The sequence below is a fragment of the Salvelinus alpinus genome, chromosome 5, assembly GCF_045679555.1.
Source record: "Salvelinus alpinus chromosome 5, SLU_Salpinus.1, whole genome shotgun sequence".
In the NCBI taxonomy this organism is placed as follows: Eukaryota; Metazoa; Chordata; class Actinopteri; order Salmoniformes; family Salmonidae; genus Salvelinus; species Salvelinus alpinus.
In genome coordinates, this window is record NC_092090.1 from 84917928 (window position 1) to 85045044 (window position 127117).

Consider the following 127117-nt stretch of genomic DNA (forward strand, 5'->3'; position numbering starts at 1 on the left):
AAATCATTTTACATGTAGAATTATAACCCTAGATTTCACATTTTACCAGGAAAAAAATGGTTACTAAGCAAATACAAAGATTTTGGGTTATCATCCTTTTAAGAATGTGCACAGATTTTGTTAATAGTTATTTACTTTCTTACCACATTTCCTGTCTTGAACACAGGTCAGATTAATACCATCGCCCCTGTGCTTTAGATTGTGTTATATTATGAACAGGAAAAGGCCTGCTCCTTCCGAGGTTGGGCGTTCTGTGACATTTGACAAAGTGCCATACACTTGTTTGTTTAATTGAACTACAGTGAGGCAAAAAAGTATTTAGTCAGCCACCAATTGTGCAAGTTCTTCCACTTAAAAAGATGAGAGAGGCCTGTAATTGTCATCATAGGTACACTTCAACTATGACAGACAAAATGAGAAAAAAAATCCAGAAAATCACATTGTAGGATTTTTAATGAATTTATTTCCAAATTATGGTGGAAAATAAGTATTTGGTCAATAACAAAAGTTTATCTCAATACTTTGTTATATACCCTTTGTTGGCAATGACAGAGGTCAAACATTTTCTGTAAGTCTTCACAAGGTTTTCACACTGTTGCTGGTATTTTGGCCCATTCCTCCATGCAGATTTCCTCTAGAGCAGTGATGTTTTGGGGCTGTTGCTGGGCAACACGGACTTTCAACTCCCTCCAAAGATTTTCTATGGGGTTGAGATCTGGAGACTGGCTAGGCCACTCCAGGACCTTGAAATGCTTCTTACGAAGCCACTCCTTCATTGCCCGGGCGGTGTGTTTGGGATCATTGTCATGCTGAAAGACCCAGCCACATTTCCTCTTCAATGCCCTTGCTGATGGAAGGAGGTTTTCACTCAAAATCTCACGATACATGGCCCCATTCATTCTTTCCTTTACACGGATCAGTCGTCCTGGTCCCTTTGCAGAAAAACAGCCCCAAAGCATGATGTTTCCACCCCCATGCTTCACAGTAGGTATGGTGTTCTTTGGATGCAACTCAGCATTCTTTGTCCTCCAAACACGACGAGTTGAGTTTTTACCAAAAAAGGTATATTTTGGTTTCATCTGACCATATGACATTCTCCCAATCTTCTTCTGGATCATCCAAATGCTCTCTAGCAAACTTCAGACGGGCCTGGACATGTACTGGCTTAAGCAGGGGGACACATCTGGCACTGCAGGATTTGAGTCCCTGGCGGCGTAGTGTGTTACTGATGGTAGGCTTTGTTACTTTGGTCCCAGCTCTCTGCAGGTCATTCACTAGGTCCCCCCGTGTGGTTCTGGGATTTTTGCTCACCGTTCTTGTGATCATTTTGACCCCACGGGGTGAGATCTTGCGTGGAGCCCCAGATCGACGGAGATTATCAGTGGTCTTGTATGTCTTTCATTTCCTAATAATTGCTCCCACAATTGATTTCTTCAAACCAAGCTGCTTACCTATTGCAGATTCAGTCTTCCCAGCCTGGTGCAGGGCTACAATTTTGTTTCTGGTGTCCTTTGACAGCTCTTTGGTCTTGGCCATAGTGGAGTTTGGAGTGTGACTGTTTGAGGTTGTGGACAGGTGTCTTTTATACTGATAACAAGTTCAAACAGGTGCCATTAATACAGGTAACGAGTGGAGGACAGAGGAGCCTCTTAAATAAGAAGTTACAGGTCTGTGAGAGCCAGAAATCTTGCTCGTTTGTAGGTGACCAAATACTTATTTTCTATCATAATTTGCAAATAAATTCATTAAAAATCCTACAATGTGATTTTCTGGATTTTTCTTTCTCATTTTGTCTGTCATAGTTGAAGTGTACCTATGATTAAATTACAGGCCTCTCTCATCTTTTTAAGTGGGAGAACTTGCACAATTGGTGGCTGACTAAATACTTTTTTGCCCCACTGTACATACCAACTGAATGATATTTTACACTAATTCAAGGGTAATCTAGTGCTTAAATGGCTAAATATCTGTGTCCAGTGGCCTCCAGCAAGGGACTAAAACCTATTATTGAGCCTTGCAACTAGGCTCATGTTTATTCTGCCCCTGAACAAGGCAGTTAACCCACTGTTCCTAGGCCGTCATTGAAAATAAGAATTTGTTCTTAACTGACTTGCCTAGTTAAATAAAGGTTAAAAATGTTTTTTTTAAATTCAAGCCCTGTGGCTCTTGTCTTAAGTAGAATAATGGTTATGAATTTTAACAAGGAGAGGAACTGTCAGGACCCGGTGTGAGAAACAGTCACTAATAGTCGGCAGAACCCAGAAGATGAGGCAGACACAGCAGTACTAGAGACGGTGGTTTAATCAAGGTAAAAGATCTTCAGGCAAAAATATAAATCCACAACGTCAAAAGTAAAGCCAAGAGAAAAAATGGATATCCTCCAAAATACAAAGAAAATCCACAAAGTGGTAAGAACAGCAGGGAAAAAACAAACCTCAAAAGACTAATCAAAAATAAACAAGAACAAAACCAGAGAACCACTGGAAAATCCAACAAGAGAAATATATGTTCACAGCATGGCTGGGGCTGGGTGCTAACATACAAACACAGCGCAAAGAACTGAGGAACACAAAGGGATTAAATACCTACAAGGAAATGACACACAGGTGCAAATAATAATTAGAACAAGGGAAAAACAAAAGGTTCAAAAAAGGCGCAATGGGGGCATCTAGTGACCAAAAACCTGAACAATCCTGGCCAAATCCTGACAGGAACATCACATTTCAAAGGTACGAGGCTTTCAGTTCCTGAAAGACAAAATGACATTTCAGAGAATCATACACCATAACATTCAACAGATGATTATTCTTTCACATCTAGTCTTGGAAAAGTACATAAAAAAAATATTTTCCAGTATCATCACGTGCTGACTATAGAGACCCAAAACCTCAAAATACGTCCATAAAGATTCCTTCAAACCCTCCAGTACAGTTGACAAGATCACCTAATTAATTTCATGAGTCATGCATTACACAACAGGCATTTTTAAAAATGTGATTTTCCTCAAATTCATGACTTTCTTGATCTCATTAGTCATTTAAATAAAAATATAGAATTCTTAAATAATTTATGTAATAATATAACATTTATAATTCATAAGATTTATTTCATGCAAGTCATTCAAAATGAATAGGTCATCTTAAATTCATATGAAGTATAGAGTATATACGCTCCTTTGGAAACTAGAGGTGCTCCTGAGTAGAATGGACCCCCTTTTACTGCGACACAATGTACAGTATGTCCAATATGAAAAATGTACTGAACATCGTGCAATACGAGTGGGCTAATTAACAATGGGATTTAAAAGTGTCTTCTAACATGTAGCATTACAATATTATTATTCATATTGTTATTACTATTATTATTAATAGTAGCATAAATAATGTTTTGTTGTTTGTATTACTGTCATTACCACAAATATCAACACAACAGGCATATTTGACTGAGTTACAGTTCATAGAAGAAAATCAGTCAATTTAAATAAATTATGGCCTAATATATGGATTTCACATGACAATGAAAATGCAATTACCTGGCAACAGTTTTGTTGGACATTCCTGCAGTCAGAATGTCAATTGCGCACACTCAAAACTTGAGACATTTGTGGCATTGTGTTGTGTGACAAAACTGCACATTTTAGAGTGGCCTTTTATTGTCTCCAGCACAAGGTGCACCTGTGTAAGGATTATGCTGTTTAAACAGCTTCTTGATATGTCACCTCTGTCAGGTGGATGGATTATCTTGGCAAAGGAGAAATGCTGACTATCAGGGATGTAAACGAATTTGTGCACAAAAGTTGAGAGAAATAAGCTTTTTGTGCATATGGAACATTTCTGTGATCTTTTATTTCAGCTCATGAAACATGGGACCAACACTTTACATGTTCTGTTTATGTTTTTCAGTATAGTAATCATTACTTTTAATGCTGTTAACAATAATGTCAATGTTATAATATAATTTGTGCTATAAAGCGATTAACTGTATACATTTTTTCATATTGTTAAACAACATTCTAAGTTTGCTAACATTTCTTCATAAAATTTTACGAATATCGACCATTTGTATTATTTTTTACCATCCTCTTTGCGGGACTTTTATTTCGAAAGAAAATCTCCGAGGTCACGGGTTTATTCTTGCTATGTCTTGCTTATGTACCATAGCTGTTATTCTTGCTGGCGGAACAGAGGTGGGTTTGCACAGTTTTGACTGTTGGCGCGGTTAGGAAACCAAGGAAACAATAACTCCTAGAGAAACTGACAGGTGAGCTGTTGCATGTTGTGTATCTTGGTAGCTAGCTTTACAATCATAAGACATTACAACAATTGAAAGTAAATGTATGTTTATTATTGATAGCTTGTGGTTTAACTGGGGCCACAGCTGGCTAACTGTTCACTATTTACTCTGCAGCCAACTAACGTTAGCTAGCATTAGCAAGCTGTCATGGCTAGCGACTAGTAGGAACGTTGGATGGCATCTCATCTGAAGCTTATACCCAAATGCTATCAGTGTTTTAACGTTAACGTAGTCAGCTATATTTTAATTGTTTTACTAACTAGCTAAATAGTTATTATTAGCCAGTTAGCCCACTTGCAAGTTAATTAGCTATAGCTACATCAACAACATAAAAAAAAGTCACAATACAAGTCCCCAGGTTATAGTAGAAAGGTGCCAATAACCTGTATTCATGATATGAAACATAATTGTCTACACATTAACAATGATATATATTTGTTCATATTTAAGTGACATTTGCATTACATTTGGGTTTTAAAACATGTTCTAAGGTCAATTAAATGCCCCCAATGCGAATCACTGTATATGGAATACCTATTGGTTTATAGAGCAAAAACTATTCTGGGTGCTGATGTAAAAGTGTGGGGAGTACTCAGTAGGGTCTGTAGAATCTATATATGGTGTAATTTCATGGGGTTCTGAATAATACCAATTGTTGCTGGGCTTTTACTGTGGTCAAACAGCTTAAAACAGGGTGCCTGAACACTATACGGTACAAATATAGCACTGAAGGAAAAACAATAGATTGTGTGTACATGAAATGACACCCTATATAGATTCTGGAAGAGATGGAGACTGCACACTGTAGAAAAAAGGAATACATCCAAAACTGAGGCTTGAATGCAAAATAAAGATGTTTATTAAAATATCATGGTTCCCAAAAAATCACAGTGCAAGAGTGCATAAATGAAAACAAAACACAAACGTTTCACCATCATGCCATCATCTGTGTAAATCGTTGGCGCACACACATGGCTTCTATTTCAAGGATAATTGCATATGTCACTTGATCAAGCAAGAAAACACATCTGAAAATCTATGAATTAGTACCTAGTACAATAGAATGCATGATCTAGATTAAATACAAAAGCAGACTGTGAAATATCATATAATTTAACCATATATAGATGCCCCATGAAATGACACCATATATAGATTCTACAGACCCTACTGATTACTCCCCACCCCACTTTTATATTGGCACAAATTATATATTTTTCTCTCTAAGCCAGTATGCAATGCCTATACAGTGATTTGCATTGTGGCCATTGTAATGGGCGTAGTAAAAGGCCAGCAACACTCTGTATTAATCAGAGCCCCATGAAATGACACCATATATAGATTGTACAAACCCTGCTAAGTACTCCCCACCTACTTTGACATCGGCACAAATAAAATAAAAAAATTCTGTACAGTGCTATATTTGTACCGTATTGTGTCCAGGCACCCCATTTTTAAGCTGTTTGGCCACAGTAAAAGTCTAGCAACACTTTCTAACTCATCTGATTTGTTTTCTACGGACTAATGAGTAGACTGGACCCTGGTTTTATGGATACACAATCGATTGTTTTTCCTTTACAGTGCAATTTGTTTGTGCAACACAACAAAAATAATGTGACTTTTCTTAAACATTACATTTCAAAATTGTATCCTTGAACAATAGCACTGGTAAATAAACAATAATATACAATCAAAATAATAATTTATTTTTTAAACATTTAATTGTATATTTTTTTACCAGTAGGCTGTTAATGTTCATGACATTAATTTACTTAAGCACCAACCATTTCTTAATGTGCTCCACCTTATAATATTCTTTATCTTTATAAAGTTGTTAAATAAAGTAGCAATTCTCTTTTAGTTTTTAGTGCTACTAAAATGTCCTTACAAGCCAGAATGTTGAATAAAATTAAATGTAAACTTACTCTTCCGGTTCTCTGTGTTGGTTGTCCTTCAACTGCTCAAAATTTTATACAAAATATCCACAGAAAAGTATTGTTTACCCAATGTTTTTTAGAGAGCTGGTATATGGTTCCGTTCATTTTATATTGGATATTCGGGTCTTTCTCATCAATAGCTATTGAACCAAGCATTCCATGACAATGAAAATTGTATATTCTCAATCAAGGGGAGGATGGAGAATAATCCACACTTTTTTTTTTGAAGATTGAAATCCGAAAAAAACATTGAAATATATAAATTCACAGTGTCAATTGTTATCCACCCTCCCCTGATTCAGAATATAAAATGTTAATTATCATGGCTAGCATAATATTGGACTAAAGAAGCTTAACATTACTCATTAGTCCAAGGACCTTACATGTTCTGTTTTAAAGGGCGAATTGGCTCTGGAAGCCAAAACAGCCAACTACTCCACCTAAAAGTGAATTGATTATCAATTGCGTTACGGTTCTAGAAACAGAAATCCCTCTGCTTTCATATCACATCAAAATAATTTCACAAATGCAAAATACATATTTCCTGTACACGGTTTTAAGACAGTTGCAGCCGACAGTATTTTTCAGTGACAACTCGTTTGTTGCGTCTGTCTTCCGTTCATACACAGGTGTTCGGAGACGCAGATATCTAATTAGTACAGGTAGTCAGTCCACTCTGTCTTCCGTCTGGTGTCCATAAAGCGCTGTAATATGGCCATGTGGGAACACTAACTCTAAAGTTGTGTATCAATTTAACCTTTTAGTTAATTTTTTTAAAAATATCTAGCTGATATTAAAGATAAGGTCCTTATGCTTCCAAAACCGTACCGCAAGCGATTGCGTGTTAATGTTCAGACCGAGCGTTGCGGCTCTTAACAACCCCCCCCCCCACAGAAAACGCCTTCGTCCGATGACTCTTACAGTATTTGTAATATAATGGAACTGAGAGTCATGATTAGGGTTACAAAGGGTCGGAAACTTTCCAGTAAATTTCCAGAATTTTCCCAGACATTTTCCATGGGAAGTTAAGCCCTGGAATTTTGTTTAAATTCATAAAAAAAGTTATCTTATAACAGTGAACCTTTTTGTGGGATTAAAATAAGGCAATTCTAGGTCTTGTGGCATATTTTGGTTAAACTATCCTCAATTCAATGGAATTGCAACCCTCTGCATGCACAGTGCATTCTTTCATCACATGTGCAGTGCACTCTTCCATCACATTACTACATTGTCTGAGACAAGGACTACATGTTTACTGGTAAGTTTTGATTATAATGCTGGGTGGGGTGAAAATATTTTATATTACATAATTTTTTGTTAACTAGTAAATAGTAGCCTACAGCAAAGTGAGTTTAAATCATTTCTAACTTGTTAACAATTTCTGCTAGTTAGTTCTTGCTACCATGTGTGTTTTAGCTTGCTTGAGCCTGCTAACTGAGTAGTGTTAATTCACCTGTTTCCATACATGTTTCATCTTAAAACATGTATTTTACAAAGGAATGGTTTCATCTAACTGCTTAACTATTTATCTGTACATGGAATTGTATTTGGTATTTTTTTCTATTCTTTACAGGAAAATGACATGGCCACTATCTGATGTATGGAGACATTTCACTGCAGCTAATGTAGAAGGAAAAGCTGTGTACATTTGCAAATAATGTGCCAAATCATATGTGAAGAATGCAACAAAGAAGCAGAATCATCTGGCCAAGTGCATAAAGTTCCGTCAGCGCTCACAACAAGCACCCTCTGACAAAAGTCCCTCTAGTTCTATTCGAGGTGAGAATGATGAATCAGACACCTTATTGATAGCAAGAGCTCATTGTCCTCCTGGAATCCGAAGTTTGTTTGACTCAATGGAGGAACGTAGTCAGAGAAATGCTGATTAATGTCTTGCTCGAGCTGTGTATGCAACTGGTTCACCTCTGATGCTCACAGGCAATGTGTATTGGAAGAGATTTCCGAACGTTCTTCACCCAGCATACACCCTCCAACCAGACATGCTTTATCTACTCATTTGCTGGATGCAGAGTTCAAGTGAAGGTCAAGCAAATCATAGAGAAAGCAGACTGTATTGCAATCATCTCTGATGGGTGGTCGAATGTTCGTGGGCAAGGAATAATTAACTTCATCATCTCCACCCCTCAATCAGTATTCTACAAGAGCACAGACACAAGGGACAACAGACACACCGGTCTCTACATTACAGATGAGCTGAAGGCAGTCATCAATGACCTTGGACCACAGAAGGTATTTGCACTGGTGACAGACAATGCTGTGAACATGAAGGCTGCTTGGTCTAAAGTGGAGGAGTCCTACCCTCACATCAAACCCGTTGGCTGTGCTGCACATGCATTGAATCTGCTCCTCAAGGAGAGCCAAGGAAATGGTTAGGTATGTGAAGGGTCATCAAGTTATAGCAGCAATCTACCTCACCAAGCAAAGTGAGAAGAATAAGAGCACCACATTGAAGCTGCCCAGCAACACCCGTTGGGGTGGTGGTGTCATCATGTTTGATGACACAGTCTGCCAATATGGACAGCCCCATCAAGAGGATCCTCCTGGATGATGTATTTTGGGAGAGAGTGGTAAGCAGCCTGAAACTCCTGAAACCTATAGCAGTAGCCATTGCACGGATTGAGGGAGACAATGCCATCCTGTCTGATGTTCAGACTCTGGTTGCAGATGTAAGAGGAGAAATCTGTACTGCCCTGCCAGCTTCACTGTTGCTCCAAGCAGAGGAAACTGCAGTTCTGAAATACATCAAAAAGCGTGAATACTTCTGCCTGAAGCCCATACATGTTGGACCCCAAGTATGCTGGCAAGAGCATCCTGATCAACAAGGCCTATGGTGTCATCACTACCATGTCTTGCCACCTTGGCCTGGATGAGGGCAAGGTTCTTTGCAGTCTGGCGAAGTACACTTCCAAGCAAGGGCTTTGAGATGGAGATGCAATATGGCAGTCGTGCCAACATATCTCATCAGCCACCTGGTGGAAGGGACTTTGTGGATCTGAGGCTCTTTCCCCTGTTGCCTCCATCATCCTCCAAATCCCACCAACATCAGCCGCCTCAGAGCACAACTGGTCCTTGTTTGGGAACACACACACACACCAAAGCACGCAACAGGCTGACCAATACAAGGGTTGAAAAATGGGTGTCCTTCTGGGCAAATTTGAGGCTTTTTGAGCCTGACAACGAGCCATCCTCAACCAGGTTGGAAAGTGACAGTGAAGATGACGCCTCCGAGTCTGATGTTCAAAAGGTAGACATTGAGGAGGTCCAGGGAGAAGACATGGAAGCCTGAGAGGAAGACAACCACAGCTTTAGTTTCTAGACTCAATTTACAGATGTATGTTGAAAATGTTTTTGGGAGATGCGATGGATCATTCAATATTCCCTTTTGTTGTTCAGTGAAATCATCCCATGTGAAGAGTCAACTCATTTAATTAAAGTTCAATTTGTAACTAAATTATGTTTTTTTTCTATTGGAAGAATTTAATAATTTGCAATTATGTCTACTTATAATAAGGTAAAAGGTTTATGTTTCGGTCTCCATTTGATATGGTAAATATATCCAATGCAAAAAACATCTACATTTAAATGGTATTAATTTTAATTTGCATATATTTCCGTCAATTCCCATATATATTGCTGTTAATTCCCACGGAAAGTTTCCACCTCTGAATAGTCCCCAAAATGTGCAACCCTAGTCATGATCAAGGGCTATGTCATGGTAAGATTGATTCAATAGCTATTGAGGAGCGAACCGACTATCCAATATAAAACTAACTTTACCCCTGTGCTGTACCGAACCATATACCTACTGGCTCTCTAAAACGTTGAGTAAACAATACTTTCCTGTGGATATTTTGTCTCAAATTTCAAGCAGCTGATGGACAAACCGCACAGACAACCGGTAGATTAAGTTTAAATGTAATTTTTCTCAACATTCGGGCTTATAAGGAACATCTTACAAGATTTTTCAGGCATTAGTTTCAGGCTGTATATACCCATTTATTGTGTATTTAAGCCTGATTAATCAGACTAGGCATGAGCAAAAGTATTAGCTATGTTTGCCTAAAACTAAGGATTTATATAGCTAGTTTCATTAAATAAAATGTATTAATATTATCTATATGATATTAAATAAATAAACATTCAAGCCACAATTTGACGCAGACAAGTTCCTAAACCTCCATATTGTGTCCTTTAAGTTAACTCTTAGTTTTTTCTGCCACTAGATTGGAAATGTTGGACACAGTCCAAATTCGGCGCAGAGGTGCCCAAGACTTCGAGGCATATTATGATTATGCATGCGCTATGCAGGACTCAGTCCCATTGCCAGCAGTCAAGGCAAACCTGAGTCAAGGAATGCTTGACTTTAATGGGGATCGGCTCAAACTGACAGATTGGACACCCATACTCAACTCTCTGACCATCAATAAACAGCTACAACATGTTGCAGTCAGAAGCTGCTACCAAAGTGGTCTCGGCATCGGAGAGCCAGGTAAACATCAAGTAGGCTAAACAATTTGAAGTAGGAGGCCCCTTGCTGTATAACCTGTCCTTATTCCTTGTACGGCCTCTTCTCTTTACCTTTCTCAGAAAGGTACAGGGCTGGCAATAGGAAGAAGATTCCAGCCATCCGCTCCAAGGAGATGACGTTCAAACTGTGTAAAGCACTCAGGGAGTGTCTGACAGCTTCACCAAACCTCAAGACCCTCCAACTCCATGGTCTTCCATTTAGAGAGAGAGACCTTATCACTCTTACCAAGGTAGCAAGTTGCAGAGGCAGATTCACCTGAACCAACTTAAGGTTCTGCAGGGCACCCACTAATGCTAGTTTGTTGTTGTTCCAGGGTTTAGCCAAAAGTGTCTCTTTGGAAAATCTCTCTTTGGCTCACTGTCCTATAGCAGACGAGGGGTTAGAAGGTGAGTGAGACGTAGTGGGAAAAGTGAGAAAATGTGTTCTTGTGTGCAAGTTATTACCACATGATCTTTTTTGTCTGATTTGGTGTTTTCTAATGTTCAGCTATCTGCCAGAGTGTGAAGTACTCTCCATCTATAAAGACAGTGGACTTCACAGGCTGCAATCTGACCTGGAGAGGAGCGGAGCATATGGCCAACATCATCAAGGTACTGGATCTCTGTTCTGAGCTTGGTCTTACCAACCCTTCCTTTGCAAATATTTATATATACACTAGATAACTGATAGGAGGCGCTGTGTTGAAGCCACTGTGCCTCCATCTTGTCACTCCCCACTGTTTGTAAAAAATATTTTGGCTGTAGAAATGCATTTATTAATGTCTACATTAGTTTTTCCACGTTTATTCTATTAGACACCTTACTGCATACTTTTAAATTATATTATGAGATATAAATAAATATATAAACGCAACATGTAAAGTGTTGGTCCCATGTTTCATGAGCTGAAATAAAAGATCCCAGATATTTTCCATATGCACAAAAAGCGTATTTCTCTAAGGTTTTGTGCACATATTTGTTTACATCCCTATTGGTGTGCATTCCTCCTTTGCCAAGATAATCCATCCACCTGACAGGTGTGGCATATCAAGAAGCTGATTAAACAAAATGGTCATTACACAGGTGCACCTTGTGCTGGGGACAATAATAGGCCACTTTAAAATGTGTCACACAACACAATGCCACAGATGTCTCAAGTTTTGAGGGACCGTGCAATTGGCATGGTGACTGCAGGGATGTCCACCAGAGGTGTTGCCAGAGAATTGAATGTTCATTTCTCCTACCATAAGCTGCCTCCAACGTCATTTTAGAGAATTTAGCAGTACATCCAACCAGCCTCACAACCGCAGACCACGTGTATGGCGTCGTGTGGGCGAGTGGTTTGCTGATGTCAACGTTGTGAACAGAGTGCCCTGTGGTGGTGGGGTTATGGTATGGGAAGGCATAAGCTATGGACAATGAACACAATTGCATTTTATCGATGGCAATTTGAATGCACAGCGATACGCTGACAAGATCCTGCCGCCCATTTTTTTTTTTTAAAGGTATCTGTTACCAACAGATGCATATCTGTATTCCCAGTCATGTGAAATTCATAGATTAGAGACTAATTTCTTTCAATTGACTGATTTCCTTATATGAACCTTAACTCAGTAAAATCTTAGAAATTGTTGTATTTTATTGTGCCAGTGACACATTTTTAGTTGTTTTGGCTCTACTCCAGCACTTTGGATTTGAAATGATAAAATTACTGAGGTTAAATGGCAGACTGTCAGCTTTAATTTGAGGGTATTTACATACATATTGGGTGAGCTGTTTAGAAATTAGAGCGCTTTATATTTTACATAGTCCACCCATTTTAGGGGACTGAAAGTATTGGGACAAGTTCACTTGTGTATTAATTGGCATTGTATCATTTTAATTTCAAAGTGCTGGAGTACAGAGCCAAAACAACAACAAATGTCATTGTCCCAATACTTTTGTAGCTCATACGGAAAGTATTCAGACCACTTGACTTTTTCCAAATTTTGTTACGTTACAGCCTTATTCTAAAATTGATTAAATAAAGGACAATCCTCAGCAATCTACACACAATACCCCATAATGATGAAGCAACAAACAGTTTTGATTTGAGTCCACCTGTGGTAAATTCAATTGATTGGACATGATTTGGAAAGGCACACACCAGTTTTCTATAAGGTCCCACAGTTGACTGCATGTCAGAGCAAAAACCAAACCATGAGGTCAAAGGAATTGTCTGTAGAGCTCCGAGACATGATTGTGTCAAGGCACAGATCTGGGGAAGGGTACCAAAACATTTCTGCAGCATTGAAAGTCCCCAAGAACACAGTGGTCCTCCATCATTCTTAAATGGAACAAGTTTGGAACCACCAAGACTCTTCCAGGGAGGTGAACAAGAACCCAATGGTCACTCTGACAGAGCTCTAGAGTTTCTCTGTGGAGATGGGAGAACCTTCCGGAAGGACAACCATCTCTGCAGCACTCCACCAATCAGGCTTTATGGTAGAGTGGCCAGAAGGAAGCCACTCCTCAGTAAAAAGCACATGACAGCCTGCTTGGAGTTTGCCAAAAGGCACCTAAAAACTCTCAGACCATGAGAAACAAGATTCTCTGGTCTGATGAAATCAAGATTGAACTGCTTGACCTAATTGCCAAGTGTCACATCTGGAGGAAACCTGGCACCATCCCTACAGTGAAGCATGGTGGTAGCAGCATCATGCTGTGGGGATGTTTTTCAGCAGCAGGGACTGGGAGACTAGTCAGGATCGAGGCAAAGATGAACGGAGCAAAGTACAGCGAGATCCTTGATGAAAACCTGCTTCAGAGCGCTCAGGACCTCAGACTGGGGCGAAGGTTCACCTTCCAACAGGACCACAACCCTAAGCACACAGCCAAGACAACGCAGGAGTGGCTTCGGGACAAGTGTCTGAATGTCCTTGAGTGGCCCAGCCAGAGCCCGATCGAACATCTCTGGAGAGACCTGAAAATAGCTGTGCAGCAACGCACCCCATCCAACCTAACAGAGCTAGAGAGGATCTGCAGAGATGAATGGGAGAAACTCCCCAAATACAGGTGTGCCAAGCTTATAGCGTCATACCCAAGAAGACTCAAGGCTGTAGTCACTGCCAAAGGTGCTTAAACAAAGTACTGAGTAAAGGGTATGAATACTTATGTCAATGTGATATTTCAGTTTAAAAATATAAATTAGCAAAGAATTCTAAACCTGTTTTTGCATTGTCGTTATTGAGTATTGTGTGTCGATTTGATGAGGGTAAAAAATGTTTTTAAATACATTTTAGAATAAGGCTGTAACCTAACAAAAAATTTGGAAAAGGTCAAGGGACTTGAATACTTTCCAAAGGCACTGCAAATAAAAATTATACTGTGTGTGTGTGTGTGTGTGTGTGTGTGAACTCAGCAAAAAAAGAAACGTCCCTTTTTCAGGACCCTCCAAATAACTTCACAGACCTTCATTGTGAAGAGTTTAAACACTGTTTCCCACGCTTGTTCAATGAACCATAAACAATGAATGAATATGCACCTGTGGAATGGTCGTTAAGACACTAACAGCTTACAGACGGTAGGCAATTAAGGTCACAGTTATGAAAACTTAGGACACTAAAGAGGCCTTTCTACTGACTCTAAAAAACACCAAAAGAAAGATGCCCAGGGTCCCTGCTCATCTGTGGGAACTTGCCTTAGGCATGCTGCAAGGAGGCATGAGAACTGCAGCTGTGGCCAGGGCAATAAATTGTCATGTCCGTACTGTGAGACGCCTAAAACAGAGTTACAGGGAGACAGTACGGACAGCTGATCGTCCTCGCAGTGGCAGACCACGTGTAACAACACCTGCACAGGATCGGTACATCCGAACATCACACCTGTGGGACAGGTACAGGATGGCAACAACAACTGCCCGAGTTACACCAGGAACGCACAATTCCTCCATCAGTGCTCCTACTGTCCGCAATAGGCTGAGAGAGGCTGGACTGAGGGCTTGTAGGCCTGTTGTAAGGCAGGTCCTCACCAGACATCACCGGCAACAACGTTGCCTATGGACACAAACCCACCGTCACTGGACCAGACAGGACTGGCAAAAAGTGCTCTTCACTGACGTGTTGCGGTTTTGTCTCACCAGGGGTGATGGTCGGATTCGCATTTATCGTCGAAGGAATGAGCATTACACCGAGACCTGTACTCTGGAGTGGGATCGATTTGGAGGTGGAGGGTCTGGGGTGGTGTGTCACAGCATCATGGGACTGAGCTTGTTGTCATTGCAGGCAATCTCAACGCTGTGCGTTACAGGGAAGACATCCTCCTCATGTGGTACCCTTCCTGCAGGCTCATCCTGACATGACCCTTCAGTATGACAACGCCACCAGCCATACTGCTTCCTTCTGTGCGTGATTTCCTGCAAGACAGGAATGTCAGTTCTGCCATGGCCAGCGAAGAGTCCGGATCTCAATCCCATTGAGCATGTCTGGGACCTGTTGGATCGGAGGGTGAGGGCTAGGGCCATTTCCACCCCCCAGAAATGTCTGGGAACTTGCAGGTGCCTTGGTGGAAGAGTGGGGTAACATCTCACAGCAAAAACTGGCAAATCTGGTGCAGTCCATGAGGAGGAGATGCACTGCAGAACTAAATGCAGCTGGTGGCCACACCAGATACTGACTGTTATTTTTGATTTTGACCCCCCCCCCCCTTTGTTCAGGGACACATTCAATTTCTGTTAGTCACATGTCTGTGGAACTTGTTCAGTTTGTGTCAGTTGATGAATCGTGTTATGTTCATACAACTATTTACACATGTTAAGTTTTCTGAAAAAAAACGCAGTTGACAGTGAGGATGTTACTTTTTTTGTGAAGTTATAAACTACTGTTCAAAAGTTTGGGGTCACAAATGTCCTTTGTTTTCCATGAAAACATACATGAAATGAGTTGCAAAATTAATAGGAAATATAGTCAAGATGTTGACAAAGTTATAAATAAGGATTTTTAATTGAAATAATAATTGTGTCCTTCAAACTTTGCTTTCGTCAAAGAATCCTCCATTTGCTGCAATTGCAACCTTGCAGACCTTTGGCATTCTATTTGTCAATTTGTTGAGGTAATTCCTGAAGCACTTCCCACAAGTTGGATTGGCTTGATGGGCACTTCTTACTTACCATACGGTCAAGCTTCTCCCACAACAGCACAATTAGGTTGAGATCAGGTAACTGTGCTGGCCACTCCATTATAGACAGAACACCAGCTGACTGCTTTTTCCCTAAATAGTTATTGCCTAGTTTGGAGCTGTGCTTTGGGTCATTGTCCTGTTGTAGGAGGAAATTGGCTCCAATTAAGCGCCGTCCACAGGGTATGTTATGGCGTTGCAAAATGGAGTGATGGGTCTTGAAGAAGGAAGGCTCTTTTACTCTGTACAAATTTCCAACTTTAGCACCCCCAGAACATCACATTGCCTCCACCATGCTTGACAGATGGCGTCAAGCACTCCTCCAGCATCTTTTCATTTTTTCTGCGTTTCACGAATGTTCTTCGTGATCCGAACACCTCAAACTCAAGATTTGTCTGTGTTCTGTTGCCCATCTTAATATTTTATTTTTATTGGCCAGTCTGAGATATGGCTTTTTCTTTGCAACTCTGCCTAGAAGGTTAGCATCCCGGAGTTGCCTCTTCACTGTTGACGTTGAGACTGGTGTTTTGCGGGTACTATTTAATGAAGCTACCAGTTGAGGACTTACGAGGAATCTGTTTCTCAAACTAGACACTAATGTACTTGTCCTCTTGCTGAGTTGTGCACTTGGCCTCCCACTCCTCTTTCTATTCTGGTTAGAGCCAGTTTGCGCGGTTCTGTGAAGGGAGTAGTGGCAATTTTTCGCATGGAATAGCCTTCAAGTTTCAGAAGAAAGTGCTTTGTTTCTGGCCATTTTGAGCCTGTAATCGAACCCACAAATGCTGATGCTCCAGATACTCAACTAGTCTAAAGAAGGCTAGTTTTAATGCTTCTTTAATGAGGACAACAGTTTTCAGCTGTGCTAACATAATTGCAAAAGGTTTTTCTAATGATCAATTAGCCTTTTTGAAATGATACTTGGATTAGCTAACACAACGTGCCATTGGAACACAGGAGTGATGGTTGCTGATAATGGGCCTCTGTACGCCTATGTAGAAATTCCATATAAAATCTGCCGTTTCCAGCTACAATAGTTAATGTTGTAAATGACTATCTACACTGTATTTCTGATCAATTTGATGTTATTTTAATTAACAAAAAATGTGTTTTTCTTTTCTTTCAAAAATAAGGAAGTTTCTAAGTGACCCCAAACGTTTGAACAGTAGTGTACGTACATTTTTCTTTATTTTTTACTATTTTCTACATTGTGGAATAATAGTGAATACATCAAATCTATGAAATAACACATAGGGAATCTTGTAATAACCAAAAAGTGTTAAACAAATCAAAATATATTTTGTATTTGAAATTCTTCAAATAGCCACCCTTTGCCTTGATGACAGCTTTGCACACTTGGCATTCTCTCAACCAGCTTCACCTGGAATGGTTTTCCAACAGTTTTGAAGGAGTTCCCACATATGCTGAGCACTTGTTGTCTGCTGTTCCTTCACTCTGCGGTCCAACTCATCCCAAACCATCTCAATTGGGTTGAGGTCGGATGATTGTGGAGCCCAGGTCATCTGAGGCAGCACTCATCACTCTCCTTCTTGGTCAAATAGCCTTTTTACAGCCTGGAGGTGTTTGAAAAATAAATGATAGTCCCACCAATCGCTAACCAGATGGCCATTTGATTAGTTGTTCAACAGTCTTTTGGCTTGGGGGTAGAAGCTGTTAAGGAGCCTTTCAGTCCGAGACTTGGTGCTCCGGTAATGCTTGCCATGCGGTAGCAGAGAGAACAGTCTATGACTTGGGTGACTGGAGTCTGGCAATTTTTGGGGCTTTCCTTTGACCATGCCTAGTATATAGGTCTTGGATGGCAGGAAGCTTGGCCCCAGTGACGTACTGGGCCGTACGCATTACCCTCTGTCGCGCCTTACGGTCAGATACCGAGCAGTTGCCATACCAGGCGGTGATGCAACCGGTCAGGATGCTCTCGATGGTGCTGCTGTAAAACCTTTTGAGGATCTGAGGACCCATTTCAGTCTCCTGTCGTGCCCTCTTCACAACTATCTTGGTGTGTTTGGACCATGATAGTTTGTTGGTGATGTGGACATCAAGGACCTTGGAACTCTCTACCCGCTCCACTACAGCCCCATCTATGTTAATGGGTGCCTGTTCGGCCCGCCTTTTCCTGTAGTCCTTGATCCGCTCCTTTTGTCTTGCTCACATTGAGGGAGAGGTTGTTGTCCTGGCACTACACTGGCAGGTCTCTGACCTCCTCCCTATAGGCTGTCTCATCGTTGTCTGTGTCTCAGCATCATCTGTGATGATGGTGTTGAAGTCGTGTTTGGCCACGCAGTCGTAGGTGAACAGGGAGTACAGTAGGGGACTAAGCACACACCCCTGAGGGGCCCCAGTGTTGAGGATCAGCGTGGCAGACATGTTGTTTCCTACCTTTACCAACTGGGGGTGGCCCGTCAGGAAGTCCATGATCCAGTTGCAGAGGGAGGTGTTTAGTCCCAGTGTCCTTAGCTTAGTGATGAGCTTCGTGGGCACTATGGTGTTGAATGCTGAGCTGTAGTCGAACAGAATTCTCACATAGGTGTTTCTTTTGTCCAGGTGGGAAAGGGCAGTGTAGAGTGCAGTAGAGATTGCGTCATCTGTGGATCTGTTTGGCGGTATACGAATTGGAGTGGGTCTAGGGTATCAGGGAGGATGCTGTTGATGTGAGCCATGACCAGCCTTTCAAAGTACTTCATGGCTACCGAAGCGAGTGCTACGGGGCGGTAATCATTTAGGCAGGTTACCTTCTCTCCCTTGGGCACAGGGACTATAGTGGTCTGCTTGATACATGTAGGTATTACAGACTCCGTCAGGGAGAGGTTGAAAATGTCAGTGAATACACTTGCCAGTTGGTCAGCGCATGCTTTGAGTCCCAGTCCTGGTAATCCGTCTGGTCCCGCTGCTTTGTGAATGTTGACATGTTTAACTTCTTTAGGGTATGTGGGACGGTAGCGAAGAATGCTTTTCATCCAAATGTGAAAATGCTGCCCCCTACCCTAGAGAAGTTAAAGGTCTTGCTCACATCTGCTACCGAGAGCGTTATCACACAGTCGTCCGTAACAGCTCATGCTCTCATGCATTCTTCAGTTTTGTTTGCCTCAAAGCGAGCATAAAAGGCATTTAGCTCGTCTGGTAGGCTTGCGTCACTGCGCAGCTCGCAGCTTGGTTTCCCTTTGTAGTCCGTAATAGTTTTCAAGTCCTGCCACATCCGCAGAGCGTCAGAGCTGGTGTAGTAGGATTCAATCTTAATCCTGTATTGACGCTTTGCCTGTTTGATGATTCGTCTGAGGGCGTCCGTATCGGGATTTCTTATAAACGTCCGGATTAGTGTCCCTCTCCTTGAAAGCTCTTGCCTTTACCTCAATGCACTTATTGATGAAGCCAGTGACTGATGTGGTATACTCCTCAATGCCATTAGATGAATCCCGGAACATATTCCAGTCTGTGCTCGCAAAACAGTCCTGTAGCGTAGCATCCGCATCATCTGACCACTTCCGTATTGAGCGAGTTACTGGTATTTCCTGCTTTAGTTTTTGCTTGTAAGCAGGAATCAGGAGGATAAAATTATGGTCAGATTTGCCAAATGGAGGGCGAGGGAGAGCTTTGTATGAGTCTCTGTGTGTGGAGTAAAGGTGGTCTATTGTTTTTTCCCTCTTGTTTCCAATGATTGCACGTTGGCCAATAGAACGAATGGCAGTGGGGGTTTACTCACTCGCCTATGAATTCTCAGAAGGCAGCCCGACCGCCGCCCCCTTTTTCTCCGTTCTTCCTTCACGCAAATGACAGGGATTTTGGCCCGTTCCAGAGAAAGCAGTATTTCCTTCACGTCGGACTCGTTAAAGAAAAAATCTTTGTCGAGGTGAGTAATCGCTGTTCTGATGTCCAGAAGTTATTTTCAGTCATAAGAGACGGTAGCAGCAACATTATGTACAAAATAAGTTACAAACAACACAAAAAAGCTAACAAAATAGTACAGTTGGTTAGGAGCATGTAAAACGGCAGCCATCTCCTCCGGCGCCAATATTTTTTTCCGACTGCATTTGAAGTAACATTCAAAGTTCTTGAAATGTTCTGCATTGACTGACCTTCATGTCTTAAAGTAATGATGGACTGTCATTTCTCTTTGCTTATTTGAGCTGTTCTTGCCATAATAAGGACTTGGTCTTTTAGCAAATAGTACTATCTTCTGTATACCATCTCTACCTTGTCACAACACAACTGATGGCCTCAAACGCATTAAGAAGGAAAGAAATTCCACAAATGTACTTTTAACAAGGCACACCTGCTATTGAAATGCATTCCAGGTGACTACCACATGAAGCTGGTTGAGAGAATGCCAAGAGTGTGCAAAGCTGTCATCAAGGCAAAGGGTGGCTACTTTGCTTACTACATGATTCCATATGTGTTATTTCATAGTTTTGATGTCTTCACTATTATTCTATAATGTAGAAAATAGTAAAAATAAAGAAAAACCCTTGAATGAGTAGGTGTGTCCAAACTTTGGACTGGTACTGTATATACACACATTTTCCTTAAAGTATAATTTTTTTGAGAACTAATGTTCCTCCACACTATAACAAAAAAGTATTACATGTAATTATTTTATTTTAATAATTTAATTGAAATACTGTAGAATTCCATTAATTCCTATGGAGGACCGCTCCTACTGGGGAGCACCAATATGGCCAACCGGTGGCTTCAAAGCCGCACAATGGCCAGCAATCCAAGGTTTATATACTCTGAGTATACAAAACATTAAGAACACTTGCTTTTCCCATGACCGACCAGGTAAATCCAGGTGAAAGCTATGATCACTTATTGATGTCACTTGTTAAATCCACTTCAGTCAGTGTAGATGACCGTGAAGATACCTGTTAAAGTAGGATTTTTAAGCCTTGACACAATTGATAAATGGAATGAGTATGTGTGCCATCTGTGACTGTCATTACAGTGAGCTCTGTTTCCCTCTAGTGGGGATGGTCCGTATGACATACTCAGAAGATCTGTATTGAAGTCATTACACATTCAACAATTGGGCAGAATCGTGCATCCTTATTGTTTGGGTTTGTGTGTGACCTCCAGTTGACTGACCTCTCCCCTGCATTGCAGCATCAGGCAATGCGGAGGCACAGTGCAGCCTGGGCCGAATCTCTGAGGTACAGGAGGCCTGAATTCGAGGGCATGGGAGGCCTCCGCCGGGTCACTCTCAACTGCAACACCCTGGTGGGAGACAGAGGGGCGGCCGCCCTAGCACAGGAACTGGCTGAGGACCTCTGGGTCAAAGGTCAGAGGACATGTTCTCATTGACCCACTTTCAAGTCAGTTTTTTAGGACCTTTCCTTGGGCTTGAATCCAGGGTTGTGTATATTAAGGAACACTATATCAAAACTTCTTTGTTAATGGTGGTATTGACTCTAGTTTTTTGCATTGTTTTCCTAGCCTTGGATCTGCAGAAGTGTGGTTTGTCCAACGATGGGACACGGTCTCTGCTGGAGGCTCTAAAGTCCAACTCCACTCTCTGTGTCCTGGATATCAGGAGGAACCCCTTGGTGGGTAAGTTCCAACTGACACTGCTCTGATTGGATGGGATTGTTTTACTCATGGCACCTGTCAAAAGGGTATATTTTGGAAGTAGACATCTCAGAATGATCATATCTACTCGGGTTGCAGTTTTTTCCTTTGAGAGTTTGTTATAGTGGTTCTTACTCCTCTCCTCCTCGCACAGACAACGACCTGATGAAGTCCGTGATCGAAAGAGTTCTCATGAACGCTAATGGTCAATCCTCTCAGGTAGGCCAGGAGAAAATGTGTCCCTATCTGGCTATTAAAGTAAACATTGGGAGCTGTGTGTCCGTGATTAACGCAAAGTGGTACGATACATACTGTATTATACATGTGTGAAGATGTGTATTAGTATCTTGGGGTTGATGATGGTGGTTTCTCAGTAGTATGTGCTCCGTGTTTTATGTTGTAGTACTCCTGGATCAAGCCCCCAGCCCTCAAAGACTCACAGAAACCTCCAATCGTTAAGAGAAGAATACTGGGAAATACAGCTAGAGGAAAAGCAACATTTAGGATAGGTACTTTTGATCATCTACTCTCAAGGGTCTTTGACCTTTGCTCCCCCAGTGATGCAGAGAAGTGCCCACAGTTGTGTTCATTATAGGCTCCAAACGGAAGACAATGGACTGAAATATAGAGGGCCCACCTAGACTTGTCCAATAGGAAACATTTATTTTGTTTCCGGTTACGTTCCATAATGAACACAATCCAGGTCACTGTTAACTCTCCCTTAGCCATCAGCCTCTCAATACTAAGCCTCCAAACACACAGTCACACTGTGGTACTATACACTATAACAGTGGATATGTCACTAATGGCTAAATGTAACTAGAGCCACCACATCCTTTCTGGAGCCAGGAAGTAGCATTACGGTTGCCCGGTATCTAAAAGTCTAATAGCGGTAGTTAACCAACAGTAAATACATGTAACTAACTCTGGCTAACTGTGGAATTAAACAATTCACCTATTTATAGTTAGTTCGCTACGGCATCCTCTCTCTTTGCTTGCTACCAGTGTACGTAATGCTTTGTTTGACGTGTGTGACGTATCCACTTTCATAGCGTGTTGAGATGAAACTTCCCTATGTAGTTACCATACTAATGGACCCTGTGATGTTCTATTAATAATCACATTCTTTTCAACTGCCGACCTCATATAATTTCCTGCCGGCGTTGACCATATATAGTCCTGCCCCAGGTCCACGCAGGTTGTCGTTGGCCGGTAGGCGGAGTCCAGTTGTTGCCCAGCAGCCACACCCCAGCTCCAGCAGGTGTATCCCATGGCGCACTGCAGAACGTGCTGGACGACAGAGGTAAGGGCAGTCGTCGAGGAGAATGACTACAGGAATCTTCCTCCTACAAGATGAAACGCCTTTATTTATCTTAATTTCAATAATGAAGACTAAAATCAACTTCCATTGTCCTCCATGAGTGGTTGAATATCCTCTTCTTTTCATGTCCTCCTATCTTGACAGAGGACTTCCTCCAGGTAATACAGTGGCAGAGCCGAGCTTTGAGGTAAGCAATCCATTTGTCTAACACACTGTTAGAGACTAATTCTGACACTTTCTGGCCACATATAATCCCTATGTGCCTGACCTGTGTTGTGATCATAGGTTCTGTTGATGTCTAATATATGGTCTTCTTCAGGGGGCTGCCACTGTCAAGGTCACAATGGAGACTGAGTCAGAGGAGGAGGGAGAGGAGGAAGCGGTTGAGACAAAAAGCCTGTCACCACTTAGCCTTCGTGAGAGGGTCACTGTCAGACAGTACAGACGTGTACAGGTAAAGCCCATATGGTAGCAGACAGTGCACATACTGTACTTAGTGGGGCGTTTTGAAAAGGGATTACTTCAAACTGAGGTGCATCCTGATTGACAAGCCCCACAAACACCAGGCATGTTTGCTCTCCCACTGACTGACGGGCAGGCAGACATACCGACACTGGTGTTTTGATTTGACAGTGATGGAGTGCATTTCTCCTGTTTTTCCTACAGGTGGAGCTGGAGGAGTGTCGGCTCAGACTAGCAGAGGAAAGGAGGGCCAGAGTGAAGGCAGACACTTGTCTCATGGAGGTACGGACTGTCATCCCAACCTTTGTACTAGTATACTCTGCATTTTAGTCTTACAATTTTCTACCATTTTTGTGAGAAGATGGTATGACTTGCATACATGTACAGTACCAGTCAAAGGTTTGGACACTCCTACTCATTCAAGGATTTTTCTTTTATTTGTACTATTTTATACATTGTAGAATAATAGTGAAGACATCCAATCTATGAAATAACATATGGAATCATGTAGTAAATACAAAATTGTTAAACAATTCAACATATATTTTATATTTGAGATTCTTCAAAGTAGCCACCCTTTGCCTTGATGACAGCTTTGCACACTCTTGGCATTCTCTCAACCAGCTTTATGAGGTAGTCACCTGGAATGCATTTCAATTAACAGGTGTGCCTTGTTAAAAGTAAATTTGTCGAATTTCTTTTGAGCCAATCAGTTGTGTTGTGACAAGGTAGGGGTGGTATACAGAAGATAGCCCTATTTGGTAAAAGACCAAGTCTTTATTTTTTCACTTTTTATTTAACCAGGTAGGCTAGTTGAGAACAAGTTCTCATTTGCAGCTGCGATCTGGCCAAGATAAAGCAAAGCAGTTCGACACACAACAACACAGAGTTACACATGGAATAAACAAACATACAATCAATAATACAGTAGAAAAATCTATATACAACATGTGCAAATGAGGTAGGATAAGAGAGGTAAGGCAATAAATAGGCCATGCTGGCGAAGTAATTACAGTATAGCAATTAAACACTGGAATGGTAGAATGTGCAGAAGATGAATGTGCAAGTAGAGGTACTGGGGTGCAAAGGAGCAAGATTAATAAATAAATACAGTATGGGGATGAGGTAGATTGGATGGGCTATTTACAGATGAGCTATGTACAGGTGCAGTGATCTGTGAGCTGCTCTGACAGCTGTTGCTTTAAAGCTAGTGAGGGAGGTAAGAGTCTCTAGCTTTAGTGATTTATGGCAAGAGCAGCTCAAATAAGCAAAGAGGAACTACAGTTGTGGTGAAATCCTGCACGGAGCCTTCACCGTGCGCTGCCACTTTAAGAGCGCATCAGCAGTAAGGAAGGAGGAAATAAAGACGGCTCTTTCAGCTCTCTGGGGAGGAGCTCTTGTGTGGCGCGACAGTTTGATTGTGTGTGCTATGCTGCAGAAGTTTTATTTGTTTTCAGCGTGTTTGTTTTCGTTTGGGACCGCGCCGGTTATGGATCGCATGGATTAGTAGCAACATTGTTGCGAAGCTTTGACATACAAACCATCGGACGGTCAGACTGTACACCTGCACACCTGAAAATCACAGCTAAGATCTCTCGTGTTCTCTTTCTCTCTTTCTCTTCCCTCTATCGTTCCAGTACTTTACTCTGCAATAGACTTTCTATTTTTCAAATGCACTTCCCATTGAAGTTCATTGGAGCTGGACTATTATTGCCCTGCCAGAAGTATTTTGGTGGACATTTTAGTTAAAAGGGAGGTTGCTTGCCAGTTATGTATTGTTATTTGAACTGTATTGAGGTGGGGTGTACTAATGACATGTGGCCGAGAAGATTGTGGACATTAAGGCCTTTGTTGTGTCTATGAACACCCCCCCCCCTTCCACACACACACATTCTTACCCTCTGCACTCCTCCACTGGAAGATAGTACATATTACTGCAAATCCTCTGTTGATGACTGGGTTCTTTATTGTATGAAGTTGCTGTTCAATTGCTCTGCCATTTATTATTATTATTATTATTATTGTATGAGGTATTCTTGGTGGGGTTACCCCTGTGCTGTGATGTGGGTTTTATAGGGTGTGTATTCTCTTTTCTCTCCACTGGCTATCTGGTAAACAGGCTACACTCTAGGCAGTCTCTTCTGCTGATGTGTGTGGGTCTGGTAGTGGTACTCTCTCTATTCTATTATTTTCCTTTCAGCATCGTTAATAGCTGCCTGGCGCCCGAACAAAATCTTTATCTTTACCCCTCTCTAATAAATACCGCTACACAGTCCATCATTACTTCAAGACATGATGGTCAGTCATTGCGGAACATTTCAAGAACTGAACGTTTCCTCAAGTGCAGTCGCAAAAACCAAGCGCTATGTTGAAACTGGCTCTAATGAGGACCGCCACAGGAAAGGAAGACCCAGAGTTACCTATGCTGCTAAGGATAAGTTCATTAGTTACCAGCTTCAGAAATTGCAGCCCAAATAAGTAACAGATCCATCTCAACATCAACTGTTCAGAGGAGACTGCGTTAATCAGACTTTCAAGGTCGAATTGCTATAAAGAAACCACTACTAAACAACACGTTCCTTGAGACGTTTCTTTGAGATGCAGAGTAGGTGAACGGGATGACCTTCGCATGTCTGGTTCCCACAGTGAAGCATGGAGGAGGAGGTGTGGGGGTGCTTTGCTTGTGACACTGTCGGGGATTTCTTTATATTTCAAGGCATACTTAACCACCATGGCTACCACAGCATTTTGCAGCGATACGCCATCCCATCTGGTTAGCGATTGGTGGGCTATCATTTGTTTTTCAACAGGACAATAACCCAAAACACACCTCCAGGCTGTGTAAGGGCTATTTGACCAAGAAGGAGGGTGATGGAGTGCTGCATCAGATGACCTAGCCTACACAATCACCTGACCTCAACACAATTGAGATGGTTTTGGATGAGTTGGACTGCAGAGTGAAGGAAAAGCAGCCAACAAGTGCTCAGCATACACTACCGTTCAAAAGTTTGGGGTCACTTAGAAATGTCCTTGATTTAAAAGAAAAGGTAATTTTTTGTCCAGTAAAATAACATCAAATTGATCCGAAATACAGTGTAGTCATTGTTAATGTTGTAAATGACTCTTGTAGCTGGAAACGGCAGATTAAAAAAAATAAAAATAAAAAAGGAATATCTACAAAGGCTCTTCAGAGGCCAGCAACCATCACTCCTGTGTTCCAATGGCACGTTGTGTTAGTTAATCCAAGTTTATAATTTTAAAAGGCTATTAGAAAACCCTTTTGCAAGTGTTAGCACAGCTGAAAACTGTTGTCCTGATTTAAAGAAGCAATAAAACTGGCCTTAGACTAGTTGAGTATCTGGAGCATCAGCATTTGTGGGTTCGATTACAGGCTTAAAATGGCCAGAAAAAAATATTTTTTTTCTGAAACTCGTCAGTCTATTCTTGTTCTGAGAAATGAAGGCTATTCCATGCGAGAAATTACCAAGAAACTGGAGATCTCATACAACGCTGTGTACTACTCCCTTCACAAAACAGCACACTGGCTATAACCAGAATAGAAAGAGGAGTGGGAGGCCCCGGTGCACAACTGAGCAAGAGGACAAGCACATTAGTGTCTAGTTTGAGAAACAAACGCCTCACAATTCCTCAACTGGCAGCTTCATTAAATAGTACCCGCAAAACACCAGTCTCAACGTCAACAGTGAAGAGGCGACTCCGGGATGCTGGCCAATAAAAACAAAAGATTAAGATGGGCAAAAGATTTCAGACACTGGACAGACAAATTTAAGTTTGAGGTGTTCGGATCACGAAGAACATTCGTGAGACGCAGAAAAAATGAAAAGATGATGGAGTGCTTGACGCCATGTCCAGCATGGTGGAGGCAATGTGATGGTCTGGGGGTGCTTTGCTGGTGGTAAAGTGGGAGATTTGTACAGGGTAAAATAGCCTTCCTTCTACAAGATCATCACTCCATTTTTCAACGCCATGCCATACCCTGTGGACGGTGCTTAATTGGAGCCAATTTCCTCCTACAACAGGACAATGACCCAAAGCACAGCTCCAAACTAGGCAATAACTATTTAGGGAAAAAGCAGTCAGCTGGTGTTCTGTCTATAATGGAGTGGCCAGCACAGTTACCGGATCTCAACCCTATTGAGCTGTTGTGGGAGCAGCTTGACCGTATGGTACGAAAGCCAATCCAACTTGTGGGAAGTGCTTCAGGAAGCATGGGGTGAATTCTCTTCAGATTACCTTTACAAATTGACAACTAGAATGCCAAAGGTCTGCAAGGCTGTAATTGCAGCAAATGGAGGATTCTTTGACGAAAGCAAAGTTTGAGGGACACTATTATTTCAATTAAAAATCATTTATATATAACCTTGTCAACGTTTTGACTATATTTCCTATTAATTTTGCAACTCATTTCATGTATGTTTTCTTGGAAAACAAAGGACATTCCTAAGTGACCCCAAACTTTTGAACAGTAGTGTATTTGGGAACTCCTTCAAGACTGTTGGAAAAGCATTCCTCGTGAAGCTGGTTGAGAGAATGCCAAGAGTGTGCAAAGCTGTCATCAAGGCAAAGGGTGGTTACTTTGCCTTGGTTACTACATGATTGCATATGTGTTATTTCATAGTTGTGATGTCTTCACTATTATTTTACAATGTAGAAAATATGAAAAATAGAGACCCTTGAATGAGTAGGTGTGTCCCAACTTTTGACTTGTAACCTATGCCCCTTTTTTTTATTCTTATCGTGTGTGTGTTTTAATTGTCGATCAACTGCTCTGCCTGTTCAGTATGAGTTGGAGAACGCTCGGCTGCGCAGTATCAACTTCTCTCTGTCGGAGGCACTGCATGCTCCTGCTACTGGCCCCTCCAGTGTTCTGGAGGACGATGCAGTTCTGGACAGCATCGAGAGCTCCTTCGGCAAGTTCCATGCCTTCCTGGACCTGCTCAAGGATGCTGGGTAAGCCTTGTGACTGGCAAAAAATATATTGGTGGGTTCACAAAGTTCCTCGGTAAAGAAATAAATGGACAGTTTCTCTTCGAATGTGTGGAGTTTCACCTCAATGGGACAAATATTGAGACTTACTTCCAGACTGGAGGGTTTAGATGTGAGGGGATGTTACTTGTTGTGTAATGATTATCCTGTGTATTCTAACACATACCCTATGCTCTGCTATGTCTCTCAGACTGGGCCAGTTGGCCTCCATGGCAGGGATTGACCAGTCCGACTTTGGCCCACTTGGGCGACCCCAGCTGTCCTCCAGTGTTGGACAGCCTCTTGTTGGGGCAGGGGACCAGGACACGGGAGATAAGGTTGATGTGGCACCTTCTGTAAATACAGTCTCAGTGCAGTCTGGGTGTGGGTGGTGTACAGTATGTATGTACTAAGATTGTCGTCAGGGATGATGTTTCTTTGGTAGATATTCAAGTGTTAAGCAGTGTAGATTCTGAGTCTGTCGGTGGTGAATATCTGTCAGTAGCTTGGGTCCTATTCAATCTCATTCTCTGGGTTGTCTTTCCAGGGAGACGACGGCCCCAGTGCTCGGTCAGAGGGCCAGCCCAACGGATTCACCCCCGGAGCTCCAGCCACCCTCAGAGGGTTCTCGCCAGAGGGTGACCCACGGGAAGTGCCCCCCGTCCCTGCTAGTGAGTTAGCCAGTGAGCCCTGTGTGGCGAAATCTGGTGGAGAGAATCAGCAGAAGGATCCCTCGCCCTCACAACCGGAGGGACGACAGGTGTCAGGGACTGAGAACAGTATCCATAGCAACGGCTCCCATGGAAATGACTCGTACGCCAAAGGCTCCCTTAGCAATGACTCTCAGGGTAGCGGTTCCTATGGCAAAGGTTCCCGTGGTCGTAATGTCTCTCACCACAGTAACGGCAAAGGCTCACATGGCTACAGTTTTAATTACAGCAACTGCTCCTACAGCTCCATCCACAGCGACAGCTTCCATAGTAACAGCTCTGTAAGGTCCAGTCTGAGTGACATGAGTGAGCGTTTGGAATCTGTTGGGTCATTGGGGTCAAAGGCTTCTGGAGGGGGCAGGGTAGGGTTAGGAGCTCAGAGGTGAAAATCTATTCAGAGTTTGAGAGGCTGGAACAGATCTGCTCTCTGGGGAGCATGGGTGGCGAGTCTGATGATGGGTTCTGAACCCACAACTCTGCCCCTTGTTGAGTGTTTTCTTTCTTTTTTCATGTTATATCTGTGTTTACCTTTCTTGTGCCAAATTGGAGTACTATTAAAAGGTTATTGTGCTAATGATGCCTAATCTTAAATGTGATTTTAGCCTTTTGTTAGATTAATGCTTTTGGGGCTTTTTAGTTTTTTTTTTAAAACTGACTTTTTTATACTGTTTGTAAATATATGTATATATTTTCTACAATAAACTTTGTTTAAAAAAAAGTTGATATACATTGATTGTAGGGCAGTACTTTGCTTACACTGTTCAACCATACGTATTTGTTTGTTTACACTAGGAAAAGTTATGGGGAAAATCAGTCTTGGTCATTCTACAGGGCTATTCCTGGGGTCAAAAACAATGGGCTCATTCGAGCAGATTACTTTTGTCTAGTCTGTGGCCATTGCTGGTCACTGCCTTTCAAAGTGTGTTGCATTATGGGGATAAAATATTTACGACTTGCGCCTACATGTAGACTGCATGAACTTCACATAAATCATGTGATCAAGGGTAATTTAGTTTTGACTGCAAGTTTCTGAAGTTGTTCTTCACCAACGTAATGCTGCAGCCATTGCATGCATTGTGGGCAGTGTTGCCAACTAATTTTCAGGGGAAGTTGCTAGAGGCAGGTCAATTTGTTGCTAAAAGTTGCTAAATGACGTTGTGATGTCATTGCGTGATGATGCAAAACTGCGTCATTACGTAGAATATACAATAACGTTACTCAAATTGACTGGCCATCTCAGTGAAAAATATAATTTGACATTTGTTATTTAGATTTGTTTGTTATCATATTTTTTTGTAAAAGTAATATAAACACAACACTTTATATGATCACAATTACACATTATTGAACAATTACATTTTATTTATTTTCTTTTTAACTAGTAAACCTACACATTCTGAACAATTATAGTTTTAAGCAGTGTATTGGTAGTTAACATGCTACCTAACTGATCAACAATTATAGGTACAAGCTAATAACAAGGTATATATGCTATCTTCTTGAACAAGCAACTTAACTCAAATAATGATGTGTGCGCTAGGCAGCTCTCTCCAGGTTGTTGTGTTGCTTGGCTGGCTAGCTGCTCAATGGTTTCCTCCAGATATTGCCACTGTTCTTGCACACACTGCAGTACACACTGCCACCACCAGCTGTGTGTCTCCGCCAGTTCCAGAAAGTCCACTCCTTGCATACGTACTGTAAATATGATGAATCATAGATTGGCAAGGAAATCCTCTTCATCTTCACTGTCCAACTGCATTGTCACGGAGCTGGAACCAGCAGAAGAGGATGGAGTGTCCTTAAAGCTGTATGCTGCTGTGGTGCCAAACTGCTGCAGAACTTCACTTGGTAGTTTATGCTGGTAACATGTATCACCAGCCAGCTTCAGTCCATACCACACCAGGAGTATGGAGTTGAGAGTGTGCAGTGACACTATTTCTTAACTTTGACTTGACCACACTCATTTGGCTGAACAGCCGTTCAACCTCCGCATTTGAGTGTGGCAAGGAGAGGGCAGCGAGTGCAGCTTTGCACAGTTCTTCAAATGGATTTGACCCGGAAGAGTCCGTGTAGTTATTGACTTCACTCCAAAACTTGACTGTATTTTCAGTTGAGTCCCACCTAAACAGATGGATGTTTCTCCATTGGGAAACAATTTTATCAATTGTTTGGGGCTGGTATCCTAGTAGCTCAGCTACTTTAATAATTTCAGTGGTGCCTTTATTGTGCTTTAGCATTTCCTTAACACTGAACAAGGCCATGTGTCGCAAGGCTTCAAGGTTGTCTGGGAGTCTTGCTTGCAGCTCCTTGCTTAAAGCAACAATGTAGTTGATGCACTGTCTCCGAATGACCTTTTGTCCTCTGGTGCAAGACTGAATTGGTACACCGTGCTCTCTAAAAGGTTCCCAAGGTATGGTGATGGACTGAGATGTCCATTAATAGCATCCTTCAGGACATACATTTTTGCCATAGGGTTGACTACTCTGCTGCAAATTGATGTTAAGAGGTGTACCAGATTGTCCAAAAGCTTGACAGGATCTGTTTGCTCTCCCTCAAATGACTTCACTGCAACTTGTACGTCGTGATCTGCAGGGGTTTCTGGCCACAATTAATGGTGGCATACACTGCATTGTACGCCTCGCACCGTTTTGGGGAAATCGAAAACCAGTTGTAGGTTTCCCTGATTAAGTACTCAACACTCCTAGGGATGGTTTCTTTGGATGCTGCACTGACAGCCAATTGTAAAGAATAGCACACACAGCGGATGAGTACCAAATTTGGCAATGCACATTCTTCCTTTAAAATCTTGTGCACCCCGTTGTGCACCCCAGTCATCACGGACGCATTATCAGTGCCAATACTCTGAAGATTCTCTTTTTTAAGGTTACACTTCTCAAGAAACTCTACCGCCTTTACTATTGATCTGGCATCGCCCCCCTCCAATTCAACCAGCCCGAGAAATGTGGACACAACAGTTCTTTTTTTAGCACTGAAATACCGAATCACCACACCCAGGTATTTCGAGATCAGTGGACTCATCCAAAAGGAGACTGAACTTCTCATCCCCCACATCTGATGTAACTCTTTTGAGAAAATAAGGATCCAGTACTCCCCTAATCATTTCTGTGCACTTTGTGCGGTGCATTTGGAAGTTTGTTGCTGCCACAGAATCTGAAAAGGCAGCTTTGCAAGCCATACCTAAATGATTGCATGCTAGCAGCGAACAATGCTCCGCAATGGCCATTGCCATAGTAGCTTCTGCGCTTTTGCAGTTATCCACTTTCTTAACCAACTGTGGTAATGTAGACTGCGTTGTGGGGTTGTACGGTTTTGATTTATTTATATGCTTTGCTGTAGCACAATGTTTTTTGATGTCATACATTTTTGCAAGCATATCTGATTTGCAGTAGCACAGTATGCCTGTCAATCATCCCCAATTACCGGCTTCAGCCACCCTTTAAATGCAGGTACAGACTCCCACTCTTTTCTGTACTTCTGGCTGTACAATTTTGATTGAGACATGTTGATTGATGTTGTAAGTTCTGTTGAAGATCAAACATTTGTGACCAACTATCTTCACTTCCCTAGTCAGCCAACAATGATTTGCAATTTGCTGAAATTGCTGCTGGCCTGCTGCTGCCTGTGCATGAGCTGAGCGCCTGCTGCTGACGTCACTCCCAATGCACTTTTGTCACAACGTGTGTTGTGACTGAGTGTGTGACAGAGAAAATCGGTTGTGTCATTTAGAGGGAAAATGCATTTTAGCGTTTGAGTCACTTTTCAAAAGTTGCTAAAAGTTCAAATTTTATTTTTAAAAGTAGCTAAATGTGTTGCTAAATGTGTTGCTAAATTCGCATCACTGATTGTGGGAGGCTCTATTATCAACCAATCATTAGGGTGTTTTTGTTTGACCCGCGCGAATGTGACCAAAGACATGACTGAAGCAGGAACCAACATCGTTGCGATTCATATATACAGTGGTTACATACAGAGGAAGAGGCCAAAAGCGAGAGGTTTCACTCTTGCCAATATCTGTCCAAAATAAAGCCATTTGTGTTTTTATGGGCTTGTTTTGGACGTACGCTTGTTGCCTGCCTTCCCGTCTTTGGGACAACTCATTGTTAGGGCGGAGACATGAGCATCTCGTCATTACATATCGAGCTCATATATACAAATGAACGTTATATGAGGCTCTCACTCAGTTGATTGTACAATGTAAACACACATGATTTCAGTTTGTGTGTAATATGGGGGTTGGAGGAAACATGTTTATTTCAACAAACTTTATAAAGAAAAACTTGAATAAACAATGGCAACACTGCAATGTTGATCTGAGCTTTGCTGTTGGAAAACCACTTCAGTGTCTGACTTTCGGTTGTCGCAGAGGCACCTCCCCCGACTATATTCATCGACTTTTTTCCTGCAGTCTGTTGTTTTAGCCTTACAACTCAAACAAGCCCACTGTCTTATGGTTTTTATTTCTACCTGGTAGTTATTTGTGCTCCCATGTACCCTTTTCACCCTAAGGTGCCGCCCGAACATTTACTTTTCACATTGCACTTTCCAGCACAGTTCCATGGCGGATGCTTAACCAGGCCAGCGGAGTACACCTAGGCTCGGTTGGTTTGATTCAGCTCATAGGGCAGTCTGGAGTCGCGCATCCAGCTCAGACGTTGCATGCATCAATCAAGGGTTAAATGCAAAGTCATTGACTGTTCAGTCGGGCACCAGATTTAAATAACATATGGGTCTTGTTGCATGCCAGATCTTTAACCTGAATAGGTATTTTACATATCAATTAAGCCACATGTTGTCCGCCGCCCTATTTATTTTTACATTTTTAATTTCACCTTTATTTAACCAGGTAGGCTAGTTGAGAACAAGTTCTCATTTGCAACTGCGACCTGGCCAAGATAAAGCATAGCAATTCGACACATACAACAACACAGAGTTACACATGGAATAAACAAAACATACAGTCAATAATACAGTAGAAAAATAAGTCGATATACAATGTGAGCAAATGAGGTGAGATAAGGGAGGTAAAGGCAAAGAAATGCCATGGTGGCGAGGTAAATACAATATAGCAAGTAAAACACTGGAATGGTAGATTTGCAGTGGAAGAATGTGCAAAGTAGAAATAGAAATAATGGGGTGCAAAGGAGCAAAATAAATAAATACAGTAGGGGAAGAGGTAGTTGTTTGGGCTAAATTATACACTGCTCAAAAAAATAAAGGGAACACTAAAATAACACATCCTAGATCTGAATGAATGAAATATTCTTATTAAATACTTTTTTCTTTACATAGTTGAATGTGCTGACAACAAAATCACACACAAATTATCAATGGAAATCAAATTTATCAACCCATGGAGGTCTGGATTTGGAGTCACACTCAAAATTAAAGTGGAAAACCACACTACAGGCTGATCCAACTTTGATGTAATGTCCTTAAAACAAGTCAAAATGAGGCTCAGTAGTGTGTGTGGCCTCCACGTGCCTGTATGACCTCCCTACAATGCCTGGGCATGCTCCTGATGAGGTGGCGGATGGTCTCCTGAGGGATCTCCTCCCAGACCTGGACTAAAGCATCCGCCAACTCCTGGACAGTCTGTGGTGCAACGTGGCGTTGGTGGATGGAGCGAGACATGATGTCCCAGATGTGTTCAATTGGATTCAGGTCTGGGGAACGGGCGGGCCAGTCCATAGCATCAATGCCTTCCTCTTGCAGGAACTGCTGACACACTCCAGCCACATGAGGTCTAGCATTGTCTTGCATTAGGAGGAACCCAGGGCCAACCGCACCAGCATATGGTCTCACAAGGGGTCTGAGGATCTCATCTCGGTACCTAATGGCAGTCAGGGTACCTCTGGCGAGCACATGGAGGGCTGTGCGGCCCCCCAAAGAAATGCCACCCCACACCATGACTGACCCACCGCCAAACCGGTCATGCTGGAGGATGTTGCAGGCAGCAGAACGTTCTCCACGGCGTCTCCAAACTCTGTCACATGTGCTCAGTGTGAACCTGCTTTCATCTGTGAAGAGCACAGGGCGCCAGTGGCGAATTTGCCAATCTTGGTGTTCTCTGGCAAATGCCAAACGTCCTGCACGGTGTTGGGCTGTAAGCACAACCCCCACCTGTGGACGTCGGGCCCTCATACCACCCTCATGGAGTCTGTTTCTGACCGTTTGAGCAGACACATGCACATTTGTGGCCTGCTGGAGGTCATTTTGCAGGGCTCTGGCAGTGCTCCTCCTGCGCCTCCTTGCACAAAGGTGGAGGTAGCGGTCCTGCTGCTGGGTTGTTGCCCTCCTCCACGTCTCCTGATGTACTGGCCTGTCTCCTGGTAGCGCCTCCATGCTCTGGGCACTACGCTGACAGACACAGCAAACCTTCTTGCCACAGCTCGCATTGATGTGCCATCCTAGATGAGCTGCACTACCTGAGCCACTTGTGTGGGTTGTAGACTCCGTCTCATGCTACCACTAGAGTGAAAGCACCGCCAGCATTCAAAAGTGACCAAAACATCAGCCAGGAAGCATAGGAACTGAGAAGTGGTCTGTGGTCACCACCTGCAGAACCACTCCTTTATTGGGGGTGTCTTGCTAATTGCCTATAATTTCCACCTTTTGTCTATTCCATTTGCACAACAGCATGTGAAATTTATTTTCAATCAGTGTTGCTTCCTAAGTGGACAGTTTGATTTCACAGAAGTGTGATTGACTTGGAGTTACATTGTGTTGTTTAAGTGTTCCCTTTATTTTTTTGAGCAGTGTAGATGGGCTATGTACAGGTGCAGTAATCTGTGAGCTGCTCTGACAGCTGGTGCTTAAAGCTAGTGAGGGAGATAAGTGTTTCCAGCTTCAGAGATTTTTGCAGTTCGTTCCAGTCATTGGCAGCAGAGAACTGGAAGGAAAGACGACCAAAGGAGGAATTGGCTTTGGGGGTGACCAGTGAGATATACCTGCTGGAGCGCGTGCTACGAGTGGGTGCTGCTATGGTGACCAGTGAGCTGAGATAAGGCGGGGCTTTACCTAGCAGAGACTTGTAGATAACCTGTAGCCAGTGGATTTGGCGACGAGTATGAAGCGAGTGCCAACCAACGAGAGCGTACAGGTCGCAATGGTGGGTAGTGTATGGGGCTTTGGTGACAAAACGGATGGCACTGTGATAGACTGCATCCAGTTTGTCGAGTAGAGTAACGTCTGACAAGGGGAATGTGACCTTGATATTGTAAACTGATACATAAAACTTATCTGTACTTTACTATTTATATTTTTGACATATTTCATTTTTACTCCACTACATTCCTAAAGAAAAAAATTACTTTTTACTCCCATACATTTTCCCTGACACCTTAAGGTTACAGTTGGAATGCTCAGGGAGGACAGCAAAATGGGTCAATTCATGCACCTATCAATATAAGGCATTGCCATCACTACTGCCTCCAATATGGCAGACTAAACACAAATACCGTGTTTGTAAATAATGTCTGAGTGTTGGAATGTACTGTTGTCTGTACATAACTTTTAAAAAGCAATAACTTTTTGCCATCTAGTTTGCGTAATATAAGGAATTTTATAAATAGCATTTACTTCTACTCATATGACAATTGAGTACTTTTTCCACCACTGTACCTAATAACATTTAAAACCAAATACTTTTAGACTTTTACTCAAGTAGTATTTTACTGGGTGACTTTCACTTTTACTTGAGTCATTTTCTATTAACCCTTGTGCTTTGGAGAAAAATAAGTATGTCCATTGGGACAGATTGACCCGCACAGTTTAAACACATTCATGACAGTCAAAGAATAAAGTAAAAACAGCCCAAACTTTATTTTGTTTTGTCAGACCTTTCAGAAAGAAGAAATACAACATTTGATTTCAAAAACTCAATATTTAAGACCTATTTGTTAAACATATTTCCTTCTCACAAACAAGCATTTTCTATTTCCCCAAGTAGACATTTTTCTTGTATTTCCCAGTAACAGTAACACTTAGGTGTGATTTGACCCTATTGGTCAAAATGATCCCTTCAGTCTTTCTTTCCACATGTTGAACACAATGTACCTGTGTTCTGTCTGCAGGTGTATTTATTGCATTCTACACAAGTGGTGCTGGTTTTACTGTCTTGTCGAGGGTGGCAGAGCAAATCGTGTAGGCCCTGGAACAATTTTGATTACATTGGAAGCCGACAGTCACCTTGACTTTGTTGTGGTGACGGTGTCTGGTCTATATTACCATCTATAGACTTCCATGTCCCCTCTTCTCTGGATGATGGTTGTTGCATGCTCTCTCATCTGATGGAGGGGATGGTATGGCAGACTCCCCTGAATCCTCTTCACCAAAGAAAAATTCACAATCTGGATCATCAACAGCATTGTCCTCTATCTCTGAAATGTCCTCTGTCTCTGAAACCTCTTCTATTTTACTGTCACAGTCCAGAATTTGTGATTAGGCTTCATTCACTGAAAATCATTTGGAGCTCGTTTTTGAGTGTCTGTGTCAGAGATCTGCTGCTCTCGCGCAAAGAAAGAGAAGCTTGGGAAAGCTCCTTTTCACCCAAACATAATTATAAAAATGCAACCAGAACCAGTCAAAACAAAATACATCAAATACACTTGTTTAATTTGGACCTGTGCAAATATCTATACAGATGAAAGCCTCCGGGTCAAAATGACCCACAACATCATGTTTGTATACAAAATCTACACAGACATTCCACAACACATCAGTTCGTGTCCACATTTTGAAGTTAGGTTCATGACCTAAATGAAGAAAACTAATTTAATTCCATGGAGAAAAATAGACATTAACTATTATTTTAGACAACTCAAAAGTGGAAATGGGTAAAATTGACCCGCAACATAATAGGAGTGTTACGGTATCTTTACCTATACTCAAGTATGACAATTGGGTACTTTTTCTACCACTGCTATCAATTTCTATGGTTTCGCGCAGTAGTGCGAAAAGGGCGTCCTTGATTAGAGGGGAATAATGAAAACCAGAAGTGTAATCTCCTCAAAATGTGTGGGAGGAAAAGTTTAAAAAAATAAGAAGATTGTACTAAAGGTACAGTTGATAAAGTATGTCCTTTCAATTTGGCATCCATGCCATTTTCTTGTTTTGTTTGTCTCTAACGTGCTTGTATACACATTCAATAGGACTACTACTTGCAGAGAAGGGCTGATACAGCTTCCAAAGATGGCTGCCTGCTACTTTTAGCAGGATCGGTGGTATCCGGGATATTGGGTACGTACCCACTCGGAGGTTACCCAATTGATGTAAGCTGTGGACGTCCCAAGGAAATCGAATAGTACTAACCCTTGTTGCAGTGTTGGCATCACTTGACTCCACTTCCGCGTTTTCAAGCAAGCCAGCTAAACATCACAGCTTCCTCCCCCTCCCAACGAGAATGGAAATCAGACTGCAACAGTGCTGAATATTAATTGAACTAGCTATGTAAAGAGTCTCGTAGCTAGCTTATAAAGTGGACGGACCATTCACTGTCAAAACATATCCTTGCTTAAACAGTGAAGCGGCTATCAGGTAAGATTTATCAACAACTAGCTACGCTAGCTAGCCTTAACTGTTAGCTAGCATAAAGGTTGGCTACTGTACATGAATCAGTGGCACATAGTTATTTATCAGAGGCAGACTCATATGTTGATGTCCTGAGATTTGCCCCGTGTTACCCTCACTTTTCAGAATACATTTCACTGATTCAAAATATAGTTAGCTAAGCTAAAGTTGTAACCATGTCCAGATATTATATTCTAGTTAGCTACTAACGTCGTTAACTAGGCTACATCATGCTTAGCTAAGCGCTAGCTAACGTTTGCTGTTTTAGCCACATAACTAGGTAACTCATTTGTCTGTTCTCCCAACTATTCAAAAATAGGCTTTTTTATCATGTCTGATCAGTGTCTTCTAATTACTTTAAACAAATCAGATTAATCTGACCTAATTAGCGACCAATACATTAGGCCACACAATAACCCATATCGTTGAGTTTAATCAGCTACTGCTAAAGGCGCTTAGTCTCGTACAAACCATTCTGACTTCGCGGATACCTTGACGCGAAACAATGTGAGCTCGCGAGATCAGGATGGTTCGTACGAGGTTATGAGTCTCTTACTCGCTCAACTGGTTGTTTTACTGTCCTTGTAGTATGTACACTGAACAAAAATATCAACGCAACATGCAACAATTTCACAGCTCATATAAGGAAATCAGTCAATTTAAAATAAATTCATTAGGCCCTAATCTACGTATTTCACATGACTGGGAATACAGATCTGCATAGGTTGGTCACAGATACCTTTTTAAAAGTAGGGTCGTGGATCAGAAAACCAGTCAGTATCTGTTGTGACCACTATTTCATGGAGCGCGACATATCTCCTTCACAGAGTTGATCAGGCTGTTGATTGTGGCCTGTGAAACGTTGTTCCACTTATCTTCAATGGCTGTGCGAAGTGCCTGGAAATTGGCAGGAACTGGAACACACTGTCGTACACGTCGATCCAGAGCATCCCAAACATGCTCAATGGGTGACATGTCTGGTGAGTATGCAGCCAGTGGAAGACATTTTCAGCTTCCAGGAATTGTGTACAGATCCTTGTGACATGGGGCTGTGCATTATCATGCTGAAACAACATGAGGTGATCTCTGCAGATGAATGGCACGACAGTGAGCCTCAGGATTTCGTCACAGTATCTCTGAGTATTCAAATTGCCATCGATAAAATGCAATTGTGTTCATTATCCGTAGCTCATGGCACCCCATACCATAACCCCACCGACACTATGGGGCACTCGGTTCACAACGTTGACATCAGCAACCTGCTCGCCCACACGACGCCAGAGTGCCATCTGCCCGGTACAGTTGAAACTGGGATTCATCTGTGAAGAGCACACTTCTCCAGTGTCCCAGTGAGCACTTGTCCATTGAAGTCAGTTACGACACCGAAATGCAGTCAGGTCAAGACTGGTGAGGACTATGAGCATGCAGAGGTACTTCTCTGAAACGGTTTCAGAATTTTTCGGTTGGTCAAACCCACAGTTTCATCAGCTGTCCGGGTGGCTGTTCTCAGACGATCCCGCAGGTGAAGAAGCCGGATGTGGAGGTCCTGGGCTGGTGTGGTTGCACGTGGTCTGCAGTTGTGAGGCCGGTTGGACATACTGCCAAATTCTCTAAAATTACATTGCAGGAGGCTTATGGTAAAGAAATGAACATTCAATTCTCTGGCAACCGCTGTGGTGGACATTTTCAGTCAGCGTGCCAATTGCTCGCTCCCTCAACTTCAGACATCTGTGGCATTGTTGTGACAAAACAGCACATTTTAGTGGCCTTTTATTGCCCCCAGCACAAGGTGCACTTGTGTAATGATAATGCTGTTTAATCAGCCTTTTGATATGCCCCAGCTGTCAGTTGGATGATTTATCGTTGGTAAATGAGAAATGTTCAGTGACGTAAACAAATGTGTGCACAGTTTGAGAGATTAACTTTTTGTGCATATGGGACATTTCTGGAATTTTTATTTCAGCTCATGAAACATGGAACCATCACTTTAGATGTTACGTTTATATTCAGTATGGTGAGGTGCCTACTTTCTCCTGACATTACCGTGGTTTGAGCAAGCCCCATTAGCAGTATTGTTAGCTAGCTAATCGGATAGCTATCATTACCGATGTAGATATGTTTTGACAGAGGTAGGTAATTTGTTAATTGTGAAGCATGATTTGCATGCTCTTCCAGTTGAGTTGGTTTCATGCATTATCAGCTCCCTATAATCCCGGATACTAACAATAGTGATCTTGACAATAAAGCTGTTCCTGTACCAGTTATTTGCATTGACTAACTTGAGAGGCAGACACACAGTACAGACCTGAGCACAACACAGCTTATGACATGCAAGAAACCCGAAACCTTCTGCAAAGAACTAATGTAAAAAAGGTCTACCCAAACCTATTTCACAGCACACCCACCAAGGACTATAGACACCCAGATTTAAAGGGATACTTCTGGATTTTGGCAATGAAGCCCCTTATCTAGTTTCCCAGAGTTGGATGAACTCATGGATACAATTTTTATGTTGTCTCTGCATCCAGTATGAAGGAAGTTAGAGGTAGTTTTGCAAGTCAATGCTAACTAACGTTTGCGCAATGACGAAGTCCATCGTATAAACTAGCATGTTAGCAGTTACCATAGACTTTGTCATTGGGCTAACGCTAGTTAACAACTTCCTTCAAACTGCACGCAGAGACCGACACGAGTATGTCTTGACTCTGGGGAAGTAGATAAAAGGCTTCATTGCCAAAATCCTCAAGTATCCCTTTAACCTTTCACTGAACTGCGTGATATATTTTACGCCCTGTGGTCACTAGGGCTCTTTTTTTAGGTGTTTAACCAATGTCTCTCACTCTCTCTCGTCTTCAGGAGGCAATGGGGGGGTTGGGTAATGGTCGTCGAGGGGGGCGGTCTCCTCCTCTTATGATTGGTGCTCTGATCGCTTGTGTCCTCGTCCTGGGTTTCAACTACTGGGTGTCAAACTCACGGAACTTGGAGTTACAGGTGTGTGATCTTTAATCAAATATTTTTATAACTAAACCAATATAGTTAATCTGTTGTTTACAGTGGGAGGGGGGGGTGTAAGTAATGGCTGGGGTTTAGGTTTAGAGAAGGGCATAAACTAATCCCAGGGTTACAGTCCGTGTTTTTGAAGTGGATTGGAAACAAGGCCGAGCCAGTTGGAGAAGTTGTAGAGAAAGGCAAGCTGTTTACCATGAATATGGTAAGCTGAAGTATGTGATTAGAACAAGGGCCATGTCACAGAGAGCAGAATGAGTAAGCTAATTTTGTACCGCTTAAGTGTTTAAAGAACAGGGTTTGATTCTCCAAGCCTTTGTTTTGAATGATGCTACTCTGACCCTGTGACACCCTGTGTGTGCTGTGGTGGCGGGCAGACAAAGCTGTACGAGTTGGAGGCGCAGATGCGTCGGGCGGCGTCAGAGCGTGGTGCAGTGGAGGTGAAGAAGAACGAGTTCCAGGAAGAGATTCAGCGACTGAAAGAGGAGAGCAGCCGCATGCAGAGCCTGAACAAGAGGCTGGAGGGAGTCCACAACACCTGTAGCCAGGAAAAGGTAGTTTACTGTACTGGAGTGTACTCACCTGAGCACTGCATCATAGATGGACGCATAATACACACCTGAGCACAACACCACTTCTAACTTGCACACACACAGTTGTTCATCAACACGCAACCCTCAGGACAACGCAAAGTGAAAAGTGTGATCAACACATTTGTATATTCTAAATGTCATTGAATCAGTGCTATGGACTTTTCAATGGCAGAAAAATCCCAACAGTGTAATAAAAAAAGTATACATTTTCAGACTGGAAAAACACTGTAAACTTAAATGACTAAAACCAGAGATGAAATATGTAGAAAAGATAATTTACCTATATATTTTTCTATAATAATCTTTGAGATTTTACAATCACCTAAATAGAAGTTAGACTGGTAGAATTGAAAATTCCAAAAACAAGTAATTTTGCAGTATTGATTTTATGTTTGAGTAAAAGATCACCGCATTAGCCATGGTAAAATGCATTGGATTGCAGGACATTTGCTTTAAAACGGCAACAGTTTCTCAGCTCCATGGCAAACTGTGTAGAATTGCAGGAAATTCACTTTGTCGTTTTGAACATTCTTCTCAGCTCCATGTAGAAATTTGTAGAATTGCAGGAATTTGGCTTGATAATGTAAAAAAATACACTGCCAAGATGTGGCCTCTAAAATTAGTACTATCAGTTTCTTTGTGATCAAGGATTGTACTGAGTTGACCATACTCTATACGCCACCTTGCTGGTAGCCAGTCCTGAGTTTCCCTCACTCAGATAGGTTCCTTCATCCGTAGATCAGTGTACCTATTGTTTATGGAGTGTTTGTGTGTGAATTCCCAGTAAAGGTGTGATACCATGGCAGCATGGAAAGGGAATTGTGACCATCTGAGTACCATCTGGGTTCACAGTCACAGATAAAAAAAGAGTCATGTCTGTTTTCCTTTAGGCAAGCCAACTGATAAATATATCCTCCAGTACCAAAGTAATACAGGACCTGAAAAGTAAGATGCTTTTTTTTGTTGCTTCTGCCTACCTGTCTCTTTTCTGTCTTCAGTGTTGTGAATTCTCACTCTCTTAATATCCACCAAAGTTGATTATTTTTTTCCCCCAGTCAGGACTTAATACTACCTGTGAATTTGTCTCTGCAGGTCAGTTAAATGAGCTAAATGAGGACCTGGGTAAAGTTCAGAAAGAGTTCCAGAGTTGCCAAGGCAATCTGAACACCCTGAACAAAAAACTCACCTATGACATGTAAGGCCCTCTATTATACACAGTCCAGCCATTTATGGAGCGTGTATGACAGATAATCATGCATCACACTTTTAGGGTCTTATGTGACCTTGTCAGAGGTCATTTATCAAATCTTAATGTGCAATAATAACATGTGGTGTTTGTGTAGGACTCAGTGTAATACTCAGATACTAGCACAGAGGGAGGACTGTGCTGAAAAGGTGGCTGCAGCCAAGCGGGAAGTTCAAAAGAAACTCGAGATGAAGAACCCAGCAGTGTCCTCCCAGGTAAACCGGTAACCATGTTCAACACTCACATTGTAGACCAGGGATCATCAGCTAGATTTAGCTGTGGGACGAGGTTTTTCTTGACCGGATGGTCGGAACACAATAGTTTGTAGACTGCAAATTGACCGCAAGAAGCCCAAACGGATCATATTTGACAAAATATATTTCACCTCTTGCTTACATTAGTATACAATCACGTCTTATCTATTACGCGTGGGAATACTTGAACAAACTTAAAATCATTTGGTGCTATAACAAAATGTTTTGCTCAACTTGAGGGGCCAAAGAAAATAATTTGGGCCGCACGTTGGGGAACCCTGTCGTAGACCTTACCTATCCCCCATTAACTGGCTCACTCATTAAGTACATCCAGGGATTTGACTCACAATCAGAACATTACCCGACATGACCCTGAACAGTGGCTGCCTGGCAAAAGTCCCAACACAATTTCCATAATCTGACGTACTGAGTTTAGTTCACCATTTGTATCTATCCACCACTGATAAAAGACCCTGAACATCATGCAGTATAGCTTGGCTGAGCTGTGTGTGTGTACACAGTGGTGAGAAAGTATGTGAACCCTTTGGAATTACCTGGATTTCTGCATGAATTGGTCATGATCTGATCTTCATCTGTCACAACGATAGACAAACAGTCTGCTTAAATTAATAAAACAAACAATTATACATTTTAATTTAAAACACTGTGTAAACATTCAGTGCAGGGTGGAATAAGTATGTGAACCCTTGGACTTAATAACTGGTTGACGCTCCTTTGGCAGCAATAACCTCAACCAAATGTTTTCTGTAGTTGCGGATCAGACCTGCACAATGGTCAGGAGGAATTTTGGACCAGTCCTCTTTACAAAACTGTTTCAGTTCAGCAATATTCTTGGGATGTCTGGCGTGAACTGCTCTTGAGGTCAGTTGGGAATCTGACTGGGCCACTTCAGAAGGTGTATTTTCTTCTGTTGAAGCCATTCTGTTCTTGATTTACTTCTGTGTTTTGGGTCGTTGTCCTGTTGCATCACCCAACTTCTGAGCTTCAATTGGCAGATGGATAGCCTTACATTCTCCTGCAAAATGTCTTGATAAACTTGGGAATTAATTTTTCCATCAATGATAGCAAGCTGTCCAGGCCCTAAGGCAGCCCCAAACCATGATGCTCCCCTCCATACTTTAGAGTCGGGATGAGGTTTTGATGTTGGTGCTTTGCCTTTTCTCCACAAAGTAATGTGTGTTCCTTCCAAACAACACAACTTTAGTTCCACAGAATATTTTGCCAGTAGCACTGTGGAACATCCAGGTGCTCTTTTGCGGATTTCAGACGTGCAGCCATGTTGTTTTTGGACAGCGGTGGCTTCTTCCGTGGTGTCCTCCCATGAACACCATTCTTGTTTAGTGTTTTATGTATCGTAGACTCGTCGAGATGTTAGCATGTTCCAGAGATTTCTGTAAGTCTTTAGCTGACACTCTAGGATTCTTCTTAACCTCATTGAGCATTCTGTGCTGTGCTCTTACATTTATCTTTGCAGGACGGACACTCATAGGGAGAGTAGCAACAGTGCTGAACTTTTATAGGCACTTCGTCTTACCGTGGACTTACTTTTTTCCCTCACTGTATTTGATCCCCTGCTGATTTTGTACGTTTGCCCACTGACAAAGAAATGATCAGTCTATAATTTTAATGGTAGGGTTATTTGAACAGTGAGAGACAGAATAACAACAACAAAAATCCAGAAAAACGCATGTCAAAAACGTTATAAATTGATTTGCATTTTAATGAGGGAAATAAGTATTTGACCCCCTCTCAATCAGAAAGATTTCTGGCTCCCAGGTGTCTTTCATACAGGTAACGAGCTGAGATTAGGAGCACACTCTTAAAGGGAGTGCTCCTAATCTCAGTTTCTTACCTGTATAAAAGACACCTGTCCACAGAATCAATCAATCAATCAGATTCCAAACTCTCCACCATGGCCAAGACCAAAGAGCTCTCCAAGGATGTCAGGGACAATATTGTAGATCTACACAAGGCTGGAATGGGCTACAAGACCATTGCCAAGCAGCTTGGTGAGAAGGTGACAAGTTGGTGCGATTATTCGCAAATGGAAGAAACACAAAAGAACTGTCAAACTCCCTTGGCCTAGGGCTCCATGCAAGATCTCACCTCGTGGAGTTGCAATGATCATGAGAATGGTGAGGAATCAGCCCAGAACTACACAGGAGGATCTTGTCAATGATCTCAAGGCAGCTGGGACCATAGTCACCAAGAAAACAATTGGTAACACACTACGCCGTGAAGGACTGAAATCCTGCAGCGCCCGCAAGGTCCCCCTGCTGAAGAAAGCACATATACATGCCCGTCTGAAGTTTGCCAATGAACATCTGAATGATTCAGAGGACAACTGGGTGAACGTGTTGTGGTCAGATGAGACCAAAATGGAGTTCTTTGGCATCAACTCAACTTGCCGTGTTTGGAGGAGGAGGAATGCTGCCTATGACCCCAAGAAACCATCCCCACCGTCAAACATGGCGGTGGAAACATTATGCTTTGGGGGTGTTTTTCTGCTAAGGGGACAGGACAACTTCACCGCATCAAAGGGACGATGGACGGGGCCATGTACCGTCAAATCTTGGGTGAAAACCTCCTTCACTCAGCCAGGGTATTGAAAATGGGTCGTGGATGGGTATTCCAGCATGACAATGACCCAAAACACACGGCCAAGGCAACAAAGGAGTGGCTCAAGAAAAAGCACATTAAGGTCCTGGAGTGGCCTAGCCAGTCTCCAGACCTTAATCCCATAGAAAATCTGTGGAGGGAGCTGAAGGTTCGAGTTGCCAAACGTCAGTCTCGAAACCTTAATGACTTGAAGAAGATCTGCAAAGAGGAGTGGGACAAAATCTCTCCTGAGATGTGTGCAAACCTGGTGGCCAACTACAAGAAACATCTGACCTCTGTGATTGCCAACAAGGGTTTTGCCACCAAGTACTAAGTCATGTTTTGCAGAGGGGTCAAATACTTATTTCCCTCATTAAAATGCAAATCAATTTATAAAATTTTTGACATGCGTTTTTCTGGATTTTTTTGTTGATATTCTGTCTCTCACTGTTCAAATAAACCTACCATTAAAATTACAGACTGATAATTTCTTTGTCAGTGGGCAAACGTACAAAATCAGCAGGGGATCAAATACTTTTTCCCCTCACTGTATTAACCTCAAGGCTTTTAGAGATACTTTTGTAACCCTTTCCAACATTATGCAAGTCTGAGATCTTTTGTTCAAGGCATGGTTAGCTGACTCCTGATTCAAATCAGATTTTATTGGTTTAGCAAATGTTATTGCGGGTGTAGCGAAATGTTTGTGCTTCTAGTTCCGACAGTGCAGCAATTTGCTTTTGGAGGAGTCATTAGCCTAGGGGTTCACATACTTTTTCCAACCTACACTGTGAATGTTTAAATTATGTATTCAAAATAGACAAGGAAAAATACAATCATTTGTGTTATTAGTTTAAGCACAATTTGTCGTATGACTTAATACATTTTCTTTCCACTATGTCATTAGTGGTTTTGTTTGTTAAATAAAAAATACACAAGATGGTATGAAATTGATACAACTTTAACTGTATTTTCCCTGCAGACAAATGCAGCACCCACACAGAAAATTGCCTCCACTGAGGTGGGCGTGTCAGATAAAGAGGGGCCTGGGAAGGCAGGGCTGGACGACACTAAGACCACTCCTGTCCACGGCCACGCCCCTGAACCATCAGCGGCCAAAGGTCCTGCAGTGGACCTCAAAACCTTAGAGCTGGAGACCAATGAGATCGCAGTAGACAAAGGTACAGGCCAAGATGGCTGCTCTCATTGAGGGTGGAAGGATCTGGGCCAATAAGACAATTTCATACCAGCTCTCCCACTTCTTTATCAACTCATCTTTGACATGACATTACATACACACCATTTATACCACAGTCATATTCACCATTACCCCTTAGGCAAGTACAACACGTATTGAATTGGTAGTTTTGTTTCTGAGAGGCTGACATGTGTATGTTGTCTGATACGAACTGGATGCTGCCCTTTATCTAGCTCTCGACACTCCTGCGCTATCCCCTAAAGAGTCCCTGCCCTCCGCTGATGCTAAGGGGGACCAACCGGGGCCTGTAGAGGGGGCCAGTAAGCACCAGAAAAATAACCTGACCGAGGACACGGAGCTGGAGGTGATGGACACACACGGAGGAGAGCCTCAGATAGAGGGTATGACTCGCACAGCCTCAACCATGCACCCACCATCTCAGAAACTGTATAACCTCCTCCATACCAGATGTTCCACAAGTCCAGGGAGGATAAGCCAGTTTGTCCCGCCATAATTATGTGAAAGTATCTAAAATGGGAAATAGTGAAACCTAGTATTGCCAAGGTTTTTGCCTTTACAGAGTCAAAGATGTGAGAAATGGAAACGGACGCCAATCTTTTTCCCCTCCAGATGCCGACCCTGGTGCTGATGACATTCAGCTTAGCCAGTGGAAGGAAGAAGAGGCTCCTATTGGTCAGGAGAAGGTGGAGGATCCTGAGGAGGATTACGACGCAGACAAGCCGATAGTGGGCGGGGTCGACCCAGACCAACGGAACCAGATGGCTGAGAACATAGGTGGGTCACACTTGTATAGGGGGGGTCCTAACGTCACACTCGTATAGGGGGGGGGGGTCCTAACCAAACTGCACATTTCTCTAGTAAAGGCTACTTATCGTAATGAACGATGTCAGCAAAATGCCTGCGATAAGTGATTGGTATAGTCGGTGTATCATCCCAGCTCTAATGTATAGTAAAGATGCTGATGTATTCACTCGTAGATAAGGAGGCTGAACGGGAAATGCAGGAAGAGCTGGCGGACTACAACGGAGACGACGAGAACGAAGGAGAGTTTGAGGCTGACAAACAGGCAGAGCTCGCTCAGTTCTGAGGTAACACACACACACAGTCTGTTTTAGTGATATAAATATATCTAATCTTTGGTCTTGTTAGGTGGTTGGAGAAAGGTGGGAGCTAAGACCCTCCTCCATTCACAATCTACTACCGAACCAGGGAGGGACTACAGCTCAACAGAACTGTTGTCAAGACTACCGTCTGTGTAAGACTTCTGCTCTTTCAGTGAAAGCATCTCACGGTTCGCCTTAATATACTTAAGTCTTCTGCAGTGAATGTATATTTTGTCGGGAAAACAGACTTTGGATCTCAGAACTGCTATAACCATGGATGAAATGATAGTTTGTATGTGATAACCCAGATCGTGCTGTTAGAGAACTGTACTCCGATTCACTCTTTAGCCTTGATGTGCAGTTAGTTACACTTAGCAGTTCTTACAGTAGTTTCATAAACCAATAGAAAATGAGATGTCATGCTGTATGACAATGTGAATAAGGTTTTTGTTTTATAATTTGAAATATTTGCAGGGATCATTCAACCCTGCATAGTCAAAGCTTGATGGGCATGTGTCCTGCTCACCATAGAATAACTATTTTGTAACTTGTTGGTAAAAGTGGCCTCTGTGCACCAGGCAGACCCACTACTGTAAATGTTTCAAATACGATTTTTTTTATTATTATAGCCGACTCAAATGGAAATTATGGTTGAACATAGGTTTGATTTTTTTTCTATTTAGATTGTTACTTACTGTTAAATAATCTGTTTTTTTATTGAGGAAATGTAGCACAGAAGGATGACAAAATAAATCATTTTAATAACATAGTCAGACAAGTTTGTTTTTGGTATTGTAAAGGATGTAGTTCTTCTGTCCTTTGGGATGTCTGGTATTTGTAGTCCTTTACCAAAAAGACAATTGTGTAAAGGATGATCTTGTCCTGGTCAACCAACTTCAGACACTGTCTCCCTCTGTCCTATCATAGCGACCACAGTTACGCAGATGGAAAAAGTTGGTGTACGGAGACCGGGTCAGGGAGGTGGGTACGAGTTGTCAGTAATGCAGGGCTCTGATTCAGATGATCTTGACCACAGGGAAGTACTTGTGAGTGGAGAAATCAAACTCCGGTAGTACCTAGAAATGGGGAGTACCATTTGATCACAATGTTTCAATTTCCCAAAATATTTTGTAGTGCGTTTTGCTCCTCGCATTGTTGTTACCTTTGTCTCCTTCTTGTGCCCGCCGGCAAGTAGCTTCATGACCACAATGTTGGGTTTGGCCACTTTTAGGATGCGATTCACCTGCATCAACCAGCAACGCAAAAAAAACTCACATTTAGACTCAAACTTGAGGCACAACCTCTGTCACTATTAGGGGTTAAAAGGCTTACTGACCTCTGGGTCAGGGCTGGGGACGTTCTCCAGGATCAGTTTGGCCTGCTGGAAGTGTTTACTGGCTGCCATGTAGAGGTCAGCTGACTGAGGAGGAGGACTGTACTTCTTCAGATCAGACATATCCTACAGCCAACATAAACCGAGAGGCACAGGTCGTCTTTTTAATCTCCGCTATAACATGTAATTCCTGAGCGATTCTGTGCAGCATGTCTGCAATTTAAGTCAACCTGGAATGCACAACAGATGCATGAACACATGCATACAATCAGAGCTAGCAATGGTTGGTAATACTACTGTACCTTGAACTGAACGTAATGGACTGGCGGGGGAGTGATCACACTATTGAAGGGGGCAAAGCGATGCTCGTAGCGCACCTGCTCGCTGTCCAACTCAAACTGCGGCTTCCGTACCTTTCCGTCCATATCCAGGGCTATCATAGTCTGGACCAACAGACAGGAGTTCAGTGTGTGTGTAGTCTTGATAGAAAATGGGACTGCAACGGAGCCAGGACAGAGTACATGTGTACACTTACCTTGTACATGCCAGCACACATGTTTTGGTAGGCTTGGCTCATGGTGATTTCTCTGCTGAGGGGGCGAGCTGAAGGCGAAAACACATTCTTATTGAGGAGCATGTTATGGCTGGGTGGCGGCAGTGTAGTACCAGATGGATTAAATTCAATGTAAATAATGTATGATTTAATCCTGACCTCCTTGACCCTTCTTCTTCTTCTTGGTTTTCTTGCTGCTACGTCCTTTCTGCTGCTCCTCCAGGAGGCGCTCCTCAGCCATCTGAGAGCTGTCCGCCCGACTCAGAGTGGACATGAGCCATGCATACAGGAACTCTGACAAATACCTACACACCACCTCAGTCAAGCATACCTCAATCAAGTGAACACCGGACATATTTTCTTACGGCGCAAATCGGTCAAGTGTACACATGGAACACACTTTCTTACGGCACACACTCACCAGTAGATGTAGTAGTACTCGTGCATGCTGTAGAGTTCCAGCTCGAAGCCGCTGAGCAGGTACTGGATCATGATGCGCAGGTTGTGGTAGAGGATCCAGGTCCCCAGGCAGGCCAGGTGCTGTCTCTGGGGCTCCAGCTTCATCAGCAGGCTGTGCAGCGCTGCGTCCACCTTCTCAGCCTGCAGGGGGTGCCCCCACACCAGTCAACCACAGGAGAACAGCAACATACAGTTGAGCACACCCACACACATTAGATAATTTACATAGCTAAACAGCAATGCATACTCATACGGTCTCTCTCACACACACACCTCATCCTGCAGTGTGGCAAACTCCTCCAGGATGTGGCCTAGTTTGTCTCTCTGCCGAGCGCGGTTGTGTCCGTGAATCTGGATGAGACTGCAAAAGGGCTGCAGGGAAACAGTCCAGGGTTGTTTTACTCCATTGTTTGGAAACATGTTTACAACTATCATGTTGATATCAAGGACTGTCAGAGCCACAGCTTCATCTATGCATTTGAGTGGTTACATTTCCCCTTATGCTAACCAAGTGGAGGGGATGCCATTTGGCCTGGGAAAAAAACAAATGAAGGATTGTGGCATTAATATAGAGGTGTATTGGAACGCAGCCAGGTGACTTACCCTCGAGCAGTGTGCGACAAAGGAATCAATGTAGTCCTTGGCCTGGTGGTTATTATACAGGCAGCACCTGCCGAGGCAGTGCATGGATCAGTCAGTTCCAAAGACAGAGGTAGAACTCTAATACCTCAGAAATGCATCCTTATTTCCTTGAGATATTTGAACGCAAGATTGCCACCATATTACAAATACCAATTCAGAGCTCTAATGACTTTAAGGCAGGATGCATTTCTAAAGCATTTGAAGGTAGGGCCATAGAAAGAAGCACTCCAATCTTCTATGACTTACTTGGAGGAGAGCACTGGTGGGCTGACAAAGTACCTCAGAGCATCTTTGATCATGTCGTGCATTGGTTGGGTCCCAAACACTTTCTTATTATCGATCAGGAACGTTGTCTAGAGACAGGGAGGGGATTCATCAGAACTGGATCAGAGAATTGTCCAGATGCACCAATCATGAGGGAGAATGTTCCTTACCTGCAGCAGAGACCTGGAGAGGACACAGGGGGACTGCTCACTGAACTCACAAAAAAAGTCCTGAAAGCAGAATATTAAAACGACATTACTACAACCTTTAACAAATGCTCGAACATGCAAACCATTATAGAAGTATTGTCAGAATGTAATGTTGAAGTACAATAGTATTGTCAAAATTATTCTTGTAGTATTTACAGATGTAGTACCAGAATTCCATGTAGGTTAGTTGTGTTGATGACCTCGCACACGGTCTTAATGCGGTCGATGAGCTTGCTGAAGTAGTTGACCATCTCCTCCCTTTTGATGATCTTGGCGTAGCGTGGGAAGGTGGGGGGCAGTAGTCTCTGGTTCACAAGTGGTTCAAACCCCATCATGATCGGGTGATCTGGAACGCAGGGAGGAGGTCAGGGTTCAGAACTGTGAGTGGTTCACTTGCGGTTAGAGTTTTTCTAAGTGAGAGTAGCATTCATTTTATGGTAGTGAGTAACACATTGGGCCTAGGTGCCATTGTGGAGTGTGTGTGGGTGTTACCTCCTTTAGTAGTATCGTTCTGGGACTGAATGCCATGTTCGATGCTGGAGCGGAGGGCTGGGAGGAGATCTGCCGCCTGCTGCATGAGTTTCTGAGCTTCACTCACTGAGCTGGTCTGACAGAGCCAACATGACATCACATGCTCAATCAAATAAATCAACCATTTGTTCCTTTTTTAGTAAAGCTAAGCTAAAAGTGTGTGGTGTGCTTCTACATCTGCATTGCTTGCTCTTTGGGGTTTAGGCTGGGTTTCTGTATAAGCACTTTGTGACATCTGTTGATGTAAAAAGGGCTTTATGAATACATTTTATTTGTGTACCTCTTTTTTCGTGAAGGCGATCAGCGCTGTCAGTAGAAGGCGTGTGAACTTGATCCGACTGAAAAGTGCCAAACACTGCTGATGCTGAGAAAGGAGGCAGAGAAACAGGTTAATAACAAGTCACTCACACACTATACAGTGTACAAAACATTAGAAACACCTGCTCTTTCCATGACAGACTGACCAGGTGAAAGCTATGATCCCCTTATTGATGTCACCTATTAAATCCCCTTCAAATCAGTGTAGATGACTAGGAGGAGACAGGTTAAAGAAATATTTTTAAGCCTTGAGACAATTAAGACATGGATTGTGTATGTGTGCCATTCAAAGGGTGAATGGGCAAGACAAAATATTTAAGTGCCTTTGAAAGGGTTATGGTAGTAGGTGCCAGGTGCACCGGTTTTAGTTTATGAAGAACTGCAACGCTACTAAGTTTTTCATGCTCAACAGTTTCCTGTGTATCAAGAATGCTCCACCACCCACGGGACATCCAGCTAACTTGACAACCGTGGAAAGCATAGGAGTCAACAAGGCCAGCATCCCTGTGGAACGCTTTCGACACCTCTTAGAGTCCATGCCCCGACAAATTGTTAATATTAGGAAGGTGTTCCTAATGTTTTGTACTCTCAGTATCTTTGTAGGCACTAGGGACACAGATTTAGCTCTGTCGTAAAATGTTGATTCCGACCATCTAGAGACCTCTCCATTTTGGGGGATTGGTGTTTTTCCCCCTTTTTTTCTAGCTGCAAATTCCAGGCTTGTCTCAATGAAAGGCTGCCTCATTCCCACGCTCTGGTGTACTGGCCAGGGCAGAAGGCAGGGGTAATAGATATTGCTAATCCCAAATGGACCCCTACACTACAGCCTATGCACTCTGACAGAATTGGATGTAGAGATAAGTTGTCCTCTGATAGCAATATGGTGAGAATCCCTCCTATCCTAACACCTATCAAATCCTCCATAGATCTCCACAAGTGCATAAGGTTTAGGGGTTGATTTGAGATTGGCCATAGATGCAGTAAAGAGGTCAAACCGTGGGGGATAGAAGGGGGATACCGGATTGGCAAACATTCAACAAATCTAACAAAGTGGATAGATATGTCATAGCCGTCATGATTGATGTATTGCAACAGGCCCAAAAGGGGATACTAAAGTCAGATTTTGATGTATTTGGCTATTTTCGCTGTATAACATTTAGAAGTTGTTCCTTTTCAGGTTTAGAAGAAGTAATTGCTAAATGCTAACTCCTGTTCTTATAAGCTGGTAGCATAGCTAGCATACAGAAATCAGTGGTGGTAGTCTAAGTAGTTTTTAACTGTAATGCATTTGATTGGTGACGCTGACATGAACATGTATTGGGGTTGACATCCATACCAGCTTTATACTGAGATGTTTACCTCAACATAGTGTGGAATACACATAGGCTATTGTTTCTAAATGTAGGCACATTTTACTGGGGGGCAGTTAGGAGATTCAGGATCTTTTCCCCCATGCATTTCTATTGTTTGGTTTGAGTTCCATTGACAGCTTTACTGCATCTATTGGATGAGAGAGATGGGGTGGACTGGTTGATATACTCAGACAGAGTAACTGATAGTCTTACCTCCAACTCCACCTCTGGGTCCCGCTGCTCACCCTGGCGACTGCGTGTGCTCTACAGGAGGAGGAGAGAGGGGGAAAAAAAGAGGGTAAGGAGAGCGAGGAAGAGGAGAACGCGTGACGGACGAGCTGTGGAGTTATGTTAGTGGCACAGAGTTGTATACACTAGCGGCCATCTCAGCTAAGTATCAGATACATTATTTAGTAATGTATTTTGTCACTCTGCCAGAGTCTAGTCGTGTTCAGTTGTTAGCTGTATTCGCATCGGTTGTGAGTTCACGTGTAAGTGGATGGTGAAGACAGTAGTATGCATGTACCTTAACTTTCCTCTGTAACTCATCCTCCACATCCTTTAGCATACCTGTTGGTGCCATTGACATGTATAAAGTTAACTTGGCACACACACATCACTACATTATTATTTTATACCTGCAATGCCAAACATGGAACTTAAGTCACCACATGAAAATCACCTGTAACCCGCAGGTCTGTCACATTGTTGGCCATCTTGAAGCCGTACGTCATGGCCTGGAAATCTTCCTAGAGACAGGACATAGAACAGGATCTTAAATATTATACCTAGAACTAAGCGTTGTTTCAGATCAGAAGACCTAGGAGGAACAGTGGACATACAGTGCATTCGGAAAGTATTCAGACCCCTTGACTTTTTCCACATTTTGTTAAGTTACATCCTTATTCTAAAATGTATCAAGTAAAACATTTTACTTAGCGATCTACACACAATACCCCATAATGACAAAGAGAAAACAGGCTATTAGACATTTTTGCAAATAAGAAAACAGAAATACCATATTTATTCAGACCCTTTGCAATGAGACTAGAAATTGAGCTCAAGTGCATCTTGTTTCCATTGATCATCCTTCAGATGTTTCTACTTGTGGTAAATTAAACTGATTGGACATGATTTGGATAAGCACACTCCTGTCTATATAAGGTCCCACAGTTGACAGTGCATGTCAGAGCAAAAACCAAGCCTTGAGGTCGAAGGAATTGTCCATAGAGGTCCGAGACACGAATCTGGGGACGAATACCAAAACATTTCTGCAGCATTGAAGGTCCCCAACACTAGCCTCCATCATTCTTTAATGGAACAAGTTTGGAACCACCAAGACTCTTCCTAGAGCTTGCCACACAGCCAAACTGAGGAATCGGGGAGAAGGGCCTTGGTCAGGGAGGTGAACAAGAACACGATGGTCACTGACAGAGTTCCTCTGTGGCGATGGGAGAACCTTCCAGTGGGACAACATTCTCAGCAGCACTCCACCAATCAGGCCTTTATGGCAGTGGCCAGTCGGAAGCCACTCCTCAGTAAAAGGCACATGTCAGCCCGCTTGGAGTTTGCCAAAAGGCACCTAAAGGATTCAGACCATGAGAAACAAGATTCTCTGGTCTGGTGAAACCAAGATTTAATTGGCAGCATCATGCTGTGGGGATGTTTTTCAGCAGCAGGGACTGGGAGACTAGTCAGGGTCGAGGAAAAGATGAACAGAGCAAAGTACAGATAGATCCTTGATGAAAATCTGCTCCAGAGCGCTAAGGACCTCAGACTGGGGCGAAGGTTCACCTTCCAACAGGAAAACGGCCCTAAGCACACAGCCAAGACAACGCAGGAGTGGCTTCGGGACAAGTCTTTGAATGTGCTTCAGTGGGCCAGCCAGAGCCCGGACTTGAACCCGATCGAACATCTCTGGAGAGACCTGAAAATAGCTGTGCTGTGGCAATCCCCATCCAACCTGACAGAGCTTGAGAGGATCTACAGAGAAGAATGGGAGAAACTCCCCAAATACAGGTGTGCCAAGCTTGCAGCATCATACCCGAGAAGACTCGAGGCTGTAGTCGCTGCCAAAGGTGCTTCAACAAAGTACTGTGTAAAGGGTCTGAATACTTATGTAAATGTGATTTCATTTTTTATATATACACTGCTCAAAAAAATAAAGGGAACACTTAAACAACACAATGTAACTCCAAGTCAATCACACTTCTGTGTAATCAAACTGTCCACTTAGGAAGCAACACTGATTGACAATAAATTTCACATGCTGTTGTGCAAATGGAATAGACAAAAGGTGGAAATTATAGGCAATTAGCAAGACAACCCCAATAAAGGAGTGGTTCTGCAGGTGGTGACCACAGACCACTTCTCAGTTCCTATGCTTCCTGGGTGATGTTTTGTTCACTTTTGAATGCTGGCGGTGCTTTCACTCTAGTGGTAGCATGAGACGGAGTCTACAACCCACACAAGTGGCTCAGGTAGTGCAGCTCATCCAGGATGGCACATCAATGCGAGCTGTGGCAAGAAGGTTTGCTGTGTCTGTCAGCGTAGTGTCCAGAGCATGGAGGCGCTACCAGGAGACAGGCCAGTACATCAGGAGACGTGGAGGAGGCCGTAGTTGGGCAACAACCCAGCAGCAGGACCGCTACCTCCGCCTTTGTGCAAGGAGGAGCAGGTGGAGCACTGCCAGAGCACTGCAAAATGACCTCCAGCAGGCCACAAATGTGCATGTGTCTGCTCAAACGGTCAGAAACAGACTCCATGAGGGTGGTATGAGGGCCCGACGTCCACAGGTGGGGGTTATGCTTACAGCCCAACACCGTGCAGGACGTTTGGCATTTGCCAGAGAACACCAAGATTGGCAAATTTGCCACTGGTGCCCTGTGCTCTTCACAGATGAAAGCAGGTTCACACTGAGCACATGTGACAGACGTGACAGAGTCTGGAGACGCCGTGGAGAACGTTCTGCTGCCTGCAACATCCTCCAGCATGACCGGTTTGGCGGTGGGTCAGTCATGGAGTGGGGTGGCATTTCTTTGGGGGGCCGCACAGCCCTCCATGTGCTCGCCAGAGGTAGCCTGACTGCCATTAGGTACCGAGATGAGATCCTCAGACCCCTTGTGAGACCATATGCTGGTGCGGTTGGCCCTGGGTTCCTCCTAATGCAAGACAATGCTAGACCTCATGTGGCTGGAGTGTGTCAGCAGTTCCTGCAAGAGGAAGGCATTGATGCTATGGACTGGCCCGCCCGTTCCCCAGACCTGAATCCAATTGAGCACATCTGGGACATCATGTCTCGCTCCATCCACCAACGCCACGTTGCACCACAGACTGTCCAGGAGTTGGCATTACATCAAAGTTGGATCAACCTGTAGTGTGGTTTTCCACTTTAATTTTGAGTGTGACTCCAAATCCAGACCTCCATGGGTTGATAAATTTGATTTCCATTGATCATTTTTGTGTGATTTTGTTGTCAGCACATTCAACTATGTAAAGAAAAAAGTATTTAATAAGAATATTTCATTCATTCAGATCTAGGATGTGTTATTTTAGTGTTCCCTTTATTTTTTTGAGCAGTGTATATAAATTTGCAAACATTTCTAAAAAACTGTTTTTGCTTTGTCATTATGGGGAATTGTGTGTAATTTGATTAGGGGGGAAAAACAATGTAATCTATTTTAGAATAAGGTTGTAACGTAACAAAATGTGGAAAAAGTCAAGGGGTCTGAATACTTTCCGAATGCACTGTAGTTTGACTGTGTCCCATAGATGGGACTATAGGAGGTATAGAGACAGTTTGTGTTAACCTGGTCCCGTATCTGTTGGTGGTGTCGTGCTAATTTATTTGGCATGACAGAGTGTGTGAGTGATAGAGTGTGAATGTGTTCCGTGCAAAAGCCCAAAGAGACCAAACGGCTTACCTCCTCGAACACGGCGGCTTTGTTGACCTTCTCGCGGGCGATGTCGCACACCTTGAGGATGCCCAGAGTGAAGGCCTTGAGGGCAGGGTCCTCTATCAGGTCGGGGTTGTGGACGTAGAGGCAGGTGAACACTGTCTGGGCTAGGGAGTGACCCTCCAGCCAGGTGATCTACACACACACAAACACACACATCTTAAAAGTACTTACGTTTGTTTTGATTGGTAATTATTATGCATAGTGGGTTGATGCAGTTTGGTATTGATAAGGAAATACAACTGACCAAGCAGCAGAAACAGGTGTCCATGATCCCAATCAGCTCAGGAAGACTGAGGTACCTCACTCTGATAGCACCATCCTAGAGAGAGCAAGAGAGGAGAGAGACAAAAAAGGAGAAGAGAGCGCGAGCGACAGAGAGGAAAAGGAGAGGTGAGGGAGAGTCTTAATGGACTATAATGCACCTCACTAAAGGTTCAACATAAAACCAACATTTTCATTTCACAGTCTGAAACTCCAGGAATCAGAGCCATACCTTGACTGCCTGTTCAAAGTTGAGGACTTTCCTGTTGACCTGATTGCCAATCATCCCTGCGTCCATCTTGGGGTCCATCATCTCAATGGCAGACATAGCCTCGAACAGGCCAAACCTGCTGAAAACGCTGCCATTAAAAGACCTAAAGCTGTGTGCGTGTTGTCTAGTTATAGATAGATGCATGTATATTGCAGCACTTCAGTATTTCACTAACACAACACATTTGAATTAATGGCCTAGAGAAGAGTGTGAGAAACAAACAGAAACACTCATACTCACAACTTGTCATGGAGCAACTCCCCAAGGTTGAGCTCTGTAAATACAACACGAGAAAACAAATACAAGAGTACTCAGTCATCTGAACTATAGTGATAAAAGCCAGAGCAGTATATTTGTGTAATAGTAGTACAGTGTATAACACCGGTATGTATGAAGAGGTACACAGGAACTCATCCTCAAACAGGAGTTTGACTAAGGTGTGAATCCTAAGTTCCACTTAAGTAAAATGTTTACTTAGTCATGTGCTGTTGTCAATGGGGTCAGCAGGTCATGCTAACTAACCTGTACCATCCAGCTTGCATTTCAGACTGGTGGCACCAAATTCCCACAGGGCTGAAATCACTGGGTCTACATTAAGATTTACTTTACTGTTTTGGCCTTTCTTTTACTGGTTCTGCAGATTTACACCAATCTTTTGATGAGAAACCTGATTTACCAGGGAAGGCATTTCAGAACTGTCCAGCAAACAAATGTGAGGAACAAGTATCATAAACCCCCGAGACACAATTCAAATCATCAGCACATCCTGAAAAACAGTGTTAACGCATGTAACAACACACAGACAGACACACGCACACTGAGTTTGTACCTTTGCATGCCCCTTTAAATTCATGTGTAATGTCCACCCAGTTTGCATTGTTCCTCATCTTCTCTGGGACACCCAGTCCCCATCCTACATCATCATCCTCTACTGATGACTTCATCACCATGGTTACAGCTGAAAGTAAAACCAGTAGGTTGTCAAATTCAAATAAGATAAAAATGTATAGAGCTATTGATGCAAGGAGACCATCCATGATATCAAATGTATAATTTTACCCATGTGTTGAGACTATACAGTGTTCGTTTACATGTACGTTGTTCACAAACATAATTTGAGTAAAACAAGGTTATATGGGTTCTGATGGAGTACAGTTTAACTCAGTCACCGAGAGAGGGTCCAAGGGGAACTCAGCAGGCTATCATTTCTGCCAGTCTGAGCTGACTCTGAGGTCTGTGGATTCATTCAATACGATAACTAGCTAACCGCAATTTGTAATGAGGCACCTGAGTCTGCTGTCATTTCACTAGCTAGCCAGTGTTAATAGCTAGTTATGCTAAATATCTTTGCTACGGTTCTTTGCTAGCTGGAGCATAATAAATCAGTCGAGCTGGCTAATATTGCCGATATTGTACTAGTACTGTAGCTAGCTAACGTTAACTAGTTTGGTCTCTCTGCATCAACACAAATTTTTAATCATACATATTACGCAATTGCATGAAACATTTTGGCATATTTTGGGGACATTTGAGGGGATCTTTGCGTTGTAAAATCACATAGCTACATACCTTGCTAACTGCTAGCGCTGCTAGATAGTCGTCCGAGGCTCCTCCTCCTTCTTCGGTGAGGTTTACGGCGGTTGGCATCCAACGTGATGGTGCATTACCGCCATCTACTGTACTGGAGTGTGAGCCAGGGACAGGGAGAAACTAAATCCTACCTGTCAGTCCCGTTGCTCTTAAAAAATATAACAACATATGTGAGACTATATCTAATGATGTTCTACTCAAAATACTCTTTAAATCAATTTCCTGTATCCCCTCCTCCCTCATAGATCTCAGCCTCTCTTTTCCCCTCTGATACTGCCCACACTGTAGCAATACCAGCTCCATGGTCTCTGTTTCCTGGCAATAATCACACTTTCCTTTTGGATGCTTTCCTATCACATTTAAGGTCTTATTCAACTGGCTGCGTCCCACCCATAATCTTGTAAAAATAGCCTCCTCTCTTCTGTCCCTTCCTGCCGTCCTCCCCTCCCCGACTTTCCTTTGTACTTGAAATAAATGCCTGCCCTTAGTATCTCTATTCCACTGCTCCTGACATCTCTACACCATCAGTGTCCATATCAGGCTTTTTGTCTCTGCCTTGCTCGTTGAAACTACAACATCAACATCCCCACTACTAAGTGCTTGTTTAGCCAGTAAATCAACTGCCTCGTTCCCCTCCACCCCCACATGGGCTGGGACGCAAGTAAATCTTATCTGTAACCCATCTGTCTAATCCTGCCATGGGTTTGTAGCATCTCATAAAGCAGGTCTTGTCTGCTACGTGAGCTGGACTGGAGACTCTAACACTGCACATGAATCAGAGCAAATAACTACTCTGTCTGGCTTGACTTCCTCCACCCAATGCAAGGCCAACAGTATGGCCATCAGCTCTGCCATATATACAGCTAGATGACCTGTTATACATTTCCTGACGTCCACCCCACATTACTGCACTACAAATGCTGACCCAGTACGTCCTGTCCTTGGATCTTTTGAACCATCTGTGTAAATGGCAACAAAATCCTGATACGTCTGCATACTGTGTATCTTAAACAAATCAGATGGATCAACACCCTCCCTATCTTTCTGTAGTCTCTCCAACACTTCTAGATCAACTACTGGAGGCGGGAGTAGCCATGGTGGATTTACAGGAATAGCTACCATTGGACTAAACTCCCTTCCATACAGTCCCATCCCCTTCGCCTGGGTATTACCCACCCACCCAAAGCTCGTGTTCTGTCTTTGCTCATGTTCCCAGCGTGCCTGTAAAATCCCTTTCGCAGGATGAGACACCCCATGTCCCTGTAGGTTGACCCAATAATTAATTGCCTGCTGCTGTCTCCTAATCTGCAATGGCATATCCCCCATCTTCACCTGTAGTGCAGACACTGGGGAGGTCCGAAACGCCCCACTACATATTCTGAATCCTTGCTCCTGTATGACATCTAGCCTTTCCAATGAGGTGCGGGCTGCTGAACCATACGCTATACTGCCATAGTCTATTACAGATCGGATCAATGAGGAACACCCAACCCACCACTCCTTCCCTGTCAGACAGCCATCACATTTAGCACCTTCTTACACTTTCCCACAACTCTCTCAATGTGTTGTGCTCAGGTTAGTCTAGTGTCAAAGTATACCTCAAGGAACCTGGGTATAGTCCAAGTTTTTCCCATATAACCTCATCTCCCACCTTCCTCCTGGTAAAGAACACTGTCTGCGTTTTCTCTACAGGGAACCTCAATCTCCACATTAATGCCCACCACTCTACCTCATCAATTGCTTCCTGACTATGTATGGGACATTTTTTTAGTTTAATTTAACTAGGAAAGTTAGTTAAGAACAATTTCTTATTTACAATGATGGCCTACCTGGGAACAGTGGGTTAACTGCCTTGTTCAGGGGCAGAACGACAGATTTTTACCTCGTCAGCTCAGGGATTCAATCCAGCAACCTTTCGGTTACTATCTCAACGCTCTAACCACTAGGCTACCTGCCGCCCAGGAGGAGGATTGAGAACAACAGAGACCAATAAGTCACGCTCCCCTGTGGTGTACCGTTATCCACCAGGTAGCTGCCTGATAGAGACTTCCCCACCCTCAGCTGGATAGACCTTCCAAACAGGAAATCATTTTTCTACTTTTACGTTCTTCCTCCTACCCCAATAATATCAAGCTTCATTAAAAACCCCTCCTTCCACATCATATCATATGCCTTCTCCACATCAAAAAAGACAGCTCTGCTTCTGAACAGAGCACTGGGTCCATAGTTCCCCTACCCTTCCTAAAGCCACTCTGATGTGGCAATACTAGCCCCCTGCTCTCCAGGAAGTAAGTTAGCCTCTCCGTAATCATACGTTCCATAATCTTACATAGAGTTGAAGTCGAAAGTTTACATACACCTTAGCCAAATACATTTAAACTCAGTTTTCACAATTCCTGACATTTAATCCTAGTAAAAATTCCCTGTTTTAGGTCAATTAGGATCACCACTTTATTTTAAGAATGTGAAATAAATAATATTAGAGAGAATTATTTATTTCAGCTTTTATTTCTTTCATCACATTCCCAGTGGGTCAAAAGTTTACATACACTCAATTAGTCTTTGGTAGCATTGCCTTTAAATTGTTTAACTTGGGTCAAACGTTTGGGTAGCCTTCCACAAGCTTCTCACAATAAGTTGGGTGAATTTTGTCCCATTCCTCCTGACAGAGCTGGTGTAACTGAGTCGGGTTTATAGGCCTCCTTGCTCACACACGCTTTTTCAGTTCTGCCCACAAATTTTCTATAGGATTGACGTCAGGGCTTTGTGATGGCCACTCCAATACCTTAACTTTGTTGTCCTTAAGCCATTTCGCCACAACTTTGGAAGTATGTTTGGGGTCATTGTTCATTTGGAAGACCCATTTGCAACCAAGCTTTAACTTCCTGACTGATGTCTTGAGATGTTGCTTCAATATTTTGACATCATTTTCTTGCCACATGATGCCATCTATTTTGTGAAGTGCACCAGTCCCTCCTGCAGCAAAGCACCCCACAACATGATGCTCCCACCCTCATGCTTCACGGTTGGGATGGTGTTCTTCGGCTTGCAAGCCTCCCCCTTTTCCCTCCAAACATAATGATGGTCATTATGGCCAAACAGTTCTATTTTTGTTTCATCAGATCAGAGGACATTTGTCCAAAAAGTACAATCTTTGTCCCCGTGTGCAGTTGCAAACCATAGTCTGGCTTTTTATGGCGGTTTTGGAGCAGTGGCTTCCTCCTTGCTGAGCGGCCTTTCAGGTTATGTCGATATAGGACTTGTTTTACTGTGGATATAGATACTTTTGTACCTGTTTCCTCCAGCATCTTCACAAGGTCCTTTGCTGTTGTTCTGGGATTGATTTGCACTTTTCGCACCAAAGTACGTTCATGTCTAGGAGACAGAACACGTCTCCTTCCTGAGCGGTATGACGGCTGTGTGGTCCCATGGTGTTTATACTTGCGTACTATTGTTTGCACAGATGATCGTGGTACCTTCAGGCAGTTGGAAATTGCTCCCACGGATGAACCAGACTTGTGGAGGTCTCCATTTTTTTCTGAAGTCTTGGCTGATTTCTTTTGATTTTCCCATGATGTCAAGCAAAGAGACACTGAGTTTGAAGGTAGGCCTTGAAATACATCCACAGGTACACCTCCAATTGACTCAAATGATGTCAATTAACAATCAATCAATCAGAAGCTTCTAAAGCCATGACATCATTTTCTGGAATTTTCCAAGCTGTTTAGTGTATGTAAACTTCTGACCCACTGGAATTGCGATACAGTGAATTATAAGTGAAATTATCTGTCTGTAAGCAATTGTTGTAAACATGAATGGTGTCATGCACAAAGTAGATGTCTTAACCGACTTGCCAAAACTATAGTTTGTTAACAAGACATTTGTGGAGTGGTTGAAAAACAAGTTTTAATGACTCCAACCTAAGTGTATGCAAAATACCAACTTCAACTGTACATGCGATGTTAAAGCTATTGGCCGATAGTTTGTTGGCCTTGTTTGGTCTTTTCCTGGCTTCCGGATTGGTACAACTACTGCCTCCTTCCAACTGCCTGGTAGTTTCCCCTACTCCCACACTCTGTTGTACAACATCAATACCTTATCCAGTGACTCATCACTAAGATGGGCCAACATAACTGAGCACACATCATCTTTCCCAGGTGAAGTTAATCCAGCATTACATATTGCCCTTTTCACCTCTGCCATGGTAAGTGGTGCATTCAACACATACTTTACTTCCTCCCTCGTATCCAGCGCTCCAGGATGCTCCTCTCTCGTTCTCCTTATCCCCCTCCTTTGACAAATTTGCCAAGCTATGCACTTTGACAAATGCTTTGGCCATCATCTCTGCCTTCTCCTCGTCTGTTACTGCTCGTCAACACTGGATAATCCCACTCCCTTTTGACCAATGGTGTCGCCCTTCCAATGGTGTCACAGAACCAACGCTAACATTACCTCTTTGCCTGACGGATAGTTCTCCTCACCAGGGCCTGGGCCTATTTATACTGAATCAGATGTTGGAAGTTATGCGTCCTTTTCAGTACTCTAAATGCCCTGTTCCTACTCCTCACCATTGCCCCACACTCCTCTGTCCACCATGGGACTGCTTTCCTCCTCCCTGAACTCTTAGGTATAGCCTCAGTAGCTGCCCCCACTAACGCTGTTCTCACCCAGTTATTCATACTATCCACATCCCCTCTCATATCCACACGAGCCATCACCTGCTCACTCAGTTCCTGAAACTAATCCAACTTTTCCCCTCCAACACCCACCTGCCTACTCCATCCACTGACCCCTCCCTCTGGCCTACTGTGCATACTAGGGGGTAATGATTACTCCCTACTGTCGACTCTTCCCATACCTCCCACTCACAAATTCCTGCCATCACACTAGATACCAGAGTGAGGTCCAAGGCAGACTCTTCCTGTGGCTACATCAATCCTGGTCCCTCTGCCATCATTCAGGCACACCAGATCTTTCATTTCTATCAGGTTTTCCATCACTTGGCCATTTCCAACCATCTGTCCCAAGAGCATATTGTGGGCATTAAAATCCCCTCACCACATTACCTTACTTCTATCCTGGCCCTCCACCCTCTCCAGCACCTCCAGGTCCAATATCTGACAAGGATTATAGTAGTTTACTACCACTAGCACCCCTCCTCTCAACCACACCTCCACCACCACATATTCCTGTTCAATACCTTTGCCTAGCAGTCATCCGAGCCTGGGAAAAAGCACAAATATGATGGTATTACGTTGCACCTTTGGACATGAAGTCCCACAGCATAGCTAGCTATCGCAATAGCCAGCAGATCCGACATGCTCACTTACAGCTGCACTAGCGTCAGACAGCATTCCTCTAAATATTAAAGCTGCTACATGTAACTTTTCTGGTGACCCCACCAAATTCACATAGAAATTCACATATAATTAGCACTAGCGCAATTGGTAACTGGCGTTATCGCAATGATGGAAGTACCAGATACCTATAGACTTTGTGTACCAGATACCCATAGACTTCCAGTCATTGCGCCAACCCTAGTTAGCATTGGTTTTCAAAACTACCTCTAACATCCTTCATACTGGACACAGAGACATACAAATGTTATCCCCTAGTTCATCTGACTCTGGGGAAGTAGACAACGGGCATCATTGCCTAGTTTTAGCATCTTTTACTTTCGTTTTTTTACACTAGATTCAAACTGCTGAAAATACAATCTTTGGTTATTGAAAAGATATTTCACAGCGGTTTGTCACAAACTGAAATTAGGCAAACGATTAGAATTTTTGCAACCAGGAAATGGAGGAGCAATTTCTTCTTATTGGACCTTTAAGACACCGCGTAGCCGCTTCGAGATATAGTCCACATACCTCAATCCAGCAATGACGGAAATGCGTTGTACTCCGAATTGTCCCATTATCCCAACTGTTACACCAAGAAGATTGAACTACTATTTCTTGCAGTCGTTCAATCTTCTCAGTTTAACAGTTGGGATAATGGGACAATTCGGAGTACATTGCATTTCTTATCCTTGGATTGACGTACGTTTTCTGAGCCATATCTCGAGCCGGCTCCACAGTAATGCTGTCCGACCTTAGTACAGCTGTAAGCAAGCTGGTCGGTTATGCTTGGAGGTTCGCTTTGGGTGATAATTTCAGGCCAGTATGGGGGTTTTGCCCCCTATTTTATTAATGGTGTATGTGATGTTTGATCCGCGTTTATGACCAGCTTTCATTCGTGCCGTGTTCACATGCTAGTCGGAATTAGGAAACTCTGAAAAGTACGACTTGCTAACCAGTTGTAGTTATACAAGTCCCGTGTTCAACGAATCAGCAAGTCAGAAATGTCAGAGTTTATTCGTTTCAACTAGTATTTGAACGCAGCATCATAGCTGCTCCTTATGGAACGCCGTTTGGGTCTTTGCGTGTCAAAAAAGATACACGTCAAATAATACGATTTGACGTGTAAAATAAGCTTGTTGACCAATCAGGGCTTGAATATGACTGCACGTTACATAATAATTTAACATGTTCATACATTTTGGTTGTAGTTATACAATTTGGAAATGTCAGAGTTTCCTAGTTCCAACTATTCCATGAACGCAGCATCAGAGCTGCTAGTCATAATTTCGTGTCGCGTCTAAAAACTACATTTGCATTCTCGCCTTGTTCACGCCTCCTGGCAGTTCTTCTTGACATTGAGGGAGTTATGTTAACGCCCCGGGTGAAGCGGGTTAGCATTGATTGTATTCGTTTTGGAAACCGCGTTCGAGCCAGGTGATCCGTTTTGGCCGACGGCGAAGTCGGCTCAAAACAAAAGTGATGTAGGTTAATTAAGCACGTGGATGAGTAGCATCAAAGATTGTGTACTATATTGTCAAGTGATCGCTCTAAAGATGGAAATACATGTCCTAAAATATGGAAGGAGGCGAGATCAGGTGGGACCATTTTAGCCAATGAGAGGACAGATATGTGTGTGGAACAACAGGTCATAGATATAGATAACTATGATATAGATAGAGGCTATGCGTCTGTGACAGCATGGGCAGTGCCATTTAGTTTTTTTTTTATTGAACCTTTATCCATTTTAAAGTAGTCAATTCTTCTTCAATGTCTAATTGTTTCCAATTTATAGGAAACCCCACACTGTTGACTACTTTAAAATGGTGGAAGCCCTCATTGGGCTCCCAAGTGGCGCAAGGCACTGCATTTCAGCGCAAGAGGCGTCACTACAGTCCCTGGTTCGAATCCAGGCTATATCACATCCGACCATGATCGGGAGTCCAATAGGGCGCAGCATCGTCCGGATTTGGCGGTATTATAAATACGAATTTGAATTTGTTCTTACCTGACTTCCCTAGTTATAATAATAATAATAATAATTTGGCAAAGTACATGCTAAATCAGGTTATATCCATGATGAATCCTCTATCTCTATGACAACAGGCACAACCTGATATAACCTGTTTATTTTCCAGAATTTGCCGAAATGACACGTGCGTCCACTTATATCAGTGCATTTGTAACAATACGACATTTATATTCGATCAAATACGCCTCATGTAGCAAATTAGCAATTCAATTTTTTTTTAAACCAAATTCGACACTATAATTAACCTCCATACAACATTTCCTCACTTCGTAGTCTTATTTTCGTGGACAGATTTTAAACGAGTAAAACTTCTCGATTTGCCTCTTTCTCTCTGGTAGGATTCTGTGTTTTCACACTGGTGGGTGATATGTATGTTTCTGAACAATGCATCATGCTGCCTTGTTGGCATCATGCTGCCTTGTTGACAACATGACCGTGCGGTGCAGATTACTGTTAGATTTTCGATTTTTCCTGTTCTCGTCAAGGGCTGATAGCCCTCGTTTCTACAGCCCAAGTCAAGGTCCGGACCCTAATTTCTCCAACCGAGTAGGGGGTTTGTATCATAACGTCGGGGCTTTTCAGGCAACACAAATACGTCTATGAATTGGCTCGCCCTAATGGGACAACAATTCCATTCAATATAGGTTCGAAAAATGTATTTTGAAGTATTTTGCATGGCTAGTACATGTCATTGTTTACAAATTTAATTTAATTAAATTTAAAGGTAGCCAAATTAGCAGGAATGTTAAATTATCTAGCTACATTAACGTCAGCTAGCAAACTGAATGGACACTGACTGAGCAGGTGCAATGTGGGCTGTGAAGTCCTTAGCTCGCCAGCCAGTTATCTCGTAAACCAGTCAGTCACTGCTAGTTAGCTGTCTAGCTGATTTCGCCGTTGTGCTAACTCTAGTTCTGCTGTTGTCAATGAAGATTTGCAACACACTTGACAGATGGGCAGCCTGGCCAGATTACGCTGTTCAGCTTGATTAGGCCCTTCTAGCTACATCAGTTGGGTCAAGTTAGATAGCTGGGCTAACTACAACAAGCATGCACTGCATCGGCTGTACATGTAGTCCCACTAGTTACATCCTTGTAATAAAATGATGGCCTCCAATTTCATATCCAGGAATAGTGCATGTGATAGGCTACACACTTATCAGGGCTGTTTTGTTTCCTGACACTGGAGCCATTTAACTCTACTGGACACCCTTTTGTTTTGGTTAAACAAGTTGAGCTGGATAGAGCAAAACTGGCCCTATTTTGTTACATTGCATATGGGTTGTTCATTCATGGTCATCTCTCTATGTTGCTGATCTAATCTTGCCACAGGACAGCAAGAGAGAATAGAAAAGATAGACTGTGATTTCCAGGGGTGAACACACAAGTCCGGACATGGAATGACAACTGAATTGCATTGCTAAACCTTGCGTTTCTTTACTTGCAGTTGATGTGAAATGCTGACTTGTGAGAAAAAATGAATAAGCACAACATGACCACTGAGAAAGGGTGAGTAACCAGTCTTGAACACATGCGCCAGGTTCTTTCTGTGTGATACGCGCGCGCGCGTGTGTGTGTGTGTGTGAACACAAGTGTTTCTGCCAGATTCTCTTTGTCTCTCACACACTGCCCCTTGCCCTCATATGCTACACTCTTCTCTTGTTTGCTCTATGTCTTGTGACACTGTAAGGTCAGTCTTAGGACAGCAACACCACAGATCATTAAACCTGCTAGGGCCTGTCATGATACCATCTTGACCCTAGCTATTGTTGGGTTCCTCTGTCAAACATTACTGTTTGGGGTCAATCACTTTTTGGGGCCTTGTAATAACTAGCCTATTGTCACTTTAGCCTTAGTCTTGCGTCGCCAGACACTGAGGCAGAAACTAGCCTATTTTTGCTTCTCCACCTGTAATCATTAGCTTTTTTCCCTATAGTAAGAAGGCCTAACATTTCAATGGCAAAGCACAATTTCTAGGCTACATTTTGATAAACTCTGAAAACAGTCATAATGTTTACCCTCTTGTAAGGCCTTGGCAGAATGTTTGACTCTGAGTGTGAATGTCTGTTCTCTTTAGCCTAACTAATGTGTCTGTGAGTGTGTTAGTAATGCATGAAGGTATATGTATGCGCATGTGTATTTTTGCTTTGGTAGATTTGTTTGGGCAGTATCTCACTCCATCTCCCTCTCTCACTGTATTTTGGTCTGTGAGTTTCTTTGTCTCTCTTTTTTCTCTGTCTGTCTGTGTGCATCTCTCACTGTCTTTATAAGGTCATATGAGAGACATTGGGTCTATTTCTACATTTTGATTCACTCTCCCATGGCTGTTGTCATTCCAAAGTGACCTTTGACCTCATTGCCCCTTATGAGCTTAATATAACCATAGAGCAGGGTCATGTTCATTAGGGCGTAATACGGAAAATATTTGCTTTATGAGAGCATGGGCTGATCATGTCCGGCTATGTGTCAAGTATTAAACCTCTCTCTCTCTCTCTCTCCCAGCATTCCCAGTAATTCCAGGGTGCTGATGTTGTTTGGCCAGCTGGAGAAGCTGAACAGGGAGTCCATGCTGGTGGACCCTGAGATCGCCAGGCAGATCACTGCCAAGGTCCTTCACCTCATACAGACTCAAGGTGTGAAGAGTGCTAGCCTACTGTATACTACCCCTTTCACACTCACTGAGCCTAGCTGATCAAGCTAGCCTGTTACTCATTGACCATATAGTTGCTGAAACCATGCCATAAAGGCCAATGGGAAATAATATCCTATATTAGAGTCAGCAAACCGTAAAACTTCCATTAAACGCTGAGTCTCCAACAAGTGCCTGTTTCTTGTAATAGCTGGGTATAATTTCACATTTTTGCAAATAAACGCTAGCCTCTAATAAACGCTTGTTCAAAAAAAGTATAATTAAGCTGCACACATTTTGCCAGTCTACTTGGTGGAATTTCACAGCATCTCTAGCTCACACTGAATGATTGCTGGCAATACAGCCTGATAATAGCTGCATCCTATCATATTTGTATAACAGACATATCTGATCATACCTGTATCGCATGTCTTTGTGGAACCACTCAAACAAGTCAAGTTGAGGCACTTGTGCTACAGATGTAGGATCTTAATTTGATCACCCTGTTGTAGTATAACTTTCCTGCAATGCAGGACATTTTAAAGTTGTAATGTATTTGAGGCTTCAGACTTGATTTTCCCAAATGAAAAATGTATCGACCCCTACAAAAATGTCCATTTAATTATAATCCAAATAATAATTCATATTTTCTGTTGCTGCAGGATTATTTCCCTGCTGTAGCAAACTGGCTCAAATTATGATCCTACATCTGTACCTTTGTGGCTGCATTACACCTGCTCCAAACCTATACCTCACCTGCGTCGCCAAACCCCAACAACGGCTCATAACAACACTTCAACATTATTTGTATTCTTCTCATGGCTGCACCTCCCTTCAGCTCAACCCCATTACAGTATTACTCTCATTACTTACAGTATTATGCACACATGACATTCACTCACTCACCCCTGTTATTCCAGCTGGCACATATAGCATTATCAAAGGTTGTCTTGGCCATCTTCTCCTCTGTACCTCAACTCTAGTGCTGATGTTGTTGTAGCTCATTCTCTATGGTTATCCACCATGTTGTCTTGGGCCTTCCTTCTGGAGTCCAGATGCCGTTCATGATTCTTTGGAGACAAGTTGTGTGGAAGGTGTATATATTTTTTGGTCATTTTCCGCACTTAGAATAACCTTATAAGAATAACCTTATAAGCCTGCTCCTAGAAGTGTTGTTAGTAAACCGCTCTGGTAGATATTGAGTTTTGTGTTGTCTTGATCTTAAAATTAGTTTGAACTTTGAAGGTTGTTTGTTGGGCTGGGAATTGCCAGCGACCTGACAATACAATATTATCACGATACTTAGGTGCCGATATGATATGTATTGCGATTTGATACTGTGATTTTATTGCGATTCGATGTTCCAAACATGTTGCTCACCATATGTTGGCTGCAGAGGGACAAGACAGAGAGCCTTGAGAAAGTTTTGAGCAGTCATGGAAATAAAAGTGCTGAAAACAAATTTGCTCCCTATTTAAAAGAAGATTGACAACAAGCTAGGAAGGAAAAATACTTTTTTGGTGTATGTACAGCCAACTAGCGTAAAAAGGATATTGCGATATTGTCAATGCGATATATAGTCATCACTAGTCGTTTGTTCTTTGTTGATCCTAGTGCTGGTACACTGTCATGGCAGATGGTGCTCCCTAGGTATGTAAAACTTTGTCAATTAACTCCAGGTCATGTTCCTTTTTTTTTTTTTTTTTTTGCTGTGTTGATGGGCATGACCATTGTCTTGCAGTTAATAACCAGTCTGACTTGCATCTCAGTTTTTTTTCTTGTAGGGTAGTTGTTGGTGAGTTTTGTTGGTGTGTGTGTGATAAAACATCCTGGTCATCGGCAAAGTCAAGGTCTTCTGGAGTTGAATACAAGGTCCATCGTAATTCCTCTTACCTGATCTTGTTTTTAAAAATTTAAATGTAATTTTATTATGTTATTTGCCGCATGACCCAGTCTATGGCAAGGTTGAAGAGTAGTGCTGACATCACACATCCCTGACGACCTCCGGACTTTACAGCAAAGCTTGTGTTTGTGTGCATGAACAATTTGCTGTAGAACTGTTTCATGATGTTCACAATATGGGTAGGATTGCTATAACTTCATAAGCTCTTCCACAGGCTTTCGTGGTGGATGCTGTCAAAAGCCTTCTGGAAGTCAGTAAAGTTGATGTAGAGCTGACCACACTTACTGTCCTGTAGCCTGTCTTTAGCATCTCTGGGTAGATGAGGACTGTGGTCAAGTGACAGCCTATAGGATATGTGAATAGGTCAAAAGGTATTTGGGCGGCTAAGTAGATGTTTGGTGACATCAAAGGGTATGTGTTTCAGTTGGTCAGGGAAGATTTACGAGGGTGAAAGGAGTGTTGGGATGTTAGTGGGTAGATATTTGGGGTGGTTGTCCTAGGATGGCTTGTTGCATGTCTTTAGTGGTGGAAACATTTTAGCAGAGGGACGGTTAGCTCTGTAACTGGGCCCCCCCACCCAGTGATTGCTCAACTCTCTGCCCCATTGGGAGTGATACCTGACACCCTCCACCCCTCTTGGACTGCCCTCCTCCCTCACCAATGTGAGTTCCTCTTAATCCTTCCTCCTTCCCACCCCCCTGCTGGCTCTTACGTCACAGAGAATCTGACATTTGAGGAAAAGCTGTTTCACTCAGTTTATAATTACCCAGCCAGCACCCCTCAGCGAATCTTCCCAGACATACTGCACTGAGGAAGGCCATCGAGTGTGTGTGCGCACACACACACAGGTCCTGGTTTGAGTGAATAACAAACATTTACATGTCGTTATGCTGTATAGGGCGACTGCTTCAGAAAAAAGAAAAGCCTTACAACTAATCTGGTGTATCACATCATTCCGAGGGAAGACTGCTGGGTCAACAGCTGATGGAGAAAGTGAGATCCCGTCACTTCGTTCATTAGTCAGCAATGTGATACTGTTTGTGAAAAAAACACATTGGCCTTTTGCTATTGAGATAAATGGCATAGCTAGAAATATAAATGTCAGACTCGCATGACACAGCTGTGTTGTGGACACTCGCATCCATATATAGACATCTGTTGTGATGACAAGGGTCAGTGGTGCTAGGTTTGTGGCACTAGAGCAAAGTTGAGACTTTGAAAATGGAAACGAGAGAACTGGATGTCAACATTGATTTGAAGATCACTTCAAGATCAGCATTGATACATGGATTGGTTTGTCGTGCCAAGTTGAGTTAGATGTAGAGCACAGGAGGTTGGTGGCACCTTAATTGGGGAGGACGGGCTCATGGATAACAGCTGGAGTGGAATGGAATCAAATGCATCACACATGATTTCCATGTGTTGGATGCCATTCTATTCACACCGTTCAAGCCATTATTCTGAGCTGTCCTCCCCTCAGCAGCCTCCACTGATGTAGAGGTCACTTGGCTGGATCAAGTTCTTCATTCTAAGCTCATAGCCACTTAGCAAAACTTGGCTTTCAGCCATTACACCTTTTTGTTTTAGATCTGTTTCTTTGAACATGGGCAGCAAAGACTTTCCGATGTCTGATGTAGCCAGTAGAAGTCACGCTCAGGGGCCTCCCGGGTGGCGCAGTGGTCTAGGGCACTGCATCGCAGTGCTAGCTGCGCCACCAGAGTCTCTGGGTTCGCGCCCAGGCTCTGTCGCAGCCGGCCGCGACCGGGAGGTCCGTGGGGCGACGCACAATTGGGCTAGCGTCGTCCGGGTTAGGGAGGGTTTGGCCGGTAGGGATATCCTTGTCTCATCGCGCTCCAGCGACTCCTGTGGCGGGCCGGGCGCAGTGCGCGCTAACCAAGGGGGCCAGGTGCACGGTGTTTCCTCCGACACATTGGTGCGGCTGGCTTCCGGGTTGGAGGCGCGCTGTGTTAAGAAGCAGTGCGGCTTGGTTGGGTTGTGCTTCGGAGGACGCGTGGCTTTCGACCTTCGTCTCTCCCGAGCCCGTACGGGAGTTGTAGCGATGAGACAAGATAGTAATTACTAGCGATTGGATACCACGAAAATTGGGGAGAAAAGGGGATAAAATTAAATTTAAATTAAATTAAAAAAGAAGGCACGCTCAGCACTTTTGGATTCATTGAAGGTCATCACATTATCTATTTGGTTGTTGTTGTTTTCAATCGAAAAAACATGATACTGTATGTGTCTTATGGAAATATAGTCTTCTAGAGAGGGAATGCTGTCTCACAGCTGTAGTTTCTAGTTGAAATCAGAGCAGCGGTGCGTGTTGAAACGTGAGCGTGTCTCTCTTGGTGGGACGTCCCTCTTGCAGTTATAAATCTTTGTGGTCCTGACTCCTGCAGGCTACAGCTCTTCTCGGGCTCGGCCTCCGGCCACACCCTGACACGGTCAGCCCCACTTGGGAGACATCCAGACCTGTTTCACACAGTCATCATTAGGGCATAGAATAGTCAGGGACCTTGGTATATGATATCGAAAAAACATGATACTGTATGTGTCTTATGGAAATATAGTCTTCTAGAGAGGGAATGCTGTCTCACAGCTGTAGTTTCTAGCTGAAATCAGAGCAGCGGTGCGTGTTGAAACGTGAGCGTGTCTCTCTTGGTGGGACGTCCCTCTTGCAGTTATAAATCTTTGTGGTCCTGACTCCTGCAGGCTACAGCTCTTCTCGGGCTCGGCCTCCGGCCACACCCTGACACGGTCAGCCCCACTTGGGAGACATCCAGACCTGTTTCACACAGTCATCATTAGGGCATAGAATAGTCAGGGACCTTGGTATATGATATAGAATTGTGAGAAAAGCACATATATCGGCACCAAATACATATTGGCACCAAATTATCATGATTATATGTATTTCGATTAGATTGTTTTGTCGTGGAAATTCTAAAGAGAGACTGTAGATTCTTCAAACAACTTTATTATAAGATTTGCAAAAATGGAGCAATCATCAATCACTCAAATAGTTCAGAGTTGAAAGCCCAACGAATAAAGTTGGCTCTCTCCTTTTATAGAAAGTAAATCCTCTTATCTATGTGACAGTTAGCAGATGTGCAGAAACGGGGCCGGGGAACAGAGTTGTAAGAAATAATTTGGCTCATCTGTGCAGATCAAGAAAGCTGATATCGCCACCATTCTCTGTTCCTCCGTGCAATTCCCACATAGCTGAATTCCTGCCGATTGTAGACACAGGAGGTCACATACTGTGGTCGCACCCAAATAGCTCATAAATCTGTACGCTCAGATGTATGACTAAGTCACACAAGACAAGTTTGTATGAGTAAAATTATTTAAGTAAAAAACAGCATATAAGGATAATTTTTATATAGAAGTACTGAAGGACAGTTCTGGGGACTTTTTAAAAGGACATTCTACTCCAAAATTAATGAAGTAAATGTATAAAATATAATTTCCACCTACAGAAATGAACACAATATAATTTTGGTACAATTATTTTAACATATTGGACCATGGATATAATAACAAACATGTTTTATTGTCACATACACCAGATAGAGATAGGTGCAGTGAAATTAGTTGTTTTACAGGGTCGGCCATAGTAGTAAAGCACCTCTGGCGCAAATTATGGTAAAGTTCCTTGCTCAATGGCACATCGGCAGATTTTTCACCATGGCGGTTCGTGTATTTGAACCAGCAACCTTGCGGTTATTGTCCCAACGCTCTAACCGCTAGGCTGCCTGCCACCCTATCCATAGTTTGGTGGATGAGGAATAATGGTCTGGGCCTGTTTTCCTGGTTCGGGCAAGGCCCCTTAGTTCCAGTGAAGGGACATCTTAACGCTACAGCATACAATGACATTCTAGATGATTCTGTGCTTCCAACTTTGTGGCAACAGTTTCAGCATGACAATGCCCTTTGCACAAAGCAAGGTCCATACAGCAATTGTTTGTCGAGATCGGTGTGGGAGGACTTGACTGGCCTGCACAGAGCCCTAACCTCAACCCCATCGAATACCTTTGGGATGAATTGGAACGCTGACTGCGAGCCAGGCCTAATTGCCCAACATCAGTGCCCGACCTCACTATTGCTCTTGTGGTTGAATGGAAGCAAGTCCCCCAGCAATGTTCCAACATCTAGTGGAGGCTGTTATAGCAGCAAAAGGGGGACCAACTCCATATTAATGCCCCATGATTTTGGAATGAGATGTTCGACAAGCACGTGCCCACACTCCTTTGGTCATGTAGTGTATATTGGCGGAAGCATGGGTTGTCTATCTGCATGTATCCTATTGGGCTAATCACTCGGGGGGCTCTGAATCTCAGTGCTAGAGGCGTCACTAAAGACCCCGGTTCAAATCCAGGCTGTATCACAACTGGCCATGATTGGGAGTCCCATAGGGCGACGCACAATTGGCCCAGCGTTGTCCGGGTTTGGCCAGAGTAGGCCATCATTGTAAATAAGAATTTGTTTTTAACTGGCTTGCCTAGTTAAATAAAATAATTAATTAGCTAGATCCCAAATGTGATCTTTTGACTAGTTAGCATCCTATTGATTAATTTTATGTCCCAAAAAACTTGCATAAACACAGTCTATATTGCAGGCCTACCTGTTAAGACTAACTAGGGGTAACTCGCAACCCGGGGTAACATTCCCCCTGCCTGTACTTCTCACAGAAACCTCTTCATGTCACCGTTTCTTCCCCCAACACTTTCCATTGTTGCCACTACTCTTGCTCAACTAAAAATGTAATCTGTCTCATCACAATTTAAGTCACTCCAAAACAGTCATTTAGAAGTAGGGTGGCATTTTTAACCGAAGATGTCCTACAATTGACCCATGTTACATTTAGCCCCTCTCCCCTATGCACTCACAGAAAATTGCTGCGCAAGTAACATGCTTACCATGCTGCTGATAAAAACGGGGTTTAAAATAGTACAGTTCGAGCATATTTAGGAGTTGAGAAATAAGAAAGTAGGAATGGAAAGCTGGGATCCCCCTCTTTTTTAACAAAGGCTGTTTTAAAACTGTTGTTTTCCCCGTGATTGCAATAATTGTTGTGCATTGACTGCATGTTTCCCTCCCTATGGCACTCATAACTTGAATGTGCCTCGAGGAATATTTATCTTGCATAGGTCGGCTTGTTGTTGTGTGTTCTAAGTAAATACTGTAGATGTAAACTAGTCTACTATGGGGTAATCTGATTTTTCTATTCGTTACTCGTTTTGTTTGCCGACAAAGTCAATGTGGACTGTTCAAGCATAAATATTTTTTCATGTTACAGATTTTATAGGCATGGTGGCAACAATTTTGGCGTGGCGCAGCACCAAAGATAAATATATAACTGCAGTGGAAACACTGGCGATTTGATACTGTTCATTTTATTGCAATTTGATGTTCCAAAGATATTGCTCTCTATATATCTGCTGCAGAGAGACGCGTCACTTATTTCCATAATCAGTCATGGAAATAAGTGCTGAAAACATGTTGGCTTGCTATTTTAAAAAGAAGATGGAGAACAAGCTATAGGATGAAAAAATAAGTGTTTTTGCTAACGCTACCTAGCAAAAACGAAATACATTTGCAGTCAAAGTATCGACGTAATATCGTCCAAAATAATATTGTGATATGGAACTGTATCCATCGGGAGGGAGAGCGAGATAAAAGGACAACTGCCTCCTATCTTTCTATCCATGCCTGGGTATTGTGCTCGCTGTATGCATAGGAGGTGCTGTCTGCATGGCTGGAACGCAGTCTGGTCTGCCTGACCATCGGTCTGGGCTTGAATGCTGAGTGGATGCTGGGTAGTGTAGTAGCCTTCTAGGTCTAAACTTTTAGAGTGCACGTGCAGGAGGGGGTGCTAAGAGCTGTGTTCTATCCTGGTTGGGCTTGGGGGCGGTTAGCGTCAGTGTACTCCTGGCTGTTTGGGGGGATCCTACCTCTGGGGAAGATGGAATATAGATACACGGAGAGATCTAGCCGTTTGGTGGAGCCCGCAGAGCGATCCACCTCCCCAGGTAAGGAATGGGACTGAGACTGGGGGATGAGGAAGAAAAGCACTACAGTTGTGCAGCCCCTGTAGTGTAGAACACCATTAGATCTACCACAGCTACTGTAGCTACTGCTACTGCTTTGAGCAGTTTGTGCAGCTAGGCTACTGTTCAATGGGACAAAGGTTTCTATAGAATCTGCAAATCTTGTATTTGCACAAATTAAAATCACTACTCTGTTATTACAAGAAAGTTGTGTATAGTTAACTGATTTCTGAAGTGTTTACGGTTCACCTTGCCAGCCAATATGTCAGTGTAAACCCCACTGTATTCTATTATCCTATAGATTACTTCAATAACCAATAAAACCCTTGTATTGGTTATTTCTTGTGCAGATAACACAACATGAATACCATAACACCCATGCCCATAATAGAGGTCCTTACTATCCTATTACAAGACTGTTACAGTAAAGCCATTGGATAGTAACATTTGTAACATTTGATTTGAACCATTACGTTTATTTTACTTGATGAATTTTTTGATAGGTATTTGCATTCTTATTTTGTTTTGTTTTTCAGGATCAGCTGTGAGCTATTGTTTTTGTTTTCGAAGAGCTTTAAAAAGTCTATGACAAAAATGTTTTTAGAGGTCACTTTTTCGCATAGCCACTGACTGTTGAAGTGTGTGTGTGTGTGTGCGCTGGGGAATATATGAGAGACTGGAACGGGTCTTGTGAAGCTGAATTATGCACCAGGGCGTCTGTGTGGGTGTACGTCTGGTCTGTGTATGCACATGTTGGCTGCCCCAGTGCTGAAACCTGATTTGTGACGTGTGCTTTATTTATGAGCCTATAAATCAGAGGGGGGATGTTTCACACTTTTCATCTCCATATTCCCATTCATCCTGGTGTTCATAAGGTCCGCTCCATCAACCATTTATTGGTCCGGGTGGTGTGACTCTATTTGATGGGATATGAGCTGCCCTGGGTGCTGTTGACTGAGTTTTATAGGCCTTATTTTGTTTGCGTTCCTAGACTTTCTGTTATTTCTGTAGGTTTCTACGCCGGAGGGTATACATTGGGGCACACAAATGAGTTTTTGCTCCGTTGTTTTTTTGTGTGTGTGTGAGTGAGACCCCGCTAGTATTTTTACAAATTGTTGAGGAGCCGTCACGGAAAGGTTGCTGGAGTGTCTTGTCCATCTGTGTGGTTAGTGTTTCAGAGAGAATCTATGGCAGGCAGAGGCATAGGTTTGACTTCAACCCATCATTGGGGAGGAAAATGTTGCTTATTTTGTTACGTTACAGCCTTATTCTAAAATGGATTACATTCATATTTTACTTCATCAATCTACACACAATACCCCATAATGACAAAGTGAAAACAGGTTTAAAAGATACCTTATTTACATAAGTATTCAGACCCTTTGCTATGAGACTCAAAATTGAGCTCAGGTGCATCCTGTTTCCATTGATCATCCTTGAGATGTTTCTACAACTTGATTGGAGTCCACCTGTGGTAAATTCTTTTGATTGGACATGATTTGGAAAGGCACACACCTGTCTATATAAGGTCCCACAGTTGACAGTGCCTGTCAGAGCAAAAACCAAGGCATGAGGTCAAAGGAATTGTCCGTAGAGGTCCGAGACAGGATTGTGTCGAGGCACAGAATCAAATCAAATCAAGTTTATTTTATATAGCCCTTCGTACATCAGCTAATATCTCGAAGTGCTGTACAGAAACCCAGCCTATAACCCTAAACAGCAAGCAATGCAGGTGTAGAAGCACGGTGGCTAGGAAAAACTCCCTAGAAAGGCCAAAACCTAGGAAGAAACCTAGAGAGGAACCAGGCTATGAGGGGTGGCCAGTCCTCTTCTGGCTGTGCCGGGTGGAGATTATAACAGAACATGGCAAAGATGTTCAAAATGTTCATAAGTGACAAGCATGGTCAAATAATAATCAGGAATAAATGTCAGTTGGCTTTTCATAGCCGATCATTAAGAGTTGAAAACAGCAGGTCTGGGACAGGTAGGGGTTCCATAACCGCAGGCAGAACAGTTGAAACTGGAACAGCAGCAAGGCCAGGTGGACTGGGGACAGCAAGGAGTCATCATGCCCGGTAGTCCTGACGTATGGTCCTAGGGCTCAGGTCCTCCGAGAGAGAGAAAGAAAGAGAGAAGGAGAGAATTAGAGAGCCAAGATTTGAGGAAGGGTACCAAAAAATGTCTGCAGCATTGAAGGTCCCCAAGCACAGTGTCCTCCCATCATCCTTAAATGTAAGAAGTTTGGAACCACCAAGACTCTTCCTAGAGCTGGCCGCTTGTCCAAACTGAGCAATCGGGGGAGAAGGGCCTTGGTCAGGGAGGTTACCAAGAACCCGATGGTCACTCTGACAGAGCTCTTCTGTGGAGATGGGAGAACCTTCTAGAAGGACAACCATCCCTGCAGCACTCCACCAATCAGGCCTTTATGATAGAGTGGCCAGACGGAAGCCACTCCTCAGTAAAAGGCACATGACAGCCCGCTTGGAGTTTGACCAAATCAAAGTTTATCACGTGCGCCGAATACAACAGGTGTAGGTGTACAACCGGTGTTCACCTTACAGTGAAATGCTTACTTACAGGCCCTAACCACAGTGCAATTTTTAAGTAAAAAATAGGTATTTGGTGAACAACAATAGATAAGTAAGGAAATAAAAAACAACAGTAAAAAGACAGTGAATAATAACAGTAGCGAGGCTATATATAGTAGCGAGGCTATGTACAGGCGTGCTAATTGAGGTAGTATGTACATGTAGGTATGGTTAAATTGACTATGCATATATGATAAACAGAGAGTAGCAGTAGCGTAAAAGAGGGATTGGTGGGTGGCGGGACACAATGCAGATAGTCTGGGTAGCCAATGTGTGGGGGCACCGGTTAGTTGAGCTAATTGATGTAGTATGTAGACTAATGTATAGTTAGTGACTATGCATATATGGTAAACAGAGAGTAGCAGCAGTGTAGAGGGGTTGGGGGGACACACACACAATACAAATAGTCCAGGTAGCCATTTGATTACCTGTTCAGGAGTCTTATGGCTTGCGGGTAAAAGCTGTTGAGAAGCCTTTTGGTCCTAGACTTGGCGCTCCGGTACCGCTTGCCATGCGGTAGTAGAAAGAACAGTCTATGACTGGAGTGGGTGGGGTCTTTGACAATTTTTAGGTTCTTCCTCTGACACCGCCTGGTTTAGAGGTCCTGGATGGCAGGCAGCTTAGCCCCAGTGATGTACTGGGCTGTACGCCCTGTAGAACCTTCTGAGGACCGATGCCAAATCTTTTTAGTTTCCCGAGGGGGAATAGGCTTTGTCGTGCCCTCTTTACGACTGTCTTGGTGTGTTTGGACCATTCTAGTTTGTTGGTGATGTGGACGCCAGGGAACTTGAAGCTCTCAACCTGTTCCACTACAGCCCCGTTGATGAGAATGGGGGGGTTTCCTGTAGTCCACAATCATCTCCTTAGTCATGGTTACGTTGAGGGATAGGTCAGGACCCGTCAGGAAGTCCAGGATCCAGTTGCAGAGGGAAGTGTTTAGTCCCAGGATCCTTAGCTTAGTGATGAGCTTTGAGGGTACTATGGTGTTGAACGCTGAGCTGTAGTCAATGAATAGCATTCTCACGTAGGTGTTCCTTTTGTGCAGGTGGGAAAGGGCAGTGTGGAGTGCAATAGAGTCATTTAGGCAGGTTGCCTTAGTCCCTGTGCCCAAGAACACTATGGTGGTCTGCTTGAAACATGTTGGTATTACAGACTCAATCAGGGAAATGTTGAAAATGTCAGTGAAGACACCTGCCAGTTGGTCAACACATGCCCGGAGCACACGTCCTGGTAATCCGTCTGGCCCCGCGGCCTTGTGAATGTTGACCTGTTTAAAGGTCTTACTCATGTCGGCTACTGAGAGCGTGATCACACAGTCATCCGGAACAGCTGATGCTCTCATGCATGTGTAACAGTTTAACTTTAGTCCGTCCCCTCGCCCCGGGCGCGAACCAGGGACCCTCAGCACACATCAACAACAGTCACCCACGAAGCATCGTTACCCATCGCTCCACAAAAGCCGCGGCCCTTGCAGAGCAAGGGGAACCACTACTTCAAGGTCTCAAAGCGAGTGACGTCACCGATTGAAACGGTATTAGCGCGCACCACCGCTAACTAGCTAGCCATTTCACATCGGTTACACATGCCTCAGTGTTGCTTGCCTCGAAGCGAGCATAGAAGTGATTTAGCTCGTCTGGTAGGCTCGTGTCACTGGGCAGCTCGCGGCTGTGATTTCCTTTGTAGTCTGTAATAGTTTGCAAGCCCCGCCACATAAGACGAGCGTCAGAGCCGGTGTAGTACGATTCAATCTTAGCCCCGTATTGGCGCTTTGCCTGTTTGATGGTTTGTCGGAGGGCTTAGCAGGATATCTTATAAGCTTCCGGGTTAGAGTCCCGCACCTTGAAAGTTGAAGCTCTACCCTTTAGCTCAGTGAGAATGTTGCCTGTAATCCATGGCTTCTGGTTGGGGTATGTATGTACAGTCACTGTGGGGACGACGTCCTCAATGCACTTATTGATAAAGCCAGTGATTGATGTGGTGTACTCCTCAATGCAATCTGAAGAATCCGGGAACATGTTCCAGTCTGTGATAGCAAAACAGTCCTGTAGTTTAGCATCTGCTTCATCTGACCACTTGTTTATAGACCGAGTCATTGGTGCTTCCTGCTTGAATTTTTGCTTGTAAGCAGGAATCAGGAGGATAGAATTGTGGTCAGATTTACCAAATGGAGGGCGAGGGAGAGCTTTGTACGCGTCTCTGTGTGTGGAGTACAGGTGATCTAGAATTTTTTTCCCTCTGGTTGCTCATTTTAACATGTTGATAGAAATTAGGTAAAACTGATTTAAGTTTCCCTGCATTAAATTCCCCGGCCACTAGAGGCGCCGCCTCTGGGTGAGCGGTTTGCTTATTTCCTTATACAGCTGACTGAGTGCGGTCTTAGTGCCAGCATTTGTCTGTGGTGGTAAATAAACAGCCACGAAAAGTATAGATGGAAACTCAATTGGCAAATAGTGTGGTCTACAGTTTATCATAAGATACTCTACTTCAGGTGAGAAAAATCGAGAGACTTCCTTAGATTTCATGCACAAGCTGTTTACAAATATGCACAGACCTTCCCCCCTTGTCTTACCGGAGTGTGCTGTTCTATCTAGCCAGTGCAGCGTATATATATCCTGCTAGCTGAATATCCATGTCATCAGCCACGATTCCGTGAAAAAAAAGGCACCTAAAGGACTCTCAGACCATGAGAAACAAGATTCTCTGGTCTGATGAAACCAAGATTGAACTCTTTGGCCTGAATGCGAAGCGCCACGTCTGGAGGAAACCAGGCACCGCTCATCACCTGGCCAATACCATCCCTGTGGTGGCAGCAACATGCTGTGGGGATGTTTTTCAGCGGCGGGACTGGGAGACTAGTCAGGATTAAGGGAAAGATGAACAGTGCAAAGTACAGACGACCTCAGACTGGGGCGAAGGTTCACCTTCCAACAGGACATTGACCCTAAGCACACAGCCAATACCATGCAGGAGTGGCTTCGGGACAAGTCTCTGAATGTCTTTGGGTGGACCAGCCAGAGCCCGGACTTGAACCTGATCAAACATCTCTGGAGAGACCTGAAAATAGTTGTGCATCGATGCTCCCCATCCCACCTGACCAAGCTTGAGAGGATCTGCAGAGAAGAATGGGAGAAACTCCCCAAATACAGGTGTGCCTAAGCTTGTAGCGTTATACCCAAGAACTTGAGGCTGTAATCGCTGCCTAAGGTGCTTCAACAAAGTACTGAGTAAAGGGTCTATTTAGGTTTATTTAAAAATATATATATATTTGCACAAATTTCTAAAAACCTGTTCTTGCTTTGACATTATGGGGTCTTGTGTGTAGATTGATGAGGGGGAAAAAACGATTTAATACATTTTAGAATAAGGCTGTAACATAACAAAATGTGGAAAAAGTAAAGGGGTCTGAATAAGGCACCGAAGGCACTGAATGTTATTTTTATCTTTGCTTATACACTACTACTCACTTTCACATGAACTCTGATATTTGATTAAGAAATGGCATGGTAAAAAGGCCAGCATGATGATGATGATGATTACTTGTACTACAGTAGCCTATTTGTAAACGCTAACATAGTGGAGGGAAATGTAATGTAACTACGGTCCCTCTTTGTGTTACAGAGAAGACACGGAAGGAGATCATGTCCAAGGCCTCCAGTGGCATGGAGGTTATCCTGGCGACTTTGGAGGTGAGTTCCCGCCGCATTCCACTATAGAGTTAAGTTAGTGCCAAAAATCGAGCTCACATGTCACTAATTTAACTCCATATTTTGCTACTATACAATACCACAACATAATAAGGAGAGGGAATAAGGAGACTAACACATTCATAACAAGGAATATTGTGCTGGCGTTACTAATTTCTTTTCAGTTTGCCTTTTTTAGCACTTGTCCAGCAAGTATGGTGGATGCGTAACCAGGCCAGTACTGTACAGCTTGGTTCAGTCGTGTGAAAAGGGTACAACTCACTTATAACAATAACTATCAACTATGGCTGGGCGGTATGGGTTTTTACTTTACCTTCTGTAACGGTATTTGAATGTTTGGTTTGTTAAATGTGATACGCCATGTGTAATGTCAATTTTTATAGTTTATTTCGCTACTTGAGTCATCTCGCTCCGCTCTTTCTCTCCGTGCCACTTTCCACACAGACCTAGCCATGCCCCCTTTCACTCAAGGAGTGCATTTGATGTTTCTCAACCACAAGGCACTTGCGTTCAGTCTGCATGATCAATGCAGCACATGCAACAATGTTGATGACAACAATGCTGTTTTCACTTTGCTTCTTAATATAAATCCACTAGCGTTCTATAATGACACTATTTGTTGTCAAATAGTACTAACAGTATCTTCTAAATCGAGAGGAATATGCAAAGCAAGAATATGTTAGCTACATGAAGAGAAAACATGCACTATAGCCAAAGCTTATAGGGTCCCCTAGGAAACACTTATCAACACTTTAGTTCTTACCATGTCACAATTACTCCTCCCTGGCATTTTAATTAATTGTCTCAAACACACTGTATTCAAAGTGCCCACTATTATATTTTAACTATAGAATTAGAATAGTCATTCTATTTCCATGATTCCAATAGTTTTGCTCTAATTCACAAGTCAAATTGCAATTGCAACATTTGGTTAAAAATAAGTCCTAGATTATTTGCTCATATAGTGCAGCCCAGTGTGGAAGTTATCTCAATTGAGCAGTGGTGTAAAGTACTTAAGTAGTACTTGAAAGTATAAGTTTTTTTTTTTGGTATCTGTACTTTACTATTTTTATTTCTGACAACTTTTACTTCACTACATTCCTAAAGAAAATACTGTACTTTTTACATGAATTGGACCATTTCCCCTGACACCTAAAAGTACTCGTTACATTTTAGCAGGACAGGAAAATGGTCCAATTCACGCACTTGTCAAGTGAACATCCCTAGTCATCTACTGCCTCTGATCTTGAGGACTCACTGAACACAAATGCGTTGTTTGTAAATTATGTCTTAGTGCTGGAGTGTGCCCCTGGCTATTCGTAAATTTAAAAAACAAGAACATTGTGCCGTCTGGTTTGCTTAATATAAGGAATTTCAAATTATTTATACTTTTGATAATTAAGTACATTTGATCAATTACATTTACTTTTGATACTTAAGTTTATTTAAAACCAAATACTTTTAGATTTTTACTCAAGTAGTATTTTACTGGGTGACTTACTTGAGTCATTTTCTATTAACGTATCTTTACTTTTACTCAAGTATGACAATTGGGTACTTTTTACATCACTGCAATTGAGTGCAGGAAATGCAGAAATGATAAAAGTGCTGAAATTTGTTTTGATTGAAGTTGAATTGAACAGTATAAAACAATCAGAATGGAGAAAGACTCATTGAAATCACTTAGAATGTATGTGTTGCCACTAAAAATACCGGCCAATTTTTTTTTTTTAAATACCATGATATAATATTTTGGCCATATCGCCCAGCCCTACTATCAACGTCATGGTATCCTAAAAGTATTGGAAATAATTGTCCTCCCGAAATACAGTTTACATAGCACACACTTGGTTTTGCCAATGGCTTTTAAATCTCCCCGTCTAGTTATATCTCCCTATGTCTTTATATACTACTTGATGACAGATCAATTTATGAGTTGGGGAAAAGCCATTCCTATTTGTAGAGACTGAAACCTAAGTGAGAAGGTTTGTGTGTATGCGTAGATTTGGTTGTGTGTGCATGAATGGCTGTGTGTCTGTCTGTGTGTGCACGTACGAATCTGTTTGTCCATGCTCACGTGTTATTGAGTGTGTTGGTAATACCCAGCATGCTCTCTGTTTTTGATAGAACACACAGGATCTGCAAACTATCCTGAACATTTTGTACATTCTGAATGAGCTGTTAACCGTGGGTAAGTGGTAACCGCTCTGTAATTGGATAATGGGGGCAAACGGTGTTCTGTTTGAGTGTCCTGCTCTCTGATTTGCCAATTGTCTTGGGTGGAAACAGTGCTTTGATTGGGTAGGTTTTGACTGCGGTGCTGAGTTCACGCAGACCATCTGAGAAAATGTAGACTCATTTCAACTGGTGTAGATTGTCAGGTTGTAGAAATTTGGAACCTGTTCACACAACATCTGAGACTGATCAATAATCTTGAACAAAATCCTGTTTACATTTTTTTTGTCTTTTTTTCCCCGGTCACACTGCCAGACCAATGGAATCCAGTTGAGATCAGACTAGATTTTGTCACATGGTTTGTGTGAACTCTGCTCAATAACAGCTGAACTGATAGCTTGATTTTGTGGAAACTGATGGGGATCATTTGACTTGTGAAAATTTAAATGGTGATTGATCAATTTGTGGGGGCTGTAGTAATAGGTGTTTGTGTGTGTGTGTGTGTGTCTCTCTGTCCCAGGTGGGGGTCGCAGGATTGGTGTGTTTGTGTCCAAGGGTGGCACAGGCATCTTGCTGCAGCTGGTCATCAGAGCCAGTAAAGAGTCTCCCCCTAGCGAGGAGTTCATGCTGCAGCTCCACTCAGTCCTGGCCAAGGTTGGACCAAAAGGTAACACACACTCTGTATGTTAAGGTACTCTACCGCTGTACCAGGAGCCCCAACATTGTCATTCAAACTTCTACCATAAACTAAATCCATACCAGTTTTAGCATGTACACCCCTTCACGTCTGTCTTTCTCCAGACAGGAAGTTTGGTGTGAAAGCCCGTCTGAATGGAGCTCTAAACGTCACTGTGAACCTGCTCAAACAAAACCTACAGAACCACAAGCTGCTGCTGCCCTGTCTGCTGGTTCTACAGGTCTACTCCTCCAACAGTGAGTCTGACCTTACATACTGTAGGAACCATACATCTGACTGACAGTTACTAACCCAACCTAATGTTGCCATAGGAACCATACATCTGACTGACAGTTACTAACCCAACCTGCTGTTGCCATAGGAACCATACATCTGACAGTTACTAACCCAGCCTATTGTAGTGTGACTTCAACTACAGCCAACTACTTTCTGGTGGTATTGTTGAGGGCATTGAGGTTTGTCTGCCTTCAGCTGTGAATGCTGTGTCCCTGGGGAAGAATGGAGTGGTGGAGCTCATGTTCAGAATCATTGGACCCTACAGCAAAAAGAACACCAGTCTGCTGAAGTAAGTGGTGTGTGTATGTGTTGAGGATGAATGGTGTGGGTGCTGCTGTTTTTGACCCTTTTCTCTGACTGTCTTTTACTCAACAGAGTATCCCTGGACACACTGGGGGCCTTGCTCAAATCCAGTAAGTGTCTCTCTTTCTTCCCCCGCTCTCTCGCTCTGCAGTGTTTAGGACAATGTCCTGTCATGGTTCTTCAATAACAGTGCTATTGTCAGTGGCTATTATCAACCAGTCTCCCTCTCTCTCCCTCCCTCCCTCTCCCCCTCCCTCCCCCTCTCTCCTTACATCCTTCCCTTGCTCACTTCCTCACTCCTTCTTCTCTCCATCCCTCCCTCCCTCTCCATCCCTCAGAGACGAACGCCCAGCGGGCGGTGGTCCATGTGCCCGTGCTGCTGTACATCTATCAGGATTGGCACCGCAACGATACGCGCCACCGCCACATACTCATCCGCAAGGGCATCCTGGGCTGCCTGAAGAACATCACCAACATCAAGCTGGGCCGCAAGGCCTTCATCGACGCTGATGGGATGAGGATCCTCTATAACACCTCCAATGTGAGTAGGGTGACAACATTACCAAAACCTGAGCTCAGTCTCAGCCCCCCTCTATGTTCCTAGCTTTATCCCCAATGCTGTCTTCAACACCCCCACCTTGAGTCTCACCTTTTACATTACACCAACACGGATGATTATGGTGGTGATGATGGTAAATATTAATATTAATGATGGTGATGTGTTGTTGTTAGGAGTGCCTGCCAGTGAGGACTCTGGACCCTCTGATCAACACCTCCAGCCTCATCATGAGGAAGTGCTTCCCCAAGAACCGCCTCCCTCTGTCCACCATCAAGAGTGTCTTCCACCACCAGCTGCTTCGTGTACCCGCAGGAGGGCCAGTCGCTCAGCTCTACAACCAGCCACTGGGGGGTGAGGCTCACACACAGACACACATTCTACACTCACAATACTTGCGAGCCACTTAAATCACCTCAATGGTCATTGCACACAGTTAACTTTCACGCTCCACACGTCCCTTTCAGGAGGACCCATTTACCAGTTCTACACCAAGCCCCCATGGGGTAAGACTTGTCACAATAAATAGCAGCAGCCTAACCACTACTGACTCACACTCCTCAGTCTGTCACACTGCTAACAGTATAATACACCCTGTCCTACATCAAGGACCTGTAACTCGAGAACTTTCACACTACTTAGTTGTTCATTGACGTCACCTCACTCAACAAGCCAATCAAGACACCAGCTCGCTCGCTCGCTCGCTCTCTCTCTCTCTCATCTCACTCCTGGCTGCTTATTCTCAGTCACCTTTCTCTAGTGCACAATCCAACCAACCAATCAGGGGTGAGTTTCCAGAAATCATAAATATCATCTTTAGCATTTTAAATTTTTATTTAACCTTTATTTAACTAAGCATTGATCATTGTTCATCCTTTGCTTACTAATGGACTTAAATTGTCTTTGTTTTTTGGAAACCCTACCCCCTGTAACCAGTCAGGTTACGCCTTCATCTTGGGCTCAATTCAGGAAGTAAACTGAAAGTAAACTGTAATGTCTGTTTTACTTCCTGGCTTGACTGATTAGAAATGGAATTGATGCTAACCCTGCCTGTTTCCCTGTGTGTGCTTGCCAGTGGATGATGTGGTGGACGAGAGCGACAATAATGAGGATGCAGAGGCCGAGAACGACACGGAGAACGAGGTGGAAGAGAAGTACCGCCACGCTGGGGTACAGTGACCATGACCACAGCCTTTTAATTTAAACCGCACCTTGTTTGACTGACCGCAGAATGACCACAGGAAAGGTTACACTGCAGTGACCAGACTGACAGACGTAATATGCAAACATATATACTGACCACAACCACAGCTGCTCTCTCTCTCTCTCTCTCTCTCTCTCTCTCTCTCTCTCTCTCTCTCTCTCTCTCTCTGCCTGTCTGTGGGTTGTCTCTCTTCTCTCTTTCTCCCCCTCTCTCTCTCTTCTCTCCTCTCTCTCTCTCTCTGGTTTGAAGTAAAAATAATCGAATACAGGGTTTTCTATTGGGATCCTGTTCCTTCTTTTTCAGGTGTTTGATGATGATGTTTTCCCCTCTGCAGAATGATGACGTAGAAACGGACATCAATAAACTGAGACCAAAAGAGACCCATAGCAGGCCGTTTGAAGAGCTGAAGATCTATGAGCGATTTTTTATGGAGCTCTCAGAGGATTTCCAGGTAATGCGCAGTACACCTTTGTGTCTTTGGTTTAATAATAGTATTTTTGGGGATGTTTTTATATTTCCGGTATACACTTGTACTAGTGTGTAATGGAAATGTTTCTTGCAACTCCCCCTGAGACACCTGCAGGGAGTGGGGTCACGGCCAGGGACCCCATTGTCCAGCGTCCCTGAAGCAATTGGGAATTGAACCAGTGACCTTTTGGTTCCTGGCCCAACGCGCTAACTTCGAGGCTACCTGCCCCCCACATTTTCAACATTCCATCTTAAAACTTACAGAAGTGTGTTTTTAACCTGGGGACCACACTGTGGTAAGTGATCAGAAAGCTGCCTGAAGTCCAATTTCCTTTGTGTCTATGCAGGTGTTTAACTTTGACAACCCAAAGAGAGGTGTGACGGCCACCCCAGCAGCTCCCAAGTCTCACCGCCCAATCATCGTTCCCACCGCCCAGGCCCTGCCCCTGAAAACCCCCACTGCTGCCCCCCTTCAGGGGGAGTGCCCCCATCCGGCCCCAGTCCCTGCCCTGGGCCTTGACACCATCAACATCACCAAGGACCAAGATGGCTGTGGTGACCACACCCACAGCCGATCCCACCCTGGGGCGGGGCTGGAGCAGGAGCTGGTGCAGGGACTGGAGCGGGTGGCCCTGGATGGGGCTGGACCTCAGGGCGGAGGAGGAGGGGTCAACAAGCACAATAGACAGCCCCCAATACTGGCTGGGGCTGTGGCTGCCCGACTGGGGGGAGAGGGTGAGGAGATGTCAGCGGAGGACTGGGCTGAGGAGGAGGAGAGCGACGAGGGGGCAGTGCTGCATGTGCCGGATACGGCCTTGCTCCTGCCGCTCCACGACCCTGACCTGTACATGGAGATGGTGAAGAGCACACGCTCTGTGCCACAGTTTTCCGAGGTGGCCTACCCAGACTACTTTGGCCACGTGGCGCCCACCTCCCGAGAACACATCCTGGAGAGGGTCTACGGCGTGCAGAGGTGAGACCCCTAGACACTGATCTAGGATCTATATGACTGTCTGCCCCCTCCCCCAGTTGTTTTGCTGTTGTGTGATGATGATGTCACTCAGTCCTCTGCCCCCCTTCAGGACTAAGATCTTCCAGGACATTGAGAGGCTGATCCACCCCAACGACATCCTGGATAAGGTGGTCTACGACTTGGACATACAGAGGTGAGCACTAGCGTCCATCCAGGGAAGTGTGTGTGTGTGTGTGTGTGTGTGTGTCTCACGGTGTGGGCCCTGTGTGTTTCAGTTGTACAGTGGTTGACGGCGGCGAATCTCTGAAGTTCAACTCTCAGTTTGAGTCTGGCAACCTGAGGAAAGCAGTTCAAGTCAGAAAGTGAGTGTTGTTTCCCATTGTTACACAAACTGGGATAAAAAAAACGGGTTCAAAATGGTAGATTTGGGCACTAATAAGTTTGAACGTAGTGGCTGTCATTACGCTAGGGCATTGCAGTGTTAGGGCAGTTTCCAGAGCTCTGGCTCTGCGCTTCAGTGCTGTGTGGGTTTTCACTGACAGCCATTCTGAACTTGAGCAACGAGCGCGACAAGATGATTCCCCGATCACTCATGCTAATTGGGCAACTTTTGCAAATTTTTTGTTGGCAGAGTGAGGGAAAATGCTGTAAATTAAGATGACTATGTATTTTGAAAGATGAGACGTTGAGAGTTATAATGCATATTGCTTTGATGTCGTACAAGCAAGCCAAACACCCATGAGTCCAAATGTGCTCATCTCATTTCCATCTCATAAAACTCATGTCCTATACAGTGTCAATGTTTATGATCACTGTGTTTGATGTACAGTTACAAGACAACATGGCGTCATACCCTGGGTTGTTCTGAACAGAATGAGACAATGTTTTTTATTGTGAAGAAGATTTGCCACGGCACACGCACCTGAATGCACTCAGGACTCCTTTCCTTTTTGGGTGGGATAATGTTTTACGATTCAAAGCATCCACATAAAAACAACTTACAGATGTACACAAGCATCCCCAATATCACCCCTTCCCAGATCCACCTGCTCAAACCCCCATCTCCAGCCCGCATCACTTTCCGCCACATGGCCTGAAACTACACTATTTTGTTTCTTTCCGTCGCACATGCACTTTCAACATTTAGATAATTTAAGCATTGACTCCTTTCTATTCACACTAAAATGATCTGTTTATCTGAATTACCTTATGAAAGCCTAAAACTGTAATATCGTATTTTGTAACTTAGCTAGTCATGTTGGCAATAGACCCTTTTCCAGTACACGACCCGCTGACGTCAGGTACAGATGCCCTCGACTCTTGGAGGCAGTAAGAAAGCCATCGCCAGCTGCGCCCATTCAACATCGCCTAGATGTATGTTTTTATTACTTCTAAACAAAATAACTTTTTGGGGTTCTCATACGCTTACAGTGATGTTTTAATTCTTGCTTTAACAGTCGCTTAGATTATATTTGTTTGTGGTCTTTGCAAAATAACTATTTTGGATGCAGCAGTTGTTAGCTAGAATGCTAACCCTCATTGATATAGGCTGTAGTAAAAGCTAGCCAAAGAGCCATTTTACTGCTTGAAGTTTAAATGTTTTTTAAGTATAATGCAGATGATTTGCGATGATGACGCAAACATTATATTAAGCAGGACATTCATACAAGCCTTAAAATCCAATTTATAATTCAACATGTAAATAGAGGCTTTTTTGCTGGCGTTCTATAAGAACTTCCCCTTGTTCTGCCACCAACTTGTGGCAATGTTTGCAAACACAGAAAGGGGTCTATAGAACAAGCTTTCAAATCATGCCCACCTGACCCAGATTTTTATCGTTTTTTGGATTGCGTCAACAACAACAGTAATTGTGTGACGGTTGGGATACAGGGTTGTGTTCAAAACAACTACAAGTGTGCTTGCTCGAGTTCCTCAATGGTATATCTAGCAGAGCTAAAAAAAAAAATAATAGTACCGTATAGTTGAAGACTTCTTTGAGTCATAAAAGTGCAGAACTGTGTACACGTTGGAGAAGTGTGTGTCCACTTGGAGACACAAGTTACTCCTCTCACTTAAACCCTTGTCATTGTTTTGTCCCATGTTGCACCTACCCCACATCATCCAGAAATATTCTTATCATTTTACTGAATGTATCCAGAGTATTTTCAGATTTCGTTATCAACAAATGCGGTAAAGTACAGTAAATGTAAAATGCACATAAAATCAACAGTGTAATGTTTGGATTCAGTCTTGTCAGGTGAACTGTTGTGTACTCACCTTTGGTCTAATCATTTCCCCACTGTCTCCAAACTGTTCCTTTTCAATTGCTACCATGGTTATGCATATGCTTCTCATATTTCTTAATTTTGCCCTGTCCATATAGGCCAATTCCCACGACTGTAAAGAGTTAATTAAATAAATAAAATAGTAGTAGTAGTTGTTGTTGTATTCAATTGTCTTTGCCCACATGTATGGGCCATTTGGTTTGCTTAAAGGTTGAGCTGATGTGATCTGTTTGTGTTCCAGGTTTGAGTACGACCTGGTCCTAAACTCCGACATCAACAGTAACCACTACCACCAGTGGTTCTACTTTGAGGTGAGCGGCATGCGCGTGGGAGCCCCCTATCGCTTCAACATCATCAACTGTGAAAAGTCCAACAGCCAGTTCAACTACGGTAAGTGACTGACTGACTCACTGACTTGGTCCTTTTTGTTGCATTATTTAGCCAATGATGTTTGGCAAAGCTTCTGTGTTTCGAAAGAAATGCTAGTTCAGTTTTCTGTGTTTGGAATTAACGTCTCCTTGGTACTGTCTTCAGGTATGCAGGTTCTGATGTACTCTGTACAGGAGGCCATTAGCGGCAGGCCCCGTTGGGTTCGCACCGGAACGGACATATGTTACTACAAGTAGGTGTGACTGTCCTCCTTCACCCCGCCAGCAGAGGCAGTAATCACACAGCCCACCGGACAAGTAGTGTACCTGTCAGGAGAAGTGAGCCCCGTTCCAATACTTTAGAAATGCATCCTTCCGACCTGTACCTTGAAGTAACGCCAGATCTAAATTGATTAGTGTGGTGAAAGTAATAGGGTTGTAACTTTGCTTTCACTTATAAACTCAGCAGAAAAAGAAACGTCCCTTTTTCAGGACCCTGTCTTTCAAAAATCCAAATAACTTCAAAAGATCTTCATTGTAAAGGGTTTAAACACTGTTTCCCATGCTTGTCAATGAACCATAAACAATTAATGAACATGCACCTGTGGAATGGTCGTTAAGACACTAACAGCTTAGACGGTAGGCAATTATGGTCACAGTTATGAAAACTTAGGATACTAAAGAGGCCTTGCTACTGACTGAAAAACACCAAAAGAAAGATTCCCAGGGTCCCTGCTCATCTGCGTGAACGTGCCTTAGGCATGCTGCAAGGAGGCATGAGGACTGCAGCTGTGGCCAGGGCAATATATTGCAATGTTCGTACTGTGAAACGCCTAAGACAGCGCTACAGGGAGACAGGACGGACAGCTGATCGTCCTCTCAGTGGCAGACCACGTGTAACAACACCTGCACAGGATCGGTACATCCGAACATCACATCTGCGGGACAGGTACAGGATGGCAACAACTGCCCGAGTTACACCAGGAACGCACAATTCCTCCAGTGCTCAGACTGTCCGCAATAGGCTGAGAGAGGCTGGACTGAGGGCTTGTAGGCCTGTTGTAAGGCAGGTCCTCACCAGACATCACCGGCAACAACGTTGCCTATGGGCACAAACCCACCGTCGTTGGACCAGACAGGACGGGCAAAAAGTGCTCTTCACTGACGCGGTTTTGTCTCACCAGGGATGATGGTCGGATTTGCGTTTATCGTTGAAGGAATGAGCGTTACACCGAGGCCTGTAATCTGGAGCGAGATTGATTTGGAGGTGGAGGGTCTGTCATGGTCTGGGGCGGTGTGTCACAGCATCATCGGACTGAGCTTGTTGTCATTGCAGGCAATCTCAACGCTTTGCGTTACAGGGAAGACATCCTCCTCCCTCATGTGGTACCCTTCCTGCAGGCTCATCCTGACATGACCCTCCAGCATGACAATGCCACCAGCCATACTGCTCGTTCTGTGCGTGATTTCCTGCAAGACAGGAATGTCAGGGTTCTGCCATGGCCAGCGAAGAGCCCGGATCTCAATCCCATTGAGCAGGTCTGGGACCTGTTGGATTGGAGGGTGAGGGCTAGGGCCATTCCCCCCAGAAATGTCTGGGAACTTGCAGGTGCCTTGGTGGAAGAGTGGGGTAACATCTCACAGCAAGAACTGGCATATCTGGTGCTGTCCATGAGGAGGAGATGCACTGCAGTACTTAATGCAGCTGGTGGCCACACCAAATACTGACTGTTACTTTTCATTTTGACCCCCCCTTTGTTCAGGGACACATTCAATTTCTGTTAATCACATGTCTGTGGAACTTGTTCAGTTTATGTCTCAGTTGTTGAATCTTGTTATGTTCTTACAAATATTTACACATGTTAAGTTTGCTGAAAATAAACGCAGTTGTCAGTGAGAGGACGTTTCTTTTTTTGCTAGTTTAGGTCTGTGCTTACCTCAAGGAAGCGAGGAAGGAAGGGTGCATTTTGTAGTTAAGTATTTGAACAGGGCCATGAAATAGGTCACTTGTTGGTCACTTCCGTAGATACTGGTGTCATGTGAATGTGTTTCTGAATGTTATTGTATCAAGCTTTTGTGAACTTCTCAACCTCCCTTTACCTAGAAACCACTTCTCCAGGAGCTCGATAGCAGCAGGCGGTCAGAAGGGGAAGTCCTACTACACCATGACCTTTAGCATGACCTTCAACCACAAGGACGATGTCTGCTACTTCGCTTACCACTACCCTTACACCTACACTACTCTAAAGGTACTGTATACCACTACCCTTACACCTACTCTAAAGTTACTGTATACACCTACTCTACTCTAAAGGTACTGTATACCATTACACCTACTCTACAGGTACCGTATACCACTACACCTACTCTACTCTAACGGTACTGTATACCACTACACCTACTCTACTGGTACTGTATATCACTACACATACTCTACTCTAACGGTACTGTATACCACTACACCTACTCTACTGGTACTGTATACCACTACACCTACTCTACTCTAACGGTACTGTATACCACTACACCTACTCTAAAAGGTACTGTAACTTTTGGTTACTGGCCCAACACTCCTAACCGCTAGGGTACATGCCGCCCAGCATAGCACTACCCCTACTGTACTCTAAAGGTATAGAAGCTAAATCAACTATTTAAAAAACAAGTTTCACTGGTTTGATGTTTGCGCAACACTAGCGCAACAGAGCTCCACCGTTGTGTAAAGCCTACTTATGTCTGTTCCTGCCCAGATGCACCTGCAGAAGCTGGAGGCGCTGAGGACCCCTCAGACCTACCTGCGCGAAGACGTCCTGTGTGAGACTCTGGGGGGCAATAGCTGCCCCCTCCTCACCATCACCGCCATGCCCGAGTCCACCAGCAACGACCAGATCTGCCAGTTCAGTGAGTACTGACTGACCACTGACTACTGGGGTAGGAACACTGACCTGAACTGAGTTAAAGATATCACTGTCTGTCTGTCAGATTACTGTCTCCTCCTTCTCTGGGGGGTGTGTTTGCTGCTGAGTGTATTTCTATGTGATGTGTGTGTGTCCAGGGAACCGTCCGCTGGTGTTCCTGTCATCGCGGGTGCACCCAGGGGAGACCAACGCCAGCTGGGTGATGAAGGGCACCCTGGAGTTCCTGATGGGCAGCAGCCCCCTGGCACACAGTCTCAGGGAGGCATACATCTTCAAGATAGTCCCCATGCTCAACCCTGACGGAGTGGTCAACGGCAAGTAAGTGTATACACACACACACACACACACACACACACACACACACACACACACACACACACACACACAATGCGCGTATGAACATGTGCGCACACATACGCGAACACACACACACACACACACAACCAATACTATATTGCAGACACGTGCGCACACAAACTCAAGTTGATTAACTTCTCTTTTTCTCATTCCATTTCTCCCGCCGCTCCCTCCAGTCACCGTTGTTCTCTGAGCGGGGAGGATCTGAACCGACAGTGGCAGAACCCCAGTCCCGAGCTGCATCCTACCATCTACCACACTAAGAGCCTGCTGCAGTACCTCGCTGCCATCCAGAGGGCACCATTGGTGAGCGCCACGGTTACATACCGTACCCGCCATATGTGCCATAGCCCGACTCCCTTACAGCGCTGGTCGCACGTGGCTAACTCTGTCACGCTAACTCTTTCCCTAGCCATTACCTTAACCTTTTCTCTTTCCCTAACAGTCGTGGCAGGAAAGCCAGGTTGATGAAGTTTGATTGTCTTCATACATTCACAATCTCTGTCCCCTTCCCTGTGTGTCTGAGTCCTCTCCTTCCCTGTGTGTCTGAGTCCTCTCGTTCCCTCTGCTTTGTAGGTGTTCTGTGACTACCACGGTCACTCCCGGAAGAAGAACGTGTTTATGTACGGTTGCAGTTTGAAGGAGACTGTATGGGAGACCAACATCAGCGCTACATCCTGTGAGCTACATGAAGACCTTGGTTACAGGGTGAGAACACACACAAGTATACACACACACACACACACACCTAGGGCTGTGACGGTCATAGAATTTTGGATGACAGTAATTGGCCAGCCAAATGACTGCGGTCTCCGTAATTACCATTTGAATAGAAAAACGCATTTTCTCCTCCGGTCCTGACTGCATGTGCTGCCATAGAAATAGAATGAATAGAACAGGCGTCCCCATTCAAGTGAATGATTGCATAATGGGTGGGACTGGCGGCCTTTGCAAGTGTACATAGGAGCAAAGCAGGGAGCGTACCCATTAATATGTGCTGTGATTTGTTGATTCAACTAACATTACAAAAAATACATTCCATTGCATGAGCCACATCAGTTATCACAATTTTAATGAACAATTAAATTATTGCATCACAATACCAGGCAGCCATTGCGAGTGTACCCATGACTTTACCAGTCAAATTTAGAGGTTCCAAGCCCATTCTATTGATTCTATTTCTATGCTTTGCTACAACACCCTGCTTGTTTCAGAAAGGAGCAACAAAGTTTCATCACGTTGTTAAAGTCCATGTCACCACAGAAACGGAGTCAGTCGCACAAAGGCTCTGTAATTGTCAGCCCTACACACACACACACTGTCTTCCCTTATGTTCGTTAATGTATTAAGGTTCTGGCTCAGAAACATATGACTTGCATTTAGCCAATGAAACCCTGATGATAAATCAGAACAGATTACCATCAGTACAGCTGTTATCCCTCTTATAGGAATCTCTGGATATGCTTTCCACATTTTTCATGGAATTTTCATGGCTGTTCAATTTTGCTCAGGTCAACTCAGCAACAATATCTCTCAAATAATTTGCATACAGGGAGAGACCAGGCCACCTGGAAACAATGCGGACACAGTGGATAGTTACACACACACACCGACTGTTTCTCTTTTAGATCCTCTCACGTACATCCATCCACAGGCATGCCCTCATTGTCTATTGTCTATGGATGTTGAGCTCAAACTCTTCCCCCGTACTCCGTCCCACAGACTCTGCCTAAGATCCTGTCTCAGATGGCACCGGCCTTCAGCATGGCCAGCTGTAGCTTTGTGGTGGAGCGCTCCAAGGAGGCCACGGCCCGTGTGGTGGTGTGGAGGGAGATCGGAGTCCAGCGCAGCTACACCATGGAAAGCACACTCTGCGGCTGTGACCAGGGCAAATACAAGGTGGGGTGTGTGTGTGTGTGTGTGTCGATACAGCCTAGTGTGTGTGTGGACTAACAACCAGCAGGGGGAGCTATAGTCCTGTAAATCATACTGTTAGTGACTAAAAGCAGCATCATCGGGCTTATGTCATATCCACTAAACACAGGACAGAACTGTGTGTGTGTGGTTTTACTGTCCCTGTGGGGACCAGAAGTCCTCACAAGGCTAGTAAAACATGCGCCTGTCCCCACAAGGAAAAAGGCAATTTTAGGCTTAGGGGTTGGGGTTACAATTAGTGTAGGGAAAATTAGATTTTGAATGGGAATCAACTGTTTGGTCCACACTAGGAAGGTAGAAAAAACATGTGAGTGTACTGATGTTCTGCCTGTCTGTCAGTGAGTGCAGAAACCAATGGCAGCTCCTAGCCCTCTCAGCACTGGAGTTGCCAATGTCAACATCTGCAGAGCCCAGGGGCAGGCTAGGGTTGCCAGTTTGGTACGGTCCCTTTCTCATCCTTCCTGATTGGGTTATGTATTTATGGGGAAAGTGTTTGGACAGATGTGCAGGAAGCCAATTTTGTTGACGTTCTATTTGTCATGCTCGCGCCAAGCCAGTGTCCTCTTTATTTATTTTTTACCTTTATTTTACTAGGCAAGTCGGTTAAGAACAAATTGTTATTTTCAATGACTGTCTAGGAACAGTGGGTTAACTGCCTTGTTCAGGGGCAGCACGGCAGATTTTTACCTTGTCAGCTCGGGAATTCGATCTTGCAACCTTCCGGTTACTAGTCCAACGCTCTAACCACTAGGCTACCTGCCTCTGCTCTGAATCACAACGCTCCACAACACAACCATTTTACTGGAAGCCCACTGTAGACTTGAGATTGCACATGGGACAGACGTGTGTGTGTGTGTGTGTGTGTGTGTGTGTGTGTGTGTGTGTGTGTGTGTGTGTGTGTGTGTGTGTGTGTGTGTGTGTGTGTGTGTGTGTGTGTGTGTGTGTGTGTGTGAGATATGTTTTTAAGTGTAAATAATACAGCGCTGACTTCATTTAGAGGACTGATCGATTGTTTGGTCGATAGGCTGTTGGTCGACCGAGATTTCTTAAGTCGAGCAGTAGCAAAAAATAATAATTAATGGTGTACAAGACACCTGTCTGATTGGCGCCTGTCTGTGTGGACTAATCCATTGTGGAGGCCGTGGGGATGGCACAGTCCATCACTTTAAGACGTGCAACTGAAATTGTATATGGTTATATTACATAAGAACAATGGTGCAACACTAATAAAAAATATTATTTTATAACAGATGCACTTTCTCCCGCGTTAGATAATGGTCGCTGTCCATGGTTCTGAAACACATCAGTGCGCTGTTGAATTGGCGCCTTTTCCTAGACCATGTTGCTATGTGTACAATAGCAAGGTTAACCAGCGTATTGGTGTTGAGAACAATGCAGTGGAGGCAGCAGCAGAGTTAGAAAACAGCCCTTGCCTTAATTGTCTAAGAAAAGTGAGGAGAGAAGAAACCCCAACTTTATTGGTCTATAATCAATAGCCTGTTAACTGTGCCTGGCTTTATAAATCATCCCTACTGTATATATCTAGCTACAGAAATAAGACAGATCCTGCTTGAGTGTTTGTTTTAATAGCCTACTGATTCCATAAGTGCCAAGCCTCACGCAACCACAACATGTCGGATAAACAATTTAACAAATTTGGCTGTTTTTAATCTTCGCTATTCTGTAATAAATGCGTTACACTTTTTTTTCGTTAGAACAGCCTCTGATATTATTTATAATTGATTTAATAATGAGAAAAATAATAACTCGCCTTGTTATTCTTGTGATCATCATTATACTACTAGTAGGATTGGCATAGCAGCCTTGTATAACCACCATCGAGCTTTAGGCCTAAGAGCGCAATCTGTTTAGTCTTAATACCGTAACTTACTTCGGCCTATATTTCAATACTTTTTTTTATAGGCTACAGTACTGTATCAATCATTAATTAGTTCATGTCATCTCACACCATACGAGTCATTCATGATTTGAAATGCAATCAAGCATTTTAGTCTTTAAATAAAATAATAAAGCGACTATTGAATAATTAGCGTAAACAAACTGTTCCATTTCGGAAATTGCATTCACGAATGAATGCAACAGTTTTTAGTCTTTGCTGTAATAAAGGCTTCACAAAAACGTGCTTATAATTGATTTAGTGTTTACATTGTTCCAAACGGTCAGAAAAATTATATTGTAATCTAACCGCACCTGTTTGGCACACATAATATGCAGGCAGAGCTTGCTCCTTATCTTATTTTTCTTGATCTCCAGTATTTTCCACAAATAGTCAAATTTATACCACACATCTGACTGGTGTGACAGAGACAATTGGGTGCTAATCACAGTCACTCGCTGTCTTTTTTTTTTTCACACAGCGCAGCAAGTCTTAGCCTGGCCCAGCACAATCAAATCAATTGCAGTCAAACTCCATTTAGTTATTTGTGTCTTAATTATTTAATCAAAGAGTGCGCTGAAAGCATCTGACAAGTTCAGTGCATATATTTGATTTAAAACACATAGGATGTGTCTATACAGTGGGGAGAACAAGTATTTGATACACTGCCGATTTTGCAGATTTTCCTACTTAAAAAGCATGTAGAGGTCTGTAATTTTTATCATAGGTACACTTCAACTGTGAGAGACGGAATCTAAAACAAAAATCCCGAAAATCACATTGTATGATTTTTAAGTAATTAATTAGCATTTTATTGCATGACATAAGTATTTGATACATCAGAAAAGCAGAACTTAATATTTGGTACAGAATCGTTTGTTTGCAATTACAGAGATCATACGTTTCCTGTAGTTCTTGACCAGGTTTGCACACACTGCAGCAGGGATTTTGGCCCACTCCTCCATACAGACCTTCTCCAGATCCTTCAGGTTTCGGGGCTGTCGCTGGGCAATACGGACTTTCAGCTCCCTCCAAAGATTTTCTATTGGGTTCAGGTCTGGAGACTGGCTAGGCCACTCCAGGACCTTGAGATACTTCTTACGGAGCCACTCCTTAGTTGCCCTGGCTGTGTGTTTCGGGTCGTTGTCATGCTGGAAGACCCAGCCACGACCCATCATCAATGCTCTTACTGAGGGAAGGAGGTTGTTGGCTAAGATCTCGCAATACATGGCCCCATCCATCCTCCCCTCAATACGGTGCAGTCGTCCTGTCCCCTTTGCAGAAAAGCATCCCCAAAGAATGATGTTTCCACCTCCATGCTTCACGGTTGGGATGGTGTTCTTGGGGTTGTACTCATCCTTCTTCTTCCTCCAAACACGGCGAGTGGAGTTTAGACCAAAAAGCTCTATTTTTGAATCATCAGACCACATGACCTTCTCCCATTCCTCCTCTGGATCATCCAGATGGTCATTGGCAAACTTCAGACGGGCCTGGACATGCGCCTGCTTGAGCAGGGGGACCTTGTATGCGCTGCAGGATTTTAATCCATGACGGCGTAGTGTGTTACTAATGGTTTTCTTTGAGACTGTGGTCCCAGCTCTCTTCAGGTCATTGACCAGGTCCTGCCGTGTAGTTATGGGCTGATCCCTCACCTTCCTCATGATCATTGATGCCCCACGAGGTGAGATCTTGCATGGAGCCCCAGACCGAGGGTGATTGACCGTCATCTTGAACTTCTTCCATTTTCTAATAATTGCGCCAACAGTTGTTGCCTTCTCACCAAGCTGCTTGCCTATTGTCCTGTAGCCCATCCCAGCCTTGTGCAGGTCTACAATTTTATCCCTGATGTCCTTACACAGCTCTCTGGTCTTGGCCATTGTGGAGAGGTTGGAGTCTGTTTGATTGAGTGTGTGGACAGGTGTCTTTTATACAGGTAACGAGTTCAAACAGGTGCAGTTAATACAGGTAATGAGTGGAGAACAGGAGGGCTTCTTAAAGAAAAACTAACAGGTCTGTGAGAGCCGGAATTCTTACTGGTTGGTAGGTGATCAAATACTTATGTCATGCAATAAAATGCAAATGAATTACTTAAAAATCATACAATGTGATTTTCTGGATTTTTGTTTTAGATTCCGTCTCTCACAGTTGAAGTGTACCTATGATAAAAATTACAGACCTCTACATGCTTTGTAAGTAGGAAAACCTGCAAAATCGGCAGTGTATCAAATACTTGTTCTCCCCACTGTATATGGAAAAATATACATTTTAAAATGGAAGAACAGACTCTCGGTCAACCAAGAGTTTTTTTTAGTCAGGGACAGCCCTAAAATAATGTGTGTGTGCACTGTGCATGCATGCTTGTGTATGTATGTTTATATAATGTTTGTACAGTAAGTGATTGTGTGTGTCCAGGGTCTTCAGATAGGCACCAGAGAGCTAGAGGAGATGGGAGCCCAGTTCTGTGTGGCTCTGCTAAGACTGAAGAGACTAACTTCCCCCCTGAAGCTGAGGAACCACGCACACCTGCTGGATGTCGAGAGTGACCTTATGGAGACACGCTGCAAAGTCTCCAGGTTAGACACACACCCCCTCACCAGGTCACTCACTCACACGCACACTTAGACACGCTCACACTTACCAGGTCACACACACAATCCCACTTACCAACAATAAACCATACATGGTACACTAGTTTGAGAGTTGCAGCATGGCCAACACTCAGGACAGTAGTGTAGCTGCACCGTCCGCTGTCATCCTCAGAATCCTCATGACATGTAAATGTGGCTTTTTACAAATCTCTTCTTGCATTTATTGATTTATCCATGTATAATTAATGTATTTACAGTGCATTCGGAAAGTGTTCAGACCCCTTGACTTTTTCCACATTTTGTTATGTTACAGCCTTATTATAAAATCTATTAAATAGTTGTTTTCCACTCATCAATCTACACAAAATACCCAATAATGACCAAGCAAAAACATGTTTTTAAATGTATTAAAAATAAACTGAAAACCACATTTGCGTAACTATTCAGACCCTTTACTCAGTACTTTGTTGAAGCACCTTTGGCAGCGACTACAGCCTTGAGTCTTCTTGGGTATAACGCTGCAAGCTTGGCACCCCTGTATTTGTGGACTTTCCCCCATTCTTCTCTGCAGATCCTCTCAAGCTCTGTCAGGTTGGATGGGGAGCGTCGCTGCATAGCTATTTCCAGGTCTCTCCAGAGATATTTGATCGGGTTCAAGTCTGGGCTCTGGTTAGGCCACTGAAGGACATTCAGAGACTTGTCCCGAAGCCACGCCTGCGTTGTCTTGGCTGTGTGCTTAGGGTCGTTGTCCTGTTGGGAGGTGAACCTTCGCCTCAGTCTGAGGTCGTGAGCGCTCTGGAGCAAGTTTTCATCAAGGATCTCTCTGTACTTTGCTCATTTCATCTTTCCCTCGTTCCTGACTAGTCTCCTTGTGGCTGAAATACATCCCCACAGCATGATGGGTTGGCGCCCCCCCTTGGTTTGTGCTGTGGTGGAGATCTTTGTGGGCTATACTCGGCCTTGTCTCAGGATGGTAAGTTGGTGGTTGAAGATATCCCTCTAGTGGTGTGGGGGCTGTGCTTTGGCAAAGTGGGTGGGGTTATATCCTTCCTGTTTGGCCCTGTCCGGGGGTATCATTGGATGGGGCCACAGTGTCTCCTGACCCCTCCTGTCTCAGCCTCCAGTATTTATACTGCAGTAGTTTGTGTCAGGGGGCTAGGGTCAGTTGGTTATATCTGGAGTACTTCTCCTGTCTTATCCGGTGTCCTGTGTGAATTTAAGTATGCTCTCTCTAATTCTCTCTTTCTTTCTCTCTCGGAGGACCTGAGCCCTAGGACCATGCGTCAGGACTACCGGGCATGATGACTCCTTGCTGTCCCCAGTCCACCTGGCCTTGCTGCTGTTCCAGTTTCAACTGTTCTGCCTGCGGCTATGGAACCCTGACCTGTCCACCGGACGTGCTACCTGTCCCAGACCTGCTGTTTTCAACTCTCTAGAGACCGCAGGAGCGGTAGAGATACTCTTAATGATCGGCTATGAAAAGCCAACTGACATTTAATCCTGATTATTATTTGACCATGCTGGTCATTTATGAACATTTGAACATCTTGGCCATGTTCTGTTATAATCTCCACCCGGCACAGCCAGAAGAGGACTGGCCACCCCTCATAGCCTGGTTCCTCTCTAGGTTTCTTCCTAGGTTTTGGCCTTTCTAGGGAGTTTTTCCTAGCCGCCGTGCTTCTACACCTGCATTGCTTGCTGTTTGGGGTTTTAGGCTGGGTTTCTGTACAGCACTTCGAGATATTAGCTGATGTACGAAGGGCTATATAAAATAAACTTGATTTGATGCTGCCACCCATGCTTCACCGTAGTGATGGTGCCAGGTTTCCTCCAGATGTGACGCTTGGCATTCAGGCCAAAGAATCTTGTTTCTCATGGTCTGAGAGTCCTTTCGGTGCCTATTGGCAAACTCTAAGCAGGCTCAGTAAAAGGCACGACAGGAGTGGCTTCTGTCTGGCCACTCTACCATAAAGGCCTGATTGGTGGAGTGCTGCAGAGATGGTTGTCCTTCTGGAAGGTTCTCCCATCCCCACGGAGGAACTCTGGAGCTCTGTCAGAGTGACCATCGGGTTCTTGGTCACCTCCTTGACCAAGTCCTTGCTCCCCTTATTGCTCAGTTTGGCCAGTCGGCCAGCTCTAGGAAGAGTCTTGGTGGTTCCAAACTTATTCAATTTAAGAATGATGGAGGCCACTGTGTTCTTGGGGACCTTCAATGCTGCAGAAATGTTTTGGTACCCTTCCCTAGATATGTGCCTCGACACAATCCTCTTTCGGAGCTCTACGGACAATTCCTTCAACCTCATGGCTTGGTTTTTGCTCTGACATGCACTGTCAACTGTGGGACCTTTATATAGACAGACAGGTTTGTGCCTTTTCCAAATCATGTCCAATCAATTGAATTTACCACAGGTGGACTCCAATCAAGTTGTAGAAACATCTCAAGGATGATCAATGGAAACAGGATGCACCTGAGCTCAATTTCGAGTCTCATAGCAACGGGTCTGAATACTTATGTAAATACGTTTTTTTGTTTTTACGTTTTATATACACTTCCAAAATAAAAATAAACTGTTTTCGCTTTGTCATTATGGGGTATTGTGTGTAGATTGAGGAAAAAAATGACTTTGTTACATTACAGCCTTATTTTAAAATGAATAATGTGGAATACTTTCCGAATGCACTGTATTCATTGACTCCCATCAAGTAGCCAGGTTAGAGACCTCAGGGCTTGGCTACAGGCTCATCACAGCTTTATGCTTTTTCTCATTTAATATTTAATCATCAGACCAATGATATCATAACAATAGGATTGGAATTGTGTGCATGTGAGCGTGTGTTTCTGTGGTAGGCTATACCCCTTGCACAGTCTTCACATTTTTCTGCCATTAAATGTAATCTAAAAAGTAATGACATTAGTTTTTTCTCCCTACAATCTATACATTTTCAAAGTGAAAGAAAAATGATAACATTTTCCAAATGACTAAAAACACAAAATGAGAACGTATTGATTGTGTATGTCTTCACACCCCAGAGTTAATACATTGGTAGAAGCACCTTTTTGCCATTACAGCTGTGAATAATTTTCAATAATATTCCTACCAACCTTGCACAACTCTCAGGGACATTGTTTTTGTCAACATTGCTAGGTTGTGTAAATCTGTAGGACAAAAAATATAATGTATTCCCTTTTTAGATTTCATTTTAAGGCAACAAAATTAGAAGCCTATGCAAGGGCTGTGTAGATGTTCACTAGGCCCTGTATGTGTACAGTGCAAGTGTGTGTGGCCTTTGTGTGCATGCACATGTGTGAGTGGCCGGTCCGGTGTAAGTGCGGCCCTTGCAGTCTTTCTCTAATGGACTGTAATGGCTCAAGCTCTCTCACTCTGGGATCTTAATACTCCTCTCCAGACAGCACTCTGTCCATCCCATTACAACCCGTCACACCCTCCTCCTAATCCACTTTACCTTTTTCTGGGGCGGAGAGAGGGTTGGGGCGGGGGGCAGGGGTCAATGACTGAACCCCCCCCATCCACTGTCTCCACAGGATCCTCTTTCAAAGACCTCACACCATTAAAAACCATTAAAAAACCACTAAACATCTGAGACATTTATCCATTAAACCACTAAACCAATGCGTAAGAAGAGATGTCTATCAAAAACGTAGCACAACTAGTGATTGGTTCGATTTTTGTCATTGGGTTAGTATTATTTTAAGTGCCTGAACACTAGTTTTATCTTCTGAATTTCTTTCTGAAATCGTATAAATCATTATACCTCATTTCTGTCCAGACCCGTGGTCAAATATTTTTTGTTTTCATTCAAATACTTTGTGTTTAATCATTTGGTGGGTGTTTTAGGTTAGTCCTATTTCACACATTGAGCCTGCCTAGAATGATGGGCTGTCTGTGTGTTGTGTTGTCAAGCAGCAACCCGAGTACGTACTTGTTGGAGGATGAAGAGGCATCCTTCATGGAGGAGGTGGACTACAGCGCCGAGAGTGGCGACGAACCCGACACCGCCGACAACCACCTCTCCGAATCCAACAACCATAGAGACTCACTCACCTAGCTCAAACCCCCTGATCACTACCCAACCCCAACCAGATATCCCCATTTTGCTCTGAAGTTACTTACTCCTCTCCCTCTGGCCTTGGTGCATCATGGATACCACATCCATGCTATATTTGCCTTGCATATCTCATGCAGATTTAGAGCGTTATAGAATGAATAGACACGTTAGACAAATAACACAAGTTAACACAAGGGTTTTGTTGCAATGTCGCCATTTGTCATGAAAAGTGTTACACAAAGAGAATTTCTAAATCTCTATTTACGTATGTCTATAGGTAATTCTATGGTTAGACACAAGTTGAGATGGAATGTACACCTTGGTTGTATTTGCATAAATAGTACAGTATGTCTCAATGACCTACTAATAACAGTAGCGCACAATTGGCATACCGGAAAGGTAGCAAGCAAAGTAGAACCATTTGCACATGTAACACATCAACATGCATACCGTACGCATGAACACAGGTACAGGGCAGAAGAAAAGGCACTTTTACAATCCTCACCTCACAGTAAAAGGTCAAAAGCTCAGGCCAAAACTGACATTGATGTTGTGGATCTGTTTTGTGCTACTGAGAAGTACATGTATTTCTGTAGTCTGTCTGTAAGCTTAGTTGGTTGTCTGTACAATGCAATGGTACTGAGTTTTAGGAAGGATGGTGCTATTTGGGAGTAGTTTAGAGAATCTTTTAATATATATATATATATCTTTTTTTTAACTTGTATTTTTTCTAGATGTAAGTAGGTATTACGTTTTGGTTGTGTTTGTACAGTCGGTGCATAGCTATTTAAATGTAAATTTTCTTATTTATTTAGTTTGATTTTATTTGTGAGACGCATCCTGTGTGTTTAGTAGATGGAAATGCTAGACCACCATAGAACTGGGCAGCCAAATGCTCTGTGTTTGTGGGAGTAAAAAAAGAAAACTGACTAAACCTTTTAATTTGATTGTAACACAAATAAGTTAAAGCTTGCAATGAAATCATGGGAAATAAATGTGAATGTGAAAATATCTGGATCATTTTGCGGTGTATTATTATCCATTTAATCATGTGAATGTTGAGCCCGAGTGTGGGTATTTTGTTTTGAAGGATGTGTTTTTTTGTGTGTGTGTGTTTTTTAGAATTTATCTATTTATTTTTAGAGGTGTTTGTTGATTCTGTTTGAGTGCAAGTGATGTGTGCCCACCGCTAATGCCCCTCTGGCTGTATATGCCAATCTGAGGTCGGACCATTGATACAGAAAGTGGACTCCTCTTTATTTCTGTGCCATTATAGTGTCTGTGATAGCATGGGCAGCGCCATTGAGGCTACAACCCATAGGAATCCCCACCCAGTTGACTACTTTAAAATGGCAGAAGCATGGTGGAGGCCCTCTATGGTGCTGCCCATGCTAAAAAGTGATTTTGGCCACTAGAGCCCTCTCATTCTCTATGGGTTAGACAAAGCTTCATGGAGAAGGTCAAAGTTCATCAGGGGACACATGGAGAGAGGGTGGTGTCTCCAAACCAACAACCCACAGGCACCATGGCATTGGACAGAGGGAAATCTAGAATGAAAGAGGGGTCATTGAAGACAGAGCATATGAATTAATTTGTACAGTGTGCATGTCAATAAATCAGCCAACGAGTCACCTGTCTGGGAGGACATGCAGTCAACCTCTCTCTCTGTCATCGCATTGTGCCGCTGATGGGCAGAGTGACAGCGGAGGAGAGGAGAAAAGCTGCAGGACACTGAGAGAGCCTTGTGTTAGGAGGAGGATTAGTAGTGGAGGAAAATGTTAATCAGAGATGCAGAGCATCAACAGCCTCTTTCCTCTTTCAGCCCTACGCCCCACTTCCTGTCTCTGCCTGCCCTCCCCTGTGTCAATCACACGCTTGGAAATGTGGTGAACAAAGAACTAAAAGACGTCCTCCGCCCCCAACCCAATTACAGTTCCGGCTTCTCTCTGTCTGACGATGGGGGGGGCATTCAGCTGCTGCCGAAGATCGCCATGTTCATCACACCCACACACACATCACTTGGGCGCCATGCACGGCTTTCAGTCTCACAGTCTCTTATTGGCCTAAGCTGAGGCCCTTACACGACATGGGCAATTAACATAAGTGTCCGTGCCCAACTGTATACTTTGTCCCTGTCAAACTGGCCATCAGACCTTCAACATGAGCTTAAAAAAAATCCACACACACACTTTCTCTCTGACATACTCACATGGGCATAATTGGTTATGTGGAAAGCGGAGCTGACTTCAACCTCACGTTGCCACGGTAACTGTAGACCTATTTTCTAGGACGTGCTTACTCCCGTCCAGCGTGTTATTCATTCAGCCTCCTCACAAATGTTTTTCTTTTCTCCATCTACATTCTATCTCCTCCTCCGATGTGATCCCTGTTCACACGCATATGCAAATAAACCCAATTCTCGAGACCAATTAAAATGGGATGTGAATGCAACAGACCCTTAAAATGGGATGTGAATGCAACAGGCCCTTAATGGGATGTGAATGGAACAGGCCGTGAGTTGTGGTAATGAGATAGGGACGGGGTACAGGCTAGAGCTGGGACGATAAACCGAAAATGATCGACACCGACCATACCGATTAATTATCGCAGGCATTTTGCTGCCATCGTTCATTACGATAAGTAGCCTTTACTAGAGAAATGTGAAGTTTGAAATGAATGCAATCAATGCAAATAGTCCGGGTAGCTATTTGGTTAGCTGTTCATGAGTTTTATGGCTTGGGGGTAGAAGCTGTTTAGAAGCCTTTTGGACCTAGACTTGTGCAGTAGCAGAGAGCAGAGAGAACAGTCTATGACTAGGGTGGCTGGAGTCTTTGGCAATTTTTAGGGCCTTCCTCTTACACCGCCTGGTATTAGAGGTCCTGGATGGCAGGAAGTTTGGCCCCAGTGATGTACTGGGCCGTACGCACTACCCTCTGTAGTGCCTTGCGGTCGGAGGCCGAGCAGTTGTCATACCAGGCAGTGATGCAACCAGTCAGGATGCTCTCGATGATGCAGCTGTCAAACTTTTGGAGGATCTGAGGACCCATGCCAAATCTTTTCAGTCGCCTGAGGGGGAATAGGCGTTGTTGTGCCATCTTCACGACTGTCTTGGTGTGTTTGGACCATGAAAGTTCATTGGTGATGTGGACACCAAGGAACTTGAAGCTCTCAACCTGCTCCACTACAGCCCCGTCGATGAGAATGGAGGTGTGCTTGGCTCTCCTTTTCCTGTAGTCCACGATCATCTCCTTTGTCTTGATCACGTTGAGGGAGAGGTTGTTATCCTGGCACCACAATGCCAGGTCTCTGACCTCCCTATAGGCTGTCTCATCGCTGCTCGCAGCCCTGAGGGGCCCCCGTGTTGAGGATCAGAGTGGCAGATGTGTTGTTACCAACTCTTACCACCTGGGGGTAGCCTGTCAGGAAGTCCAGGATCCTGTTGCAGAGGGAGGTGTTTAGTCCCAGGGTCCTTAGCTTAGTGATGAGATTTGAGGGCACTATGGTGTTGAACGCTGAGCTGTAGTCAATGAATAGCATTCTCACGTAGGTGTTCCTTTTGTACAGGTGGGAAAGGGCAGTGTGGAGTGCAATAGAGATTGCATCATCTGTGGATCTGTTGGGGCGGTATGCAAATTGGAGTGGGTCTAGGGTTTCTGGGATAGTGGTGTTGATGTGAGCTATGACCAGCCTTTCAAAGCACTTCATGACTACAGACGTGAGTGCTACGGGTCCATAGTCATTTAGGCAGGTTACCTTAGTGTTCTTGGGCACAGGGACTATTGTGGTCTTCTTGAAGCATGTTGGTATTACAGACTCGGCCAGGGACAGGTTGAAAATGTAAGTGAAGACAGCCAGTTGATCAGCACATGCTCGAAGTACACGTCCTGGTAATCCGTCTGGCCCTGCGGCCTTGTGAATGTTGACCTGTTTAAAGGTCTCACATCGGCTTTGGAGACTGTGATCACACAGTCGTCCAGAACAGCTGGTGCTGTCATGCATGCTTCAGTGTTGCTCGAAGCGCGCATAGAAGTAATTTAGCTCGTCTGGTAGGCTCGTGTCACTGGGCAGCTCACGGCTGTGCTTCCTTTTGTAGTTCATAATAGTTTGCAAGCCGGTGTAGTAGGATTCAATATTAGTCCTGTATTGACGCTTCACCTGTTTGATGGTTCGTCGGAGGGCATAGCAGGATTTCTTATAAGCGTCCGGGTTTAAGTCCCGCTTCTTGAAAGTGGTAGCTCTACCCTTTAGCTCGGATTTTGCCTGTAATCCATGGCTTCTGGTTGGGGTATGTATGTATGGTCACTGTGAGGACGACGTCATCGATGCACTTATTGATGAAGCCAGTGACTGATGTGGTGTACTACTCAATGGCATATGAAGAATCCCGGAACATATTCCAGTCTGTGTTAGCAAAACAGTCCTGTAGCTTAGCATCTGTGTCATCTGACCACTTCTGTATTTAGTGAGTCACTGGTACTTCCTGCTTTAGTTTTTGCTTGTAAGCAGGAATCAGATTTGCCAAATGGAGGGTGAGGGAGAGCTTTGTATGCGTCTCTGTGTGTGGAGTAAAGGTGGTCTATAGTTTTTTCCCTCTGGTTGCATATGCAACATGCTGGTAGAAATGAGGTAAAAACGGATTTAAGTTTTCCTGCATTAGAGTATAGTACAAACATTACTTATATTTTGTAATGTGCAAATGTGCAACCCTGGGGCTGCAGGTAGCCTAGTGGTTAGAGCGTTGGACTAGTAACCGAAAGGTTGCAAGATCGAATCCCCGAGCTGACAAGGTAAAAATCTGTCTTTCTGCCCCTGAACAATGCATTTAACCCATTGTTCCTAGGCCGTCATTGAAAATAAGAATTTGTTCTTAACTGACTTGCCTAATTAAATAAAGGTAAATAAAATAAAAAAGAGCTGGGGCTCTTTGCTTTGCTTTGTGTCTGTGTACATCTCTTTGCTCTCTCTCTCTCCCTCTTTCTCTCTCTCTGTGTCTCTCCCTCTCTCTGTCTCTCTCTCTTTCTCCCTCTGTCTCTCTCTCCCTCTTTCTCTCTCTCTGTGTCTCTCCCTCTCTCTGTCTCTCTCTCTTTCTCCCTCTGTCTCTCTCTCCCTCTTTCTCTCTCTCTGTGTCTCTCCCTCTCTCTGTCTCTCTCTCTTTCTCCCTCTGTCTCTCTCTCCCTCTTTCTCTCTCTCTGTCTCTCCCTCTTTCTCTCTCGGGCATATCAGGTTGTCATTGTGGGAGAACAGGAAGTGGTGCCCTATAGCCAGAGCTCTCACTGGCCTGGTGATAGATGGGGCAGTTCAAAATAATAACATACAGACTGACATACTGTAGTATTTTTGTACCCTAGTTTATAACTCTGTTGAAAACAGACTCATGAGACAATGTATTACCCAGGGGCTGGTTATTTATTCTGTAGTCTTTCCAATATCTAGGGTACCAGAGGTCAAACTCACATTTATGTATGAGGACAATGTTGAGATGTGAAAGAGTGTGAGTGCCAAAGAGAGAGCGAGGGCGAAGAAAAAGGAACATGTATCCTAAATAGCACATAATGTTCTGTGAACCGTATGTTTTCTTAGAGCTTGGTGAAAGCGTGTTTGTCCTATTATGGTTATTTTGCACACAACCTTCCCACAACTTTCTGGTAATGGTGCAGGATAGTTGCAGGGCTTTGGAATATTTAAGAAAATTGACCAAAAAAACAATTTTCTTGATATTTCATAACTTTTTTGGTAATGATCTAGAAATGTTTTCCAACTAGTTTGAAATTAGGGATGTTCTCAAATAGTTCAGAGAATGTTAAAAAACAACGTTCTTCTGTGAGAATTTCAGTACTTCACCAGAACGTTTCCTACAAGTTTCCTCGTGATTCTATTTAAAGCCATGTTCTCAAATTGTTCAGAGAATGTTAAGAAAACTTTCCTTAAAAAGCACAAGAAAACTTTAGTAACGTTCAGAGAATGTTCTAAGAATGTTATATAAAAACATACATTCCATTCTCAGAACGTTTAAAAAAACGTTCCATTCCCACAACTTCCAAATGTACTAGCTGGGATGTTTGCGATGGAGTGAGTGATTGATGGACATTAGCTGTCGACTGACGGGCTAGTCCTATGTCAGCGGGTCCTGCCCAGGTCGACTGGGATGTCGATGGACACCGTCTGAGTTAAAAGCAATAACCTTCAGGTTAAAGCAGGGGGCAAGCAGGCTCCAAGAGAGACACTGGCACACACACACACACACACACACACACACACACACACACACACACACACACACACACACACACACACACACACACACACACACACACACACACACACACACACACACACACACACACACACACACACACACACACACCCTCTCATGAGCATAGTTAACCTGCGAATTAAAGTAGGACTGATAGACTTCGAGAGTAACGGAGAGCATCTCACTCTCTCTCTCTCACGCTTACACTCACACTGACTCACTCTCTCACACCCACTCCCACCACCAGCCCTATCAAACATGTGCAGGTCTTTAACTGGCCAGAGAATAACAGGTGAGGGAATAAGAGCATAGCTGCTGGACATGTGACAGGTGAAAGACATACAGTATGTTTAGTAAGGAATTACAGAGTTGTCAATCAAATAGCTCTTCACTTCCATCACAACAAGTCACAACAATCAGAGCCATAGTTTGAGCTTAACATTCTTGTCTGAAAGATCCTGCTAGCAGGTCATTTAGGGTGCAGTGTTGAGAGGTCAGGGACAGAGGCCCCGTACACACAGTTTGCAGCAAAATAACTACAGTGGGGAGAACAAGTATTTGATACACTGCCGATTTTGCAGGTTTTCCTACTTACAAAGCATGTAGAGGTCTGTAATTTTTATCATAGGTACACTTCAACTGTGAGAGACGGAATCTAAAACAAAAATCCAGAAAATCACATTGTATGATTTTTAAGTAATTAATTTGCATTTTATTGCATGACATAAGTATTTGATCACCTACCAACCAGTAAGAATTCCGGCTCTCACAGACCTGTTAGTTTTTCTTTAAGAAGCCCTCCTGTTCTCCACTCATTACCTGTATTAACTGCACCTGTTTGAACTCGTTACCTGTATAAAAGACACCTGTCCACACACTCAATCAAACAGACTCCAACCTCTCCACAATGGCCAAGACCAGAGAGCTGTGTAAGGACATCAGGGTTAAATTGTAGACCTGCACAAGGCTGGGATGGGCTACAGGACAATAGGCAAGCAGCTTGGGGAGAAGGCAACAACTGTTGGCGCAATTATTAGAAAATGGAAGAAGTTGAAGATGACGGTCAATCACCCTCGGTCTGGGGCTCCATGCAAGATCTCACCTCGTGGTGCATCAATGATCATGAGGAAGGTGAGGGATCAGCCCAGAACTACCCGGCAGGACCTGGTCAATGACCTGAAGAGAGCTGGGACCACAGTCTCAAAGAAAACCATTAGTAACACACTACGCCGTCATGGATTAAAATCCTGCAGCGCACGCAAGGTCCCCCTGCTCAAGCCAGCGCATGTCCAGGCCTGTCTGAAGTTTGCCAATGACCATCTGGATGATCCAGAGGAGGAATGGGAGAAGGTCATGTGGTCTGATGAGACAAAAATAGAGCCTTTTGGTCTAAAATCCACTCGCCGTGTTTGGAGGAAGAAGAAGGATGAGGACAACCAAGAACACCATCCCAACCGTGAAGCATGGAGGTGGAAACATCATTCTTTGGGGATGCTTTTCTGCAAAGGGGACAGGGCGACTTCACCGTATTGAGGGGAGGATGGATGGGGCCATGTATCGCGAGATCTTGGCCAACAACCTCCTTCCCTCAGTAAGAGCATTGAAGATGGGTCGTGGCTGAGTCTTCCAGCATGACAACAACCCGAAACACACAGCCAGGGCAACTAAGGAGTGGCTCCGTAAGAAGCATCTCAAGGTCCTGGAGTGGCCTAGCCAGTCTCCAGACCTGAACCCAATAGAAAATCTTTGGAGGGAGCTGAAAGTCCGTATTGCCCAGCGACAGCCCCGAAACCTGAAGGATCTAGAGAAGGTCTGTATGGAGGAGTGGGCCAAAATCCCTGCTGCAGTGTGTGCAAACCTGGTCAAGAACTACAGGAAACGTATGATCTCTGTAATTGCAAACAAAGGTTTCTGTACCAAATATTAAGGTCTGCTTTTCTGATGTATCAAATACTTATGTCATGCAATAAAATGCAAATTAATTACTTAAAAATCATACAATGTGATTTTCTGGATTTTTGTTTTAGATTCCGTCTCTCACAGTTGAAGTGTACCTATGATAAAAATTACAGACCTCCACATGCTTTGTAAGTAGGAAAACCTGCAAAATCGGCAGTGTATCAAATACTTGTTCTCCCCACTGTATTCACCCCATGAATTTGCAACCTTGGTCAGACACGCCCCATGATTAAGCCGGCTAGAGTCAATGAGATGACATGTTTGTTTTTACCGCAAGCTGTTCTGATAGAGGCGTTGGTATTGGTGCTGAAATCTCCTTGAGCCTCCAGTTGTTAAGTTGTGACAGGAAGCCCCAAAGGAACCCGTCATTACAACACTAATCTCCCACAAGCCTCTGCTCCCCCTGAGGGTGTTCAAGTGTCATCTCCTTTTCACTGTGTTAGATATCACAGTGTTTGGTTAAGAGTTTAAAAAGGTCAGTGTTGAGGGATACCTGAGCAAGATTATGTTTGATTACCCAGACTTCTAGATCAGCACTCCTACTTTGAGATGCATTATGCATACAGGCCTTGATGTTTGTCATATCTGAGGTGTCTGGCCCTCCTCATAAGAGCCAATGCAGTACCTCCAAAACAAACCATGATGGTACTGTAGCTAGAGAGGGCAAGTCTAGACTCTAGAGATGGATGTTTGTGCATGGGTTTGTTGCTCAGATTAGACGGTTAGAGTGAGAAAGGCTGGCTGTGATTAGAGAAACCTGCATCTGTGTCATGGTTCTATTCTGGCTATTACTCTGGAAACATTTACTGTCTTATGAACACACACACTGCTTTATTTTCATGACATTTCTGGACTTCTTGTGAGTAAAAATGTTAGACCATTAAAAATCCATATTCCCTAAACCTAACCCTACCCCTTAATCTAACTTTAAGACAAACCCTAACCCCAAAACCCTAACCTTAACCCCAAAACCCTAAACCTAACCCTTAAGCTTAAAATAGCAAATTACAAATCCACACACACTCTACGAAGGGTAGAGGTTCTTTCTGGTTATGTCAATTATTAAGCGGTATAGAAAGAGCATTATTGATTGATTATCATAATGATTAATAATTTATCTGTGTAATTGCTACTGGAGGGAGATGGGAGGAAGGAAGGCACGGGAGACAACTTGGAGCTTGGGAAGGGGGGGCTGTGGGGAGAGGCACACAAGGGAGGGGGGACCTGGGGATAGCAACGTTACATCAACATTAGCAAGGTTATTGTTGTAAGGCCTATTATGGAGCCAAGTCAGTGTTGTGTGCTTGTTTTGGACCTTTATCAATAAACCTGTGTGATCCATTTGATATCTGACCCGAAGTCAGTGCTAAAAGTGTGGTTCCCCTTTCATCACATTCCTGTGATCCTCTTGTACCTGACCGTGGATCAGTGTTATTGTGTGGGTTTAATGAAGCCTCCCTCTCCAAGGGCAGCAGTGTTTAGGTGGTTTTCCAGTGTGCAGCTTTCTTTAGCTTGGCATCAATCTTCTGTCTGCTTCTTCTGATTTGATTTGATTCATAGTGTTCCAGGTGACCACATGATCCAATTTCATATGGAACTCAACCGTAACATGAAGAGGGTAACAGATAGTGAGCGTGGTCGTGATGGGCGGCTTGTGATGGGAGGGGCTTCATCGATTGTTGTACGGATCAGAACATGCTGAGACGGCAACAAAGGACTTTACACTATTTTCACATGTTGAAAATAAAACATGTCAGCCACACTATGAAGCAAGGTGGAGTAAATGAAATGTTCAATTCGATCAAGCCTTATAGAAAACAATGGGCAATTTTCCATCCAGGAAGTGAATTTCAATTGAATGAATTGACCCCCCCCCCCCGCCTGTCATCAACTAGTGAATCCAGCTGCACTTAACATGATTTACAGGCAGGCTGTTTTATGTGCTCCTCTGAACAACAATAACAACCTGTGTAGCTGAACTGTAATGCCACTTGTACGCCCTGTACTGTTAAACATTTATACATAAGGGGAGTCCTCCAGCAACTGAAGCACCAGTCCGCTTCAAAATGAATGGAAAGGATTTTTAAATTGCTCTTTCTTGTAAGGAGAGCAATTGGCTGGATTATCATTCACAATGTCCCTCACCATATTACACACACAAACACACTCTCTTACTCACACTGACCTTGTTACTCTGAGATAAATCATGTTCTCACTTTCCCTGACCTACGAAATCATCAGTACGCAATTATCAAGAACTCATACACTCGTGCAACCACACACACTATGTACATTAAACACATTTAACGTTAAACCACCTTTCACTTCCATTGAGCTCTTTAAATGGATGGTGGTCAACCCAAGCTGTGAACCAAATCAACAATTCCACTGAGAATGAAACCCAACCAAAATCACAGTTAGTCCTAAACCACAACTCCCATGTTCATGGACCACAACAACTCCTCTCTCCTTGCCTGTGTGTGTGTGTGTGTGTGTGTGTGAGAGAGAGATTGCATTATTGATTGTTCTGGATATGTTTTTTTAAAAGCATTTAGCAATCTAGCAATTAGTTAGTGCTTAATGTACAATGTCAAAACAGCTCGCATCGACCGGGTCATTGATCAGTTGACTCATTATGTTCCTGGCACAGGGCAGTCATAACCAATGTGCATGAATCACCGTCAAAAGACCATCCTTCTCTCTCTTTGTCTTTCCCTCTTTGTCTTGCTAATTTTCAGTCTATGTCCACTGACAAACTTTATTATTATCGTCCTCTTCTTGTTGTCGCCGTGGTGATTTCATGTCTTTCTAAGTCTCCTCAATATTTATATTATCTTTTTAGCAGTCACAAGGTAAACAAATGGATGCATACAGTAAAATGTATTTAATATTTTCAGTACATACACTACCGTTCAAAAGTTTGGGGTCACTTAGAAATGTCCTTGTTTTTGTCCATTAAAATAACATCAAACTGATCAGAAATACAGTGTAGACATTGTTAATGTTGTAAATGACTATTGTAGCTGGAAACGGCAATTTTTTTGGGGGAAATATCTACATAGGCGTACAGAGGCCCATTATCAGCAACCATCACTCCTGTGTTTCAATGGCACGTTGTGTTAGCTAATCCAAGTTTATAATTTTAAAAGGCTAATTGATCATTAGAAAACCCTTTTGCAAGTATGTTAGCACAGTTGAAAACTGTTGTTTTGACTAAAGAAGCAATAAAACTTGCCTTTTTTAGACTAGTTGAGTATCTGGAGCATCAGCATTTGTGGGTTCAATTACAGGTTCAAAATGGCCAGAAACAAATAACTTTCTTCCGAAACTCGTCAGTCTATTCTTGTTCTGAGAAATGAAGGCTATTCCATGTGAGAAATTGCCAAGAAACTTAAGATCTTGTACAACGCTGTGTACTACTCCCTTCACAGAACATCGCAAACTGGCTCTAACCAGAATAAAAAGAAGAGTGGGAGGCCCCGGTGCACAACTGAGCAAGAGTACAAGTACATTAGAGTGTCTAGTTTGAGAAACAGATGCCTCACAAGTCTTCAACTGGCAGCGTCATTAAATAGTACCCGCAAAACACCAGTCTCAACGTCAACAGTGAAGAGGCGACTCCGGGATACTGGCCTTCTAGTCAGAGTTGCAAAGAAAAACATATCTCAGACTGGCCAATAAAAAGAAAAGATTAAGATGGGCAAAGGAACACAGACATTGGACAGAGGAACTCTGCCTAGAACGTCGGCATCCCGGATTCGCCTCTTCACTGTTGACGTTAAGACTGGTGTTTTGCTGACAAGGTAAAAATCTGTTGTTCTACCCCTGAACAAGGCAGTTAACCCATTGTTCCCCGATAGGCTGTCATTGTAAATAAGAAATTGTTCTTAACCCTACTTGCCTAGTTAAATAAAGGTTACTTTTTTAAATTATGTGCGCTACACATAAAATTACACTAAGGAAAATTGTTCCATGTTTGTGGCCAGGGAGCACGTACCTGGGGTCAATTACATTGATACGCCTCTTGAAACCTTCTTTTTCGACTGTGCTAATTGGTAGCATGTCCTTAGCAGTGCATAATAGCATTTGTGATGTCTTTGTTTTTTTAATGTTTGCTTGTAGGGCATAAACGCTATCAGTGTTGACTGCTTCGGGCGAACATGCCTAGATTGGCCTGGAGCTTGAGGGGCGTTTATCAATACCGTGGCGCAAACTCAAACTTCCTGCATGTTCCAAATAGTGATTTTTGCTTCAGATGAAAAAGGTTTGTCGTATTACCAGACTTCGTAGCCACCTGTCCACGACACAATTTGCACCGAACATTGCTCTGCTCTTTGTCGGACTTCAAAAAGCCAAACCACTTCCAAATTACTGAAACAGTTTAACCCTTTTTATCAATAATTTCATTGTTGGAAGCTGCTCCTTCTCCATGGCTATCACTGCCACTGTTTTCGCCCACATCACTCATTTTGTGGTTAATAGTGGCTACTCCATCACTCGAGGTGCTAAGTGGTTTTTAGTGGGCGTATACCTCTCCACGTGCATATTGTCACTTCTCCGCATGCTCCTGCTGCGTCAGAGGTCAAATGGACTGCTGTACCTAATTATTCTATATCAACATTATCGAAAATGTATCTAAACGTCTTTATATCGCTATTGAGGGAAGTAATTACCTCGATAATTATTGATATTGATTTATCGCCCAGCCCTAACCACCACCTCTTCAACCATGTGCCTGTGTTCTTTTACTCTGCACGTATTATTAAGAATTGCATTATAAGCGTGCCTGTGTGCGCGAGCAAGCGTGTGATAGCATACACAGTGTATTTGTATTGGTGTGTGACACCTAGTCATATTCTTTCATCAATCCATAGACATCTTACCTTATTAAAATCAAAGGTAATAGTAGATACATTTCCTAATTGCAATCAATAGTGAGCACTTTATTTGGCCACAACAATGAAGCCTTACTTCAATATAATTCAGGATCACCATGGCAACCGGAGGATATGTCTGTATGAGAATATAAGAGGATACATGTGGAGGCAGTCTAGACATCTGTCTGCATCAATATGTGTGTTATATTACAAACGATCATTTGGCTTATGAATCTTAATATAACCGCAGGCTTTTCGGTGTCAAAGACACCTAAAAAGATACTAAAGAAGTGCAGTCAGAAAGGAAAGTCTCACAAAGGCAGAGGAATGTTTCAATAGTCACCTATTCACATGTCTAGTCCCCTTCCCCACAAAAAATCGCTTTCTGTTGTATTCTTGTCTTTCTTTATACCATGGGTACTCAACTCTTACAGCTTTTCCCAAACTTGGTCCTTGGGACCCCAAGGGGTGCACATTTTGGTTTTTGCCCTAGTATTACAATAATGCATGATTAAAATAATCAAAGCTTGATGAGCAGTATGCAACACATGCACACACGCAAGCACGGACGCACATACACGGGCGGACTGGGACCAGAAATTGGCCCTGGCATTTCTACCATACCGGCCCATTTGTTTCCCTTGAAGCCCCCGTTATTAGCCAGATAATTATAGATGTTTTGCTAAAAATATAAGTTAGACAGGGCCACTGGGCCCCCAAAAAACATCACCACATTACTTGTGAAAACAGTACTAAAGTGATAGAAAAGAAAACTAAAATATTGTGGAACACTTTGATAGTAAACTGATGACTTTTCACTTCAACCAAAAGGTGGCGTCTCTAACTTCCTCTCTAACACAAAAGGACCTTTTTGTTCTAGTGCCTTCTCCCAACACAGACATACACACAAGCGTGCGTGCATGCGTGCACACACACGGACATACACACACAGAGAGAGTGCCAACTGCACGTTCTCTGGCCTAAAAAGTATCAAACAAATGTTTCCATGGTGACACTGTGAACATTCATTAAGCCTTCTCTCTTGAGCTCCAGTCAAACTGCCTTCATTGGCATTGGAGGAATCACATCTGCTAGGACACACACACACTACACACTACACAAAACATCTCAATGGAGAGGCACAGGGGTGCTCTGTAGAACAGAGGTTGTATGGGGACAAGAGGTCCTCGACTACCCCCAGCCCTTTCCCTCCTCTCCCTCCACTTCATCCTTCCTCTTCAACTCCACCTACACTTTTTTTTAAATGCAACTAAGAAAATTCCATGTTGCTTAAATATTCAAGTTGGCTAGACTTAAAATGGGGAAATTGTTGAGTTGACATGAAATTCTCCTCTAACCCAATGATTTCTGTTCAATGTGAGTTGAATTTGAAAAACAATGTTGTGTGAACTTAAATATTGAAGTTTACCTTTGCAACACATATAGCTGAGTTGATCACACAAAAGAGTTTAGTTTGCTAAGACCCAATTTAAAATACTGTGTTGGCTTAAAATACATGTCTCATTAACATGTTTTCTGGAGTGCCTTTTAGCAAGATGTATTCTGCATTATTTTAGTCAATATACTTGTCAGGGACAGTTTACAATTATAACATATAGACTAAAATGTGATGCATTACACCAGATATAGCCCCAAAATTGATTTGTTTGAACCATTAGTGAGATTGTTGTAACTGATTATCTAGTCTGGGGTTAGTCAGGACGTATTCTGGGGTTAGTCAGGACGTATTCTGGGGTTAGTCAGGACGCATTCTGGGGTTAGTCAGGACGCATTCTGGGGTTAGTCAGGACGCATTCTGGGGTTAGTCAGGACGCATTCTGGGGTTAGTCAGGACGCATTCTGGGGTTAGTCAGGACGTATTCTGGGGTTAGTCAGGACGCATTCTGGGGTTAGTCAGGACGTATTCTGGGGTTAGTCAGGACGTATTCTGGGGTTAGTCAGGACGCATTCTGGGGTTAGTCAGGACGCATTCTGGGGTTAGTCAGGACGCATTCTGGGGTTAGTCAGGACGCATTCTGGGGTTAGTCAGGACGCATTCTGGGGTTAGTCAGGACGCAGTTTGGGGTTAGTCAGGACGTATTCTGGGGTTAGTCAGGACGTATTCTGGGGTTAGTCAGGACGTATTCTGGAGTTAGTCAGGAAGTATTTGAAAGAAAAAAACTTTCTGGTCCAGTAATTAGATCATGACTGAAACTAGAAATTAGTCAAAAGGGATTGTAAGTGTAAAATTAACATGCTTGTCTGAAACAAAACATGCTTGTCAATAACAAAGTAATTCCATAGTTGAGGAAACATCTATATTATAGTTCATCCAACATAAATGTATAGTTCATCTGATACCCTTACATCTTTAAGTTGAGAAGACTAAATCAAAAGTTGATAAATGTTTTAAAAAATCAAGGCAACTAGCTGCAGTACTATTTCTAGTTTACTCAACATTGGCAAATGTGTTGAGATAACTCAGGAATGTATGTTAGCAGAACTTGAATGCCCAAAGTTTGGGATATGCTTATTTTTGTTTTAAGCATATCCCAAACCTTAACCTTTACCTTAACCATTCAGAATTAAAGTGGAACTGACAGCGGTTAAACTACTTTGCAGATATGATACAAACAGACAATCATAATATCAGTTTAAAAAATATATAATTCCCAGTTTATGCTACAAAATCAACTTTATAAGAGGTTTTAAAAATAGGTTATATTTGACTCAACATTCCATTGCGTTCACTAAGGCATTGTTGGCAGAATAGATGGATGCAGTTCAATGCATGATTCATATAATTCACCAATACAGCTCTTGGTAGTCCAACAAATATTGCTATCAGGTTGTAAATCACATCTGGCCTGGTACATATTTTGCTGCCTCTATTCGGGATGCACTGTTTCAGTTTAAATGACTCAATATTTTGGGGGGAAATTGACAAATGTAACTAAGGCTGGGGATGTCAATGCAATCAAACTAGCAAGGGCAATGATCACAAGTCAGTTATAATGTGGCTAATAGGCTAGCATATCTATTCATGTAGGAAGCTAAAACACGGAGTGTAACAGCTATCTAGCTAACGCTAGGAGGATGTCATGTCATTGGAGGAGTGGGTGATTGACTGACTTTCCCCTCATATCGTTTTTCAATGGCTATACACAGCTAGAGATGTAGGTGTCATTTGGTTAGCTATCAAGAACTTGAACGACTGTTATCCAGTTATCCAGCATATCTCTTGATTTCGCAAATTCACTCTAGCTATCTACTCCGTTTTCAGAGCACTCTCGTCTGAGTGTTCCAGAGCGCAGAATAACGGATGAATTTACGCAAGACCTGCTGAATATGACCGGTGTCAGTAAACGTAGGCAAAACAATAGTTAATCACGAATGCTCTAGATAACATGTAAACAGCCTAGCTAACCAGCTCTGCTATGGCGAGTAAAATGGTCAGAGTGAGTTGTTTTCTCATTTGTGTCTGGAAGTAGCTAGCTAGCAAGCTAGCCAACTTTAGCCAGGCAGGAAAGCTGCAGAAGGACGAGTAGGCTACAATTCTCAATTGTTTATCAGTGCAATTTTGATGGCCAACTAGCTGAACAAGTTTGAGAGGGTTTATCTAATGTTCCTTCGTTATATTTTAGTTCATCTTGGTCTGGTTAGTATTAGTTGTTGATCTTGTTGTTGATGTACATAACTGAGGCCCGAGAGTGCTCTGAAATCGGAGGTGTTTGATGGGGTTGAGGTCAGGGCTCTGTGCAGACCAGTCAAGTTTTTCCACACCGATCTCGACAAACCATTTCTGCATGGACCTCGCTTTGTGCATGGGGGCATTGTTATGCTGAAACAGGAAAGGGCATTCCTCAAACTGTTGCCATAAAGTTGGAAGCACAGAATTGTCTAGAATGTCATTATATGCTGCAGCGTTATGATTTTTCTTCTCATTGGAACTAAGGGTCTAGCCCGAACCATGAAAAATAGCCCCAGACCATTATTCCTTCTCCACCAAACTTTACAGTTAGCATTATGCATTCGAGCAAGTAGTGTTCAGTAAAGCCATTCTACTACCAATGTTTCCTATGAAGATTGCATGGTCGTGTGCTCGATTTTATACACCTGTCAGCAATGGGTGTGGCTGACTTAGCCAAATCCACAAATTTGAAGGGATGTCCACATACTTCCACATACGCTTTCCCACTCTATATTGCTATAGAATTTTCATAAATGCCTTAGTATACATAATTCCCAAACGTTCTAAGAATGTATGAAAACGTGAAAATGGCCACATCTAAGTGATCGCTTGTCAGAATACATTTTTTAAGTGTCATATTCTTCCTGGGGGTATGAACAGATTTTGAATAAGATTTCATGTTGCCAAAATGCTGTCATTTCCACTTTAATGCCTAACCTTAGAATTCTGAGTTATTGCTTAACCTTAAGAATTCTGAGTTAATGCCTATACTAAACCTTGGAATGATACAGAGAAATAACCAAACACTTCAAAATTTGACGTTTAAGAAACATGGACGAACGTCTAAATTTGAAGTGAGACTGTGAGAGCTTGTTGGCTTTTCCTCTGTGTGTCTGTGACATTGATTTGCGTTTATGGCCTCTCTCTGCCTCACTACTCTGCACTGATTAAAAGTATTTTTATGAGTGCAGAGTCCATAGATTCTATTTTATACACACCAAAGATAATTCTACTATCCCTCACTCTTGTCCTTGCACACACGCAGCATGCACACCGATACAGGGGATGATTTTACCCTTTATACACTTCTCATTTCATTTTCGACAAAGGTTTTGTTCAGTGGAATAAGAAGATAGAGGTACTTATATTAATGTCTTAATTGCGTGAGGGATTTAAAAACTCTCGAAACTTCATCCACACATGGTCAGACCCCATTGTGATAACTATAATTGGGTTGGCTGTGTATGTGAGAGCATAGGATCTAGAGGCTGAACACACTAATAAACAAACTAAAGTTGAAGCCTTCATTAGTCCTTTATCAGACATACAGTGGGGAGAACAAGTATTTGATACACTGCCGATTTTGCAGGTTTTCCTACTTACAAAGCATGTAGAGGTCTGTAATTTTTATCAATGGTACACTTCAACTGTGAGAGACGGAATCTAAAACAAAAATCCAGAAAATCACATTGTATGATTTTTAAGTAATTAATTAGCATTTTATTGCATGACATAAGTATTTGATCACCTACCAACCAGTAAGAATTCCGGCTCTCACAGACCTGTTAGTTTTTCTTTAAGAAGCCCTCCTGTTCTCCACTCATTACCTGTATTAACTGCAGCTGTTTGAACTCGTTACCTGTATAAAAGACACCTGTCCACACACTCAATCAAACAGACTCCAACCTCTCCACAATGGCCAAGACCAGAGAGCTGTGTAAGGACATCAGGGATAACATTGTAGACCTGCACAAGACTGGGATGGGCTACAGGACAATAGGCAAGCAGCTTGGTGAGAAGGCAACAACTGTTGGCGCAATTATTAGAAAATGGAAGAAGTTCAAGATGACGGTCAATCACCCTCGGTCTGGGGCTCCATGCAAGATCTCACCTCGTGGGGCATCAATGATCATGAGGAAGGTGAGGGATCAGCCCAGAACTACACAGCAGGACCTGGTCAATGACCTGAAGAGAGCTGGGACCACAGTCTCAAAGAAAACCATTAGTAACACACTACGCCGTCATGGATTAAAATCCTGCAGCGCACGCAAGGTCCCCCTGCTCAAGCCAGCGCATGTCCAGGCCCGTCTGAAGTTTGCCAATGACCATCTGGATGATCCAGAGGAGGAAGGTCATGTGGTCTGATGAGACAAAAATATAGCTTTTTGGTCTAAGCTCCACTCGCCGTGTTTGGAGGAAGAAGAAGGATGAGTACAACCCCAAGAACACCATCCCAACCGTGAAGCATGGAGGTGGAAACATCATTCTTTGGGGATGCTTTTCTGCAAAGGTCACAGGACGACCACACCGTATTGAGGGGAGGATGGATGGGGCCATGTATCGCGAGATCTTGGCCAACAACCTCCTTCCCCCAGTAAGAGCATTGAAGATGGGTCGTGGCTGGGTCTTCCAGCATGACAACGACCCGAAACACACAGCCAGGGCAACTAAGGAGTGGCTCCGTAAGAAGCATCTCAAGGTCCTGGAGTGGCCTAGCCAGTCTCCAGACCTGAACCCAATAGAAAATCTTTGGAGGGAGCAGAAAGTCCGTATTGCCCAGTGACAGCCCCGACACCTGAAGGATCTGGAGAAGGTCTGTATGGAGGAGTGGGCCAAAATCCCTGCTGCAGTGTGTGCAAACCTGGTCAAGAACTACAGGAAACGTATGATCTCTGTAAATGCAAACAAAGGTTT

The 127117-nt window shown here is 43.3% G+C and overlaps 4 protein-coding genes across 14 annotated transcripts; 3 read left to right on the forward strand and 1 right to left on the reverse strand.

Annotated features, from left to right (window-relative positions):
- Positions 1–4122: 4122 nt before the first annotated feature.
- cep78 (centrosomal protein 78) lies at positions 4123–29687 on the forward strand. Of its 2 annotated transcripts, none has more exons than XM_071403894.1 (16): positions 4123–4260; positions 10475–10740; positions 10839–11008; positions 11093–11165; positions 11266–11369; positions 21024–21198; positions 21354–21467; positions 21640–21704; positions 21889–21994; positions 22674–22788; positions 22951–22993; positions 23126–23260; positions 23473–23550; positions 28070–28239; positions 28466–28610; positions 28802–29687. In XM_071403894.1, exons 2-16 carry the CDS (start codon positions 10482–10484, stop codon positions 29348–29350), a joined length of 2301 nt encoding a protein of 766 aa, XP_071259995.1. In that variant the 5' UTR covers positions 4123–4260; positions 10475–10481; the 3' UTR covers positions 29351–29687. The 2 variants fall into 2 exon arrangements, with proteins under 2 accessions (XP_071259995.1, XP_071259996.1); XM_071403895.1 differs by having other exon boundaries at positions 28466–28592.
- Positions 29688–38319: 8632 nt separating this feature from the next.
- golm1 (golgi membrane protein 1) lies at positions 38320–49358 on the forward strand. Its single transcript, XM_071403899.1, has 11 exons — positions 38320–38519; positions 41409–41543; positions 41936–42112; positions 43042–43096; positions 43244–43346; positions 43495–43612; positions 47250–47448; positions 47699–47866; positions 48096–48260; positions 48464–48574; positions 48636–49358. Exons 2-10 carry the CDS (start codon positions 41415–41417, stop codon positions 48571–48573), a joined length of 1224 nt encoding a protein of 407 aa, XP_071260000.1. The 5' UTR covers positions 38320–38519; positions 41409–41414; the 3' UTR covers position 48574; positions 48636–49358.
- Positions 49331–60431, reverse strand: naa35 (N-alpha-acetyltransferase 35, NatC auxiliary subunit). Of its 2 annotated transcripts, none has more exons than XM_071403898.1 (23): positions 60311–60431; positions 59571–59699; positions 58982–59015; positions 58703–58817; positions 58454–58528; positions 58174–58341; positions 54933–54999; positions 54777–54820; positions 54464–54514; positions 52861–52944; positions 52542–52656; positions 52217–52395; positions 52011–52070; positions 51823–51929; positions 51538–51604; positions 51208–51306; positions 50897–51075; positions 50635–50780; positions 50458–50525; positions 50225–50365; positions 49926–50048; positions 49752–49832; positions 49331–49665 (listed from the first exon to the last, which is right to left on the reverse strand). In XM_071403898.1, exons 2-23 carry the CDS (start codon positions 59689–59691, stop codon positions 49606–49608), a joined length of 2184 nt encoding a protein of 727 aa, XP_071259999.1. In that variant the 5' UTR covers positions 59692–59699; positions 60311–60431; the 3' UTR covers positions 49331–49605. The 2 variants fall into 2 exon arrangements, with proteins under 2 accessions (XP_071259999.1, XP_071259998.1); XM_071403897.1 differs by having other exon boundaries at positions 58703–58820.
- Positions 60432–66984: 6553 nt separating this feature from the next.
- Positions 66985–108654, forward strand: LOC139577098 (cytosolic carboxypeptidase 1-like). 9 transcript variants are annotated; one of them, XM_071403900.1, is made up of 27 exons: positions 66985–67154; positions 69149–69210; positions 70204–70334; positions 84493–84560; positions 86706–86769; positions 87274–87420; positions 87555–87686; positions 87922–88015; positions 88102–88139; positions 88368–88570; positions 88762–88939; positions 89053–89091; positions 89661–89755; positions 90124–90240; positions 90605–91230; positions 91322–91423; positions 91506–91592; positions 93757–93905; positions 94050–94137; positions 95988–96132; positions 96631–96781; positions 96936–97116; positions 97332–97461; positions 97732–97863; positions 98878–99054; positions 103400–103560; positions 107502–108654. In XM_071403900.1, the coding sequence occupies exons 2-27, from the start codon at positions 69179–69181 to the stop codon at positions 107641–107643; spliced, it is 3609 nt and encodes a 1202-aa protein (XP_071260001.1). In that variant the 5' UTR covers positions 66985–67154; positions 69149–69178; the 3' UTR covers positions 107644–108654. The 9 variants fall into 9 exon arrangements, with proteins under 9 accessions (XP_071260001.1, XP_071260002.1, XP_071260003.1 ...); XM_071403901.1 differs by having other exon boundaries at positions 91340–91423; positions 107499–108654; XM_071403902.1 differs by having other exon boundaries at positions 91340–91423.
- Positions 108655–127117: the final 18463 nt, after the last annotated feature.

What these genes read in the sequence shown, in the direction of transcription:
- cep78 (XM_071403894.1), top strand. Translation starts at nt 10,482, where the DNA reads ATGTTGGACACAGTCCAAATTCGGCGCAGAGGTGCCCAAGACTTCGAG. An exon ending in AAAAGCAACATTTAGGATAG is followed by an intron (nt 21,995 to 22,673) that starts GTACTTTTGATC and finishes GTCCTGCCCCAG; the next exon opens with GTCCACGCAGGTTGTCGTTG. An exon ending in GAACGTGCTGGACGACAGAG is followed by an intron (nt 22,789 to 22,950) that starts GTAAGGGCAGTC and finishes CTATCTTGACAG; the next exon opens with AGGACTTCCTCCAGGTAATA.
- golm1 (XM_071403899.1), top strand. Translation starts at nt 41,415, where the DNA reads ATGGGGGGGTTGGGTAATGGTCGTCGAGGGGGGCGGTCTCCTCCTCTT. An exon ending in CACGGAACTTGGAGTTACAG is followed by an intron (nt 41,544 to 41,935) that starts GTGTGTGATCTT and finishes GGTGGCGGGCAG; the next exon opens with ACAAAGCTGTACGAGTTGGA. An exon ending in AGTAATACAGGACCTGAAAA is followed by an intron (nt 43,097 to 43,243) that starts GTAAGATGCTTT and finishes TTGTCTCTGCAG; the next exon opens with GTCAGTTAAATGAGCTAAAT.
- naa35 (XM_071403897.1), bottom strand. Translation starts at nt 59,691, where the DNA reads ATGGTGATGAAGTCATCAGTAGAGGATGATGATGTAGGATGGGGACTG. An exon ending in ACTTTGAACAGGCAGTCAAG is followed by an intron (nt 58,529 to 58,702) that starts GTATGGCTCTGA and finishes TGCTCTCTCTAG; the next exon opens with GATGGTGCTATCAGAGTGAG. An exon ending in TCCCCAGCCCTGACCCAGAG is followed by an intron (nt 49,833 to 49,925) that starts GTCAGTAAGCCT and finishes TGGTTGATGCAG; the next exon opens with GTGAATCGCATCCTAAAAGT.
- LOC139577098 (XM_071403900.1), top strand. Translation starts at nt 69,179, where the DNA reads ATGAATAAGCACAACATGACCACTGAGAAAGG. An exon ending in AACATGACCACTGAGAAAGG is followed by an intron (nt 69,211 to 70,203) that starts GTGAGTAACCAG and finishes TCTCTCTCCCAG; the next exon opens with CATTCCCAGTAATTCCAGGG. An exon ending in TCCTCTATAACACCTCCAAT is followed by an intron (nt 88,571 to 88,761) that starts GTGAGTAGGGTG and finishes TGTTGTTGTTAG; the next exon opens with GAGTGCCTGCCAGTGAGGAC.